Source organism: Pholis gunnellus, assembly GCF_910591455.1.
Source record: "Pholis gunnellus genome assembly, chromosome: 15".
Classification (NCBI taxonomy): domain Eukaryota; kingdom Metazoa; phylum Chordata; class Actinopteri; order Perciformes; family Pholidae; genus Pholis; species Pholis gunnellus.
This window is the reverse complement of record NC_136542.1, coordinates 8,592,459-8,736,637: the sequence shown is the minus strand read 5'-3', so window position 1 is coordinate 8,736,637 and position 144,179 is coordinate 8,592,459. Positions and strand designations below refer to the sequence as shown.

General features: G+C 44.3%; 1 protein-coding gene across 5 annotated transcripts; it reads left to right on the top strand.

Annotated features, from left to right (window-relative positions):
* The first annotated feature begins 53,167 nt into the window (after window positions 1–53,167).
* On the top strand, window positions 53,168–130,162 carry meis2a (Meis homeobox 2a). Of its 5 annotated transcripts, none has more exons than XM_079174559.1 (13): window positions 53,168–53,719; window positions 54,203–54,429; window positions 55,968–56,109; window positions 56,387–56,437; window positions 56,846–56,896; window positions 57,409–57,558; window positions 65,774–65,888; window positions 86,261–86,406; window positions 106,840–106,916; window positions 123,970–124,028; window positions 125,822–125,911; window positions 126,359–126,457; window positions 129,745–129,883. In XM_079174559.1, exons 1-12 carry the CDS (start codon window positions 53,708–53,710, stop codon window positions 126,415–126,417), a joined length of 1,179 nt encoding a protein of 392 aa, XP_079030685.1. In that variant the 5' UTR covers window positions 53,168–53,707; the 3' UTR covers window positions 126,418–126,457; window positions 129,745–129,883. The 5 variants fall into 5 exon arrangements, with proteins under 5 accessions (XP_079030685.1, XP_079030684.1, XP_079030682.1 ...); XM_079174558.1 differs by having other exon boundaries at window positions 125,801–125,911; XM_079174556.1 differs by lacking the exon at window positions 126,359–126,457 and having other exon boundaries at window positions 86,264–86,406; window positions 125,801–125,911; window positions 129,745–130,162.
* Window positions 130,163–144,179: the final 14,017 nt, after the last annotated feature.

The following is a 144,179-nucleotide window of genomic DNA, read 5'->3' as shown; positions in this document are numbered from 1 at the left end:
AATGGATACAGGCCAGGGGACAGGGATCTCATATTTAGCTCAGGATTGCACTCGGGGTAGACAATAAGTAAGATTTATTAGGTCATTTTTTACTTGCGTCTGCCAAGATCTGGAATGAAATGTTAAATGTTTCATGGGCTAAGAAAAGGGCAGAATTTGTCTTTGTGTTTGCCATCCCAGAGAGGGAGAGAAGGAGAAGAGGAAGCGGAGGAAATGTGATCGACAAAATTATATAAAACAAAAGAAAATAAGGATTGGATGAGACCGAATGTGAGGGGAATACTGTGAGAGCAAGAGTCTGGGAAGGAAGGAAATGGGAGAGAAGGGAAGGAGTAAAAAGGGAGAGTAAGTGGGTGAGGGAGTCAGGGGGGGGGGGGGGGGGAGCAAGGAAAGGAGGTAGCATGGCTGGGTGTTTTGGGTTGTCTGATGGATGAGGGTGTAGTGGGGTTGGTGGGGGCGTTGTCTCCTGAATGATGATGGCCTAATATCATCATCCCCCTGTCAGGCCTAATAGGCTTTCCTTGGTAGAAATCACTCACACAGAGCCGCCATAATGCCCGGGCCCCTGACAGCATCATCCATCCACTCAAGCCAAGCGAACGTCTCCAAACTAATAAGGAAATGTATGGTTCAAGGAGATCTGAAAAATTAAACAGGTAGCTTATGAACAATTTGTTTCAAAGGGATGTTTATTATATTTATCGAATGTTGTAGCGGTTCAGGTGTCTCTCTCGCGCTGCGGCTTCATGTTTGAGACATTGGCTCGGAGCGTGATTTGCTGACGCGGCAGGCCTGTAAAGTAGGAAATAAACACCCTCGTCTACACCTCCTCTTCCTCGGGGGCCGGCCTTGTCCTCGGGTGTTGCCTGGTCTTACTTTTGTCATTCCTAAGCAAGACAGAACAGCTCCTTCATCTCGGCAAAAGCTACATTTCTCCACCGTTGTTGAATTAACAATATGCGCGAGCAGGGAGGGTCATTATCAGTTGGAATAAAAATACTTTTTTTGAATCCTTAATCCTGGGATCTAACGGTCCATTGTTCACGTCTTCTGAAATATTCTAATTTTAGAGGCAGAGCTTTGGAGGAGTCACCCATTCTTGTTTTCCTCGCAGCGAGCCTATCTACAGTACACCTGTCATTGCTTTCCCTCATGCAATGGCTGATCACAGCACACTTTAAACATGGTTACTCTCCTCTTATCTCTTCCCATAGCCTACCGATCCTGCTATCTGCAATCGCAGCTTTAATCATGTGGCACCTTCTCAGCAACCCCCCCCCTCCCCTCCTCCTCCTCCTCCTCCTCCTCCTGCATCCACAAGAGAAAACTGCCGCCATCAATAACGACGAGAACTTTTTCAAAGTCTGCTCTTAAAAGCCCCCCGTCCCATCAAAATGGTCAGATTTCATTATCGATTGCGTGCTATGAAACAGAGACTCTCTCCTACATTAGGCAATCGTTGTTATGGCTTCACTTTGAGAAGCTATACATACATTCCTAACATGGCGATAATACGTATACATCACAAGCCCCTTCACTGTCCTCCTTATGCATATAAAGTAATTACCTGAATACTCTTCACTCTTTCTGACAACATGTGAAGTTGGAGGGGAATGGAGTGACCCGTATACACATTCACAAACATACGTATATTTCCGTATTTATACTCTGCGTATAGGGCTACTTTTCAGTGCTACGACTAAAATATTGTCAACAAGGGTATTTTTACTCCTGCTTCAAATGGTAATTCTTGTTTTCTTTCTAACCCTTTTTTTCGGAATCTGTTTCCGAATGTTGTTTTTGTAGTCAAACATGGCATCTGATGCTCCTACAGAAATATAGCCACACACTCATTAGCAGCGTGCTTCTTTTTTTTTTTTTGGATAACATCTTATTTTCCACAAACCTGTGTGTGTTCAGCTGCATCTCAATTGTGGTCCGCTTTAATGCTGACACGCACACATCTGCAGCCATGTTATCATTGTGCACATGGCACACAGTCCACCCTCTGCACGCCCCCTCTCCAGTTGTAGGTCGAAGCCGCAGCACGGAAGGGTGTGTGTGTTAATAAGAGAGGGCTTGGTGAGGTGCGTTGTGAGGCCATTGTGGTCTCCACGCTCGCTGGTTTTCTTTGTGCCAGGAAAGCCCGGCGATACAGTAACAGCCAGAGGCAGAAAGGAGCTGTCTGTCGTCGAGGCGGCTGGTAACACTTGTTTCACCCACCCTTCCAGGGGGCCGCGGAGAATAGAAGAGAGGCAGCTGGTAGGCTTAACAGGAAACGCAATGGTAACGGTGTCAACAGCTGCCCCATGGCCACGCGGGCCAAACGGCCGGCAACAACGGGCCACATGAAAAGCTACGTGTTTGGATAGCTGGGGGGGGGGGGGGGATTCGGTTCATACTGTATCTCTGTGTAATGCTGCGATGCCAAATGAGCGCCTTTTGTGTGTTTTCTCATTTAGAGCTTTGTACTCGGAGCTTAAGTCATTTCACAGGTGATGACAACATGGACGCCGGTGAATGTTGAGTAAACAAGACAAAAACAACAGCTGAAGGGGAGCAGAGCTCTGGTGAAGAGAGAGGGACTGCTGCTTTGTAACCTCCTTTTTAAAGACACACGCCAGAAAGCCTCTAAATGTTTCAGGTAATAGTTGTGACTCTCAGTGTAAGTTGTGTCGTGTAAAAGTGTAACATTTTGAAGAGTAGGTCACGTGATGTCCTGATCCATATTTGCTTTAACGCATGCTGCAGTAAGGTCCTATGATTTCCATGATGCGGAAAACACAGACAGAATTTGCTAAAAGGATTGAATGTTTTGTTTTTTAACTGTATTGAATCACTTTCTTTGGTTAAATAAGATTTTCTTTTAAATTGTGGACATTTTACTCCTCCACCACACGATTGGACACTTTTTCTGACGACAAATGACACAAAATTCCGAAGAATTTAACAGATAACACAGAATTTGGTGAAAAAATCTCATGTATTCTGGAAAAAAAAACAAAGTTTTCATAGCGCCCAATGCTGCAGAGTTTGCGTAACGTAAAGATAAGGGCACAGAAATTTCCATTACCCATGGCTGTTACAGTGACCTCCAGCTCGGGTCAAGATGACCCCCTGAGGAGTCAATAAATCACAATGTCACCTCTGCTGCCCGATCCCCTCTTGCTATCACTAACTGTGAGTGTCCTTAGCATTCTTTCACTTCCCCTGCTCCTTGCTTGACCCCCCCGTCCAAACAAACCGCCTGTCAGCGCTGCAGCGACAGGTACGACAGCTCCAGCGCGACGTGAGGAGTGATCTCCCCCAAAAAGTAACACTCTCCCCGTCCTCGACTCTCTGTCTCCAGCGCTCTGTCTCAGAAACAACTCCAGCCTCAATTCTGATGTCTTTCCCTCTCTCCAAATCATAGTTGAGCTGTGAAAATATGTAATTATCACGCGCACATTAGGCTATTTGAAGATGGAATTTGTTTTCAGTCTATATCCAAATTCCACGTGAGAGTTTTCAAATAAGGAACACGGGGGGGATAGCAGTGTAAATTTCAGAGTCTTTATTTAAGTCTTAGTTACATCCAATTTGCCAGGAGCTTTAATTCTGCCCTTACAGGATCATTGTTGGACATACATGTTTGAATCTTGTGGTATTATCTACCATTTGCTAACTTTAATACCTTGCTGGGATCGCTCTGCATTAGAGCTTACTCTACGTCTGACTTGAATATTTGGAGCTCCTTTTATGTACAATTCATTACTTTAATATGAAAGACTCATTGGGGTCATCTTGGAATGAATGTAGCCATCAGTTTACATTCTTAGTCATCATTAGACGAATAAATATCAATGAGATTACCTCATAAGCCTCGGGAAGTCCCCCCCCCCCCCCCCCCCCCCGCGCGACCCCACCGCTACCAAGCCTTCACAGACATGGGGAAAGTATTAAAGGGTTCTTTCAGTTAGCGTGTAAAATCTTAGCTGTGAAATAGCCTCCATTTTTTTTTTTGGAGCCTTGGGTGAATTATCCAAGATCTTTTTCATGTTGCAAGAGAGACCAAAGCGCTTTCTGCAAACATGGTTGTGATAATAGCAAAGAGGAAGGCCAACAGACAGTGGGAGCTGCTGTCAATGACCGTAAATACCTTATCTGCACCTTTTTGAAGCCAGGGCGAGTTGATTGGCAGGTCAATTTGCGATAGTATCGGTCGATGTACTTGGCACTCTTAATGCTCTTTGCCGCAGATAAGTCTGCTTAATATGAAAACTGTCATAATTCATCCACCTTTTTCCGCAATATACATTTCCTCGTGGAATCATCAATCCGGTCACCTGTCAGAAAAAGACGTGTCGGGATTACCGTTCCCCCATCAGCCCTTGTGTGATTTCACTTTATGGAGATTATCCCACACTATGAAGCAGTTTGGATTATTCCTCTGGTATGTTGAATCAAAGTTAGTTTTCCCCTCCCTGAACCCTGCATGGAACCGAGATATGGGGGGTGGGGGGGTTCACTGTGTCCGCTCTTTGTCCAGTCCGCTGTCAAACACATCACAGTCGCGTCCCCTCTCAGTCGGTAGTTTCCTGTGTAAATTAACAGACTCAGTGGTGAAGTAGAGTTCAATTTTGAAGCAAAGTAGAGTGTGCAAATTAGCCGTGTTTCTATAATTAAGGCCGGTGCACAGTGCGAAAGGCAGAGGGCCGTTGTTCCGGATGGACCAGGTGCAAATTTATTCTCTGGGGAAGCGCCGCGATGTCCGTCCTCCAGCCGAGTCTCATCCTCGGACTAATCAGTCCCCAGCTTGAAAGATGTCCACATTTTGGCACCCTCTTGCTGAGAGACACCGAGCGGTCAAAAGATTATTCATTATTCCAGGGCTTCATTTGTAACATTTCCATTAAAAGTTGCCACCATGCAGACAGGCTCAACAGTGGATTTTTGATAATTATAGTTTGCTGGACAACTGTCTCATTCAGCCTTTGGAAGTCAATTGCCTTTCTGTGTGTCTCTCTGCGGAGGCCCTTTAGGTGTGCTGTCTTTTTAAGAGTCCTCTGTGATGTCCCTCCACTATGATGTCCTAGGATGCTGACAGGGTCTCTGAATGGGGTACCATGGTGTTTCTTAATTAAGATCTTATGAAGACATTAAAAGTAGTGTTTGTACGAGTTTATTAATCCATTGGTCCATCGATTGAAAAGTAATGGGCAACTGTTTTGATAATCTATAAATCGTTTCAGCCGATGTTTTTTTTTTTTTGTAAGTTGAAGACTTGATGCATTTTGAAGAGCTCACATTGTGCTCTTTGAAGGTGTGATGATTTGTTTTTTTTGTGCTATTTTTTGACATAAAGACTAACTGATTAATCTGATGACTAATCACACATCTCACATTAATAAAATCGTTAGTTGCAGCCTTAATTATCAGCGAATGAGTTATGTACCAAATGTGTTTGTTGTAGTCCTCCATTAGGAACAAAACCCTTCACTGAGAATAATTAAGATGTGATTTATGGTTAATGTTCAGAAAAGACGATATTGTAGCCATAATGAGCGATGAAATTCAGCATCCAATGGGTGGATCCTGAATTATGAAAAAGGCAGATCCTCTTTTAGGTGACAAGGACAATTGCGCATCTCTTTGGGTTGCACACGTTGCTCTGTGGGGGCTTGAATCAGACAGACTAGCCACAGATAATGAGCTGTCTTTAATCATGGGAGACAGTACTTTGAGATGCTACGCATCGCATTTGCAGGGAAGAGAAAGGGGGGGGGGGGGGGGGGGTCTAATTACTGTACTAGAGAAAAATCACACGGCTTCCTGTCCATCCCAACTGATGCCGAGTCCTAACCAACCTTGACAGGAAGTGACAACAAAGACCGTCTCTGTTCTGAACACCGCAAAACAAAGAAAAGTAAAGGACAACAAAACTGAAGACATCCATGATTGGAGGATGTGGATTAATGAATCCTTTTCTCTTTGCGAGCGGAGGCGCGGTGATTCTCATTTGAGCTTTCCTTTGGAAACACAGATAACTATGTACACTCATAAGGTACAATATACTGCACACAGCTGACAGCGTATACCGTATACTTTATTGATGTTTTAAAAAAATGCAATTCTTGACAGCTTTGTGCGAACGTTTCCAATGCATATCAGCGATACACCACTTTCTGCTGACAGCATCAAGATCAAACGGTGTACATCAAAATAGAAATGCATCAGAATGGGAGCTGGAGTTGACTTTGACTCAAACCAGGTTCTGACTGAAAATGGCAGGAGAGGATTCTTGTCAGAAAAATGCTCCAACACGGTAAAGAAGCGGCGAATACATTTCTGGATCGGTGACATAAAAACAAAGCACACACGTCCCGTACTCGCTCACTGTCTTCAAACACTAATTGCAGATGACACCTTAAGATGTTTTAAAAAATGAAACATGGCTCTCACCATTCCTCCTGAGGTTTTTAAACTCGGTCAGCTCATGAAATCCTAATTCTCATCGGACCACACTGATACACATTTTTATATAATAAAACAATCTTGATGGTAGGATCTACCTTTCTTCCCCACCACCATGTACATTCCATGAAACTAAAATAGCTGCCTGCGATAAGTCCACCAATCCCTCCACTATTTCATCCTTGTCCATATCCACAAGCGGCAAAACCAGATTTAACCCCCGTGTGATCATTTGCATCTAAAACGATATTCGACATTTGTTATTCCATCAATCAATACCATCTCTCCCATTCTCTGTGTGCATAATCTCAGAACCTGCATGCAAAAACGCTTAACAATAACATGTATGTTGTACAAGAAGCCATATATCATCCCTGGACGCATTTACATCCTGTTAACAATTTCTCAGGGCAGATTAGAGGGCGCTGAGACGGCGGCTCAGATCCCATGAGAGGTGGGCTTTGGGAGCTGATAAGGCCAGCCATAGGAAGGCAGGATTAATACATATGACCAGGACACATGGAGGCCCTCTGATTATTCCGGCAGAGAAAAAACGGCCCCTATCCCATCGGCCCCCTGCGTGATTAAATGCAGCCGATGTGCGGACAGGGAGGCAAAGGGACGGGTGAGATAACCAATTTTATTTATGCAAGCCGGTTAGCCTGGCAGATCACGTCTGAGGATTGTTCACGCTACAGGGGTGAGGGATCGCACCGGGGGAGCTCACCCCTGATCACACACAGGGCTGCTTTAGCTGTCACTTCTCCACCTCGCCGTCTTCCCTCTGTAGAATATAGATCAGGCATTCCCAAAATATTTCATGTCAGGGATTGCCAAATAGAAATGTGTAATGCTGCAGACCTCCGTTTGATTTTTGCCTTTTTTGCTGTGGAGGAAGCAAAGATTATGGAAATACAAGGAGGCCACACCCAGGTTTGAAGGTTTAGGAGCAGCTGAACATGAGTGGAACAACTGCTTTCTAAACGTATTTAATCTCCCACTGTACATGTACGTAGACACATCCCTTTTCCATAACAAGATGTCCAACTAGCCAGGCTGCTTCCGTGACAAGAAATTGAGCAAGTTTTACCCATAACTGTAGTTCCTGTTTGATTCTGTACACAAGACTTTGTGGGAGCGGGGATTACCTAATTAACTTCTTCAAAAACATGTGCTCATTATACAATGAATTCCTTTTTGGTAGTTAGAGGGTGCTTAATTAATTAATTAATTGTGTTAATGACCCATTAATGGTGGGGCACAAGAAATTCTAATGAGCCACCTTAATTAAATATTATCTCACTGTTTAATCAATGCGTTTAATTATTCACATGATATTTTCTGCTGAATCAATTTGCTCCTGGGTCGCAGGAGCAAAATGCTGATTGTGTGCTCCCGCACTGATTCATCACTGAGTTGGCCATTCAGTTCAAAATCCTCTTTTAATCACAGGGGGAATATTAGCCATTTGGCTCAGATCCATACGTTTCTCTGTAGGAGAGTAATTCTGACCATTTTGATATCAATTTTTATTGACCCCCGGTCACGCGTTACATCTGTTTGAGAGACATGTTTTAATTAGAGATATGAGATAGAATTACATCGCCATGGTGGCTGTATCCATTAGGGAAGATAAATGGTGGGATTCCATATATTTTCATATATTAATGGACAATCTACCTGTTATGTTAAACACAGTAATATATGACTTTTTGTGTTTTAACAGTGTCGCCATATAAAATCTTTATGCTCCTTCACAGACGAGCCAAGGACAGATTCCATGTGTTCCACATTCACAACAACGTCTTAATTCTAGAGGTGAAAACACATCAGTGACGACACGGCTATGAATCCCAATTTAGAGAGCATGCATTCTCTTTTCACAAACTTTCTCTCCATCTCGTGTCCGTGAACCTCTGCTCTTCCTCCCCCCCCCCCCTTCTACTACCTCCAGAGCAAACTGGAAGCCCTCAGTCATCGTCCTCGTTTTAGCTCAAATTTGGTGGGATCAAAGGTGGCCAGCTGGGCGTGGGCGGGGAGCAGATGGTTGCATGCTCAGGGGGGACCAGGCAAAGGCCCTTCAGGTTTTAACACCTCCTCTCCCCTGGGTGCCCGGGTGGGGGGGATCCGGCTTGGGGAACCTACCTGAGCTCAGTGGCATGACCAGCAGGCTTCCACTGCACCACCCCCTACTCGGCTCACATATGGCGCCAGCCATGGGGGCCCTGAGCTGTGCTTCTGACCTGAGGAGAATAAACTGTGCAAGGGCAAAGGAAGGTAAGCCTCGCTCATTAGGATGAGTGCCCGAGAATGAGTCCATTCGTTCACAAACCAAGAATGAACTTTGAGTGCAGTGGGGTTGTGGATTAGAGTGCGACATGTGTAGTAGTACCCCCCCCCCCCCCCCCAACAATTAATGTTAGATGGCCTATATTTACATAACCCTAAAAACATGTGGGATTCCATGAAACAATTTGAAAGGGATTGGATGGCTTTTAGTTGTTGGTATCAGTGGTTTTACCTCCGTTACCGCGCGGTTGTGGATCCTCTATGGGCCAGGCAGTGACTGGTTACAGAGACTGCAGGTGCTGGGGCAGATTAATCCTTCGCCAAATCAGCTCCGCCTCAGCAATCTCAAAGTTCCAGGAAGGAGCCTGCTGGGAACGTGAAGTGGTACTTGTGGTCTGGGATTATGACTTTCAGACTTGTTGGCCTTGAGAACACAAATTAGCCTCTTGAATCGAATTTGCAGTGGGAATTTCTGTAGCGGGGGGGGTCGGATTCATCCTCTGACCAATGTTTTTTGGGGGATAACTATTTTTCCATAAATCCATCATAAGTAGTCACATTCTCCCTGTGGCTAATAGGATCATGATGGGAATAATCTTTACAAATCTGACAGAAAAAAAGAATGTCCTGGCCTTCAACTTCTTCCTCTCGGTAAATGAACAATTTCAAGAGTCTTTCCTGTGGGACAAGAGGGGGGGGGGGGGGGGGGGGGGGGGGGGGGGGGGAGGGGCGTACATTGGCAACGAGACAAAAAAGTTCGAGAAAAACAACACAATTTTCTCAGGAAAAGGTTTGGCTACCATTACTGAAGCTATGTAGCGTCTACTGTGTCCTTATTTCAGCTCAAAAGGTGGATGATTAGTATGCAACTATAATGCAATAAAAATAGAAGTACAAATAAATGACAAAATATCACGCAGACGTACGCCTCAACAGTAAACGCTACCGTTTTCCTGTTTTCTGATTGCTTGTGAAAACTATGAATACCAATAGGTTGTGTTGAATTTTACAGATGTATAGAATATAAGTGACCTATAGCTCCTTTTAATATAGAGCCACATTCTGTTGGTAGTGGATTTAAATTTAAATGGTGCCCGATCAGACATTTGCTCCTCGTTTTCACCTTGCCAGTCACACCTGGTTCTCCCCCCCCCCAATAGCCCTGGACACACACACAATATGACCAAGCAAACCTCTTATTGTCCTATCAGACTCTGACAGCGCCGGGATACAGATCTGCTCTGTATTTACCCACCTGCTCCGACATACAAACAAACTCATTTTTAGTCTTCACAATTTCAAACAACAAAAATGACACCGAAGAGAAATCTGTAATTTATTATTAATATTTAGGATTTTTTTTTTTCCTCACATGCCTGGCTTCTTAAAGCAGAACAAAAGCAGTGCTATCAGAGTTTATGATAAAGATATATTTTTCTTTAACTTGTTGAAACAATTTGTAAATGCACTAATGTTCAGGAAACCCAATCTTATTGAAGTTTAAACATTTAGTCAACCAGGAAATTATCTCTCTTAATGTTTTTTTTGCAAAGAATGCTTCTATTTCTCTGGTTGCAGCTTCTCAAATGGGAAGATTTGCTGTTTTTTTGCAGTTTTAAGGACCTTGTATTCCCAATGTGACGTCTTAATTTGTCCACCCAACAATCCAAAACCCAAAGAAACAACAAATCCTTACATTGGCATTTGTATTTGAAAAAACAACTAAAACCATTAATTCAAATAAATATTGAAGTAGTTGTTTGTACATTTTCTGTTGATTGAATAATGGGGTCATTTGAATAGTCGTTGCAGCTCTATTGTATTGCATGTTGGACCGGACAAAACAAGCAAATAATACGTATTATTATTATTATTATTATCACCTCCAATAGATAACAGAGCTAGTAATTCATTAGTAAGAGTTAAGAAATCCCTCAACATTGATCCAGCTACTATTTAAGATCTCTGACTCAAAGACGGTGAAGCTATTGGCTGTGTTGTAACTGAGATCCACAACTTAACAAACAGCCTCATGCTGCCGGGACTATTGCATTTTGGGACAAAGGTGCCATCCAGGCCCCATCTATCTTCCAGGATCTCAATGAAAGCTCGGAGTTGATTTAGCTGGCATGTGCGTTTTCTCTCCATCTTTTTGTTTGTGTGCTTGTGTGTGTGTGTGTGAGTGTGTATGTGCGAGTGACCCATTGTGGCCAGACACCTGCCCACAGGCTCCTTGTCTGACTGATGAATCAGTGTCTTCAAGGTGTCTTTGAAGAAGTCCATTGTATGCCTTTGTTCTACAGTCTTAAGCATCCTGTCCTGCGTCTCCCTTTGCACACTAAAGAGAAAATAAATCCACTGCTGACACCGGCACAATACATGGCCTGGGCCACCATCCCATCAGCCATCTCTTCCAGCTCAGAACAGAAGGAGAAAAAGGATAATAGATGTTGGATCAGAGAAAAAAAAAAAACCAAGAGTGTATACAGAATCTGACAATAGACCTCCATCTCTTTTCCACCGACCTACCATTTCTATTGAAAACTCCCCCAAAAACTTTTCCTAATTTTTATTCTGTTTTTCTCTCTTTATTCACTTCATCTGATTCCTCTCTTATTTGTGATGTCACACCTGCTATCATTCATGTCCTGCATGGTCTGTCAGGGCAGATTAGAAGCGGGGGGCTTGTGCCTCGACAGCCATCGTACAGTATCAATATTGTGACGGCTGAGGAGCCGCCCGTCCTCACATCTCCTCCGAGTGCAAAGACAATTGAAAAGAGGAAGCGTCACAAACCTGACACCCGAGTCACTTCAAGGAATCCCTTTCAAGAAGAAATGAAACCTCACCTGACAAAGCAAAGCTAGCCCAGGACAAGAGTAAATAGCATCAAACGGCAAGGGTATTTCCACTTTTAACAAAAAGGAACTTCACCCGCTGGAATTCAATTAACATGCAGGAAGTGAAATTGATTATGTTCTTACAAGTTTTATTTTGCTCAAGGAATTTTGATTATTTCTTTTTTTCTTATCAACAAAAATAGACAAAAGCAAATCTGCTTGGCTCCAAACAGATACAGAAAGTTACTCTCATTGAAAAGTCGAGGTGACTTCAAAGGCAAACAGTCTCACTCGGCATCGTAAAGCATTTTCTATAGGGGCTAATGCATATTGTAACATTATGCAGTCGCCTTGGGTTTTTCTTTGTGTGTCCTGTCTGCCTCTGAAATTGTTCATGGTTGTAGTCCAAATGTAATAATTTCCTCTAATACAGTACCGCTCATTAACCCCAATTACTCTTCCAGGAGGCTATCGGAATGACTCTTTTTCCAGTGTTCTCATAACTCCAGCTGCTCTCCTCATCAACCAGTTTAATATTGGCCAGTTAGACTGGGATGTAAGCCAAATGAAGAAAGTGTAACATGAGGTTAATCACCTTGACTTCACTCTCCGAGTAGTGTAATTGATGCATTTTCTGCCTTCTCCTCTTAGTTTGCGCACACTCCCACCCCGCTGAATGCGTCTTTAAAGTTGGCCGTAGATTTCTTCGTGGCAGATTAGCAGAGTTTCTGTACCAGTGACTTACATTAACTGTGCCAATAACACAGAGCCAAGGGGAACTGTCATTGTGACTTTTATGCTTCTTCTTTTCTTTTTTTTTAGCTTGCTGCATGTCATGTGACCAGCTTGGTTTTAACCACACTCCCTACTTTTCATCAGAAGATGTTATATTGACCCGCTGTCTACCACTAGGTAGCTTGGACGCGCATACTAAAGAGCGCTGTTTGTGCACGCCACTTAGGATCAGAAAAAATACAAAAAGAAACAAATTGAGAGCGAACGTAACAGAGAAAATAATAAAGATACCAAGCAAAAAAAAAAAAAAATCCCAGGGTGATTACAAGATCAGCATGCCACGGTACAATTACCATCACTTTGAATTTGAAATGGCCATTTAAAGGGCAGTAGAGCATCCTGGAAAATTAAACTGGAGCCTAATTAGCACACTCCAACCTGACAACAGAGCAGCTTTCAGCCTGGCTGAGCAAAGCAGTCGAGCAAGAGGAAGTGACTGACTGAAGGACCGAGGAGGCCCTGCCGCTCCCGCGCTGAACTCATCACACACCCAACTGTGAAACACACTCATACACACACACACATATGCCCACTGCACTAGCATGCACACAATCTCGTTTCTAGACACACCCATCTTCACAGACAAAAAGGATCAACTCTTGCTCATTTATTGTATATCCGTGGTGAATTATTTCTAATATTTGTGGATTTGACGGGTAGTATTGGACTGTACTGTACTTTATTTCCCTGACTGAACGGTGGCGCTTCAGCACGTCTTCTAGCCCTCTCAGCATGCCAGCAGTGGTTGGGTCAAGCCCGTGACCCCCTGACCCTTCGCTGTTAAATTAACTCTGCCCCCAGTTGGGTGTTGTGCCAAATGTCAGAAGCGGCCTCTAATCCTGTCTCGCTGTCTGCTTGGTCACTCAGCACCAGACTACCTGTCCTGTCCAGACAAATCTACCTACATAGCAGCCTCGGCTCAACTCTGCTGCAGGCGGACCACCTACGTACTCCACCCCGATACTTGGACGTACAATTGAGTCGAACAAAATGATGCAGTAGAAGTTTTTCAGCTGAAACTTTTGACCGTCAAAGTGGGTGAAAAGTGGAATTGCAAAATTCTGCCGGAGGGATGGAAAAGTGCTGAGAGGAGGTGAAACTAGACACTGTCAAGACAACTCTGTCTGTCTGTGTGTGTGTGTGTGTGTGTGTGTGTGTGTGTGTGTGTGTGTGTGTTTCACCTCTGTCTTTCCTGAGCCCTGGGGTCTTTACTGAGGTCTGGTCAAAGAGAAGGAGAGCCCCATGGCTATATCTGTCACACAGAGCTCAACAGGTCCACTTTAAACTTCCCCTGAAAGTTTTGCACAGTGCAACTGAGTTTGATAGTTAGTCGTGACCTAGATAAAGTTAGAAGCGCAATGTGAAATAATTTAGAGTTACAAAGAATAGGAATCACGAGGAATGCCGTGGGTGTCATGGCGGTCGCTGTTGACGATGTACCATTTGCCATATTGATTGTGGCTCGAGCAGGAGATAATCTTCCTCCGGACGGATCAATCCAAACCTGTTCAGAGACCTACGCGACCTCTCCATACCACAGCCATGGAGCACCGGCATTGTCTAAAGGCAACAGCTAATTTGATTTGAGATGTGTGGGGTGGGGGGGAGGGGCTCAATGCGGGGCTCAATCACTGCCCATTAGCTTAGATTTAATTAACCCAAATCGCGTTATTGTATTTGATGACAAAGAGGTATCTGTGCGGGAAGCTCATTGTCAGATCATTGTTCTGTTGTCTCATTCAGCTCAGTCAAAAGGCTGGCGAGGAAAGACCAGCTGCTAATATGGACTATAGAGGGAAGAGATGGCCTTACATTGTTGTTAATGGAGGCCCGCTACCTGGACAGAGAGATGGTGTATTGACCATTAAGAGCGTAGATGTATTTCAGAGTTCTCTTTCAATGAAAATTAATCGCTCAAATAAGGCATGGCATCCTGAATTTAAGACCAATAAAGAAGAAGAAAACCTCTTATTGGCTCTCATGACTTCCTTTTTCCACATTCAGTATCTTGACTCCCACTAATGACGCTGTGCTAAGGACAACATATAGCATTCAGGCAGTGTTAACTGGTCTCGCTGGCTTGTCACAGAAGCGTCATATATTTCAAATCAAGTTTCTGTTGCAAGTCAAATCAGCAGAAAAAAAAAAAAAAAAGCCTGACACGCAAAGAATGAAAAGTGCAAATCAATCACCTTCAAACAGAATGACATAAATACCATTAAACTCCATAAGATCTTATTTTACCTCACTCCGCTCTTAATGCCTTTCTCTCATCTGGAGTGACGTGATATTTTTTCCCTGTGACACGCGCTGTAATTGACAAAAGCCTGGCTGCACTTTGCCAAACGCGTATCTGGCTGAAGAATACAAATTCATCCTGAATCGGAGGTGCTCTGCAAAACTGCTGCCAATTATCTGAAGCCCCGTAAATGATAACTCTGTGGCCACTCGAGCATTAAAACAAGGAGATGAAGATGAATCTTACTCTTCCCCATCATTTCATCCCAGTTAATTGACAAGCCCTCACTTCGCTGTTAAATTTAGAAGATTACAAATATGAGCCGAATCTCGAGCACCCGTCCAGCCGCTCTAATCACATGCAGAACCAGTCGCAAATTAATCTACATATTTTAATAAGGTGCCAGTAGCGGGGAAGGTGTGTGCAGACATTTAACGGATTATCATCCGCCGTCCCCCGAGTTCAGAAATTGAATAAATATCTTTCATATGAATGCATGGGAACCTCGGCTTGATGATGAGGAGCTTTACTCTCTCCAACTTGCTCATATTCTCGTCTCTCTGCAGCTCTTTTTCCCCTCTCGCAGACGAACACGTGGACGAGGCTTTCAGAGGCTTTCTACTTCACTTGTGGTCCATAGTCTTATACTAGGGCCGATTAACAGTCCAAGAAGCACTTATTGAACAAAGAAGCTGTAATTTTCACAGCCCGGGCTAATACCAACAGCTCCACTTGCAATGTAATCGTTGTGAGCACAGGAGTGAAATATGATGGCTTTATCAAGAATTAAACCTGCTCTGGAGATGTGGAAGCCTTCGAGTATAGAAATGGCCATGTGTAAAACACTATTATAACTTTTAACAGTTTAAAAAAGTTAATAAGCAAACTAAAAGATTATTGGGGTTGACTAATGCCAGTGTCGAGCACTGTACAAGCAGAAGCAACGGCCTGAATAAGCTGAATCCAATGAGTCAAGGCTACAGTGTTGGAGTGTTCTGAATATTTTTCACGGATTAGCTGCAAAATATATTTTGAAATTCCACAGTATATTGCAAGCATGTCCACGAAAGCAGCGCTAGTAATATTCTAAATGTGTCACTGTCAACAAATCCCACGAAAGTCCGTCTCGTATGTTGATCTCAGCCCCAAGTCCATTGGTTTCTATTGAACAGCCAAAGCTTTCAAAATGTGTCACAAAAAAATAAATAATAATAAATTCCTAAAACAACTGGCCTCTATTTTCTAACAAATGTTACAATAAAGGTCTATGGCATGGAGGAATAAGGTTTCTACTATTTAAAGGGACTTGACAATAAGAAGAATGTTACTAGACGTCTGCCTCGACGTTTACAGTTGAGAATACAGCCATGTTGACCTTTGTAGGCCACACGTGTCCATATTGTCATTACATGTTATCACTGTGCTCCGCTTTAATTACAAGCTCTAAACAAACACAAAAACATGTACTCAAGAATCGTAAAAATACGACGCCTGAACCTGAAGCTTAACCTGCTATTCACCCTCTTAAAGACACCTATTTTCCTCGAGAAACACTGAAAATTACAAGCTTCCTCATTTACCACAAATAAACCGGTGATGGGAGTCCTTAAGTGGCAGTACAAAGAGTTATAAATTGTTTTTTTTCACCTTTTCACAATGCCAGGAGGAATATAGCCCCATTACACTCTTGAGGGTCACTTTTAGTGTCTGAAGGTAGTGCTTACACAGACTTTACAACGTGTATCATTATAGCTTGCCATATAAGGAAGCGGCTGGGATGTGAAAGGGAAAGAAATAGGAGGTCACCAAGGCTGTCAGTTTCAGAGGGAAAGGGAGGACCAAAGATCAGCACTCAATTATCACCACTTAACTCAAGTGAATCTTCCTTCTCATTCCTGCCACCTGTTTGGGAAATCAGCTGTTTGAACCTTTTATTAGCACATCATACAATAGCTTCGTACGATCTGTGTTTTCTGTCTGCAAACTCCTGCTTTAAAGTTCCCTTAAACCCCCGCTATCACACACAATTCACAAATACCCCTCCCAAACAAACACATATTTATCCTCAATCAGTGATAGACATATCTCAGTACCGAGACAAAACGTTGATAAACCACCACCGCGACAGTGATTTGTCATTTAGAAGTGATTCGTCTGGTGCTGTCCCATCTCCTGGCTGAGTAAGACATCGCACGTCAGTGGTGATTGACAGTTCCCAGTTCTGTCAGTTAGCTGCGGGGGAGCTGCAGGGAAAGATAAGGACATCTATCTGTGTAGTCCCCGATGGCAGGCCGGGGTCACGTGAAGGTCCCCTCCAACCATGATGATATCTGTATCTAGTAGGCCTGGCTTTACTCCGACTGTAACACCTGTCCTCAGCTGAACTTTCAACCCTGCCTGACCCCCACGTATCTGGATCAATCTGTATGATCAGTAATTGTTAAAGGGAAACTTTGGCGAATTTCAACCGGCTTTGTGTTGTCGCAATGGCGGTATGTCGCAATCGGACGATGTTCGGCTTCCCTCCGCGTTACCGGCGCAGAGAGCTCCCCTCTCAATCGCTGGCGAGGTTCCCCCGGATGATGCGAAAACTTTAAATGTATTATAGGTGGATAGAGTTAACGTCAAATTAATTAATTAATGTGAAATTGTAGAACACTAGTATATGAATTTCTAATTTAGAATAAACGCTTGTCTATGTAGTTACATTTTAAGGTATGATGACGTTGAACAAAAACTACAGATCTTCTGATTGCTTTTTTTTTTTAAGCCCCAAAGAGGGTTGTTCTGTTTTTGATACTGAACTAAATATAGTTTTTTTTTCCTTCATCTGCCATGATAACATGATAATTCCCTTTATTGTAATAAACAGTAAATCTGCACTATAATTAAATGTCTTCCGTGGCTTTGGAGGGAGCTTTGAGAAAAGTTTGAAATGTACCAGACTGCACAATACCATGAGTGTGTTAGCAGATTGAAGTGCCCTTTACTTTTATCTCTTTAAATCTCCTTATTTGGCTTTACGCGAAAGCAAATGGAGAATACAGCATTGTGGGGGGTACTAGAGGGGGAGGGGCCAGCCCGGCATTACTTAACCTTAAAGTCCCTTGTATTTAAATCCCTCAGCATATGTAGTCTGGACACAAGATCTGTGTCAGAGTTTATTTGAATGTATTTAACTGAATAGCTCCGTTGTAATGTGATTAGCTCAGCATTAACATGTTGACTGTTGCAGTAAAGAGGTTTGCTCTGTACAGGACAGGACGGTATAGGCACCTATATGCTACACAGGAGCCATGAGGTCAAATGACAAGGAGACTAGGATGGGCTTAGAGGAAAACAGGTCAAAGTCTTAAACAGGAACACATTTTAATTACAGTTAGGTTTCACTGTGCATCTGTCACAACACCAAGAAAATCCTTTCTGATGAACTAGGTTGTGTGTGCATGTGTCTGCGTGTTTGAGTGACTGTTTGCTTTTCCAAGAGGACGGCCCTCCGAGGTCGACCGCGGTACTTTAGTGAACCGACTTAACCTCTTCCTACGTATCAAAGGTAATAGGAGTCACTAGACCACAGCCTCACCGTGTATATTTTATCATTTAAAGAAGATGGATTTATTAAATAGACTGTAAGATTTATACTTGTGGACATGATTCTCATAATGATGCATAGGAAAACCGATAAAAACAGACGGATGTTACGGACCGATGCAGAAAAGTCTAAAGCGGCAGCTCCGAATCCATAAATGACCTTGTCTGTGTAAGAAAAGAGGGGGGAAATGCAAATAGCGTCGGGAAATGACAGAGTGGAACAACAGGACATTTAAAGGAGAAACGAGACAGAAAGTGTCGGGGGGGGGAGTAAAGGCTAAGAGAGAAAGCCGTGCTTATTATCTCAATCACCGAGCGGAATAATAGGGCAACAAAAAGCCTGAGTGTGCCCAAAACTACCAGCCCGCCTGCCTGCCAGTTGTGCCTGATGTGGTTAAAAAGAGTTTGGCTAATCGACTAAGCCCTCGCCGTCCCCACCCCAGTGACCCAGAACAGCCATCGTCCGCTCCCCGCGAGACCCCGACAGAGAAAACACTGCAGGGACATTAAACACCCATACACATTTTTAACCATTATCCTAAATGGCAAGGATTGTTCTTTTCTCCGTCCGTAAGGTTTGAGCCATTGAATAAACTCAAATGACAATCCATCAATTTATTTCTACTTAGGTTGGTGAATAATGATGCAATATCAAAGGAGCATTAGGGAGTACAGATAAGTTCATGAAAAATTGCCATCATTGGTTTCAGTAGGTGCCTGGATACTCTTTTTTTTAAACCTTTTGCAAAAAGAATAAAAAAGAAAGAAATCCGTACGATAGTTTGCCAGCTTCTTCTTCACCCTGCCTTTCCATATTAACCCTCCTAATAAACACTCACACATGGCTATTTGGCAGTGACATGGGCAGCATGCCAGACCCATTGTCACTGTGAATACTCCAGGGCGAGTGTTTCCCCCTGAGGAATATCATTTGAATTGTAGCTATATCTTAACCACCTGTAACGTGAACTAAGTTTGATCCCTCCAAACATTTCCTGTCCCGTGAGAGAACATAAAGGGGGGAAAAACCCCCACATGTGGATTTCCTTTCAATTACAATAACATTTGAAGTGCAATATGTGAAAAGTACTTTAACAGCACCTTCTGTGTACTAAACTATTTAAGGATAAGCAACAAGATAGAATAGCAAATATATCAACATATGTAAATATATACCAAAAGCAGCCACAGTATGTCTACATCAACTTGTTTAAATAAAATAAGACAATCTTTCTTTAGACTATCACTTTTGGCTCGATTTTACTCGCACAGATTAACCTTCCCAACAACATATAAAGTAGTTCAGATTAGCTTTAGCTCCACCAGCTGCAACATAAAGACGCTGCTCGGACATTAAAGCTGCACTGCTGTGGAATATTTGCTTCACGAGTGGATCCCTGTTTATTTTCGCGTCACGCATGCGTGTGAGCGACTTCTTGGTTTCAAACTATTCCACTGTTTGACAGTTGGAGGCACTAATGCGCAAAGAGCCATGGCAATGCATTCGTAAATGCAAGATAGAATAAAAACCGCACGCTTAGTACACACGAAAGTGACAAGAAAACTCCACAGGGTACTTTTTAAGTCCGAGATCTGAATACTTACTGCGTATACTGGCTGCGTGTCGGGTGAAACGGTTAACTTAAAACACTGGTCCACTCTAATCTCTTACTGGCCTGACGGAGGCGAGCAAGTTGGCGTGAGACTTATTGTGTGCGTGGCTGCGCATACAAGTTAGTATTAGCGAGGTGATTGTTAATTTACACCCGTTCATTGCCATCCCCTGCTTTTGATTCCACCATTAGAGCATTAAAGGCGCTGCTGGCAGAGGCCCCATTTCTCTGTTACTGGGGGATGTTGGAATGAAACTGTGTTATTATATAAATACCGTTGCACTTTTGACTCCAGGAAGCTACTTCCTGAGGTGTAACCCTTAGTCATTCAGGGACCTGATTTACAGTAACTAGCCAGGGGTGGACGTGCTTCTCTAACACTTTATTTCACCCCTCTGCACTCCTTCCCCTTTCTCGCTCTCTCCGTCTCCTCCCCACCCATCACAGACACCCAGGTTTCTCATCTAATTTTAGGACTGGAAGTCTCACTCTTTGACATGTCCTGGGGTTGATTTTCACCTCGACCACCGGCACAGCTGTCCGTCCATGTGACGTCCAGAGGCGAGATGTTCTGCTTTATTAAAAAGTGTGAATATATAAAAAAAAAAAAAGAAGCAGAGAGGGGGGGGAAAGAGAGCGAGACACGCACGAGCAGAAAGAAGTACAATGGCCGAGACCGTTAACATACATCTGCCCTATTTGTACATGCAGAGATACAGCCTCGTGCTGGCTGGGGCCGAGGTGTGTTTGTTTGAATTATAACTGGCCAGCATGCATGTTGTATAACGTACAAATCCATAGAAGAAAGGGGGCTGTTGTGGATCTATTCATCTGACAAACTTCTCAGGCAATTTGAGGTAAAAGACAATAACAATTTACATGACACAGAGAGAGAGAGAGAGAGAGAGGGGGGGGGGAGAAAAAAAGATGCAAACTCCCTGCCAATCAAACTTGCTTTTGTGTACACCACAGCAGATAAAAAAAGAACCTGACTTCGGAATCAAAAGATTAAAACAAAAGCTCCCTCGTCGGGTATCTGTAATAGCACCAACTCTCCGGCTACTGATTATATAGAAAACAACTGCAATTACATTTCTGAGCTCACAAGAGAGAGGCGAAGAGGCAAAACCAGGCCCAGGAGAGATGATTCATAATTACATTTTTATTCAAACGCAGCCAATGCACTGACAGCCACACCGTCTCACTGGTTCCCTCATCAGCCAAACGCAAAGCACGGGCACCAGGAGAAAAGAAATACATAACGTGGCTGTGTTTTTCTGCCACAAAAAAAACAAAAACACAAAGGCGTCCCACTCCTTTTCTTCTTGTCTCACATTTGATGACAGAGCAACAGTGGCGTTTTAATTTAAAATGTGAAAATCCCGGTGAAAGAGAACGATGCTATTTCCCCCCCTAGTGCGTCTTTGGAGAAATCCTCAGCTCCCCTGTGCCTCCGTAACTCCTAATTTATTTCAAGAGTGTGTGTGATTAGAAAAACCCTCCTAAATTACTGTATCGCACAAAACGGTATAATTAAATTAATATTGGATGTAATAATTACTTTGTGGATTCTCATTTTTCATACACACAGCTGCTTTGTTGCCTGAACCATTAGCATTTGTCTGCTGCAATTATCAAAGGCTCTAATGAGATTTCTGTGTATGTACGTGTGTGTGTGTGTATGCGAATGTGACTTTATGGGGGCCTTGTTTGAGTGTGTGTGTGAATGCTTATGCATGCAGATTTGACTGCACAGTGTGAGTTAGCAGGCACACGCCTCACACTTACAAATATATAACAGCTCTGCATTTCATGACACCTTAAAAGGGTTTTGTCATCGCTGGGTTTTTTACGAGTTTCTCTGGACAGAGTAATTTAGCTTCAATGAGAACATGAACTTTAAGGAAAAGGTGGAAAAGTTCCCACTTCTTAATGACTAAAGGTTGAAGAATCTCAGTGGTGCCAAGAAAGGTACATTACTCTCAATCCCAACTGTAATGTATTCCACTACTTGTGAAAAATAGCTACATTTGTCTAATGCATGTCATGGAACTGACTTAAGTCTGAATGATGATGCCGTCCACCGATTTCATTCACATTCTCACGTTTTCCAAGGACAAGAGTCATTTCCTCTCAACTTTTTATAGTTTACATTTTATATTCACGGTTACTTGTACAAAGAGTTGGATGTCTGGGCTCGTTTTTTTTCTGAAATCCAATTCAGATGCGCTCTCCCGAGTTTCACGTCAGCCACAAATAAATTCCATAACATTAATAACGTGGTTAAACATGTCAGGTAGCCAATAACTGTCAGGTGCTGCTGGCATGTTTGGGACCCGCTCAATGTCCTCCAGTGGACTTTGAGGTAACCCCGTCCATTTGTAATGACTCCAGTGTGTGTGTGTCACAGTCGTCTCTGTGTATTCTGACTGGCAGGTGAAGCTCTCTTTTCTTCAAACAGGACAACAGACTCCTTCTATCCCTCCTCCCTCCGTCCGTCTCTCTCTCTCTCTCTCTCTCTCTCTTCTTCTGTCTACAACCCTTCTGTGCCAGTACTGTCACTGTGGATGAAAATGTCCCCTAGTTATCTGCCTGTGTAATTGCTGTCTTGTTTGGTTAGGAGATTAGAGGGCTGAAACTCTTTGTGTGGTCTTGCAGATTGAACAAACAGGCAGCAGTAAGGAACCTCCTGTCCAAAAACCACAAGACAGACTCTCGTCTGTGTGAAGATAGCGAGCCAGATGGACCGGCGCAGGTGATCATTGTGGAGGTTTGTGCGCTGATGGGCCAACGTTGGGATGTGATGATGTCGCCTTAATTGAAAGCCATTCCACTCAGTGCTATTACGTCACCAGTTATGAGACCTGAAGTTTCTCTCTGCTCATACGTACACATCACACCGATGATTTTTCTTTTTTTTTTTTAGCAATGATTGCGTAGGCAAATTTGTCCAAACTCCTGTGTGTTCTCACAGGGCCAGATTCTGTTCTCTCTTCAGTGTACTGTATACAACCTCTCCAAGTGGTGACGTCTGCTTTGCTCCTCTGTGTGCTGTCGCTAGTCAGAAGTGACAGCCTTTATTTCGGCAGCCTGCACTTTTCCTCCCCGTCTCTGAGGGTGGTATCCCATCAACAGCACAACCTCAGCCTCAGCCCCTGCACAATACTAGACTCCTCGCTATTAAGGCAAAAAAAATTTCCATCCCAAGCCCCTCCAATCTCCTTTGGTCCTGCATGCTTTACTTCCCTCCTATTGCTCCTTTTTTTTTTTTGCGTTTTCTTTCTGCTGTCCTCTCTTTCTGTTGAAAAGCGGAGCGCGAGAGAGAGAGAGAGAGAGAGAGAACGTCAGGCTCCTCTTGTCACGGTGGTTCCAATCAATGGGGCAAAGCTCAGGGATCATGTTTGATACTGTCAGATGGCCTGGAAAATTAAAAACCCAATTAAAGTGGCAGTCCAGAGGTCAGCTCTTCTGCATATCAAAAGCTCTCCTCTTGGCTATTCTATACAAATTATATCCGTTAACAGCTCACTTTGCTCAGGCTGCACCAGCACAGCACTTAGGGAGTAATAAGTGCTTTCCCCTCTCCCTGTTCCATTTCAAATGTAAACCTCTCCTGCTCAGCCGGAGGAAATGGTGACCAACAAATTATTACCAAATCATTTTTTCGTTGTTTCTTTCTTTGAGCAAGACACAAAGGTCTGTCACGGGTGTGTTATTAATGTAACGAGAGAAAGAGAAATACAACCAGCAGTTTATTTTTAGATATGTGGCCACCGAACTCTTTTCCTCCTCTTGCTCCTTTGTCCACACATGACATGCTACATTTCTGCTCGTATTTATCTTTTTCGCTTTTTGGAGAAATAGCCAGAGACCGAGCCCCCCCATCTCTCTCTCACTTTCTCTATCTCCCTCGTTCTTTTGTGTTCCCCGTTTTACCCACGATTCATTAATTCCTGTACAGTGGTAGGGAAAGGACAGAGAGAAATGGCCAACCGAGCTTAATGGCATGCGTCTCGGGCCAGGCCATTAATATTCAGCTTAATGTTTCTGATAACGGGGCTGGGGGCCACGAGGAGCCGCTGGCCCAGACAGCCTTATTAAGCAGCTGAAGTGGAATGATGCTCGCTCACGTCAGGGATCAAATACAAGAGTAAACACATAAGTACACACACACACACACACACACACACAGACACACACACACACACTCACAGTCAAGACAATTGTCTTCAGGACTTCAGACAGCATCAGGATCTTCCCACTAAATCGCTCCCACTATCCGCCCTCTCTTTATCTGTGTGTCAGTAGCAGCCTCTGAGGTTTGGTACGTTGCATTAGCTGTTTGTAAATGTATCGCGTCGTCATGTGACGGTGTTTTAGTTCATTGTCACAGCTTGGTCAGCTTATTAAATGTTTATGTTCCCACAAACATTTCTTGACATTTAATTTTTTTTTTTAACCATAGATTTTATTTTTTTCCCTTCTCTGTTTCTTTTTCTACAGCAAGCCACAAGTCCTCTGCGTTGGGTCTTTTAGCTCCATCTCATTTACATTTAATGACATGATAATACACATTAGCAGACTATTTCAAATAATTACAGCCTTTCAATCGCTTTTTACCCTCACCTCTTTCCCCCAAATGTTCTTCTACATCCTACGTGCTCTGTTCTTTTCTCTTTTTTTTTTCTCTCTCTCTAAACTTTCATATTTCTAATGGCAATAATAGAAAATGCTTTCCCTCAGAAACAATGTATAATAATATGGCGCAGAGACTGGGGAAAAGAAAAGATTGAGCAATTTTCCAAATGGTGCAGGGCGGAGGGGTGAATAGGACATTAAGTTCTTTTCTCTGGTGGTGGTGGTGTGTTCTTTTTTTCTTTCTTCCTGTCATACTGAAGGGGTCTTACGTTAAAGCTATAGCGGCCGGGCAGACGGGAAGGTGACGGCTCACCTGTCAGGTCAGCCGTGGCTGATGGTGAATAAGAGCTGCTGTAATTCTCCCTTAAGTTCAAAGTATCCATTCAGAAAACAGGCTGTAGCCCATCGTGTTATGTTCTCCATTACTCTTCCATGTTATCACCAAAGTCAGGCATGCTGACAACGAGGGAGAGATGTATCTGATAGTTGCAAATCAAGCATTGTTAAATTAAACAGATTTGATGAAAAAATAATAATAATACAGGAATCTATATAGTCAAAATCTACACATTATCAACGAATAAATGTGTTCTCCTCTTCCCAAAATATCCAGTGTTTTCCAGGATAAAGGCAAAAATATCAACGTTCTTGGCGCTAGCAGCCACTCTTGAATATATATATATTCAGCCATGTCTATGAGGGCCTTATCAACATAATGAAAGAACAGTGTTGGCACCCAGTGGTCCCTCCAGTCCTATAAAATGTCTTCATATTCCTTTACAGTTATGGTGGCCTGCAGAGTGATCACTGGACCTAATGACTGAAAAGTTGGCTGGCTGTTCCAGTCCTCCACCTTATTAAACAGATGACAACACACAGTGGCAAGGGTGTGAAAGATGACTCATCATGAAGCCTTATTACTTTTTCTATGGCTCCAGGTCTTTATGTGCCAATGAATGCAAAAATACTGATCAATGAATTAACATGCAGGTGTGTAGTTTCATGATTTCTCAGACTGCTGTTCTGTCCTTCTGTAGTTTAAGAGATATGCATCAGCAATTTACTTTTGTATTTGACGTGAACTTTGATTTTTTTATTTTGGCCCATGTCCCATCCGCTAACATGGAGGGGGTGATGAGAGGTTTTGGTTTAACTTTTTGGGAGCTGTTTTGCTGTCCATCTTTCCCGTCTATGTGTTGCAAATCAATGATTGTCAGACATCCTAGTTCACACATCAATAACTGACATGGGCCACCTGTTAAGCTGCTTTTTGTCATTAAAACGGACAGTATTACCTCTTCAAGTTACGGATCTGTTTTTTTTTTTTAGCCTGAATTGGACACTGACATCTACGTGCTGCTAATATCCTGCCAACATTCTGCCTCCATGGCAAACCAATGTAGACGTAATATCTGGAGCCCTTATTGGTGTGATGAACTCATCATTTTGTCCACTCCCTCTACTCAGAAGCTCCTGTTGTAGATGTGAAAACTATTCAATAATGACGGATTTCTAAAGTATGAAATCCAAACAAAGAGAAAACGAGAATCTGAAACAATGGTAATTCTCTGTGATGTACTGAAGCAGCCTAATATGTACATTGTCTTATTAGCATATGACAACACACCAAATGTTAGCTTTGTATTAGCACGTGCTCACGTATGAATACATTCGTATGTGCACATGGATGCGTGCGCATGAATCATTGTCTTAATGTGTCTTGGTCGGGGAAACGGGCCTCGTAAATGAAATCAAGGTTTCTATTGTGTCTCTATTTTTCCCCATAATATAATATTGTGTGAAAGAACTAGCCATGTGGAAGAGTAAGCAGAGCTCCCTCGTGGTGCATGTATGAATCTCGCAGTTGAACTGTACCGGTCAAACAAATTAAATTAGCACACCAGTATGTAAGTAATTGTATGTAAATGATGGCGTTAATGTTCTGCGTGGTGCTGTCGATGATTGGCTGGTGTGTTCCTCCTCCAGTGGCTCTCGTCTGCAGGCCCGGCAGTCACCAGCTGGAAATGAACACGTACATTTGCCAAGAACAGTCGACAGTCTGCCCTAAATTCTTTTTTCTCTCTTCTGTCTGTACATTCAAAAGGATTTAACATATCTTTGTTGGCTTCAGGCTAGAGAAGTAGTGGGACTTTGCGAGACTAGTGGAGAGGGTAGTTAAGATGCACAGGCCTATTGCTGTCAGTACAGATATATCTACATTTGTTTTTTCTTTGGCCAGGAGGAACACTTGTGTCGAAGGCTTACAGCATCCATTATATTAGGGATATTATTGGACAATAAATTTAACATATGATGCATTACAATGTAAGGCGATCTTTATTTCATATCTTTCCAAGATGTTTTTTAGTACAACTTTAAAACCAGGAACGTCGCAATTACAAAGCCCGTTGATGGACTTGCAGACTCGGTTACACCTCGGCACATATCAACCTCCGTGTCCTTTCTCCCTTTCCAGAAGTCTCCGCTGGCTTCCTCCCTCCCTCCCACCCTCCCTCCCGTTTCCTCCACTGGCTGCTACAATTTATAGAGCCACAGAGGAGTGCAGGATTTACGCTGGGATTTTTGTTTCAGCCATCTATGGAATTAAGAAGTCTATCCTTGCATTTCATTAAATCCTGCCTAATGAGATGACTGTCTCTCCCCAAAGAGCAGATGATGAAGTACCCTATGCCACGGTGCATAAATTAGTATGGTGAGGTTAAATGCTGGAACTGACTCATGTTTCACAAGAGGACCCTATCCAGCAGTTAAATCAACTTGCATAAATACTGCCAACTGCAGGCAGAATTCCGCTGCCTACTTAGAGCTTGCATCCAAAACTAATGGATCATTTGGATCAGAATGAGATCAGAAGGCAAAAAGAATGGAGTTAAGTAGAAATTGACAACTTTGCACACGGCACCTGCACACAAATTCATATGTAGTGTCTTAATTTTAAATTGTGTACTACAGGAATTGTAAACTCAAATCTGCAACAGTACAGATACTTCATTTGTAAATGTCCTCCCTTTAACATTTTAGTTATCTCTAAAGCTGTCAATGAAATACACAATACTTCCATTTGAAATGTAGAACAGTAGAAGTAAGTAGCAGTACTTAAGTAAAGGTACTTCGTTAATTTCCACCACTGCAAGCTGCCTCATTGTATTGAGACTCGTGTGTTGAACTATAGGTTCAAATATTCAGTCAGAATTTGTTACAAATCTATTTATTGCATTTTTCATTGTTATTCTGCTATTTCTGTGGCTGTGCGTGGGAGAATAAACAATGAGTGGTGATAATCACTTTGATATATATTTCAACCAAAACTTTATTACTGTAATGATGCGCTCCACATGGCTCTTGCTCTTTGAGGGAGGCATTTCTGACGTATTAGTATAATTACCACTGATGAGAAAACGAACCAAATTTCCTTTCATGAGTTCATACGAGCTGCGTTTTCACCGTGCACGCACGCACACACACTTGTGCACACCGAGTGCACACCGAGAGAGACAAAGAGAGAAGAAAAGAGAGAGAAATTGAGAGTGAGAGAGCAAGAGAGAGACACAAGCCATCAAGAACTCAAGAGTGGGGTTCATGCCTGATTTGATCATCACCCCTAATTGGACGATAATTTTCATAAAGCCTTTCAAATAGCTGACAGCTTCTGTCCTCCATTTCTGTCTATCTCTCCAACTCTTTCACCATATTTTTCGATGTTTGAAAAAAAAAAATGCCCTCGGCAGACGGGGAGCGATTGGAGGGGATGCTGGGAGTTTGCTGATATTCCAGGTATTTTAAGCTTTCGGGTCCACATGGGTGTAATGGACTTATTCTCAAGCAGTTCTTGTCTCTCTAATTAGTGGTCCCCCCTCGAGCCGTAACAAGGGCACTGACGAGAGAGGCTTTTTCCCAATGATAATGTGAATGGATACCTGCAGGGGGAGATTTCTGCACTGTTCCTCATCCTGTCAGCCACTCTGGGTAACACAGGGGCTTAATGAACCTGAAAACAAGACACTGTGTGTGGTGAGGGGAGTGAGTGTGTGTGTGTGTGTGTGTGTGTGCACAAATCCAGATGGGAGCTGTACAGTATCTTAGAGCTGGATGTGGTGTATTTCTAAAAAATACTGTGAGTCTCTGGTGAGAAATAGGCACTGCGTGTTGTGATGATGAAGTCAATTATTCGACTGTGTGTTTACGTCGGCTGTAAAGGTGAAACCGGCGTCGGCACCTCGCCACATTCACAGAGGCACAGTCTACCTCGTGTGAAAAGTGCAAGAATCCGAGTCAAACCGCACGAGGAGCAGCACAAGAGCCGGCGAACATGTAATGCGATATGTATGTCCTGCCTGCGTGACAGTTTGACTGATAAGTCAACACTGCAGGAGATGCATATCTAGGATGCATGCAATGTCACAAATGTCACGTATGATCGATCGGAAGGAGCGCTGTCTGAGTGAGAGGTCATTGCTCTCCATATACAGCCAGGGGGGTGGGAACGGGACAGAATGCTCGGTCAGCACATGGCCACATTTTGGACGCACCATTTTTTTTTTTTTTCCCTCCCTCCCCTCTCGGGTGGGTAATGAGCTGAGTTGTTGTTGGAGGAGCACACGTCACTCCATGTGACATTAGACTCACTCAATGCTGCCCGAGCCTTCCCCGTGCTTTGTCTTGGACACTCGGCCCTTTCAATGAGGGGCTGCAGCTACCTTCTCAAGCTCGCTGACAGTGAATGATGTGTTTGTTTATTGTGTCTGATAGGTGTCATGTCAGACACGCATTAAGTCCTTGCAAAGTGAGCCATGCAATTTCTTCTTCTCCCGGTGATAGTGCCGTGGACCAAAGCAGGAGAGCACTTGCTTGAGAACGAAGCGGTGGGGGAAAGTCTGTGACGGACTAAGCAAAGTGAAAAAAAAGCTGGAGGGAATAGAATTTATAAACCGGAGAAATATGGATGTGTTGTGTGCGAGGGATGAGGAAAGACAAAGAGACAGAAAGAGGGAAAGACTGAGAGACCGAGATGGAGGAAAGGAGCCACAGATGTGGCGGGGCCTCGGGCGATGCAAGTCATTATGGTGTAAACTGCTCCAGTGGTGATGTTGTGGCGAGAGCAGAGAGGTCACCGGCTCGTGGTTGTGTCAAGCAATACATGCAGGCATACACATAAGTAGAGGCGCGCACACACACGTGTAGGAAATTGAGAGAACATCTGGATATGTGCCACCTGCCTAGAGGAAGTCATCTAGTTTACACGCTGTACAGGAGGGGGGTTTGTCCCTTCCTGGATGTGCAACCTTCATGCTAGCCTGCACCACTGGGAGAGGATGGAGGACGAAGTGGAGAGTGAAGAGCGTGCAAACCAAATGACACACTTTACAGGGATTAAGTGTTAAAGTAAACACGGATATCGTGAGATGGGACAGGAAATGGGCAGAAATGCTACACCGCCGTCTCCTCCGCAGACCCCTATCATGTCACCACAGTTGCTTGTTTTACTCAGCCGCAAGGCCCTGGTCCGATGTGCCGGATGGATGCGTGCCGAAAAAAAGGGGGTTATCCTTTGCAAACCAGTTCACAGGCATTGAATTGAGGAAATAAAAAAGATGTTAGAGTTTATCAGGAAAGATGCATTGTAAGTAAAAAAAAACTGATTTACAATTGGAATAGGTTTGTTTTTAGGAGTTCTTTCTTTCTTTCTTGAGCTTAAAAGCGAGAGAAAACAGAGGAAAAGGAAAAAGGATGGGAGACACAAAACTCCGCGCTAAGTATTGACCATCTGGCTCCAGCCCAAGCTAGCGTGCCACAAAACAATTGCATTCATTAGGTTAATTTATCATGGTGGTAAGCTCAATTTACTTTTGCTTGTGCGAGCGTGGCTCATTAAGATTCAGTCTGCCGTTTCCTCAGGCCGTCTTGTGATCATTCACACAGGGTTAACGCATTTTGGACCAGATAGGAAGCACTCCGGGGTTATCTGCCAGACCTAAACTGTTTAAATAAAGGCAGCAAAAGAAGAGGTGGAGAGAGGGATTACGGTGGCAAATGAGAGAATGAGAAAGAGATGGGGTGGGGGGGGGGGGGGCGCAGCGGAGGAGTGATCTAAAGAAGAATGCCGTTGAAGAGAAGTAGGGAGAAAAGAAAGGCTCAGCTCTCAGTTGACAGAATGGATGTAGCGCGGCCGCGGTGGAACAGGAATGGAGAACGAGAGAGGGAAGGCAGGCACGTGACTAAATGTATTCTGATAACTGAACAGCAGATGTCTCGCATGGAGCTCCTTTGTTGCCTGAACAGCAGGACCCTGCACTTCAGTGGGCTCACTTCACACCGCATTCATTTGCCTGCCAGCTGCCAATTTAGGGTAGAGAGAGTGAAAAAGAAGGCGAAGAAGAGGGAGAGAGAGAGGGAGAGAGAGAGAGAGAGAGAGAGAGAGAGAGAGAGGCAGAGAAGGGAGGGAGACTCACACCAGTCCGTCCCTCCCTCCCCTCCCTCGGCATGTCTTACAGAGGGGCTGCCATTCCGTTCTCTCTTTACCCCGGTGGCCTGTACAATTAGTGATCTGCATAACCACCCACACCTCCACGCACCGCTCTCACAGAGCAGAGGGGGAGCTGCCTTTGTCTTTTGGCTGCTGTACAATGAGTCGCTTTAGACTTGGCTGGAAGCCAGGAGCTGTGGCACCAAACTGCATGTTCCTGATGGATGACGAGTACTCCCGGAGTCTTGTTTCCTCACGCAGCTGATTTGGCAGGTCAGAGATGAACCGCAGCAGAGGGCCGTCAACAGCCCCTTTCGTTAAAACGCCTCCTAAACTGTGGAAAGGGAGAAGTTTCTGATTTGTGAACTCTTATTATCCTCCCAGGTACCTTTTTGCTCAATACAAGCGCGCTCTCATTAAGTCCACAAAGCCCACAGTTCATTAACGCCTGGGCGAAAACAAATTCACACCCCTCTGCTAAGTGATGCGGTCTGAGGCCGGCTGTGTGAGGGCAAGACTCGGGGTGTCTAAAACCACAACTCCACAGCTCACCTGATGCTTGTGACCTCACAATCTCCCATCATGCTTCACATCCTCCGCCTTATATGAGCAAGAGGTAAGAGAAGAGCGTAAAGGTCCTCTTTTAGTTCATTTCTCACATATTAGAAGTAAAAAGGCTTTATTTTCCTCTAAACTTTCTTATTGCGTTCTCCCTCATTGCTCATGTTGTTATCTTAATTGTGAAGGCCAATCAGTTATGCGGGTGCTATGGAGGTTTGTAGAGATTGCAACCCTATTATTAAGCCTTGTGTGAGGCATCATATGGGAGATAATGCACACAGTGATCGACGGCCAACGGCTCATCTAAATTGTGCTCACTTGTTACAGTACAAAAGGCAGCGAGAGAAGATCCCTCTCGTCGCCCTCCCCAATGTCAATTCACAGGACGAGCAATGGAACGGGCATTATCCCCACTTCCTGAGTTGGAGAGGGGGGGAAGATGATAAAAACTTTTTGATTAAGGGAAGGGAATGTTCTATTTCATTCTGATTCGGGAAGCAGGAGAAAGAGCGGAGGATTAATCTTAAGGCCGTCGTTTTACTGCCTATCCCCACTCCTGTCTCAGAGCTGAAGAAGCGCGAGTGAATAATGGGGTGTCCATCAGCCGTGGGCTCAAGCCCAGATTGGGATTTTCTCTGGGGATAATACAAAGCAGGGCGACAATTGATGATTCATAATGTACAGTTTTAGCCTGCCGATAGCGCCAGCTATTGTGGCCGGGGTTGGCATTAGCATTACAGTATCTCCCAATGAGGTGTTCCCGCCTGACAGCAATCTTTCGCAGAGTGTTCTTTTGCCGAGGATGGGAGAATGGTGAGTTTAAAAATATGGATACAGAACATCGTATATTCTGTAATTCAGATATGTGACAAATTGCACTTTCAAGTCGTCTGAAGGGACATTCTCATTCAGTCATACATGCACAATATTTAAGTATCCCTTTGAAAGGAAGGGGAGGATCCAGCCACGGCAGGAACCAGCGAGGAATAATGGCGCCTTGTTGCGTTCACTTACTCGACTCCCTCATTTCGTACACCGCGGCTTTACACCGAACCGAGAACAATCGCGCTAACAAAGTTGTCTGGCTCTCCAGTCATGTGAGCAGCACCTGTCGTGTCAGGGAGTGGAGGCAGAGGCGGAGCTGGGGATCCATGGTGGGGACGCTATCCATCAGTGGTTCCATTTGATATTTAATTTAGACTTTTATGAGCCTTAGAGGATGGGCTATGTCATTTTTCTCTCTCAGGCTCTCTCTCTCAATAGGGATTGAGGATAAATTCCTTCCATCCGTGCAGCAGCCTAACCGCGGCTGCCTCAGATTTATAACTGTATGTGATAGTGGTGATGACTGTCCCACATACAGGATCTCTCTGTCCGGGTCTTACCTGCTCTCCACTGGCTCAAACTTGGATAAAAGTTAAAGACGCACTGATTCATTGGAGATTTTAGTAGTTGCCTTAACTCTGGACGTCGTTACATTGGCATTACATTAGTGAGAAAGAACTGTTGCTATGACGTCATATCTGCCGACACATTTAAAAGCAGCAGAACAAAATCAATTAATCAACAGAGTGTGATATTATCCATACATGTTTCTTATTTCCATGAGTTATGGACGGAGTAAAATACGCTATATTTTGAGAGGGTAATTTTAAGGAGCAGCAACGAGTTTTATAAACTAATCCTCTCCTAATGGTCTGTTTTTAACGTAATTTATAGCTTCATTCATTACCCCTTTTGTATCAGTAATTATTTCTAAAATACCAAAGAGCCATCTTTTCTTTCCGGGTTCTTCTCAGGCTCTGATTTATCGCCCCGGCTCTGGCCTGATGCTGTCTTCCCAAGGTGTGACATTTCAAAATATTTATAGCTCTGGCACATTAAAGGCCTTCCTTTGAAGGTGACCGACCGCTCTTCCACACCAGTGTAATTAATGGAATCTCAGCTTGTTCGACTTGTGTTATTTATCCACTGCATTCTGTCCAAAGACTATGGAAAACAGCGAGGTGTTGGCTTAGCTACCTCGGGCTCATAAACAGGCATTTCATATCCTCCAGTAACAGGATGCACTGCGACAGGGAGACAGGGAGACCATTCCACGTCAAAGCCCCAAAAGTTTCATATTTTATTGATTAGATCTAAACCTTCTGTCCAAAGTGGCAATTAAAATTCAATTAAACTGACTGAAAGCATCATATTAAACTTCATTTCTTTATGAGCTTCAAGATAATGCTGGAGGACAAGAGTTGAATATAATCACACCCTTTTTAGATTATATTATCCTGTTCATTCACTATAAAAGTGACACTTTTAGATATACTTTCAATATTTCTTATCTACAACATTCTAATGAACACATTTGATAGACGTTAAATCAACTATTATCGGGCCTTGTAATAAAGAGAGATAGTAACTTTTTTGGTCCTTCACTCCACATTAAATATGAATTAGTTGCTCCAAATGTTCTCACACAGGTAACGGAAATGTCACCGAACCAGTTTCTAGTTAAATATAAACAAATTGATTGAGCATACTTATTAAAACCTCTAATATCCGAACGTACAGTATGCGCAATGGTGATAAAATATTCATGTATCCCAGAGTTGCATAATGAGGCAGCCTCAAACTTTAGTTTCATTGAAAATGCATCCTTTAGTATTAGACACAGCAGTGCATGCAAACATGTGCCCACAAAGACAACAACAGCATGTTGATGTTTAGCAGCTATCAGGCTTTCCATGCTCACCATCTTAGTTCAGCGTGTTCAGCAAGCTAACATTTGCTAATTAGCTTAAACACATTGTAGGCTATGGCGGAGTCTGATAGAAATGGTGTTAGTGTTGCAGCACCAAAGTACTGGATGAAGTGAAATTTTGACCTTGTGGTGGCACGAGACAAAAAGTCAGAAGTACATGAAAATTCTTTAAATTCATTGTGAGGGGCTTGTTAATGTTTGTACCAAATTTTGTGGCAATCCATCAAATAGTTGTTGAGAAATTTCAATTTTGAACCAAAAATGTCAACCTCATGGTGGCGCTAAAGGGAAAGTCAGGGGATCAACAAAGTAATTTGGCCTCATTCTCTGGGTTAATTTTGTGCCAATCTATCTGGTAGATGTTGACTTATGTCACAGAATAAGTGAACACTTTGTGGTGCTTCTCGGCTATCATGGATATCCACGACAAATCATGTATTAGTTGTTGAAATATTTCATTAACAACCCTAAATGTCAAACTTAAAGTGGCGCTAAAGTGAAAGGATCACCAAAGTTGGTAGATTTTATCCTCTGAGGAACATATAAGTGTAACATTTTATAGCAATCCATCCAATAATAACCGAAGTGGTGGACAGACAGCTAGCTAGCATTGGAAACAATGTGGCCACAATTACAACAAAGACATTTACATTTACTGTATGCTCCATTTGCTGATCACCAATAGTGTCAGGTCTTCACCATATCCTATCGTTTTTTTTTTCCCTACTGGCTCATCAAAGGTCAAAGGTCGGCGCTAAGCCACAGCAAGTCCATTGATCCCTGAGAATCCGCCGCAGTAAGCAGGCTATTTAGATGTACACGGAGAGCAGTGTGGGAGACTGAGAGCGGTTGTTATTACTGAGTGCCTCTCTGTTTCCCCAAGACTGTTTGCTCTGTGTGATGATTCTCTCCAGCTCCCCGAGCATCCTGGGCTCCTGCCTCTGTGATAAAGATATTCATTTACCTGATATGAAAATCTTGTTCACGCCGATCCCCAAATGACTCTAAATAGAAGAGGGAGAAAGCGGGGAGGCGAGAATAGAGGAGGCGATAGTATCGAGAGTGGCTGGAAAAGAATGACATGAAATATTAATACGATCTGAGCCACTGTGACACCTTAAGTTTGCGTGATAACAAAATAAGGTTTGGTATCAAAAAGGGGGGGGTGGGGCGGGGGGGTCCGGGATCTTTTTTATCGATTTGCAAAGAAACCATTTACCAAGGCATACAAGTCAGTTGAAGTGGAGAGTATAAACTTCCCATAGGTTTGAATGCGTTTGGCTGATAGTGATTCTGGGAAATGAATAACTGGATGGAGGCTGTGCATGACTGTGTGTGTGTGTGTGTGTGTGTGTGTACAAGATTACATTGTGGATGTGAATGTTTGCATGCTTTTTTTTGTGTGCGCGTGTCAAGGAGTATTCAACACTACACATCCTTCTCTTTGCTAATGATGAGATTCATATCATTTTAACTGCCTCTGAATGAGGAGGCTTTGCGTGCAATGCTGGCATCCATCCACTAACTCTTCCACCGATATGAAGTAGAGAGATGGCTATAATGGGGGGGGGGGGGTAAATGTATCCTCTCAAATGCATTCTCATGGCTAAAAGGATAAAATGAGATGCAGGGGTGCGATAGTCACTCCCCCTCATCACACAGCCAGCCCATCTTCTCTTCCTTTATTTAGTTTGAGTACATGGCTCAGTCATCTCGGGTTTTATTGTCTCCATCTCGGGGAGCGCTGCTTCCCCCTATAACACGGTCACCATGCGCGGCACATCAGGCAAGTTCTTGATTCTGTACTCAGTAATTTAAAGCCTTTATGGAATTGCAATTTCAGGGCTCAGTGCTTGTTTTTCTAAAATGTACTCAAGGAATTAGCTACTCCAGCCACAAATCAGTTGAATTTATGCACAGTTGTAATACACTTTATGGGCTCATGGTACATTGCTTCAAAAACAGCAGATGTGAAATTATGATAAATATAATGAGGGATTTTTTTCTTTTTTCCTCCGCGCTCGCCTCTTTCTGTCCCTCACCCTCCTTCCCTCACTTGACTGCGAGAGAGAAGGATGTGAAGCGTGTTTACTTACCCCATACAATACATTTAATGTCTTAGTAAGGGCCGCCAACAAAACCTGATTAATGTCCTCATCTCTTTTATTAAAGATAAGAGTGGCACTGCAGTCAGGAGATAGAGGGAGTGCCATAAATCTCAGGCAAAATGAGCAGTCAAATAATCACTCATCAGAAATGAAATCTACATACATTAACACTCGCAGACATTCTGCTGTGAATATAAACACAGGGCTACGGGGCGATGAAGCCTGCTCCATTTATCCACATATTCCCGGTTAGGGGGAGGTAAAGGTGTCTGGAGAGGGTAAGCTCTCAGCTGGTGATGATGTTTAAGGGGGTCCTGTCCCGCTAAGCTACAGTCCACCAGACTAACTATGTGTCCAGGGAAGCAGACGCACAATCATTACGGCAATGGATGAGTCGGATGGCGGAGGCAATTAAGCATCACCCTGAATAGGACATAATGTTGATCCATCCCTACGATTAATCAAGGCATGCATTAGACAGTGATGGGCGACCCTGTGCCTTTTGTGACAAAATGATTCTTCATCCCGTGTTTGGGGATTGGGCTCCTGAGGTCCCTAATGCGCCTTAGAGGCGCCCCAATGAAACCCTGTAATTTATTCTGTTTCTGTCCCTGACAGCTATCAACCTGTCTACTGCCAGCCAAGGAACATTATCTGAGCTCCCAAGGCGGTTAGCGACAGGGACTTATGAGTGGTGGTAGCAGACAGGCAGATATGTAAAGCAAAGATAATGCTACCTTTGCTTTTGTACTATCGGGATCGTCAACCCAGGTACATGTACACTCAGTTTATTAGGTACACCCGGCTGAAAGTAATGTGGTCTGATACAGCCGTCCCGCTATAAATCCTACCTTTTTGTTTTTGTTGAAACTGTTTCAGAGGGGTGTTGAGTCAACTGTGTGGTTATTTTGGAGGATGTGGTTCGTGCTGAGGAATGGTATTGCGTTATACAGAAAGGTTTTCAGCTCTTGTGGACAAAATAATACAAACATCTGTCAGTTTAACACAACACAATTCAACAGAAACACAAACTGCAGCCTACAAAGTGACCCCGCAGTTGAATCAACACCTCTCGACAACAGTTACAGCCAACACTAAACCTTCATGCGGGTGGGCTTTATTAAAGCATTATTGCGTAACTTTTTGTTCGATGTACCTAATAAGTGTATTCATGCACATATGTTCCTATATGTACCATAGACTCAACAAAACATAGATGTATACAAGCATCTACTGTATGTACAGTATGTATGTGCAAGCAGTCATCTATGCACATATGCATGAAGCCAGATATAAACATACTATTATACACCACAAATAGAGCCACATGTGCTTTTTCCATCTCACTCACAGCACAGGCCTCCCTGTGAAAGATGTCATGTGTTGTGATTAAAACTTGTGGGAAATTAAAAACAAATGCACAATACGCAATGACTGCTCTTTGTTTTGGTGTCAATCATATCTTGATAATCAAAATATATATATATATTTTTCTTCCTTTGGCTCATTCGCTTACTGCTGTGGCATCTGGCGGGGACAGGCTGACGGAGTGTCTCTACAGCGGAAATTACAAGAAATGGATTTTCCATGCTTGATGGGAGTGCCAAATGACTTCATATAGAGCTGTGCAAAGTACTGCGGCGCCACTCAAAATATTGACAGGGATGCGCAGCAGCGTCAGTGGTCTTTCTTGTGCCAAGGCGATACTGTACATGAGCCTAAATAAACTCTATGCCAAAGCACATACATGGTTGTTAAAGGTGCTGGATTTAACATTCTGAACATTAATATAGCAGCAAACTACAATTTGCTTCGTGGAGTGACGCCTGCCCTCCGGTTCCCCCCTCAGGTAAACACTGTCGGCTCTGTCGGCTCTTTTGCCGCACTGTTAGCAAAGTTAGCTATGAGCCGACATGTTGAGAGCCGTTGAGAGACACTCGGAATGCTGAAACTCAAAATATGAAAGAGGTAGAGAATATGCTCTAAAAATCTGTCGTCAATTACTGTGATTTAGGAGGATATTGCCCCCATTATTTCTAATCACAATGTCATTTTGCACATTATTTAAAAGCAGAGATGTCCAGTTGTTCTGCTCCACAGTTTTCTGCCTCTCTGTAGTCTCCCTCTGTCCATATGGTTGCCTATTCACCTGTATTGCTGGATCATGAGAATGTCATTACCTCCATCATTGAGCCCGGGCGTCTAAGAGCCTGTTAACTTGGAACAGACCTGGCTGTGCAGCCCCGTGCTGATGGTACAATATGCTCCTTGTTATTCTAGGATCATTGACGCTAAAGCCCTGGCAATCAAGCCAGTTTTGTCGAAGCTCATTGGCTCAGTGGGGTCTCGTCTCATCTGCGAGCTTGGAATGAGGAAAGGAACGTTCGGGTTAGTTGGGTCGTTAGGTAGAAGTTCTTTGATAATGGTGCATGTTACATTAGAGCCTTACAAACCAAGGATAAGGGTTTCAGAGTCCGTATAATGTCATTTACAGAACGGTTATGGTAGATAAGAAATTCTCTTGGGCTGTGAAGTATGGAGATGAATAGTTCCTTATTAATCTAGACCCATCACATGCTATACAGCCGAGACACACTAGTTACAACATGAATAGATTCATACAAATCCAAGACCCCACTAGCGCAGATGATGTATCGCTAAATGTGTTTTTTAAAAGTGCAGACCGATCGCAGCGAGGAGAGGAGTTCTATTGTTTCTGTTGTCATCTTACTTTTTAAAACAAATCAGTCAAAACAGCAGCTAATTTCATGTAGCATTAATATGACATTCTTAAACGCGCTGTAGTTATGACTCATCTCTCAGCGTGAGCAGGAGCCTGATGAAATGTACACCCGTGATGAAATGGACTCAGCAGAACAGCTGAGGCCGGAGGTGTGACCTGCAGCCACCAGGCTTCCCTCACATAAAGCAATGTGTGGTGGGACACTTTTTCATTTTCATTGGTCCCCTGTGAGACCAATGGAACGTTTGTCATGCAGCTCGGTGCGACCAAAGTTGCACCGTCACAGTTTGGCGTTCAAAAATGCTTCGTTGTTGACATTGTGAACAAAACACGGCCCCATATGCAGCTGCTGAATTCATCCGAAAGTGATCCAGAATACACAAGGAAATTGATTTGATGGGTTTTCTTTTTATGCACACATGCTTGTGCATGCAACTTCTTATCGAAGAACCAGATATTTTCCAGAGAAATTGCTGTGGAACTATGCCAACAATCACCTATATTGTCTAAGGAAGAAAATATTATTTTTTTAATGAAATGTTTTCAATTAATTGAATTTGACGAAACTTTGGGTATATTGAATTATTCCCAAATATGAACTTAAACTGGAAAATTTGATTTTATATATATTTATATATATATATCTATTATATATATAATGCAATTGAATATTTAGTTTAAAATTGCCCAAACTTTATGAAACCTCCACAATCAGGACGCAGGTGCTTTTACCTCGTCAATGCTGGCGTTTCACAAATTTAAAGTGAGGATCAAATGTTGCCACTGAGATCACGTTCAGTGTGGAGTTGTGTTGGAATCCTCAGCAGCATCTCCACTTTATCCCTGTCCCTGTGGGACGTCAGCCTCCCCGAGGAGGGAGGGGGCCCATCTTTGAGGAGGTGGCGTCACACAGCTGCCATAGCCCAGCAAAGCTCCTCGAGGAAAGACACGTTGTCAGTGCGCATTAATCATCGGGCCCGCCATCGGAAACAGATTCCCCTCATAAGCAATTTCGCTCATTAGAGTTACGGTGCTGATTTGCTGATTGGAGTTACGCTGAGGCTACTACACTGTGAGGAAGAAGAGGGGAGAGGAGGGGGGAGAGAGAGCGAGAGGGTCTGACACATTTACAGCGATGTGAAAGCTGAGATGTTGATTAATGTGCATTGTTCCTGTCACATAAACTGAATAAATAAATATCAAACAAAAGCAGAGGGAGAGGCTCATTTACAAACCAGGAAATGAAAGTTCCATTTAGTCGGGGAGTAAGACGGACTGGGATGACATGTCTGTAGACATGACTGCAAACAAGAAATCCCCACAGTGCAAGTCAAGGGCCGTGTGCCCACATGGACAAAGAACATAGTGTGGCTGTTTCGACGGCATTCCTTTAAATTGACTCGGTTCAACTCTTGTGGCATAGACAAAACATTAGGAGGAGAGCCCCCGCTGCCCCGCCTGCTCCTCTGAAGTCCGCCACTGTGATAAGTGGCCTTCCTGGTTAGCATGACATCGTGCAATCAGCAATCGAAAGCCCTCGGGCCGTGATTGGTTTCAAAACAATCTCGCCGCTCACAATTCAAGCCGCGCATAAAATATTCACTCTTAAAAGCCATCTTACATGTTGCAAGTGATGCATGGTGATAAACGGAATATTCCACACCAGCCCCCTCGTTTAGCTCATATTTAGGATGGGCTGTTTGTATTGATTTCCACATCCCATTCACAAACACCCTTGTTTACATAAATAAACAATATTCTGTTTGCTGCCATGGAAACAGAGTTTACACAGGCCGCAAAAATCCCCCATTTAATGGAGTAAGATGTTTACATGCCTGAGAATGTTTGCTAATAATGGCATATCTCTGCTGTCACACCCTGCTTTCTCATAACTGGGATGCGTGTTTATCCAGGCTATCGGGAGTGGAAGATGGTGTTTACGAGCTACAACTCTTAAATGTGAACACTTGTGAAGTAATCATTTCAGAATATTAATGTGAACGGTGCTCCTGTGATAATCCTCTCCCGGTAATAGATATGGATTTTAAAAACAAAGTTGCTCGTCATTATTTCATATTATACCTCAGATTATTTTTACACGTTCTGGCATGAAATCTAAGCAGTTGTGTTCTTTGCAGTAGCAGAACTTTTTGAACACACTGAAGCCATTGTGTAACAGTGCCAACTCTGCGGCGTGTTTTGGTTTGATCCTATCCATTACATCCTCTCAGTCGGGTCACCCCCCCCCCCCCCCCCCCCCCACCACCAGTCATTAGATCATTACTCCGTTTTAGGGAGCAGCAAACATCCGAGGCCGTCTGAACTTTTCCTGTGGACTGGAGCCAACGACCGCATGACTTAATAAATGGTGACAAACATAAGCCAGCACTCGCGTCGGCAACATTACATACAAACAGAGACACACGGAGCAAGTTCAACCAAATAAATGGTCACTACAGGGTTTGTGTGTTTATGTATACATACATGTGTGTGTGTGTGTGTGTGTGGACTCTCCTGCTGTCATGCCGGCATCATTTCTGTACTTTGATCATTTTCAAATGATCCTTGGCATGTGATTCTTCACCGGCTATGTACAGATGCACAACCTGTGCTAATTAGGCAGTTTTTTTCTTTGTCAGGTGAACGATGGCTACCGATACTCCCCTCTGTCATTTTCTTCAAGAGAAAATGCACTGGTGCGGGAATTCCTCTGTCTGCTTCCATCAGCTCCTTTTTTTTTTCCTCCCAGCTTTTGCAGATTCCTCCGTCTGCCCGGGAGAAGTCGTTTTACAGTTCAATCAGGAATTCTAATAAACTGACCTGTGCTTTAATGACTAATTCATTGTCTCCTTTACTACCTTCATGGGTATAAAGCGGATTAATGACTTGAGCAAGGTTAAAAACAGTACCACTGTGCTTTTCCTTCATCTATTATCAATCATCCTTTAGATTCTTAGGAGAGCAACGGAAATTGAAGGAAAATTAGTAATCCTTTTGATGGATGATACAAGCATAGGTAGGGGTGTATGTGTAAGATAGAAGTGTGGCCATAGCATTAAATGGAAATTGCCTGATAAGTAGCATCGTGTGAGGAGCTTGCATTTTAAGATGTGCCACATATATGGAACAAACCGTAATGCTGTATGACAGGGGAATTATCATTCTGTGACGACAAAGCCAGCACAGTTTTAGACAACCCGAGTGAGGAGAAGAAGTCATCTTTTTGATTATCCCCTCAACAGTGGACTCATGAATACCCGTTATCAAAATGGCCCAGAGACGTAATCTCATGTGTTGCGCAGCACAGTTCTTTACAGTGTGTTTACAGCAAAGCTTTCAGGGAGAAGAAACTCCAAGGAAAAAAGGAGAAAACTCTGCCGCAGTTTAGAGAATAGAGGTTACAAATTTCTCGTGAGTTGTTAAACTTCTTTGACAGTTTCTTTACTTTTCCCCTCACACTGTACTTCTCTCTTGTTGTTCAGAAATCCCATGGAAGAGGAGAGGAATAAAAAAAGAAACCCAAAGGGGATCGGCGAGGAAGAGGTAAGAGCGGGTATGAGGCTGCCTCTCTTTGTTTACCATTCTATATTCCCATCATACGTACGTACGCCTCTGCTCCATCTCTGGGCTCTTCCCGTTCTTGGCCCAGTCATTTCTGACAATGTTAATGATTTAGTGGAGAGCCCTCCACAACGGATGATTTGTGACATGTAGGAAGGCTCGAAACGGGGGAGGACGAGGCAGGTTTCTGCGGGGAGTGTTTGGGATCCAGGGATGCCTTGAAGATGGTGATTCATTATATTTAAGACAAGTGTGACATCCTACTTCAAGGAAGCAGCACACATATGTATGGAGGGGGAGATTTTTTTTCGGGTGGCCAAAGTGGGGAGGGGTAGGTGAGTACAAAGGAATGCTGCAGTGTTTTTTGAGATGACATAGGAATAGGAGGCAGGCATATGGAGACGGCAGACTGGAAAATAATGGGTAATGGAGGGATTTAGCCTCGGGCTATATGCCTGCTTTGCCTACTTCTGTATAACTAGTATATTTATAATTCAAATACATACCTTTAATAATTAACAACCAGTGAATATTAAAAGGAGAATGCAGGATATCTTTCCTACAGATGGAGTCAGGTGAAGAATAGTATTACATTTCAAATTTGACAACAACACAGAACAAAGGACCGCAGAGCGAAAACAAAAAGTTGGCTGCCATTTTGGGCCTTTTTTTATTATTATTATCTTGGACTCATGCAATAAACAAAAAAGCGCTCTTATACGAGTGTGAGATTTATTTTGTAACACATGACGGCCTCTTGTAATAGATGTGTACTTACAATTAAATGACAGAACTGGCTGCTCCTACAGTAGGTTTATTGTTCGTTGGTTTCCGTTTGGGAATCTTTCTCTAAGTCAGACGAGGGCAACTCCCTAGAAACTTCAGACATCTCACTGATTTTCCTGGAGCGTCTCATTCGCTATGCGATTGTTGTCTGGAGTCATAGAGAGCGAGTGTTGACACGCTTTTGTCTGGCCAAATTGTAAAGCTGCGGTGTGACATGGAGTATGACATTCATGTGACTGAGTGATAACGATCCACACGTATTAAACACACCCTACTCTAGGATTATGTCATTTCAGACACATTTAGGCTTCGGCGATCTGGAAGGAAGAACTGTGGAACCAGATGCATTGTGCAGCCAGTGTGTTTATGCAGAGTGTGCCTTTTTAAAATGAAATATCCCAGAGGACAGTGTGTTTTGTAGTCCGTACACAAGTGGCACAGAAAAGCTCTCATAGCCTGTGTCAACCGACGTTATGCAAACACAAGAGTTCAACAAAAACCAACACATTTGCATTTTCTGGATCGGAAATGTGTTCCGCTTTTGTGCAGGCCTCATTTCTATCTCTGCGCTTTGATGTAGCTCATGCATATTGACGACTCGCCGGAGAAACCAACCATGTTTAACTAAAGCATGAGCTCAATTTGTGCATCCCCTTTAAAAAAAAAAAAAATGGTGCATTAGTTTGTCCCATTTATATTTCCAGGGTTAATTAGCAAGTGAGAGATTGGACAATTAGTTCATCCATGCTAATTGATTATAATATTACAACTGGGTGATGATAGGATGAACGGAGACTCCTCGTTCCATATTCCTCCAAGGGATTCGATAATATATACAATGCTTCTGTGTAATGAGGGTTTTAAAAGACCAAATCAGCTGGGGAAATTGTTAATTCAATTCCACTCACATGATACCGAGTTTTCCAGGGCACAAATGAATTGGATTGAATTGCACGGATCTGACGGGATGGCAGTGTCCTTTTTTTTTATTTTTTATTTTGACTCGTGTCAACACAGATGATGTAGATCACTGGTTAGCTGCTGTCACTAGCACAATAGGATGTGAACCCTCAAAGACCTGATCGTATCTAGGTCATTTTCTCTTCCCGCTTATAATTGAAAAGCCCGTTCCGTTTCATATCTGCGGCTTTCAGAGATGCGTGCAAGCTCATGCGAGGAGAGATACAGTGAATACAGGAGAAAACGAACATGTATGTGTTTTCCCTCAGAGGCAGACGTGGGTGTCTTTAAACACCAATCCTCTCCGGCACGACACTGTCAGTGTCCATATTAAATTACACCCCACCCCTTATCTAACTTCACAGTCATATAGGACCACTTCGCTCCTCAGTTGTCAGATGTGTGGAATGTGGAGCTCAGGTATGGACCTCCAACCACCTCTCGCTGGTGGCCCCACTCGAGCTCCATCACACTGTGACAGTCTGTCAGCTGCAGGAATGAGTGCTGATGTGGTTCGCCTGGAAAGTTACACAGGAAGTGCTCAAACTCCCACTTAAAGTACGACAAATCAAAGGAAATGTAAAGTCACACCACTATTTTTGATATAGCAGAAGAAGAAAAAATACTTTAAAAGACAAACATATTTATTGCTCTTCTGTGCTCCGTTGAACTTGCTTTGCCTTTTAGCTCAGATCTTAATTATGTATATTCTCAGAATTATTGCTCTTTATAGTGTTCATTCTCAAGCACTTCCTTCTCTTCTCAACGAGAACCATTTTGAGAAAAATGTCTCCAAGCGTTCATCCTAAGGTGCAGCAAATAAAAAACAAGATTCATGCGTTAAATGCCGAAGTATTACACTTCTTTACTGTGCTTAATAATTAATAGCCCATCCCATCACCCTATGAATATTTACATGCAAAGTGTCCCTGGGAGCCTTCCACATGCCAGAGGGAGGGAAGTCTGTGTGTTTATAGCATTAAACACTCAAACATTGTCACCGACCCGATTTTGCCTCCAACCATGAAAAACAGTCACTAAAGCATTGTGAGCATTTTATTTGTTGTTGCACAATGTAACCTATTCAACTTCCATTTAGACGTGGCAAGTCAAATTACAGGTACTCTCTCTGTGCTCAACGGAAATCCCAGGACGCCGCTTGTCTAGTTCCAACGTGAAGGGAGCAGAAATGAGGTTTGGTAAGGGGTTGTTTCCAGAGCGATGACATTGCTCATTGAGATCACCTTCCACTTACTGTGTCAAAGTGTCAAAGGTCTTGTTGTCAGCCCGGCCCGAATCAAGGCGTTGGCAGAGGAAATTACACAGCATATTAGATCAGGTTCTAAGAGCAATGAGAGAAAAAAAAGTTCATTTGAGCCCGTGCAACTTTCAGGAAGAAAATAAAATTCAAACTCTGCAAGCAATGAACGATTGCTGCGGTTATCTCGGCTAATTACGCTGAGGACTTTAGACGTTTGCAATGCCAGACTAGTCTTTGCGACCAGTTTCTCTTTATTCCTCCCTTTTGTATCGGCTCCAAACATATAGCATGAATGCTGTAACATAAGTTTAGAAACCATTGCACGAGTGCTCTGCTTTAGACCGCTTCAGAGCAAAATCAGGTTTCCCTCCTCTGACGTTTGAGAGAGAGAGACTCAGCAGTCCAGAGAGGTCCAGGAATACAGCAAAATCCCTCTTGGTAAAGTTTCACTGCGGCCACCATAAAGCAAACCACGGGCTAATAACGACAAGTAGGGTATGTAATACAAATACATCGGCTGTTACTAGTGATCCTGGGCATGTTGGGCTCTGTTGCTTCCATTGGTGATATTTCTCCAGCGAGTGGAAGGCTGAGTGTTGTTGTTGCCTCTCTGCAGGTCCCCGAGCTCTCAGATCTCCTCTCTGTCTCCTGTGTGGATAAGTAGTGGCTGCAAAGGCAACGGCGCTCTTTGATATTTCACTCCTCATTTGAATCAGTGGTCGTTTTATTTGACAATGCCAGGTAATTACCTGGGTACCTTGCTTGATCATGTGAACTCCTGCAGAACCGGAGTGGAGGGAGGGAGGGAGGTAGCTGGGCTGTGGGTACCGGGAGAGGAGATGGAAATGGGAACACGTAAACAGAGAAAGAAAGAAAAAGAAAAAAGCAGGGGGACAAAAACAAAACAAACACAAACTGACAAACCATCTGCATTTGTTTACCTGCATTGTTTTCTGCAAGCAGTTCAAACAAGCGGAGTCATGAGTAAAGACTGTGTTGTGTTAAGCAAGTCGCGTGTGTGTTTAAACGTTCAGCGGTGTTTTTTCTGCTGGGACTGTCCCATGCTGTGAAGGGAGGTCAGACATGGAGGGGTTACTACATAAATGCATTAGGAAGAGAGCAGAACACCAAGCGCAAGTTTATTATAACTCAAATGAATAGTTTCTGTCTCTTGGGTTCAGTCACTTGATTAGCTTATAGTCTCTGTGGTGTGTGTGTGTATGTGTGTGTGTGTGTGTGTGTGTGTGAGAGAGAGGAATGATTCATTGAAACCTTCTACTTGTGTGTTTCACATCTGCACACATTTTGAAAATAAAAAGAGAGAGGAGAGGAAAAAAAGAGGAGAGAATCCAAAGACAGTTTAAAAAATGTTTTAATGCCATTACATGAAAGTTACAAAATACGTTTTCATAGAGCAAAGTATAATTTGTTACAACATGTACATGAAACAACAAAATAACTGATGATTTACTTGTAATTTTTTAATAGCGAATTCAAAAATTGCTGATACTCAATGAGGGTTACGTTGTGTGTTTCAAATAGCTGGATGTGGAACCTTGTTCAATGATGTTTATTGAATAGGAGAGCAGTGTTTACTCTGTTGTGTGACTAGAATATCAAAATCCGTCACTCGTATGAATGCAGCTGCGTTCAGGCTGACTGACTGAGCTCTCCTTGGAGGAAAGCAGCAGACAACTTCGGCTTGGCCCTGAAGTTGAAATGAAACACTGTGGCAGCATTTCATAAAGACAATACTATACATCTCTCCTGTACGCACACATTTTATTTGAGCATTGAAAGCATAATCTATGAACAATTTTTTTTCTTAAATTACAAAAACAAGACTAAGCAGCTGTTTTAATGGCCTCCCCATGAAAGACATGCACTTCTTTAAGGCTATAAATAAAGGACAACGACGCAAGTCACAGAAGATAGGCTAAAAATAACCGACTTTTCACAAAGATGTTTTTCTCACCTTTTGATAATTAATTCTATGAATAAAGCAGCGATCCATTTGTGTGGATAGTGTTTGCCTGGTCTCTTCGGCGTGAGTTAGGATAAGATATTGAAGTCGCCCTTCCTTTACAGCCTCGCTGAACGCTCCGACACTCCCGGGTTGGAACGCTGCATGCATTATTTCGCATCTTGACACGTTTAACAGTTTGCAGGCACTCTTGAGTCAGCGTACATTAACAATTGTATACACCTTCTAATCATATTGGAAGCATGAAAACACTTCCCCCGCTTCCACACCGGACAACCAACACAAGAGCGGGATTTCCATTCATCTCAAAGTGGAGAGGGGAATTAAGACAATTTAATAAAGGCTTAAACCGCTGGGCTTGTCTCTGCAGCGCCTAAAGCCATATTTCCTCTGATCAGCGGAGGAGGGCGACTTTATTGGACATGTTTCTATTTCCAAATCCGCATAACAGGCAACGATGCATGTATTTCCTATAATGTAGATAAGGGAGAGAGGGTTTGATATGTAATAAAAGGTGGGTCTGTGCTGCCTGTTTAAGCCCCTTAAGCCTGATAAATGATGAGCGACAGAGGCACAGCAAGAGGGTCACCGCTATTAACTCCTCGGTTTCCCGGCCTCCACTTAAACTTCTCTCAATTACATGTGGTAATGTGGCTGGATACGGGCCTTATAGGCTTCGACCTGTTCAATCAAACTGAAATTAAAAAAAAGGAAAGAAAATCATATACGCAAATCTCCGCAAGCGCCTTTTGTGGATGTAGGTATATAGGCTGTCCCTAAAGCCACGTGTTAGGGGGGGAAACACAGGGATTATCGTCTGTGGCGTAACTAACATGCACACCAGGTATTCTAGGACAAACACCCAATGCAAGCTCATTAAATCAGCATTTGGTGTATCCGCACAGGCGTTAACGACGGGCTCTAATCTCGGCGGTGACCTGCTCAAACTGTGTCACCGCCGAGCAGGGCTGAGACTCTGCAGAGGGGCGGCGGACGTGGCAGGGAGCTGGTTCTTTGACAAGACGCGTTTTATTTCAACATAGTAGACAAATGCACTCGGCTTTGAATTTGAATTAAAATGTTCTCAACATAAGCACGTTATTTTTCAGCATTAATGTGTTATTTATAATTATCTTCGACGCGTTTTTTTCCCCCAAATCACAATATGAGTTATTTTATGAATTGTTTTATTTTTATTTTTCAGGCTTCGCTTGAGTGATTGTTTAACGTTTCTTCTTTATTTTAACATGCGACAACACGTATAATAGCAGATGAATAAAAATCGTGCAGATTATATCAATATTGAAATAATATTATAGCCTAAAAATCAGTGTTTTTTGGGGGGCTTAGATATAAGGCAGCGTATTATTCCTATATCTAATTGATTTGGATTTATATGAAGGCCTACTCGGAATTAATTTAAAAATCACATAAATTCACACATTCAAAATAATTCTTTCACACATAATAAAAGACAGACTAGGACAAATAAAGGCCTTATTTTCTACTTTGTGTGAAACAGTCACTGAAGGGTGTTAACAGTTAAACCGAATATAAAGTCAATGAATTGTCAGCAAATACATTTAGAATCAGGCAATAAGAAACAAATGCATAGGACGCTCGATTTGGACACTAAAACAAAATCTGTATTTTACAATATTCATATGTTAGATGACCGTTTCTATGTTGTTAAAATTAATCATTTGATTGCAATCTCTATCATTTTAATTTTAAAACACGATTCTGTTTATTTTCGCAGATTTCGTTAGATATTGTCAATATATTTATATTTTAAAAATGTTGTGGGCCTTCACACATTTGTTGCAAAGCTTTCGTTATCGCGGCCTCCGCTGAGGCCGCCAGGTGTCGCTAGAGGGCCGCATAATGTCTTTCCAGTCTAAGAGAAAAGCCACAGTTACATTTGGTGTCGGCCTGCGCTCTCTCTCTCGCTCTCTCTCTCTCTCTCTCTCTCTCTCTCCCCCCACCCCCTCCCCCCTCTCCCTTTACTAACCCTTTGACACCAGACTCTGAGAATCGGTGGAGGGGAAAATGAGGCTTTGGAGCTGAAGAATTTACAGTTAGTCGCGAAACTTTTACAAGTATTTGAGTTGCTCACTCCACTTTCTGAAACCCTATAGTCACATTTCACTCCGGGGGTCAAAAAGAGTTCATAGTCAGATGACTGAGGTAATGCTTTCTGCAAGAGGAAAACACTGAGGAGCGAAGTCATTATCAACAAATCATAGATAAAATCATCTAAAAACAAGGAAGAAAAGAGGAAAATCAAATGTTGTTTGTGAGCTAATTAAACGAGTGCAACCTGTTTCCTTCTTTATAGTTGAAACAACGCAAATCTGCAATACTTTTATTTAGTGCACAAGGTGATTTATTTAAGCTATTTGTGCATCAGCAGCTGCATTTCTTCTCATCTTCAAACTTGTGCAAAAAGCAGAAATAGACAGGCTGCAAGGTTGTTGCTCTCTGAGCCTCTCCAGTAGTCAGTCTATGATCCAGTCTTATCTCAGCGCCTCTATACATTAGCTCTGCTCATTTACATAATCTCAAATACTGAAGAGGGCCAAAGAAGAACAAAGTTACAAACAAGATTAGGGCGATTTTATTTGTTCCTGGTTGAGCGCCAATTGTTTCTCCAGGAGTGTTTAAGGTCACTAAGAGGATTTGAAGCCCGTTTCATATCAGTGATCTTTTTGAGGGAATTAAATCAACAATGCTTTTCTCTCCATATTTAGCAACAAGACGTGTGTGTGTGTGTGTGTGTGAACAACGAGCCCTGCAGGGCAGCAGAGGGGGGAGAGGGATTGTAAATCCTGCGAAGAGTAAACAGAGGAGTGGAAGTTCAGTGCCGATGCTCGGTCGCATGCAGGCGGACCTGGTGCACCTTCAGGATGTGACATGCAGTGGATCTTTAGCCTGGTGATTGTCCCAGTAGTGTTTTCCTTGAAATGGATCCTCTTCCCCCCCTAATGAATCCAAACGCAGCTGGCCATGTCCCACACGGACACCGAGAGCTTTAACCCTAAACTGACCTCAATTTGACACCACCAGATGAAATTTTACCGCCTGTTAATGCCATCCTCTGATTTTTTTTTATACGCGTAAGAGTTGTGTGCGCACCTGAAAAACCGCCACAACATGAAAGCCACTTGTAAGAAATCAAAAAGTCCTTTAAAAGGTGTAATTGTCTGTGTTAGGTGTCCTCCTGGAATAATCTGCCTTGTAAACGCGGTCAGGTTATAAACCGGGGATTTTAACTTGGCACAGGTCTTGTTTACGGGGGAAATTAATTTTAATTACCTATTGAGTGAATGATGATTAAAATAGAATTAGAAAATTAAACACCGACTTGTGTAATGTCGCATCAAAAGCTGTTATTAAGCGAAATTAACATACTTCGCCACCTAAATGTTGTTAATGACGATGTCGTGCGTTTATGGCTTCCATTAATTACTCAAATAAATAGTTCACAAAAGAAGGAGTTTAGAATTTCCACGTCGTTAGGAGTCGTTTGCTGGAAGTTTTATAGGGAAGGACGTGTTTCTGTGGAGCCGTACATTGGACACGCTTAATTAGCCTCTGCTATTTTCACACGCTCTTTCGGGTGTTTACATCCCTCTCCTCGGGGGCAAATCACATATTTCCACAATAAACGCGGTAAAGACCTGGAAGTACGTGTATAAAAATCGCTACAGCGTTTTGGGATTTTGGGATCCTCTATCGCTCGCGTGAACGGCAGATTAAACATACATGTGACAATATATTCTATTTTTTTTGTAATAGTCCAACCTCAAAACTTTCCCCTTTACTGCGCCGCGAAAGGACGCGCGTTCACAACAAAGCGGTAGATACAGTATATAAGGTTTGTGCTACTTACCATGGTTGTCCAAAGAAGGAAGTTGACCAAAAAAAAAAAAAAAAGTCAAGCGTTAGTGCACAAATCAATGTGAACGATAGTATTTAGCTCATGGAAATATCAGTCTTCAATAGCAGAGTCTGCCGGGCTGGTTGTGTTTACAGAGTGTAAGAGAGACTTGGAGACGGTGAATGCCTTGGCTCTCTGCGCACCGCTCTGCAGCTCCTTCCCGGGGTATTGCACGTTGAAATGTCCACACAGCCGTTTGTCAAACCCTGCAGTCCTACACTTCCCACCCCCCTTTATGCCAACAAACATAACTGTTGTCACGGTTTCATTTATTGAATCGTTTTCCTTTTAAAAGAGAAAGAAACCCCTGCAATTTCTACAATCGACCTCAAGCAACTCTGTTTGGTATTTAGTTTGTTGGGAGAGTTTATTGACCCTCCAACGGTAGCCACAGCCCATCTCCCTGAGCGTGTGTCTGCCCTAATCCTAACCTGTGAATAATTAATTTCCACCATCAAAAATGTCACGGAGCCATAAATGGAGCCTTTATGTGAGAACCTATCAATACAGCCATGATGCCATATTAGCATTGATGGAGCTAAATATTAAAGGGGATAGATGGCCTGCTTCTGTTTTGTGCGTAAAAGTGCCCAGGCTCCAAAAAGGGCTTCACTGCTATCGATGGCCGGAGCGTTGCTCCTCCTCTAAACTTCAATCTCCTCACATGATTGATGATCTCAGGGAGCTTTGATAATTGACTACTCTGAGGTAAGGCACGGATTTCTATTAAGAGAGGGGATTGGAAGAAAGAAACATACAAAATTACTTTCTCCACAAAGCTTTTTTTTTTCCTCTTGGAAAAGTTCATTCTGGGCTTAGAGGGGTGTCGTTTAATTTGCTAAAAAAAAAAGAGCAGAGCAATAATTAGCTATAAGATTAGGAGGTATGAAGGAGATATTAGGCACACAATATCACAATCACAAACAAATAAAAAGTAAACATCATGCTCATATGTTAAGCATTCATAAGATGTCCTGAAGATGCTTTATAATATCCAGTTTCAGTTATATCACTGAGGATGCATGGATAAAAGTTCAAAGGTTTACCTTTTGTTCATGGCACATTTTATCGTGCGTAAAAGGTTGCATGCATCCCGCGTAAATCTGCTTTAAACTCAACTTATTTCACTCTAAATCATGATTCATGTGGTTGAATTCAGTCTGTGTTGTGTTTGATTGAACTCAGAGGATCTGCAGCCAAAGTGTCCGCGCTGGGAAACCTTCATTCAGCCTTCTCTGCTTTTTTTTTTTTTTTTCTTCTTCTTTAGGACTCTTCACGGCGAAAAAAAAGGAATTGGGTGGGAGTTGGAGCTGTGTTGGTTTGGCTTTTACCCCCAGTGTGGAGTTGAAGCCGTCCCTGTGCCTCGCATATACTCTGCATATCACAAGATTTGGTCTCTCCTCTCTCTTTTCTGGAGCTGCTGTAGGACTGGCTATGGCCACCGCTACTTCCGGGATCCGTCATTTCATTCGCCCACCGCTCAGCGCTGCGAACTGACTCTGTTTCTATAAGCAAGCTAGCAGCCAACCTGCCAACACTCGCTGACACTCACTCATCTCAGTCTCGCCAGATAGACGAAATACCTACGGGGGAAAGAAAGGAGAGATCTGAATCGCAATCTCTTAATTTCTACTGCTTTTTTCCCTTCTTTTTTTTTTTTTTTACAGTGATAATAAAACAAGATAGCGATCTGGAGGCATTAAAGGAGACGCGGACTTGCGGGATGAAAACGGACTAAAAAGATTCGTCCTTCTCTTGAACATCATCACCAACCGTCATTCATTCATTACCTTGACAACCTCTGGCTTTGATTGACAGCTGGAGTGGCAAAAAGCCATGAGACACGACAGTTTAGTTACATGCAGGTTGTTGATGGGCCGATTGTAACCTTCACTTTGGCGCATTTTTCCTTTTTTTCCGTGGAAAGAGGGAAAACAAGAAAAATTGCAAAACTCCCTGATGCTACGATCTCAACTGAACCACACTGGCGAATAGGAGAAGTCGCAAAGTTGGTTGAAAAAGGAATCTTGCCTCTAAATCACTTTCTAAACGGGACTGGGATATTAAATATACGACAGATTCAGGAGTTTATTGGAGCGCAGCCTGATGGCGCAAAGGGTAGGTTTTAAATCTCCTACACTTACCTGTTCAAATCCACTGTAGGGAGGCAGTCGTATCGATAACCTCTTCTCGGGTGGTGGCAAACTCACAAAGTATTCATATCAAAGCTGCTATATTTGACGTTTTTTTTTTGCAGCGCCCCTGCTCTTCAAGCAAAGTGACAGCCTCTGCTTTTACCGACAGCCTCCACGACAGTCGTGGATCAGTTTCACAGGAGACTCCCAACTAATTCGCTCTTTTCACCCACCAAACTCTCCTTCGAGGAGCACCTAAGTTCTAATGTTTTTGGTAACGACAAACCGTTTATTAGATGTAATATGTGGCACTTTTCTTGCGCTGGCTACGGCGCATTTACAAAGCTTATTAGAGCTCCTTTGCGTATATTCAAACCGAGACGGCATGCTTTTTTTCTGCACTTTTCACATTTGTTTAAAAAGTAACCGGGCAGCCCGCTGACTTTTGCTCTGATTCTATTCCCAGTACGATGAGCTGGCCCACTACGGTGGGATGGACGGAGTCTCGGCGTCGATGTACGGGGACCCGCATGCTCCCCGGCCGCTTCCCCAGGTCCACCACCTGAACCACGGACCGCCGCTGCACGCCAGCCAGCACTACGGAGCCCATGCTCCTCATCCAAACGTTATGCCCGCCAGCATGGGCTCTGCTGTCAACGACGTTTTAAAGAGGGATAAAGATCAAATTTATGGGTAAGGTTTGCATGAACCAAAACATGCGTGCAATATTTATTTTTTTACCCTCCGAAGTTTTCAGCTTTTCTATTAGTGAGTTTTGTTGGAGTTTCTCTCCCACCTCTAAATTCGACCGCAATTTTAGAGCTCCATTGTTGGTCCGAGCAGTTTTGTCCATGTGTAATTATATACGCATTGTAGAAGGCATCATGAAGGCTGCAGTAAGTAAGAGTAAGCCTCGAGCATGAAATACAAGCTATAAAATAATATGGAAGCTCTCTGTTTACAGCCCAAGCCCTGAAGTCACAGACTACATGGAAATATCATTTAAAAAAAACAATTTTTCAACATCACAACAGTTGTTCCACGTTATAAAGTTTGCTTTAATATTACTGCCCTAGTTGTTGATAATTAAAATAGCTTTGACTCATTTGAACCTTGTCATTGCTGCTAGTAGAAAACTTCTCAAATGTTTTCAGATATTGTCTGCAGTAACACACACACACACACACGCACACACACTGCGCGTTACAACGCACCGTGTGTCTTTATAATTATACTTTCATCACATTATTCTCAAATAATGAAAGAAAACGTAATTATATGTTGTTACTGATGAATGCAAAACTTAGAATAAAAAATGTTTCCAGACGTTGCTCACTAAACACACCTACTCAGAAAGTGCTATAATCCACAGTGTATCATTATAATCTGGGGTGTGCAGAGTAAATCCTCTTCATCTCTTTTACTCACGGAATAGTTTACCTTCATGTTTTTATATACTGACACGAATCTAAGTCCCATAAATTAAGGAGCTGAAGGCAGTTTAATGAAGCCAAACGTTTGTTCTAGAAATAGCATTTTATTCTGAAATTATAATTTTGCTTTTAAAATTTATTTTGCTGACTGTTTGTCTCACGATGTTAATGGAACAGTATACTTCTTTTTAGTCACCTCTCCTTCGCTTTTAGAGCCATAGTTGTAATCGCAAAGCCCTCGGTGCTTCAGTACGTCTGTAGGGTAACTCTGCAAAAAATAATATTTCATTTCAAGTTTTTGTGCAGACTGTATAATTTCTCTAAACTCCCATTGACTGCTTTAGAGTGTCAGTCTTGTTTTTTTGTCGAGTTTTGTGGACTTCTCAGCCGTTTCTACTTTGCACTGCAAAAAATGTCAATCTCAACATGGCGATTAATAACACATTGAGTCTAAAATCCTTACATTTCCAAAAACGATGAGTAAAATATCCCAGATGCGTGTTTACCCATGCGTCCAAGTCCAAACAGCTCCTAAAAAGAATGTTGAATCCAGGTTTTATTGTTTTAGTTGCTGACAGTCCTGTTTTAAAACGCCGCAACTCGTTTAGAGAGGAGTGTGTAAAAGCTATGCAGCGGGATGAAAGTCAAATGATCTCATCCAACTGTGTTCTGTTTATAAATGTATATAGAGACATTTTAGAGCCGACAGATACGCAGGTTGGTCGGGACATTTTTTTGCAGTGGGCATTGTGGAGCCGGTGTGCTGCTTGTTCTCAGGCTGTGTTTCCCCTCTTGCAGTCACCCTTTATTCCCACTGCTCGCACTGGTTTTTGAGAAGTGCGAGTTGGCGACGTGTACTCCGAGGGAGCCCGGCGTAGCAGGCGGCGATGTCTGCTCCTCAGACTCCTTCAATGAGGACATTGCAGTCTTTGCCAAACAGGTCAATTTCGAAATATTAAAAATACATATTTTTGGATGTTGTGGCTGCGTCATGGCGCATAGTTTTCTGCCTGATTCTTTTTTTTTTTCTTGCAATAAAAGTTTCCCTTGATATGATTAGCCCATTGAATAGTGTATGTTCGCTGCAGAATTTCCACTTAACACAAACTCATTAATGATAATTTTTGTATTATCAGGTGACATTTCATGATAGACATAGACGCACATTCCGCACATTTCATGCCAAACTAACTTTGACATTTGGTGTATTATTTTAGGTCCGAGCAGAAAAACCTTTATTTTCATCAAATCCAGAGTTGGACAATTTGGTAAGCGAACACTTTGACCTCTCTTGTCTCTCAATAGTTGCCGCTCCGACGCGGTTATACTCTGCCTCGTTTTGGGATGCTCTGGGGTGTCCGCAGCAGCACACACTGAACATATGATTTAAACTTCCGCACAGATGTCACATGAGTTTTGAAGTGAAGCTGTGTGACCACATTTGCCGCTGTCAGTGCTCAGTCTTCCCATCTAAGTGACCCAGCTGACCAGTGTGTGATGACCAGAAATACAGCTTCCTTGTAGAGTTAAAAAAATATTTAGCTCTCGCTGGCTGTGGTGCACTCCATAGTGTTATGACGGGCAGATTATCATTTAATACTGTACACGTGTAAAAAAACATGAATCCTGAAAATGATGTGATATGAACTGTGTTTATTTGGCCCCTTTTCTTCCAGATGATACAAGCCATACAAGTATTACGATTTCACCTCTTGGAATTAGAAAAGGTAAATATAATGTCTTTTTTTATATTTCAGTCTGATCTGTGGCAAACGCATGCTGCCATCTGCACAAACACCCTGCATAAAAGCTACTGATATTCAAAGTGCTTAAATATAAAGCGCATGTGCTGTTAGTTATTAACAGATATTTAAAAAATAAACCGACATATATTTGGGAGAAAGTTTCAGGTTTTTAATTTTCATAAAATATGCAATTTTATTTAGCCAAGTGTTGTGTGACCGTTGATAAACTAGAAGTCTCTTTGGTCACGTTGCACATTGTTATCGATCCGCAGATTTAGTTTCAACTGCTCATTATCCCACCAGCTTACAGCAGGCTGTTTATTTTTCGCCGTTCAACTTGTTGCTCGAGTCTCGGGAGAATAATAAGCTCGGCAACAATTTCACTATTGTTTCCTCGACGCCGATAATGCCCCGTAATTGGAGTTATTCTTGGACTGGCTGAAGCGTTTCCCCCATCCTGAAAAAAAGGTGCTTTTTCTTCCTTTTTTTCCCAGGTGCACGAGCTCTGCGACAATTTTTGCCACCGGTACATCAGTTGTTTGAAAGGAAAAATGCCAATAGACCTAGTTATTGACGAACGGGATGGCAACTCAAAATCAGATCACGAAGAGCTCTCGGGATCGTCGACTAACCTTGCAGATCACGTAAGTAACAGAATTCCATTCATTGTGCTGTTTTTGTCCGTGTCTGCGTGCGTCTCCGCTGCTGATAGAGAACACCCAGCATGTGTCATTTTTAAAAACACAATGCTCATGAATAATCGGCTGCTTTAGAAATACTCTGATTTGTTTGATGTGTGTCATAATGGCATCTTTTGGGCTGCTTAGCCTGTGCTCAGTGTGTGACCCTGCTGTGCCATCAGTAAATAGAGCATGCTCTGTTCTGCAAGGAAAATCTGCCGATCGATGTTCTAAGGTCAAAAGCTAGATGTGATACAATAGACTGAGTTATTGTTTTAGTCTTTTGATTAGGGGCAGTCATGTGTGCATAATGCGTCCGTGCTCGTGGTTTGTGTGTGTGTGTGTGTGTGTGTGTGTGTGTGTGCGCGCTAGTGCATTAGGGGTTGCGTGTGCGCGTGTGCAAATCGCTGCCGTGCATTATAGAGAGTTGGAAAAAAGAAAAAAAAAACGTGAAGCAATTATCTGTTACGCAGGTTTAATGTTAAAGCAGGGTATCAGCGGTAAGCTGTAGCTTTAGGCCAATATTTAAAAAGAAAAGGGCTTTATATTTGGGGCTGTGGGAGCTGGATATGGCCTCTGCGTAAAGCTGTGGATTTTGCTGCAGAGGTGGAGAAAGTGGTAGCCTATTGAAATAGATCTCAGAGCTAAAGGCTTACCATCAAAGTCAAGTTCACAAGGCATCTGATGGTTCGTCTGGAGGCCTTCCATTGCTGTTGATGTTAATGTGTTTAATTGTTTCGTATTGATTGCCGTGCGGTTTGCTCTGCAGCGGCTTTCTCCCCCCCCCCCCCCCCCCCTTTTTATGGCTGGAGGCTCCATAATGCTGAATTCAATTATATGCACCTGAAGTACAGTAGCTTTAAATTTGAAGATCGATTCCCTGGTTTAAATCGTGCATTTTCGGTGTAATAATCACAGCCCCCCCCCCCCCCCCCCCCTCTCTGCAATATGGATTGACTTGACGGTGTGTTATTGAGTTCACATTTGTGAATGATTGCGTCTTGCATGCCTGTGATGAAGCTAATGTTTTGGTGAAAAAAAAAAGAGCGAGCTGTTGCTAGTAAGTGACTAGTTAATATCTGTGCAGCACAAGGCCAAGCCTATTAGGAATTAAAGCAGATTTAAGTGTTATGCAAAGTCAGAGCGCTACATCTGTTGGGTCTGGCTATAGGCCTAATAGCGGTGGATTCCCTCTGAAAGCCCGTCGCGTGTATACATGGCCACGCAGCGCAGCGCAACCGCACAAGGTGAATTAAAACGCGATTAGACCGAAGATGCCGATGTTGGTTTGAGAAACGGTCAAAACGGCAATATTGTGCTCCTCCAACACAAGTGTAGAAATGAGGCATGCTGTTGTTTATATTGTAGAGATTAGATAAACTAGCCTGTTTAGTTTCATGGCAGATGGTTGATACTCAAGCCAATTTCCAATGGTGCCTCCAGTGCTCAGACACCAGCTTTGTCATCAGTCCACTTGTGAGAAATATTTTGATAATTAGAAAATTACATATGCCAATAAAGCAAATCAGGAGCAGTAATAAACAAAGAAGGTTGCATGACAAGCCATTTATCTTGGAGCCATTTGGACTGACCACCTCATTAGGTATTTAACTTTTGAGGGATTTATTTAACTTCTGTGGCACCAGTGAACTTTTTATTACACTGCTGGGCTGAAGTTGACAAAAGCAGAAGAGTTTTTTTTTTTTTCTTCTTCTAGTTTGCTTTTAGAGCTCTGGCTGAGCTTAGAGCGATTTGAATAAGGGCTGAGTACATGTTATGGAAACATATACACTCTCCAGCTAATAGTTATTTTTTCATGAACAAGACGACAGTGCCTTATGTCTTTACACTGTGTGAGAGCATGCATGCAGTCATGAGGCTGCAGTGGAAATATTTGCAAAAAGTCAAACTGTTGCAGTCATCCTGAAAGCCTTTTAGTAAATAGTTAACTTCCTCAGCAGTAATTTCCATATCTAATTGAAAGGGGTCCAGCTCTTTCATGCCTATAATGTGTTTACAATATTGGAAACAATGCACAAAAATGCATTTGGCTGCAAAACTGTGCCGCTGGATGGAAAGCAATGCATGTCCTTCTTGTCTTGATTTATTTATCTTATTTATCCATTTGTATTTGGCTCTATATTTTATTATTCATTTCTGTCCTCGCTTCTCACGGAGGAGGAAAAGGCGGTTTGATAGTTAGATATGCTAATTTATTTAGTTAGAATCTCTCACGTCCATTTTTCTTTGCTTTGATATGCATTTTTAATATATAGCCCCGGGCTACATCTCATTTGGTGAAAGTTGGTTTTTCTGGAGATGATGAGGCTCTTCACTGGGAAGGAGGCAGCATGGTGAGCTTGTTTGTTCGCGTGTAAGTGTGTGTGTGTGTGTGTGTTTACTTCCCTTTTTTTTTTTACCTCTTTCTGTTTCCCTCCTCTCTCCTCGTCATACCTGACAGCAGAGCATAATAAGCACCGATTTATTCACACTTGAATGCAGCATTGTCTTAGAGATGATTGGATTATGGTATAGTGAGAGCGGGATGAGGCCTTGCTGACACTGTTGATTTCCCTTATTCGCTTGCGGTGACTATCTGAACCATGTAGCCCACCCAAGGCTTCCTAACTCATCGCCCCTCCTCAGATCAACCCATCCCAATTAAAAGAAAGAGGAAAAAAAAAAAAAAAAGATATTGTATTACACATGAAGGGTGAGGGGGAAGAAAAAAAAATCCAGAGCAGTGTATATTTGTAAACGGTTGATACAGTGTGTGTGCGCTTGTCAATGGTTCGCTCTCTTGTCTTTTAATTAATGAATAACATTTCTGTCTCTTCTGTGCTACATCCAATTAGGGAGGCAAATAGAATTAACAGTGTCTGAATATTATCTGTTCTAATGAATTAGCCTTTGTGTCTTCTCGTGCTATTGTGCCCCTTCTCAAGTAAAGCTTACATTTTAGCAGAAGGCTTTTCATTTCCTCCATGCATATGCATTACGCTCCTGCAACTGTCTTTGATTTTCTGCATAGTTTCAGATTTGTTAAAGAGAAACCGTGTAGGGTTCGCAGGTCTCATGCGCTTTGTTTTGGTGAGCTTTCCTCGGGGAGTGATGGTAGTTCCCATAGAGGTTATGGTGTAGCTTATCTTCACCCTGCATGGCTGGAAAGGGGGGAAAAAAAAGAAAAAAAAGCTTTCTCTGTTTACATTTGATTTTCTGGTCCAGGCTCTGAGCGCTGTACACCATTGGTCAGACATGGTGATGTCACAGATTTGGTCAAGTAATAGCGATAATTCATCTTGTGCCCATGCAGTGATTTACAGTGTATATCAGCGGAGACGGGTGCTCGGTACTGTCCTGTTTCTGTAGTGTCTCTGTAGTGCACGGTGCAGCGCGTACACACAGCCTCTCCGCCTGTGGACAGAGAGCCCTCGGGCCGAGCGGACCTGCTGAACCGTGGAATTTCTCAGTTTTGGAGGTGTTCTAATTCAACTAGCTTTGTTCTCCTCGGGGACCGACCGCGTTTGGATCTCTCTCTCCCTCCCCTTCTCGTGAAAACAGTGCAGCGTTGACTTGGACCGCTCTGTCTGTTCCGCACAATTGTTTTGTGATGGTGGGATGTCTGGCCTTAACATTTCCTATTTGATTAGTGCTCAGAGGCAGGGCCCTGTTGGCAGGCATATCTAATCATCGCTACCGCGGCTGGAGAGAGAGGCAAGGCTCACTTGTTGCATCTCCCTTCCTTTAACTGCATGCGTGCTGTAAATGACTGCAATAAAGAAAACTGCTGCTGCCTTATTTTCGGGATCATTTTCGGATACAGAGGCCTGGGTGTTGACTTGTATTGAAATGCAACACACAGTTAATGTACACACAGTAATTCATAGTTCGGCCATGGATTCTACATTTACAAAGATAATAATTAACAAAGATAATACTATTCAGGTCAACAAAACAAACCGAGAATTATTGGCATCATAATATTAGCTGTTGTGGCAGAACAGCGTTATTGGATTGCATTAGATTCTACAGGTGTACGTAGTAAAGTGGCCACTGAGTGTGTATTTACATGCTCATATTTTAGGGTTATTTGTTACAAGGAATATTGTCATTTTGATGTGTGTTCATGTGCTGTTCACTACAGTGGAAAAGGTTGTTTTTGCCTTCGAGAAAGTGTTGCTGCATAAATACAATCACTCAATCCCAGGTGTCTGTTAAAACATGTTCCTGTGAATTATTAGCTGCTATATTTAGGACTTTTTATATTCTTGATAATTGAGGGTGTTGTAAATACTCAGCCTCGTTAGAAAAGTGTAGGTGCACCTCTTTTGAACAACTGTGTATAATTACGTGCTCAACCCAACAGAAATGTGTGTTTATGCTGTGTAGCAAGATGTGTCTTGAAATGTCAGCTGGCTTTGGGATTTACGGCCCTGTGTGTTTCCGGTGTGTCAGCGATTCTGTACATATTCAGCACAGGATTCCTGTAGCTGCCCTTTGCAAGTGTCATTGCAACACGCGTACACAAACACACGCCAGGCGAGGCGTTCACCTCGCGCTGCTACAACACCAACAGATTTCTTCCCTTTCCTGCGGGTTCCAGGGGAATTTGAGGAAAATTCAATGATTCTGCTAAATCAATTTTATTTGAAATTCCTAGGGATGTAGGCAGAGTGCCGGGCGGGAAGTGAGATTGCGGCAGGCAGGTGTTTGTAAATGAGAAACAGGGGACGGGAGCAGAGGAGGCGGCAGCATTCTCCCGCTCTCCTGTGGCCTGGCTCCACTACAAGCCTTCCTCCCCATATTGTCTCCTGCTTTTATATTAATTACAACTTGTATTATCAGCTGCCAGTTGCTAACCCCAGCAAATAGAAAAGGCTGTCCCTAGAGACCACGCTTCTTTTGTATCTTCCTCTCTATCTACTCTCATTGTGTGTGTGTGTGTGCGTTCCCGCCTGCACATGTATGTGCGTTTGCTTGCTGGCGTCCTCCTCCTCCTCCTGGTAACACTGCTCTTTAACACAATTAGTGAAGAGCATGGAGTGAACCATGTTTGACTCCTAATTATGCCCAGCTTCAGGGAATAGTCACATGGGCTAGAGGCCTTCTTCTCTCTTTTGCTTCTTCCTCTATTTTCTTTTCAGAGGACTTCTTGTGTAGGTTGAAGGAGACTGTTTGGGTTGACATGATTTTTATTTTTTTTCCAACTTGTTTGAACTTTATCAGACCCACGAGGGTTGTGACAAAATGGTTGTGTGTGTTTGTGTTGCGCGGTGCGGTGTCTGTTGATGCACCCTCCTCAGCTCGGAGAGGCCCACTAAATTATTCATGGGGAGGAAAGGCTGTTGCTTTTGTCGCCTTGTTGTGCGTGGAAAGTTAACGCTTTTGTTGTGATATTTGTTGTCTTGTTTTGCAGATAGGGTTATGAATGAGAGGTGGCTTACAGGTATTAAAAGAGGAGAGGGTGCTTCATTAAAGATATCTACTGCGTATACGCACTAGGCGTAGTATCCACTGTATTATTATTAGGTCATACAAAGTGCTGAGGTCTGCTTTTTGCCCAATAAGAAAGAAACTAACAAAGCATTATCTCCATCCCTGAATACAGGCCTATTAAACCCACAGGGTAGCAAATCACAGCAAAAATATCATTCCCTTTTACACCATTAGCTGAGGTGTCTTTGAATTTAATTTAGTGCTAGCGCCATTAAAAATGACATATTACTCTGCAATGATAGCTAAATTAAGTCCTATCGATTCGGCTGTTGCATTAAAACCGTGCTGTGGCAATAGCTGGCAAGTGTTTGAGAGAGAGAGAGAGAGAGAACGAGAGAGCGAGAGTGTGTGAGAGCAGCGAGCACAGTTTTTCCAGGTCTGTCTCGTATCTCGCTGGCAGCGTGTCTCATTGTGAGGAAGTAGAACCCAGTCATTTTCTTCTCTTGGAACAACAACAGCCCGTTCGGAGAGCACCGAGCCCAGTATACCTAAATACATGATGCACTCTGGGAGTCTGGGACTTTTCACCTCTTTCCCAGACAAAACTAGACAGGGGCTTGATGGGCTATTCCCACATTAGTGATTTTACTCAGCATATGCTGTGTTGAGAATAAAAGACAACAGCCCTCGTTCCCATGAAGTACGCCATGTGTTGATCAGTGGCCCGTAGAGTGAACACATGACAATCATCCGTCCCTCTCAGAGCGGGGACACTTTTTCTTCGCTCAGTCTGGAGGTCCTAAACCCAGGCATGGGCTATTGTTCGCCCTTTCTTCGTAACCCTCTTCTGAGCAAATCTCCAAGCTCTTTATCTGATTGCCATCCGGTGAACAGCTGACGCTGAGAGCGCCTCGAGTGGAGCGGAGGGTCTGAAGGGCCTTGTGTGTTTCTGTCTGCTGTTTTCAGCTCCGAGCTGTTTGAGAAAACAGCCCTCCTTCCCCCCAAAAAAAACTTAGCAGATAAAAGGGCCTTGCTCACAGGCGTAGCAGAAACCTTGCCTCCGCAGCAGAACAAGCAGCGGCACATCAGGACCGCACACCCAAGGGAGCTCGGCAGCCGCTTGTCTTGTATCCTCCGTTTCCCTGCAAACCTCCGCTAGTCTCCAGGCGCTATTCTGTCTGTCCTCCACCAGTACAGCTCACTCTGACTGGGGCACCAAAGCAGGCGGGCAGGCTCTTCTCTGACGGGAGCTGAGGGAAAAGAAGTTCATCAGGAACTGAAGTTAGACAAAATGGTAAAAAAACGGTCTCTTTCTTGGAATATTTGGTGGCGTGTACATTTTTCCCCTCTGCTTTTGTATGTATGTATATGTGTTTATGTGTGTTTGAGGGAGAGAAAAAAAAACACAGCGGGAACTGAGAAGTGGGTTGAGGTTTGTGGCAAGCCTTGGTGCAGGCCTGTGTTTGTTTGCCTTGGGCTCTGCTCAAGGGGCGCTTCTCTCGGGGCCCCAGACAACGTTGGGCTTACGTTCGCCAACATTTTGTCATCATGTTCAGGTGACAGATTAAATTGGGAAAGACTAGCTGGGGTTATTTTTGCTGCATCTACTCCGTGCGAGAGACTGTCTGGAGTGTGTATTGGATTGAGCCCGTGCGCTCGGGCGGGTGTAGTAAATGACGTGATCAGTCTGTCCCTCTATTGCCTGAATGGCAGAGGAAATTCCACCTCCAGCCTGCCTTCATGTGGCACTGATAAAGCCTTTCCTGTACAGTAGAAAATCCCGTTTCCCTGTGTGCACCGACAGGGCAGTGGGAATGACCAGGAAAGAGAGGAGGAGAAGGAGAGAAAATGAGTTGTGGATGGAGGGAAGGAACAAAGAAAAGACGCCTTAAAAGCTATGAATTTGTTTATGGACATTTCTTTGAAGCTAGCCAGCAGAGATTTAACACTTTTTTTTTTGCAGCATGTGTTTGTATATATAAAAGTGAGTGAGTGTGCATGTGTGTTTATACGTCTTGCTCTATTATGTCATTAGCATGTGTTCGTAAGTGTAGCCCTGCGAGCCTCGTGCGTGTACCTCGGTGTGGGCATGTGCACATTTTTGGCAGATTAGCAAGAGAATCACTGTCATATCTTATTTTCATTTCTGACAGTGGTAATGATTAATGGTGGCTGTGGTGTGTTTGGACTTTTTACCTCTATATTTCTCACTTGACGCGGAAGTCTCAATTGGTTATGGTATAAACGAACTCCACTGGGCTCTGCCATGTGTGTTTGGACAATTACTCACAAGTGCTCCACTTGCATCGTTCAAAATCAAATGCCACATTAACAGAGCTTCGTTTTGCTCTCATGCATTAATGAAACACTTTGATAACAGTGTTATGACTTATTGCCAGCTGCTTTAGTGCTTTAGTTTCTTTCTATTCATCTGTGATTTTAGTGGCATCCTTGATTGTCTGCTAGCAGGGAAATAGGCAACGGGGCTCTTTGCCTCACCCGGAGAATGTAAGCAGGCCAAGGACCTTCACAGTGCCTGTAGACTCTTATAGATGTCACTCACTTTTCCAGCATACTCATATGGTCTCTCTCTCTCTCTCTCTCTCTCTCCCTCTCTCTCCCTCCCTCCTCCCCTCTTCCTGCTCTCTCTGCTCCTGGTTTGCGGTTTGGACCCGGGAATGTGGATGGATGCACGGATGGATGGATGGATCCCACGCTCCCTTTCTCTCTTTTCAAACCTCAGAACCCAGCTTCCTGGAGAGACCATGATGACGCCACCTCCACACACTCAGCCGGCACACCGGGGCCCTCCAGCGGGGGACACGCTTCACAGAGCGGTGACAACAGCAGCGAACAAGGTGAGCCAGCACAGAAATGGACATGCACATGCACACTCTCACACACACACACACGCGCACACACACATTTATACATGCATAGACTTGTGCACTAACACATAAACAGACATAGATACGTGCACAGATCCATGCGGTTCATATTAATCATCATGCATGGATAGAGGTGCCAACACTTCACTTTAACCCTGTCTAGTGTGAGATCTATAGTGAATAGATGGCACATTTCTCTATACACATATGTCCCAGTCCCTCCTTTTGCACATTGGATTATCCCGCTTTTTGACTGGCGTCCATGTAAACACATAGTCACACCTAAAAATGAACACGCTTATCCACTGTTACACTCACGCGCAAGTGCGAGCAGCAGCCACTGTAATACACCAACCTGGTAAAGGGCTTTCCAAAATGTTGCTATTTAGAGAGCTGAACAAAAGCTGGTGATTAATACGATATTTCTGCCAGTTCTTGCTTGCATTTAAATCATATTAACTTTGCTCACACAACAGCCCCTGATTATGTGTCAGTGAGCCTTCTGTTATCTAGTACACGACCTGCCAAACAGTAATAATGCATTTCAAAACTAATGTATTTGAAATTATTACAGATAGCTTGTGCAAGTCACAGCTATCTGCCTTGTGTTTTTGTCACGGTCTACATCAAATTTGACATGTAAATTATCCAAAGCATATGCGGTTAGTTGCATTTAGAGGTGAGGATGAGCATCAGTACATTTTGAGGTTGATAAAATGCAACTGCTGCCTGAACTACGAGAACAGATGATGAGCTCTTGGCCTTTCCTTTTTTTTTGCCTTCTCCCTGTTTTGAATGCACCAAGATCTCCTTTCACTGGCGGCAGAGAGTGTGTGTGTGTGTGTGTTATTGTGGGTCTCTTTCTTTATCCGTGTGTGCCCTCTGGCAGTGTCCACGGTTTTGCATGAAATTTCATCACACCCTCTACACACACAAACATGCTCAAACACTCCGATGCACACTTACAACAGCTCGCTCACACATTGAAGCCGCTTGCCGCGTCTCGTTCAGGGCTATTGTTTTGTCGATTAACGATCAAATGTATCGATGGGATTTGTGTCTGTGGTGGAGCCGTTTAAATCATTTTCTCCTCTTCAGACAGAAACAGCAGTTGGACCATTACTGACCACAGACCTGCAGCAGACCTCTGTGGCTGGCTGTGTCAGGACTAGTTGGATCACAGGCTAGTTGATGATAGCTAGGCCGTGGCTAAGCAACAGGATGTGCCTGTTTGACAGTATTAGCATAATGAAGAAATAATACAAAAATGTGACACTTAATTAATCCTGATAATGATAATTCCCCATTTTGCTCGCCCCCTCCATGGCGAGAAGAGCAAAAATGAACAGTTACAGAGAGAGAAGAAGGAAGAAAGAGAGAAATTGCAGCAAATCAGGTGTTGGATTTTCTGATATGGAAATAATAGTATTACCCAAAAACACTGTATGATTGCAGGTCAGACAACAGAGAACAGTTTTTGCACTCATCTTTGCAATTGGAAGTAGCATGGGAGATGAAGACTGCAGGAACAACAGAGGGAGGAGGTGGAGGGGGGGGGGGGGGGGGGTGAGAGAAAGAAATGCACTGCCTATTGATTATCTTACACACATAAGTACAAGTGACCTGTAATCCACAGAGCACTTATCGACTCCTCTCCCCACCGTATCCAGTAACAGCGGATCAATACGGGCCAAAGACAGTTACGGTACAGCACCGCACACGGGGCCAAGATAGGCCTGCACTAGATCAGAGCCACAGCCTGACCTCCACTGAAGAGTGCTAAATGCTAGATCTTTCATAGAAAAAACAAAGTAAGCAGTATGTAATAGATGCAGAGATTTACAAGAAAGCTGAAGCAAGAAACCCTGAAGTTAAGGGGTGAAAGAGTAGGGAATTTATAAAAAAGTATGCAGAGCGAGAAAAAGGGAGAAAGAGAAGAAAAAAGCGAGCGAGAGAAAGAGAGGGCAGCTGATTTAATGGTCTAATGAGGCCGTCCTCCAGCCAGTTGTTTTGTGTGAGGCATGCTCTGACCTTTCGCTCCGCTCGGGAGCCCCGCCGCCTCATTTTTCACATTCTTGCAATTACGTTAACGCTTGAAGCGCTCGCTGACTCCCGACTCTGGCCCTTCCATTCTGACACAGCCTTCCCCACACAACCTCTTCCACCTTTTCCCCTCCTCTCGTCCACGCCACTCCACTCCACTCCACGCATGAACTCGCCTCCTATCTCAATACATTTCCACATAAAATTTGTAGTCCACACTCTCATGTCCACAGAGAAAATGTGAAATGTGTGCTTCACTTCAGTAATGGGGTCTTTAACGGCTTGGCCCCTGTTAAAAGGGGTGACGATGTGGATCAGTTGAGGAAGACAGAATAAGATGGGAGCCAGTGAGATATAGGAGGAAGGGCGGGGGGGAGAAAGAGTGCGTGAGACCCACACTACTTTTTTGCTTCAGCTGCCAAGAAAAACAACAACTTTCTTCCGCCATCTTCCCTCTTGAAAGGTGTGTTGTATCTGTGCCTGTGGCGTGGAAAATATGTCAGCGTCCTTGTGTGGAAAATGTGACTCTGTTCCATTTCTTCCAAAAATGGTCACGCGTGTCTCCCAGTGACAAAGTGTTTGGAAAGTAAAACGTTTTGAAGAGTAGAAAGTTGTAACTTGTTTCGTCCTTTCCCTTTGGCTGATGTTAGGGGATGTACATGAAAAAACAAAGATCAGCATCAGTCACATACCTTTTTTTAGTGCGGTATAATCTCTGCATACAGGACTCAGGATGGTTGCAGAGTTAACTTCCACAAATCTCCGTCTTGTATCTCAGCATTGAGCATTGCTCTGAACCTGTGCCAAAAAACAATTTAACAAGTGCGCAAATATGTATCGCCCCTCTTGTGGAATAATTTATTGTCAAGCCGTAAACCAAGGTGAAGCATGCTCATAGCTGTGAGTAAAGATTGCCAGTTAAGGTTCTGACACATATGAAAAAGGTTTCAGTACAATACTCAGATCTGTAACCTCTCCCCACCCCTGCTCTTAACAGACCTTTTTTTTTCTCCCTTTTTCTCAGAATTTCCCTCCAAAAAAAGAAAATATGAATGATCACCCTCAGGGCAAATTCTGCACTCTCACTTACTCACTCTTAGAGACTGACTCCCTATGTTCTAGCTAGATAAACAAATATCCGCGGTTTTTGGGAGAAGGTTAAGAAGGCAACACACAATAACTTCATTGGCTCTGCTTGCACATCATTTTGATTAACAGTCCTTTGGAACTCCTCCAAGCTTATCTAGAAACATCAAGAGACATCAGTTGCAGGGAGCTAAACTTGATGAATGTGCGTGCCTTAATATAGCATTAGTTTCCAAGCAGGTGTCTGTAATATGTTATAACACCCAAAATGTGATGGAGCAGCTGATGAAATACAAACACAGTAGAGTCAAATGCCCTAGGTCATGAACTATGTATCCAAAACACCGATTCAGTACAGTAGGTAATGTTTTTCCCCTCTTGCTGAATGTCTATGCGTGTATCTGAGTGTGTGAGTGTGTGTGTGTGTGTGTGTGTGTGTGTGTGTGCATGCCTCAGCTCCAGTCCACACTTGCAATTATTAGCTATGCATGAAGACCAAAATCCACGTTGACATCTTGAGTGGTGAGCAAAGGGGCTTTCTGTACCATTCTACTGTGGATGGAGAAGGCTCAACAGAAGAGAGGAGAAAGCATTTTGTACATTTTCTCAGCAATTTAACAATCCCCACGCTCTGTGGATAGACAGACTCCCCAGAGAGATGGAGAGAGGCAGAGATGGAGAGAGGAAGGGAGGAAGAGAGGGAGAGCTTGAGTGTTCGGCTCCAAGGGAGCATGCTGCGCTTGATGGTATTGTGGTACATTTGTGTGTGTGTGTGGGTGTGTGTACACGTGGGGAGTGTGGTGAGCTCCCTTGGCCCTGGCCAGGGGCCCCACTCAGCAAGGTCTTTGTGGTTGAGCTCACCAGAGGGGGGTCATTCCTGGTGGGGACACGACTCCTCGTGTCTGCCCAGAGAGTCCCAGCATGAAGAAGGCTTTTTGAATCTGGCATTTTCCAGACCTTTGGCTTTCCCTTTTTTTTTTTAACTTAGGGCTAAAAAATACCCCAAAATGAGGGATGAGGAAAAAAAGGAAAAGAAGATTAACCACAACCGAAAGATCAGCAGAGTCTGCGATAAACGCAAGATTGGAGGCCTTGTTGTGTTTTAGTAGCCTATGCTCAGTGATCAGCGAGGTGTATAGAAAATATATATAGTTTGTGTTTGTGTGTGTGTGTGCATGTGCGTATGTTAGCTGGTTCCCTCTAAGTGCCTGTTAGAGTTTAATTTAGTGTAGTAATTAAAGCTGAACACTGGCCCATAAACAACAGATAAACAATAAAGCAGACCCAAGCCCTGCTGTTTCATGGCTCTCACTCCCAGCTGTTGGAGCACTGATAATTTTTACACAGTGCCCCCACCTCACCACAACACAATGCTGAAGCAACAAGGGAGTGGATGTGTTGTAAACGTGTGCTTGGGTATATTTCAGTGTGTGATTGCAGGGGCTGAACTAAAAAAAAAAAAAAAAAAGGGCCAAAGAAACACATAAACACACAGGATATGTCCACTTCCCCTCCCGAAAGAAAACACATAGAACCACAGCGAAGCAGAAAGTGTCTGCCTCTGCAGCCACTTAAAAAAACAGCTCAATGGCAACAGCGATCACATAAACATTACACCAAGTGCAGCCATTCAACCCATAACTTGCAGCATCTCGCCATTAGTGGCAGCAAGTAAACTTCACTTAAGCAGGAAAACAATCTAAAAGATATACCTGCTTAATGAGGACAACAATGCGCCGGCGTTTCTCAACAAGCTACTGTGTGCTACGTTAGCCTTGTCACTACATGTCGGCCCCATGTTAGTCAGGTGTCTGTTGTGAAAACAGTGCAGTGTGTCTGTCTGATGGTTTGTTGGGAAGGGGCAGGGCCATTGTTGAAAGCCGAGAAGAGTTGCTGTGGAGGGGGAGAAAACACGGTACGGAGGGGATACTTTCATGATCCCATTAGCATAAGAGAGGCTAAATTATTCATGTGGAGTGCTTAATCTATGGGGAAAAGTATAGTTAATGCACATAGTTTTAAAATGGATCTCTCCCTGCCTCTGCCCTAACACCAGATTCTTGCTGGATTCAGCATTCACAGGCATTTACGGGAACGGCTGTCACTCTCCCCTGCGTACACACACATAGACATAGAATTAGTGGGCATATGTGCACTCTTGCTTAAGCGCTGCTGCACTTCAAGCTGTTTCAAGGGGTTCTGCTCTCAGACTCATCCCCTCTCTCCCTCTCTCCATAAGTCCCTTTCTCATCTCCCTCTCTCTCTTTCCATTTATTCCTCCATCTCTCTCTACCTTTCTTTCTCCCCCCCTCCTTCCCTCTCTCGCCGTTTCCCTCACACTCCTCTCCTCTCTCATCCCTCTCTGTCTCGCTCTCAGTACCGCAGACTACCTGGCCCTCATCCAAAATGTGATTAAAGAGAATGATCAGCTCCCTGAGCTCCCTCCTTCCTTCCTCCTTTCCGCTCTCTTCTCTCCCTTTTTTTTATGTCTCTCTGTGTTTCTCCTGACCCCGTGTTGCGTTCCTAGAGTCTATAGATCACGAGAAGAAAAAACAAAACACACATGAAAAGAGCAAAAGCGAAGGAACTGTTAAAGGATGCGGGCTGCCACTAGATTCAGCTCCACTTCCAGTAACATGGTCTTCAACCCACAACATCCCCACCACTCCATCCGCACTGTAGCTCAAGCTTTCTCCTCTTATCGTCTCCTTCCTTCCACTCCTCTCTTTCCCGCTCTCTCCTCTCCCTCGGCTCTGATTTGGGCCTGGATTTCCCTGGTCCATAATCATGAACAGTCCCCATAGCGCGACCCGGCCCAACCCAGCTTGGCCTATAGCTTGGCCTATAGCTTGGCCAGGAACTGGGTCCTCCACAGCAGGGAAGGCGCATTAACTGGGTCAGCCTAATGTGCAAACTAATGTTTGGAGAACATAGGGAAAAAATTACCCAGATTATTCTGACAGCAGCTGAGGAGAATGTCTGTTTTGCGCCATTAAGGGAAAGCTTGGGGGAGACATTTTTTTTTTCTCTCTCTCTCTTTCCTTTCTTCTCTTTCTCAGAGAAGTAGATGAAGACCAGCTTATCTGAGATTGAGTTGAGCATAATTAAAAAGCGGAAAGAGAAATGTGTTGCAGGGAAGTAATCATGATTGAATGAACTACAGTGAAAGGAGGGGAGTCACCTTCCCTCTCTTTTACCCAAAGGCTGGGACATAAAACAAAGGCAGAGTGCCGTGCTGTTGTATCAGTTCATTATACAGTGGGTTTACACACCCTTGTTCCTTTGCTGATTACTCCAGTGCACGTGGTGATGATGAGGTGTGCACAGGAGTCTGATGTAATATGGCTAAAAGGGATTTGAGCGCATGCCCCAAAGGGCATTTCCGCGTCCATTAATGCTGCCGCCGCTGTATTTTCACAGGGATGAAGGTGCTTCAGTTCTTTAAAGGGAGAGTGTTTTCCCAGGAAATGTTCTGTCTTGTTTCAGCAGGCTAGCCTGAAGGGGGTCAGCCAAGAAGTCACCCTTAAGAGGTGATAATCCAATTGCTCTAGTCCTCACCAGATTTGTTTTCCCCTTGTCTGGCAGTGTTTGTGTGTGTGTGTGTGTTTACAGAGAGTGTAAGCATGCGTGTGTGAATGTATTAGACGTAGAATGGGAGGCAGAGGCAGCAAGATGCCACCGTTTTTTTTCTGTGTCCAACCCGGGGCCCCATTCTAGATCAGAGAGAGGTTATGGAGGCCAAGTCTGTCAAAGGCACACCTGCAGGGAAAGTCCAAAAACCCTGACTGCCAGCTTACACAGGCCCGTTTAAGGTGTGCTTATTTGGAGTTTAACCCTGACTTCAAATGTCCTTCCCCTCTCTCCCCCTTTGTGTTTGACCAATGGGCCTTGTGCTCTTTTACTTTCTTGCCTTTCTTCTGCCTCCCTTGGCTCTTTAATCTCCTCCACCACCCCCACCCTCCCAATTCTCCTCCCCCTAATATCCGAACCGCACATCACAGCAAAGGTCCCTCCCAAAAGACAGCACGCGGTTGAGTCGAGTGGCTTAGCAAGGCCAGCTATAGCTTGTTCACACTTGCTGTGTGGTTTTCTCCTGTATGTACCAGGGTTTACACACTGAAGCATATTTGGAAATGAGCAGAGCAGTTATACCCTACAGGTAGTGCTTTAACCATGCTGCCACCGTCCAAGAGAGTGGGAGGATGATAAAGGAAGTGTGTTACAATCCCGAGTTCTTCCTCTCTGCTGCTGATTTTCACGCGCACATCTTTTACGTTTATGCAAAGCTTTTGAGGGCATTATGCAAGATAAGCTCATTTTCTAGTCTGATTCCCACTCTAGTACATGCTTTAATGACTCTTAAAGCCAAGGGCTGCTTTTTTAGGCATAATAGAAGTCCCGCGGTCTCTCAGTTTCCACGTAGCCAGAGTGCTTTTTCCACACCTGATCACTTTTGTTCACCCATTTTATGGCTATTGGGGAGCGGGCGGAGGTGAGCAATTTGACAGTGGTTAGTGCCATGAGCCCTAATGTTTGTTGGAAGCAAGCATCTAATAATTTTTGATTACCCCAGAGGAGGTATTAGCCATGTTAGTCAGCAAGGATAATTTCTTATTTACATGCCCCAAGCAGTGAACACTCTGAAGGAACACTGGGGCTAAATGCGCAACAAAACGAATCAAACATGCCAAACGAGATGCTCCATCCTGGCTGGCTGCAGGGCTGAAGCTGAGAAAACCTTCATTATGCATTTACCATAATTCATTTAGAGGGTTATCAATTTGCAGAATACAGAGAAGATGTTTGGAGGGGGAAGCAAGCAAACACCATATCAAACGAAGGAAGAGAAAAAGGAGAAAGGGAAAGCGAGATGAAAAGGAGTAAGATATTCAGGGATAGCTCGATGCCTGGATTTTTTAAAATGTTGTTCCAATTACACACTTTTCCATGTTCTGAGGCAGAACTTGCATGTTAAATGCTGCAATCTCCTCTCTTTTACCAGTGTCACGCTCCGCCCCCTAAAAGAGCAGAAGCTGATTTCTTTTTAATGAAAGCCATTTGGCACAGGAATTCTCTTCTATACAATTTCTGTTGAGATTGAGGCAACACAGAGATGTTCTCGTTCAAATATTGTCTTTCTGTTCATTTAGGGTCGCTCTTTGTTTGGCCTCTGCCCTGCTTACTCAAGGGCGTCTTGTATCTGTCTCTCAGTGTGGATTTCAGGACAGTTACTACATGTTTTAATTTTTTCTCTCCTGGCAACACACACTGAGAGAAGGAAAAGACCTTTTAAAGCATCTTTCCCTCCGCCATCAGGCAGGGATGACTAAGGCCCCATTAGAACAATTGCAGGAAACTTAGGGAGACGGGAGTGTTTAACAGAATGAAAGCAGCCAGAGAATACCACTATCTTGTGATAACCAGTGCTTGCTTTCATTATCTAAACACAAAAAAACTCCACCTTGGAAAGATTGCACTCATTCCATAGCTTGATTCAATTCAATGAAACAATGAAACAGAGAGGTTGGGGGGAAAAAAAGCAACAAAAAAAAAAAGAAAAAACATTTAACATTTTCCAAAGTGAGGGGGGAAAAGCTGCATTGTTTTGTACGAATGCTTACTCCCAGGGATGCAGTCCTTAGACAACTGAGTGTCTGCAGGAGACATCTGTGAAGCCTGACCTTGTGACCCCGGAAAGAATGCTCTTAAGGTGGGGGAAAACTGCCTTTACCATTGCATCATGGCCTACAGGACAGCCCAGCAGCAGCACAACAAACAGATAATAACAACACAACAGACCAACAGTCGATGGAAAAAAAATTGGTGTGGAGAAGAAAAAAAAAAAATGGAGTTAGAGAGAGACGAGCAAAAGAGAGAAAGAAAGACATACTGTAAATGTAAAGATTGACAAAGAAAAGAAAAAAGAGAAAAGGATGGACAGACAGGCTGATAACATGCACAGAAAACACAGACAGACTCGATACGAACTGTGCCTCACAGGCCTGGCCGTCTCTTACTCCTTTACACCCCCCCACACCCCCATGAGATCATTTTCATCCTTTATGAGTCAAAAGGAAGCCCGGTTGAAAATGAAAGGTTACACAAGCCAGAGCCCAAGCCCTCGGAGTGAGAGAGGAGAAGAACCCTGCTGCAAGGGCCCTGCTGTTATTCAAAGCACCTGCCATTGTGTGGGCGCCCATCCAGGCCTATTGTTGTGCAGAAATTAGTCGTGCTCCCTTTGGCTCCCTTTGGCTCCCTTCGGCTCTAGAGGCATGCGGCAGACCCCCTTGTTGTTTTGGGTTCAGATACGTGGTCGGATAGATGCGTGGCCCTGGCTACCATCACCACTGGCTGTGGCCCTTTGCCCTTTCTCCCAAAACACGGTATCATTCTGGTTTTTTTTTTACTCATCCACCCTCTGTTGTGCACTTCTCAAGAACACTTTCAGGGCAACATTCCTATAGTTTTCTCTCTTTTTCTTTTGTACTCCTACTCTCCTTTCTCCTTTGGTGTATATGCTTATTGTTCTTTGGAGCACCCTCATTATACCCATGGTTATATTTTAAGGGCCTCTCTCTTTGATTTTGGTCTCATGGGGAGTGAGTGGTGGGCTGGTGGGAGCTGTAGGGCTGGCCCAGCTCTCCGGGATCCCCAGCCAGCGTCTCGGAGAGTGGGCTTGGGGGTATTGTTGGGCTGGGTACCACTGCAGAAGCGCTGGTGCTAAAGCTAGTGCAGGGGGTGGATGTGAGGGGAAAATTGAAAAGTCAATAACGAAGGCCGCACAAAAAAGAAAAAAGAAAAGAAAGGGTGAAACAAAAGGAGATGGAGAGCTTCAAAAAGCTGAGAGCTGTGGAGCACTGCTAATTAATAGCATCAGAGGAACAGCTTTTTTTCCCTTCCTTCTGGAACTTTAATGCTGCATATCAACTTGCAAGGCGAGGCGATTATTGTGAGTCAGGTCCATCTCACTGCCAGACCAGCATACAGTGCCCATGTTATATGAGGGAGGATTGGTAATGTCTCATTGGGAAAATGAAAAACAAAACAAAAAATTGCATTGAGTGGCCAGGAACACAAAAAAAACACTATATTGTAATGCAACCATAACTTTGTGAAACTATTGAACCATCAGTCATTGTGTTACAGAGGTGTTGAATCAAGTCTGTGGTCATTTTTGAGTCGTTTCTAACGTGTTTTTCCTCCTATGTGAATGAGATGGACAGAGAGTTTTAAAAAACACCTCTGATTGTTCAACACTACCCCAGCACAGAGTACAGCTTCAGTTCACCATAGAACTGATTTAACCCACTAATAAGTAAGGCTTTTGCTTTGCATTGCATTACAAGGCATTGCTCAGTATAGATTTACTGTGCATTATTGTCAGTAAGCATGTGTATATTCACATGCATTTGTTTTTAAATTATACCCTGATTCCAAAATAGATTGCTGTGTATTCCTACTCCCCCTTGTCACGCAGCTAATCGAAAGGTGAGGTCGAGGAACGTGACAAAATACACATTTTGGACTGTCAGCGAGGCAGTGTGGCAGTAATTTGAACCAAGGCTTTGCAATTTGTATTTTTTTTACAGCAGTAATAGGCTCCTCTCTCACTTTTCCTGCCATAGCAATTTCCACTGCCAACAGCTGTCAAGCCCCTAAAATCAAAATTAGTGCCATGGAATTGGGCCTTAATGAAATGACCTGCTGGATTTACCTTAAGGAGCACGGCAGACAGTCAATACTAGCCTCGTCAAAACCCTCTCTCTGCACGCTGCGGCCCCATTAACGAAAGGAAATAGTCTCAAGTAAATGTATTAGGCACTACTTCCACCTTCTAATTATATTTTTCCCTTCTCCCTTCATAATTCATTCACGCTTTCATTTGCTCTTAATATTGAAAAAGGCTTCTAACTGGCTTTTCTGTCCTCACGGGGTCACCAATTATATGTCACAATGTATCAGAGGAATGTCAGATGAGTTGAATATTGGGGATAAATGTAGTGGCCCACTAGGATGTGTAAATATATATTCCTTATGTTCATAGCAGTAATACAACATTTCTTATCATAATATCGTATGTGGCATTTAAGGGTAACACCATGGAATCCATAGCTGTGGGCTCACCCCGCCTCTGTTTCCTATAGAAAGACGTGAATGTGTGCCAAGGCCCAGTGGAGGACACTTGGCCCTGGTTATTGACTTGTAAAGGAGCCGGTAGGTGAGGGGTCTTGACAAGACATGAGCGTCTGACTCTCTTGTAAAGCTGTATCTGATTTCTCTGCTAGTTGGCTCCCCGGAGAGACCCGCTCTACCCTCTGTTGATCAGTCTCTTACTCATAGCTGTATGGAAAAACACAACGCTAAAAAGAATGAAAGAGTAGTTTTGTGAAAGGAGACGCTCTCGTTGTGTATGCCGTGATTCCCTGTTAGGGTGAAAATGAGAGCGAGTGGGGGAGAGGGAGAAGGAAGCAAAAGAATCAGCTGCTAGGTGAAAGAGCTGTATCCCAGAGTACATGTGTATCTCAGTCAGTATGTCCGGGAAAAAAAAAACCCTCTTCAGATGAATGTTTTGGTGAGTTGGGTCAATAACGGCTTCTGCATTTGTGTACAGTATGAAAGTAACAGATTTGCATCAGCAAGAGGGCAGACAAAGCAAGTGTTAGCTAAGCCGGATCCTCACTCCTCATAGATCTGACTAATTTATGAGGGTAAACTGCGCTGACGGACAGAGAGAGAGATGCAGGTGGAGGGAGGAAGTTTTCATTGACTCTCCAGAGTAGGGCAAGCCAAAGCCCCGGAGGGATGTCTCTCTCAGTTTGAACTTTATCAGGGGCTACGCTTAATCAATACGCTATCGGAAAAAGAATTAATTACTAAAGCAGAATAAAACAGCTGCATTTTAAACCAAGGATTCATCAATTCTGTAATCTCTTGGTTACAGCTCAGGTGTCAGGAGGATCATTTTAGCTCCATGTAATGAGGAACTGTGGGAGTTTACCCCAACCATCCTCCACCTCTCCATTTCTGACCTCCCCTTCCAACCAACACCCAGTTTTCTATCTTCTACCCCCTCATCAACATTTTTCTTCCTTTTTTTCCCCCATTCCATTTCCTACCTCCTCAGCTGTTTGTCATCTACCTTCAATATTCTTCCTTTTTTTTTTTTTACACTTTCCCTCTTCCCTTGCCCCATCCTTAATAGACTAACTGTATTCTACTCTCTCATCCCCCCCCCCCCCCCCCCCCCCCCCATCCTGCTACATTCCCTTCCCACCAAATTCCTGTCTTTGCGGGGATGGTACGAAGGGGTATTAAACTCGAAATCTCTGGTGCGAATGCTGACTGGAACGGGACATTCCCGCTGCTGCAGCCGTCAAGCCGGACATTCCTCCGCTCAGACTGGGACACCGCTGGTGTTATACAAAGAGGGGGCATAAGGGACGGGGGAAGTTGGCGTAGTGTGTAGAAAAACAACACACAATGCTCAAATAAGTCAAAAATAATAGATATGTCGTGTATAAACTCAATGGAGGGTGACAATCGGTTGGATGATGGGTTAGATGGAAATGAATGGCGTATGGTGAACACATTTAGATATTGGGGGGACAGACAGTCAAGCCACATGGGGAGTATCCTTGTGTCACAATAACCCCGGCCACGCTGTTGCCACGACCAGTGCCATCCACCCTTCACAGCCCTTGACCCCAGAACCAAAGTCTGTAAACGGACTGTCCTTGACTCCCTCATAATGGGGGATTTCAAGGCAGGTTGAGAAGGGGTTATGGGTGATGAATTGGGTTTTTAGTGAGCTCATTAGGAAGCCAAACAGAGTTTAGACTGGCGGAGCGGGGCAGCAGCACAGTAATCAGTTCTGCTCGCTTTGTTCCCTGCCTCCAGGACATTTGTGTGAAAAAAAAAAAAAAGGGAGCGAGGAGGAAAAAAAACTTCATGGCATTTGGCTGATGAGAGGACTGCTGAGCAGAGGCTACAATCTGATGGTTGACTTGTTGATTTATAAACCTTTTAATCCATTTACTCTACCAACCCCCCCCAGCTCTGTGCAGAAACCCCCATCTCTCCTAAACTCTACTTTGATGCCACTGTCCATCAGGTGTGGCAAAGATGTCTGCAGTGAATCGAAGTCGTCCTCCTCTCTCAGTATAAAAACGGGGAGTTTGTTTGTTTGGTTTTGAATTCTAATTGAGGGTAGAGAATCACTGCTGATGCTGTTGTCATACTTTGCCTCAAACAGTGTAAGCTGTTCTGAATCACAAAACCGCACTTTGTTTAAACTGGCAACCAGCACACAGCTGCTCTTTCTGGTGGTTTAGGTAGGAGACTTTGATATGCAATAGTTCCTAGCGGGGATTGCAAAGCCATTTCTTCACTAGCAGATGGATCTATATGATGTGTTTGCATGCTCTCCAGCTCTTTGTTTTCTTTTGCTCCGTCTTGTCTCTTTATTCCCTGCTTTCACTACATTATCATTCCAAAGTAGAGCAACTTAGACATTTTTACAAAGCAAAAAGTGTGGAAGCAGCTTGTTTTACTAATGATCATACTTGTTTCAATTCAAAATAGCCCCGCTGGCTTTTGGGAAATACCTATTCTTTAATATTTGATGCAGCATCAAACCTTAGGATTAAAGTATGCTTCTCTGTGGGCACATAGCCCTGTTTTTCTATCGTAACAATCATAAATTATAGAGGGAGTAGCTTCGATATGTGCAATTTTAACCATTTAGATCAAAAATAGCTCCATTGTACCATCTAATGTTAGGGATAAAATAAGGACAACGTGTGTGTAGACAGACACAAGGTTTGGACAGGTGCCTTGGCAGGTTTGTACATTTGTTTATTAAGAAACAAGGGATGAACCGCGATTACCTGTGAGACCAATTAGCCCCATTCCATTTGGAATTTAAGGGAAGAGCAGCGGTAGTGTTGGAGTTGCGGGGTGGAGTTGTCAGGGAGGCAGAGAGTGTGAAATGTCTGGTGGAGACCCAAAGCCCTTCATTAGCCACTGATCCCTGTCTGCTGAGTGAGGAGCAGTCATGGGCATCACGGCTCCCTTTTAGTTCCCCCAAAAAGAGTGGGGTGAGGGGGTGGAGGGTAGCTACCCCGTCCCCTGCAATTTAGCCCTTTGCCATTCATGCAAATTGGGTCCTGACATCTGCAACAGCCTGCCTCCTTTCTTTTATACATCTTTATTCCATCTCCTTTCTTTGGGTCTTTTTTCCTCCTTAAATAAAGGCCCCTTTAGATGGCAGACTCTTGTCTCAGCTGACATACAACCTCCACATCTGTGTAAAAGTAGCACTTTCCTGTGTGTTCATATACCCATATTTAAATATGTACGGGGAAAATATTTCAAGATCCCAGAAGGCATAAGCAGTCATTGTGCAAAAATCCTCCTAAAAGTCCCAATTTCTGATGTATTAAGACAGTTGTTGTTGTAGGTAGAAGGTTAATCACACCAATAATTAGCTCAGCATAAAGCCTTGGATAATATGCATACCTTGTAAGCCCAGATACATTTTCTTAGGGGTTTGGCAGATGATAATCTTATGAAAAGATCAAGTGAGTTCTAGGCAGCCAGTGACACTGGAGAAAAGGCAGTAACCTGCCCCCCTTCCTCCATCTCCCTCCTGGACGAAGCACTCTTCTTTGACTCCAGGGGAGAAGCTGAAAGGGGAGGGTGGCTTTGCTCCAGCCTTTATTTTGTATTAAAAGGTAAAATAGCCTTAACTGGCTGTTAAAAACAAGTTTTACCTCCAACCCTCCACTCCTCCCCTCTCTTTCTCTCTGCTCCGTCCACTTCAACCTTGCCCCCCCCCATGGTAGGGATGTGCACAGTGGGGTCAACACTGTGCCTGTGAGAGGAGAGAGGCCTTGTATCGGTGGAGAGGTGATAGTTATCTCCAGCATTCCAGGGATGACAGAGAGATATCTGCATGATGGCAGGGTTAGGGGGCTTAGAGAAGGGGCGGAGAAGGGAGGTACAGGAGTTGTTGAGCAACTACCCCCCACCACCTCCCTCCTTCCTTCCCTCCCTGCCTTTCTTACTGCCTGACTGCCTCGCTTCCCCACACATAGAAAAAAAACATCTAATTAGAAGCTCTTATTCCACTTCATTTAAGGGAACACTTAATGATGTGTTTTTGGGGGGAGACAACCACGCATTACTTCTCATGCAAAAGGAACCACTCAGTCGTTGCACTCAGGATGCAGATACAGCTGTGTTTGAGATGGAGGTTTGTTCTCATTTCTGCCGGGCGTCATGGCTATTGGAGGACAGAGGGAAATGTGGTAGTCCACTCTCCTTCACCTTTAGCCGGTGTCCTGGCGGTAAGAGGGGGCAGTAAAGCGGAGGCGGGTAGTGACATCTGAGTTTGGCAGGGAGACTTGCTGAAGGAGAGAGTTTGTTGTAATTGCTCTGACAGGTTTTAGGGCTGTTAATGACTCCGGCCTGAGCGCTACCAATTTGTCAGCATGCTTGCTGTTTACTAAGCTGTTGTTTTATGGTCCAGTGCAAGGGGCTGCTGCTTGTTTAAGCACAGATCAGGAAATAATCAGCGTAAAACACTGGCTGCAGTGGTGCAGCCGCACTAAAACAGTTCCGTCTAGAGCCCTCATCTACTGTATGGATCTGAATGAGCGCAGTAAACCATATGGCGTGTGGTCACACAAGGACACACAAACGCACATGATGGGTCGCTTGCTGTTAGAAATTGGACCCTCAAAAGTGTGTGTTTTATCATTAAAGGGATTACCTTCTACTCGTTAGCACTCGCCTGTGTTGTATGTTAAGGAGTGCGAAGCATATTGCTAGCATGCAGTTATAGCCAGAGGACCTGTAATCCCCAGTCGGCACAGAGCAACAGAGGGCCGGCCATTCCACTAGTGTGAATAGAGCCTCTACGTGTTTGTGTATGTGTGTATGGGAGAGAGAGATTGTGTGTGCGTCAGGAGCATGTGGTCCCAGAGCCGGCAAAGACCCCTTCGTAAATCCATAGTAAATAAAAGGGGTAACCAGACGGACAAAAGAGGAGCCCCCACTGCTACTCTCATTCGCTGCCATTTGGGGCACTGAATGTGCTAAACGCCGCTTATGTTGGCTGAAAAGTTGAGGAGAAAAAAGAGGGAAAAGGGAGGCTCTAAATCCCCCTCTTCTTTTCTCTTCATTCTCTGCGGCCAAGCCTGCAGGGCTAAAGGTGGTTTAATAGAAGGGTGTTGGAGGGAGGTTTGGAAGGTCACTATGGTGTGCGAAGGTAGGCCAAAGGAGCTCCTGCTCCAAGAAACTTAGCTTCTGTTCTCCGTCTACTTCTCTCTCCTTCTGACTCCCCTCATGAGTTTCTCTCTTCTTCTCATTTGGTTGAGCTCGGGTGAACATGGCTGACTAGTTTGGGCTGACAGGGGTTGTGGGGGGTCTGTTGTAATTAGTCACTTTAACCACAGCTTCCATAAGCCACTGCCTCTACACTCTTTGCTTCATTACCCTGAAACAAATGCCGGGGCCTCCCAGTGCAAAATCACTGCGCAGCCTTTGGAATAATTCACACAACATCTAAAGCTTGTCTGGAGGCTTTTCAGAAGGTGTATTAATAGTACAGGGACCAATAAGTCTGGAGTGTTATTTGATAACTAACCATGACTGGGTTTGAATGTTTTCCAACTATTGACAAGTCATTATTCATTCATGCATGGGTATATATCGGAATGGTGGAGCAGCAAAGGGAGGGCGTACTGATAGTGCTACGATATGTGTTACTTGCGGCCATTTCCATAATGCTTCCAGGGCCGACTCAACCTCAGAGGCTCCCTTAGGGCCAGGGTGCCTCCTAGACATGAAGCATGATCTCTAGAGTCATTAGGACTCCCATGACTTCCCCCTTAGTCTCAGCAGACACTGTAGGACACTTTGTGCTAAGCCAGTTCTTTGTGCAGGAAATCCTGAAGCGACCCTGAATGTGCCAACATTAGATAAGCAGAGTTTCAGTGTGTTTACAGTCCTTTCCCAACCCCTTAATGAGCTCAGCCCTGAGACCAATTTACTCTCAGGGAGATGTATCTGAATGCATTTTTAATAACCACACTGGTGATTAGAGAGGGAATGTATGTGAGCGAAATATGCTCACGGACTCATGCTTGTTTGTTTGTCAGTGTTTTCTTTCACTTCTCTCGCCCTCATTGCATCTGGTCATTGTCTTCCATCTCGCCTGATTACACCTTCTCGGTTTCTGTGCGTATGAAAATAGGCACAAACTTTCGTTGCAAGCACTTTAGCTCAAGATATTGATATAGTGGCTGAGGGAGAATGAGAGAGGAGGAAAGAGCGAGGGAAGACAGACAGAGACTGGGGAGAGAGTGGGAGAGTGGGGGGGGGGGGCTGTCTTTTTTCCGTCTCCAAGGGCGCTGCTTTTCCAAAAGTGCCTGGGGCTACACTCCAGCACCTCGGCTCCCCTAGGCCTTTCGGCTGCCTCCTAATAGCCAACCCCCATCTGTGTCACATGGCCAGATGATGGGACGCTTCCCCCTGCTCTGCCTTGCACTTTTTTTTTTTTTTTTTTTGCTTTCCCTATTTTTTTCAGAGTGCACATCCACACAGGTTAGAATGGCAGAGTTGCCAGGGAACAGTCAGAAGCCATTAGCGTTTGGGACAATTTGCCCTGCAGCGTTCCTTCTCTTGCTCATAAGAAAAGAGTGGGGGTGGATGCAAAGCACCAGCTCTCCTTTAGATGTAATGAGGTTGTGCAAGTTGGGTCTTCTTTATTCTTTTTCTACTCCTTCTTTTCTTTCCCCGGCTCCTTCTTGTTTCCCTTCTTTCTTTCTTTCTTTTCACCTTCTGTCCACACTTGATTTTCGTACGTGGTCTATTTAGAAATCACATGTTTCTGCACATATATATAACTTCAAAACGACTATAAATACTGAACACAAAATGTGTGCTCGAATGCCACATGTCTGGTCCGTGCACTCATGACAGTAGCCATGTGCATGTGAGAGAAAGACGGAGGGAGAGAGGAGCTGAAAGCCTTGGAGTCTGGTTTCACCCTTGCGGGCTAGGGGCAGGAGGCAGCGAGCATGCTGGGTAATGAAGTGACAGGTCAGTCTGTAAATACGCACGGGTCGCTCTGGCCCTGGCCAGGGGGGAGGCTATCGCATTGCAGTGAAAATGGAAACGTCAATAAAATTAATCTGCCAGCCTTTTGGCCACTGTGTGGTTCCATTGGATGAGCCTGACTGCTCACAGCAGGAGAGGGATTTGGAGACTAGCTCGAAAATCAACACAAAACCTGGCGGCACACAAACAAACAACTAAACTGTGTATCAACATTATTCAGTGAAGCTCAAAAGCACAGAAACAAGGGGAGGGTGGTTAAAATTCACAGCTCACTAGTTGTTGTTATTGAAGTTTGGAAGCAAACTGGGGGAGTTAGACTTGACTTCCGTCTGGGTCGCATTTCTCAGGAAGCCCCTCACAGTCAGGGTAGGGCTATGGCCAGACCAAAGTTTATTGTTTTAGGCTTTCCTGAACAAGGATTCGTACTTAGCCTGGGATTTACGGCATTTGCCACTAATGAATGCCCATTCTACAATTACAACACCCCTAGTCTGTGTCCCCGTTCCCATATGTCCTTCAGAGGGGCCGTTGCTTCTTTAACTTCACACAGGGAGCGCAAAGTCGGCACTTCTCTGTTTTCCTCTTTCGTGTGGCTCTGCGCTAATGATGTGGAAGGAAAACACTGTGCACAGAAAGAACAGAAAGACAGAGAGAGAGAAGAAAAAAGAAAGGGAAAAACAAGGGGGAGGAAAAGGAAAGTAGGGAAAGTAGTTAGAAGTGAGGGCCCCTGCTGTCCTTGTAGTCTTCATTTATTTTGCATTTGATTACACCGTCGGATCCTTTTTCTTCCCCCTTTTTAATGTTATTAGTTCAAATATTTATGCGAGATTAAGGCTTGTATAGGTGGTTGTGATTGATGCCTCCCCAAAAACAGTAGGACATGCGAGTCTGAATTTCGAGAATGTCAGGGTCCTTCTCTGCCTTAGTGGAGGAGTTTTTCAGATACATAATTTAGATGCCCTCAAGGAAGGCTTTCAAGGCATTTGTGCCCGGGGGCAAGAAAAAATAACTATGACTGTTAAAAGTAAATCACTTTTGCTAATGCACAATTAATGCTGGGGAAGAGGAACAAGAAAAAGGCAAGGGACAAAGATGGAAACTTCGATTTAAAGGAGAAATCGTGCCTGGGTTATGTGCATGTTTTTCCTCTTGAAATCAAACGCTGACGGACATTAATGCAGGCGAAGCCGCCGCTGGCCTGTCATGCTAATCTTGTGGCGGAATGGGGAGGGGTTGCTGCAAGGGAAGGGAGTGGGAGAGGAGGACTAAGGGAGTCGGGGCTTGGGGTGGGGTGGGGGAGGCAGACGAGTCCATTATGTGCATCGAAGTGCAACAATGAACCACCCCAAATCACATCCCTACTTTAATACTCATGCGTCTCAACTGGATGCCGTGAATTATCAACTCCTTTGAGTTTTGTTTGTCTGCGAGTGTGTGTCTGTGCACGCAACGTGATTTACGAATGTACTGTGTGTGCCCGCGTAGCTCCGTCCTGTCCCCTTTGGCTCTCTTCAAAAGATGAAAAAGAAAAAAAAATGCTCTACATTATGTCAAGCATGCAAATTTAATTGAATTAATGACATGAGTCCGAGCCTCTACTGTACTTGAAGGCTCCTTGTCCTCTTTTTTTTGTCATCTCGCTCCATTTTTTTCCTTTCCTCCGCCTCCTACTGTAGAACTGGAATGAGGAAGCCTAGCGGTTCAGCATCCAACCATAATAGTACAGTCATTAACCCCTATTCCCCTCTCCCGTGCTCTGGGGTATAGAACAACTCTGCTAGGCCTCTGCGTAAACCCCTCACTCGCTGTACAGGCCTTCCTCTAAGGCCATTTAAATCCCCCTACCTCCATATCTTCACTACACAACACTGGCTTTGCTGCAGGGATTCTCTAGGCCTCACTGCAGTGCTTTTGAGTTCCTTTGTATCTGTGGTATTTGTCCATTTATCCATTTTTCACAAGCCTTAAACTTGGACTTCTTGTACTTCTGTTTCAGCTCAGAGAATCTTTTTTAGATCTTATTGTATTGTATTCTGAGTCATTGTTGTTGTCTGGGATGTTATTTAACCCTGGGTTTTGTTTCCGTCCAGGAGATGGCTTAGACAACAGCGTTGCATCGCCTGGCACAGGGGACGACGATGATCCCGACAAGGAGAAGAAGAGGCAGAAAAAACGTGGCATTTTCCCCAAGGTGGCCACTAACATCATGAGGGCGTGGCTGTTCCAGCATCTCACGGTAAGCACAGCCATTACTTTTGGAGGTAAAAACATGTATGAAAACAACCCAGATAGAAACGCACACACACACACACACCTGTCACATAGTCGTTACTGACGAAGCAAGGGAGTGAGTGGCGGCTGTGCTGTGATGCTCACCTGTCAGCCACCTGTCAGAAGGACACAGTGACCAGGTCAATCTAATCAGTTTGGACTGTTTACTCCGCTCAGCACACTCTGAGAGGGAGATGGCCCGACAATCCATGACATTTACTCCAATATGAGATGCACTGTTTGTTTGGCCTGAAGAAGAATGTTTTTTTCTTTTTTTTTTTCTGGGGCAGATTAAGAGAAGGAATGCTAGTTAGTGGAGAATGATTTTGTAAAGGTGTGTAAAAGATTTAGGTTGAGTACACATCATTGTGTTATCCTTTACAGTAACTCCTGTCTAGCTGTAAAGATGGATATGGGTACAAATTTCTAGGCCGACAGCTATATTATGTCTGAAAAATGCATCTTTTGACACATTAGTTTATGTTTGAGGTTGAGATGGTAAATGCTAAAATATTTATATTCCATAGCTTAGAGAGAATACTTTGTTCAGACGGACAGCTCTGACACCGGCTCTTTCACTTCACTCAACGCAGCGATGCTACATGGATTAAAAATTCAAATGCAACAGTAATTCAAGCCTACGTGGTCAAACGAACACTCTTTGCTTCGCTGTTTTCTGTACGCGTCAGTCCGCTTTTTCTGTCTTGTCTATCGGTGTGTGTCATGTATAAGGGGACGGACCACATGTCCCCCCACCCTCGCTAATGTCCGGACATTATCAGAACATCAGGCTGTATTGATTTTGCAACACAGGTCAGATTTCAGGAGGAGGTGGCCACGCCAGGACACATAAGCTGCTCTGCCCCCAGAGATGGAGGGACAATGTAGGGGGAAGGGAGAAGTAAAAGAAGAGAGAGAGAGAGAGAGAAAGTAGAGAAGACTTAGTTTGGAGCCTTAGTTTCATCCACATATTTAAGCGGGTCAGGTGGCCCCTGTGCACCCTGTACTCCCCCTTACCAGTGCCCACCCCCCCACTGCCCAAAGCCCCTGTACCCTGATTACCCAACCAAAAGCCCAAGTAATGTGTGGCCAGCAAATACGGCCTAATTGAAAGGGCTGTAAATCCATTACATATTGGTCAGGGATAATCAGGAGTGCTTTAATCACTTTTATCTATTCAGGAGCAGTGAAGCTGCAACAGCAAAGCCCTGAGCCTCGCAGGCCTTAGCGGCTCCACCACGCCAGTCCGCGTGCTTATTATTCTCATCATTATCAAAATGACTTCACAGCTGTTCACAGCTCCATCGCTCCCTGACTGGAGACCTCTCACCAAACCGCGCAGACCAGGCTTCATTCAGAGGCAGAGGGGGGCGGGAGGGAGGATAAACTTCTTTTTTTCCGTTGCTTTGGGCCCTTCTCCTCCGCTGAGCTTGAATGCCTCGTTTGTGTACGACGGGGGTCAAACAACAGAGGCTAAATGTTTTATTGAAGTGGAATTTATTGTATTTAGGTTTTTACTGTATGCATGCGTTCATATTGCCATGCGCAAATTACAAGAACACACGTTATGTAAGTTCAGACTAAATATTTCCCCTTGATTTGCATCTTTCTTGGTGAAAAGCTTCACACAGCTTCAGCGCTCCCATCTGCAAAAGATGCAGAGAGAAAGACGCATACAGAGCTTTTGGAAGAGTCGCCGACAATTTTCTTTAGAATTGTTTTAAAATTGAATTGAAAGAGTGGAAAGGAAAGGGGGGGGGGGGGGGGGGGGGTGGCATTTTTCAAAGAGCTGGTTAATTCAGGCAGAGCTTTCAGGGCCCTCTTTTTCTCTGTCCCTCTCTCCTTTATCACATCCCCTGCTTGTAGATGTTCTCTCCAATCTTTATTTGTTTCTTTTGTGTAAAGCCCTGGCCAGTCTTGTACAAATAATAATCCCTCCCTTTTAACCTGCCTTCATTTCTCTACTAAGGACTAATTGAATTATCCCCCTCTCACCATCCAATTCTCCCACCCATAAACTCTCTCTCCCACTTACTCGCTCTCTCACACTCACACACACACACACACACACACACACACACACACACACACATTAGCCAATCTCCTTTCTTTTAATTTGTTAAGCAAATGTATTTGCCATTGCTGGATGCGTTTGTGCAAGGGTGAATTCTTGGGGGACTTTGGCCCCTGAATGGCCTATAGCGGCATTCTGCCATTCATGCATTCATTAACTGAGGGGTGAGGAGTGAAAGGAGCGGCCTTGTATTTTCCTCAAACTGCGGGGCCAGCATGGAGCTCCTCTTCTATGAGCCACAGGGGTCTCTCTACATATGTTCTCAACATCCAGCTATTGTCACATCTTCTGAAAAGCTCAAAAGGACAGGACCCCCCCTTCACACACAGAAAAACAACACAGGCCAATAGTAACAACTGTTGGCTTTTGGATTCAGTATAACAAAATTGCCCTCTCCCCTCCCACCCTCCCTTGCTTCGCTCTGACCTCACACTCTCTTGGGAGAAATCACAAGATGGTCTTCTTCATGACAGTCACTTATAGAAAGTAACCATCAACCCTACCGTGCCAACATTCCAGCTGAAGGGAAAATACAGTTTTTGGCGCGATTGAGATCTCACAATTACTCTGTGGAGAATGTTGATCCCGTATGCACATGCAGTGCAGAGCACGTGAGCTGGCAACCTTACATGCCCCATATGTAATTGGCAAACGGCAGGACAGATCAGCTGGTGTTAGCTGGCAGAAGAGGGTCAGACTGTCTCTCCACTTCCTCCTTCTGTCCTCCCTCCCTCTCTTTCTCTCTCTAATACCCTCCTCCCTCCCCAGGAGTTCCTGGATGTCTTCCAGCCACATTAGTGGAAGGTAAATCCCAGACTGTTTGGTGTAAGCTTTTCAATACTACGGGGAGATTATGTTATCAGAAAGGTAAACTTCACTGTTAGGGGTAAAATTTCTACTGCACTTCAACAGCTTGGACCACAAAATTCAGGAGAGGAAGAGGATAGGTAGAAAAAGGTAACGTGAGATAGAATAAGAGAAGTGAAAAGAGTGTGTGGCAGGCAGAGGAATAGAGATGCAGGGGGATGTTTTTTTCTTATTCTTGCACAAGGTGATGCCCTCTTTTGGGGGGCAAAGCAAACTCTAAAATCTGCAATTAGCCCCTTGGAGCCCCTGGCCTTCCTTCCCTCTCACCCCCTGCTAGCCCTTGCTCACCCCCTGTAAAGACAAGGGTCGGCCACGCAATGAAAACAGGAAGCACTCAGATACAAAGATACCACTCTGGGCTCTGGCCTTGTCTTTTGACTAGTGTAAACCCTCAAACACCTATGAAAATAAATAGGGGACCTGAGGAGGGCAAACCAGGCCAGTTGAGGGCTGGCACACGTGTCTCTGCGTTAGCTAGAAAGGAGGGAGGGAGGGAAGGAGAGGGGGTGAGTGGTCAGTCAGATGAGTAAGAAGGTAGCCCTCTCAAGCATCAAGCGTCTCAGGTTTTGTGCCGGGCCACCCTTTGGCCTGGGTGTTTGGGGAAATTCTGTTAAGCTGCTAAGCCAGGTGTATTGGTCCCCTGGGCTCCTTGAAAGGAAGTGATATATCCCTTGGTCATTTGGAAAGTCCTTGGACTGTGAGCAGTAGAACTACATTCAGATGAGAAGTGTTCATGATTAGATGGTATTTAGAAATAGTTGTGTCAATAAGCATTGACTCACACAAAAATGTATTATTACATTCATAATAAGGGAATATATATATATATATATATATATATTTATATATATATATATATACCTGGAAGAACACTGACAGCAGCTCAAAAGATGCCATGTTAATACAGGCGTTAACCGGAGTGAGGACACATCACACTTTGCGAGGAGATGAGTGCATTGTGCTGCAAACATCATTAGACAGTAGTGACAGTGGCTAACCCCCCCACCCCCCAACCCCACCCCCACCCTCCTCCCTCCAATCCCGGCCCAACATAGCATTAGTCTCCATGACAACAGGGTGTCATCGTCAGGTCGAGCCCTGCTGGCCGCTCTCTCGACCGCCCTTTATAGATGCACATAAAAGAGCCAGCTAGGGTCATTCACAAGACATTGAGCGCAGGCAAGGCCAAACCCTGGCAACGGATGTTTGTCCCATACGATAAACAAGTGTACAAGTCCATCCCTCAAAAAGAGAGGGCATGTTGTTGGAGTAGACTAAACAGTCAGCTCTGTAGGATCCCCAGTTTTGTTTAAGCGTCCTCTCGTCCTTCTAATCCTTGTGTGTTGCTCCAGTACAAGTAGCATTTAACTGGTGGAGACACACATCTGCAAACAGTTTGGAATACCCAAGCCCTTTCTCCTTTTACACTGAACTGCTGAAAGCTGTTTATGCCATAGTTGCTGGTGCCCTCTTTTCAGTATACATTGTCTTTTTTATAAATAAAAAAAAAAAAATACAATAAAACATGTATAATTTGTTAGTGCACTTTACGTCAGTTTGAAAAATGAAAGTCATAAATATTACAAAGAGCCAAGTGTGTGTCAGTGGTGTACGCTGTTTGCTTTCCACCTTCTTAGCTTGTTGTGTGCGTTTGATGAAGAGAAGGTGGAGACAAAGCCGAAGGAGGGAGGGAGAGGGTGGTGAGGGTTAGGGGTAAGAGCAAGGGTGAGGAGGGGGTAAAGAGGGGGCTCCTAAGGGTCACAGAGGTGGGAGCCTGGAGGAGGCCCACACACTAATCTGTCATGTGCTCGTTTGCCTCGGAGCCCAAAAGTCAGCTCTCCAGTCACCCGTAGCAACCCAGGCGACAGTTTGGTTCACTGCCGCTGCCCAAATGTGTGACTATCAGTGGGAGACGCAGGAAAAAGAGTCATCACGTTACTTTTGTGACAACACCGATTGCTTTGTGCGCGTGTTTACAAAACAGGCGTTAGTGACAATATGACAGGGTAGTTTGGGGATGTTTAGCTCGGGACACATTGAAAGTCATTGATAATGACTCTGAAGGAGATCTTTAGTGGGGTGGGGGGTGTGTGTGTGTGGGGGGTGTTTGGTGCCTAGCTATTGTCTAGTCACTGTGTTCTAATGTTGCTGCTCAGCGACCCTGGAAAACAGAGACACAAGCCACCTCAGCCTGCCATCTGTTCGTCCCCAGCCGGGCCATCACAGAAGGGCTCCCACAGCATGGACAGACCTCACAGGGAAAGACGCTCAGACCCAGACACTCCAGACGCTACGGGGAAAAGATTCTCAGGAAATTCTTTATTTTACACAAGAATCTCCCTTTTTCTTGTTAGAACTCATGCACAAATACCTTTAACCCCTGCTTTTTTGTCGAGGGAGAGAGAGCAAAAAACAGTGGGAAAGTTTAGAAGCGGGATACAGTGGCTTCCAATTTTCACAGGCTGTATAATTATATGACGGGCCGCATCGACTTTGCCATCGTGTGGTAATTTCCCAGTGTTAGTGTGTCACAGCTCTGTGGCTGACTAAAGCCTTGTTTACAGTGTGCTTTGGCATAGTAGGTAGCCGTTCCAGATGTTTAGTGTTATTCGTAGCCCTAATTCGTTTCATGCTCCGACATCGGACCTTTACACTTTGCCCCCTAATCCAGATCTGTCATAGTTCCACTTCAAAGCCAACTAACCCCACGTGGAATCCACCGACATATAAAGCATGGCACATTAACCTTGCATACTATACAGTCTGTGTGTGCTTGTGAAAAGAGCAGAAGCGTTTGCCGTTTCGTTCCCATAGGCTTATTTATCCACAAGATTAGCGTCGCGCTATTGTACCTGCACAACCCCAACACTTCTCCTCCCTCTATCAAGTTTCCCGGCTTTCCCCTCCCTCCCCGTTAATTTGCATTCCTGCTGTTTGCATCTTAATGCAGGTTGTTTAATGAAGTAGCAGAAATTAGTGCTTTCGCTAAGGGACTGTTTACGACACATTCCCACTGCATGGAGGTGATTACGCTGTGTGAATCTCCACAGTGTTTGCCAAAGAAAAAAAAAGAGCAACCTGCAACATACCCTCCAGTAAGACAACAGCAAGGGGAAACAAAGAAGGAGAGTGGATGTGCGTATTTCTTTTTAAAAGACGTTGGTGTCTTCATGGAAGACCGGGAGCGCAGCATGAGTTTGACCGACCCCTGCAGAGGTGACTGCACATGCCCTGACCGCAGCAGAATACAAACAGGGCTCGGCCTGTGGAGGCCAGTCAGATTTATAAACTCACAGCTCTGAACATTGAGAGACTCCCCCAAAACCACACATGCACAAAGCCGATGAGACCTCTTTAAGGCCCTATGCTCTGCTGAGAATAAGCCCCAGCCCGGCAACGTTTCCCTGCCTTCAGCAGCGCAATCCACTGCAACTGTAGTCATAACACTGATCCGTCGGCTAGGACCTGGCTGAGCTCACGCTATGGGAAGTAAGGCTGAATGACGTCATGTGTAATATGGGACCCCGCAAGGTAGTCTGTGATAGTGTATGCACACCCGGTGGAAAACCAAGGTTATTAAGATGGTGGGAGCTGATTCTGGGCCGTTTTCCCTTTTCTACACTTTTGGGGTTATCTTACTCATAACAAAATGTATAAGAGGATTTTGGTTTCACATCTTACAGCTAGTTTCCTTAAATTACCCCTTAGCCTTCCAGGGGTACCGCCCTGCAGGCTAGCCTCATCCCCCCACGGTTGATTGCGGGGTTGTGGCAAGCGCTGCTAGAACGGTGGCTGCTGCATGCTGGGGGACCATTGAGGCCAATGAGATTCTGCTGCAGGCCTCCAAGCTGCCCCAGCGTTGCTTTGATATTCATCTCACACCAAGAGAAGAATAATGCAAAAGGGAAAAAGGAGCAGCACAATTGTGGCTAAACAGGCTACAGAAAGGAAGGAGGCAAGGAAACAGAAAAGGAATGGGGATGGAGGCATTGAGTAGAAATCAAAAACAGACCTTGTGTTTCTCTGTTTGGTTTGTCATGGGACCCTGGTTGCACCAAATCCCACTCCTGCCATTTTGTGTGATTTTTTCTCCCCTCCCCTCCTACCCCTCTCAAATGCATGCTTTTGTTTTGCCCAGCGCTCAGTCCAGGGGCAGTAGCGGGATTCTCTTGCACAGTGGGGTCCTTATAACTGGGAGCCATGTCTCTTGTTCTCACCTCTTCCCCCTACTTCCTCACCTTTTCATTTTCCTCCCCATTGATATCCTCGCTCTTTCCCTCTCTGAACATATGGACTGTTTTTTAAGAGAGAACCCAGTCCACATCAAAGACTGAGGCTGAGCGGGTCAATTTGTTGCTCCTTTCCCCGACTCTTCCCCCTCCACTAGCCTCAGTGGACCCTCCCTGCGCCGCAGCGATTTACCCAGAATGCTCCATTGCTCCAGCAGTTCTGCCTAGCATATATATTGAGCTGTGTGTTGTTAGTGTCTGTTCTCCACGTAGAGCCGACCTCATTCACTTCAAACCTCTGAATTTCTCTGCAGCCACATCCCCCTAAGATCGTGTAAGGCTATACAGATGAGCATGTGTGATAGATAGCAACCCTTGTATCAAAAATAGCTGCACCACATGCTGATAAGAAAAAGCAGATGGGTAGAGGAAGAAGAGAACCAAAGAAAGAAAATCAAATAAAAAGAAAATAAATAAATATATATATGAATCCAAATCTGAGCAGAGCAGGCCTTTGCTCCAGATGTGAATCTCTCTGAATATTGATCATGGGGAAGCTAGCCCCCTATATCCCCAGGCCTGCAGCGACTGACACGCAAAGCACCTCTCTAAAGCCCATAAACCAGCTTGTACAATTATTTAGATATAGAGGGCGACAACAGCAGTGTATGCCTCCCAACCCGAACCTCCTCCTTGGCTCTCATCCTCCTACTACTACTCCTGCTCCTCCTTTCGCTCTTTCTCATCCAGCATGAAGATGAAGAAATGAAAAAGGGGGGCAAATGTGCAATTAGCCACACGTTTGTGAATCCTCCTTAATGTTCATTAATGAAACCAGGGGCAATTACAAGTTCAAAGGGGTTTAGGGCACCAGCAGCTCGCATAATCAGTCGCGTATTAAGCACAGCTCATTTGTCACAGCACGTATACTTGTATGTGCACACAGAGACACACATGCATGCATGCTGTCAGAGTTGAGTCATAGACAAGCTGACGGGCATCAATTTCATTGCAGGCACAAATCTCCGCCAGCTCAAGGCACAGAGAGTTAGGTCGCCCAATCCTCTTACGCTCTGATTCTTTGTTTTTGCCAGACAACAGCAAACACCGCCGACGCCTTCACCTTAGCTTGCTCGGCATCACACTGTATCCTACTTGCATTCATCCTCTTATAGATGTCCTGTTTGCTCTTACAATCCCCGCCACCTCCTATCCCGCCAGGTCTCCATTTTACAGCTTATTTTTTAACCTCTATCTCCCTCTGCGCCTGTCTCCTCCCACCTGGCCCTGTCTCTGCAACACGTGACAGTGTGTGTTTCACGTCTGTCCCCGGAGGTGTATCTCGGTTACCTCTAGGGCCGGGTCACAATGGCTAATCCTGTCTTCAGGTGGCTGTTTAGCGCACTGAGAGGAGAGCTCGCAGAACCGGAGGTGAGCTCCTGTTACAGGACTCCCTGACCAGGGGTCTGTCGGAATACACACGCATAACACACACAGAAACGTGCACACATGCCCTGGCAGATAGGCAAGAATGCTTGTACACACACACACACACACACACATGTATACAATCTGGTACACAAGGCAACGTTTTCACACAAAAAACACTGTCACTCAAACACATTGAGCCTGCTTATCTATCCCAGGTGGCTCAGCCTTCATCTCTACCCTCCCTTGTTCTTTATCTGCCTACTGTACTACTACCCTCCTAGTCTTTCTCTGTCTTCTCTCATTCCCAGATCAGTCAGCCTCTTGTTCACATTAGGGCTCCCTGATATGATCTCCATGAAGACTTGCTCTAGTGGCCATGCGTTGCCTGTCCTGCCCGGCACCCTCATTGTTTAAGCTGCTCTCACAGGGGGGACACAGTCAGGTCTCCAGTGAATTGAATGGGGCCCTATCATGTGTGGCTCAGCGTAGTGGGAGAGAGAGAACTCATTTTTCACTGGGGGAACGACATCCATCCCAGCAGCCAAACGCTGGCTGTTTCATTAAGTAACCCATCCAGGCAGACAGATGTGTTCACCACACAGCCATGTTTGCCTATGCAAGAGCGTGTATTAACCCACAATCCTTTGGGGGAGATTAATAGGCTACTAGCCCCTTTCCATTGATTATCTCTATGCCATTTTCCCCTCCGTTCCTTGGCTAGATATTAAAAACTAATGAAGCTTATTGAAAACGAGAACCGCAAGGCTCTTCACGGATCATTTTAGGTTATTTGGACTCAAACAGAGAGGGATCTCTTTAAGGCACAGTTTGAGTCGAATTAAGAAAATAAATGTGGAGAGCAGTGTTGAAGAACTGGGAGGAAACAAGAGGAGAGAGAGTGGAGAGTGTGACTGTAAAAAGATGTGTGTTTAAGAAAAGACAACTCTGCTCTGACACATTGAGCGGAGACACGGCAGATGTTAGCAATTCCAGAGCATAGCAAAGCATTCCTAGTGTTGGAACCACGACCTAATTGCCATAATGGAGGTGGTAAGCGCTGACAGTAATGGAGTCGTGGGGATCCATCCCCAGCAACCTGAATTAGGGGCCACTTGGCAGATCCACTTCAAGATGGCCTGTGTTTTTTTGCCAACATACCCTTGTTTTCACTGCTCTGCAAACTTTTAGAATCTTGCGTCACCAACAATCTCACCCTTGCCGTGGTGTCAGAAGAAGGGGGCTCAGGGTTTGTGTTTGTTATAGGGTGCAGTGTGGAGGGAGAAGGGGATGAAGCTGCGTGAGATACTCGGATCAGGGAGGCCAGGGCGGCGAGTGAGCAAAGAGTTAAAAGCGTCCATGTGATGGGCTCACCTCTGCACCAGGCCTGGTGAAAGGCGGCGGGGTGCTGTTGGGGAAAATGACTTCCTGAGACATTACCATCAATCACCAGACAGGTCAGGCCCCCCAATCCTGCCATCAGGACGGAGGAGAGGCGAGGGGGGATGGGGATGGAGGATTAGACTAGAGGGGACGAAAACAGAAAGAAAGAATGGGTTAAGGCTTGTTGGGGAACAGCCTATTAACAATCTCTTTTTCGCACTGTCTGACTGTTTTATGACTCTCCCTTCCTCTGCCTATCTATCTCGCCTTGTCTTTCTCTCTTTCTATTTTCCGGTCTTCCATAAAACGGCTACCCAGGCATTCAGGAACGGCCCCTGCTGGTCAGAGTCCTCTCCTCGACTCAATTGCATCATTAATTATTCCACAGGCAGTTGGCTAGAAGCAAATCTAAAGAGAGGAAGAGAAATAGAGAGGGAGCAAGAGTTAGATGGGGAGATGGGGGACAGCTGTCTCGCACCCACAGTCGGTCTTGCTTTCACTCTCTTTCTCTCTCTCTGTCTCTTTTCCTTTCTGTAAATGAAGGATGGGAGAGGGGAGGGGCTTGGGTTACCTCAGTGAGCGGTTGTGTTACATTCCTGAGAAGGGACGGGGTAGGGGGGTGGTTCAACGAGTTGCTGAAAAGAACACAGACGCTTGTCAACAGCCTCCGAGCTGGGGAGCCATCATGCCTTGCTCTAGGCCCGGAGGTCAATGACCCTGTGTTGCACCCAGATAGAGACCCAGGTAGAGAGAGAGAGAAAAAGAAATCACCATACGGTACGTGTCACTGCTTGTCCGTGGCAGAGGTCAGTCAAAAGCCTAAAAAAATCTCAAAATCCTCCTCTTTCTCTCTTTACCCATAAAACACTGTACGTGAGCAGTGGCTGAGTGACTGTGCAGTAGCTCTCTCCAGGAGAGCAGAAGGAAGGGGGAGATGCAGAAAGAGAGCGACGGAGAGAAAACGGCAAGCGCCTGGCAGTCATGGCAAAATGGCCCATTAGATTTAAGGAGTAAAAGTTCATCAGCTTTATTAATGGGAAGGTATATAAATGAAGTATGAATTACCTGACTTTTATGGAGTGGCGAGAGTGAAACTGGAGTGTCTTATGATATAATGTTTTAGTGAGCTGTTCTGAGCGCTCTGATGAACAGGCTGCAGAGAGGAGGAGAGAGAGAGAGAGAGAGAGAGAGACTGAAGTGTGCTGGGGTCCCCTGAGTCCAGCGGCTGGAAGGTTGCCTGATTGTTGCTAACATGCGTAGCTGATCGGGTTAGCTTGGAGTAGGGGACGTCCGTAGCTTCCAGGCCTAGTCTTTGCGTGTCATTAGCTAGCATAGTAAAAATTGCTGGCACGAAAATAGAAAAAGGTCATCCACATCTCTGATTTTGTCTTTCTGCTACACGTGCACGCAAACACAAGCGTGCAGCTACAGTCGAACATGCATGCAGTTGCAAGCGTGTTTAAAAACAAGCATGCATGCAGGCATACAATGTATGCAAGTACACATGCATGCACAAGGGCACACACGCCAGTGCACACACAGACAAACACACATGCGCCCCACCATCCTGTAATAAGCGGTAAGCTGAGCTAGCTGATGGTCATCCTCCCATGGGGCTGCTGGGTGGCTGCCAACTTCCTGCCTGCTTTGTCAGTGGATAAAGCCCCTAACAAACGAGAGGGCTGTAGCTAGGCAGGCCAGCCAGGTCAAAGGTCACCTCAGCCCCCGGCCAGGATTGAGTCTAAGAGCACTACAAGGAGAGAGAGGGAGAGGATGGAAGAATGCACTTAAAGATCGGCTGCTATTAACCAGGCCTAAAAGCTATAACCCTGCCTTACCACTCCTTCTCTTCTTTTCTCTTCCCTTCTCTTCTCTTTTCTTTTTTTTTTTCTTTTTTCGCGGCACTTCACAAAGGCATTTTAACTCCACATCACATGTCGACTCTGCTTTGAGGAACATTAAGAAAGTGAAAGATCCTGAGGGCATTTGTCAGTCCACACAGCGCAGTGCAGCCAGCCGCCCCTGGGTGTTGAGCAATGACAGGAGATATCTCCTTGACTCATGCACCCCGAGATGAAAGGAGGGCTCAGAAGACGTGCACATCTGAACCGCAAAAAACGGTATTCAGTAAAAGAGAACAGACACAACAGGTAGGGACGGGGTGGTGACTGATCAGGGCTTGGCTGGCTTTGTTCCATGGAAGTACTTGTGATCTCAGATGAATGCACCTATGGTTACCATCAGCTATGCTCCTCCGTCTCACTGACAGGGACATGATCTGAGGTGTCTGTCTGTCGCGGGCCTAAGAGCTTCTCTCACTTGCAGAGGATAGAGGAAAAGGGAGACGGTGGACAAGGGAAGAGAAAATCTTTGCAACCCCAGCTGTCCATTCAGAGGGAGAGAAAATTTGACATGGTTGACTTGAACACATTTTGCACCATTAGCAAACAGGAAGTGTCCCCTGCAGCTGTTTTTCAGCACGGGAGGGGGTGTTCCTGCCTCCACTGTAATGGACAAATGTTACCCACCATGTTTGCCTTTGATTTTTGACCTGAAAACAAAAATTGACATTACAAATGTCCTATGATATCTTCCAAATTGGCCTGACATTCCATAGCTGGCCCTGGGGGGGTTTCTTGTTTTTTCTCTGTAAGTGGTTGTGCTCTTGTTGCTGTGTCCTAAGGCTCGCCATTAGAATGTACTGGCCTTTCTCTCGAGAATGTAGAGTCTTAAAGAGACGGAGGGGAAGACTAGAAAGAGAGAAGGGGGAGAGCTAACAGAGGTCCTGGTCTGTGTATTTGAATACTTATGCTCATTAAGTTAATGCACAATGAAAGGGAGAACCGTCAAGTGGAAACTCTCAGAAGCTTCTATTTGAAGAGCGAACACACCCCCTTTTCTCTCCCTCAGTATGTCCATCTCTCCACAAATTACTCTGTTTCTGTTTCAATTGAAGATCAGCACCACTTTACTTTGACTTAAGAAGTTAAACAAAGTCTACAGAACACAATAGAGAAAGAGGATAAACTTAAAGAGACCCTGTATGTTAATATTAAGTCCTTTTCCCAACAGACTTCATCAACGGGGTCTAGGTTGTGAGTGCTTTACTGTCTTGCAGTGGCCTGTAAGGTTCAGTATGGCTGAATAGGGTCTAGTAGCCATGACCAATTTAATGCAGAACATTCATGTATATAGGAAGCCTAAGGAAAAACAAAGCCACATTTGTCAGGGGGTAGTTATGGTTATTTTGGAATAACAATACATTTTGGTTATCTCGGAAACAGAAATAATTCTTCACCCCCATTGGAAATGATAAAAGGTACACACATTTCTTTGTTTGTATAATTATTTGGTGGCGTCCTTTGTTATTCCCCCATGCTAGAGGTTTTCTTAGGCTAACCCTCAGTTAGTCAGTGTAGAAAATCATTGCTTTTTTACAATGTGTACATACGTCATTAAACCAGTGCCGATGTTTATTCAGTGGCTTAGTTCGTTCACCACGCTTTAGCCATAGCATGTGCTCCCAGTGACTTTATGACTGGCAACAGTGACAAGTGGTGTGGATATGAGGTTGTCCAATGCAGACAAAGTAGATGGGTCTTCTGCTTTGACAGGCCCACCAGGCCACTAATGATAGGCTTATAGGCCCTAAAAGTCCCTCGCAAAGGCAAGAGACCAATTACCTCACACTCCCAACAAGCAACACCATGGAGGATAGACGAACAGGAGGTTCACTTTTAGAGAATTATGAAAAGAAAATCTCCCAAAGAATTTAAAGTTATTGAAATGTATTAGGAACAAAACCCTTTTGTAGGAGGATGATCCTGTGGCTCAGCTGTAGTCATTACAACAAGATGTTTTAAAGATTTCTAGAGAGCAAGTAGTGATCGTGGCTGTGTGTTGACATCAGGCGAGCTGGAGAGCAGAGCAGAACAGAGCTGGGTGCCCCTGAGCAGGCAGTTACCACAACAAAGCCAACAGACTGGTCTGAAAAACCAGGCCAAATTCCTGCCCTCTAGGACCTGGCTTAAAGCTTGAGCGGAAACTTTGAAAGAGGGGGACGAGAGGAGAGGAGAAGAGAAAGAGAAAAGAGGTGGAATGAGGAGGATACGAGACGAGGCCAGACGGGTTAGCGTTTAGCGAGAAAGGGATAGCTGCTGGGGCCTATGGAGTACGGCAGGAGAAGGAGAGATCGACGGAAATGAGAGAGAGGGAGAGACTGAGAGGAGACCAGGCCCCCGCTGTAAGTATGGAGGGATCGTATTCCTCCTCTTGAAAGCGGAGGGGCAGCCGTGTGGTGGAAAAAGAAGCCATGAACTTGATCTGACGATTAAATAGGCGCATCTCTATGGCTGCAGGCCACGAATGAGATGAGGACCACAACAGAGCACACACACAGTTTGTGTATATAACTGTTGGCAAACTCCAATAGATCTATGGGTTGAGTTCAGTTGATCCTTGTTTAGGAGTCTTGGGCAGATTTCTGCATAGTTAACAATAGCAGTTTTATTTTCTTTATTGGATAAAAGTAATACCTTATTATCATTTTCCATGTTAGCATTTGGAAACATTCCCCTTAAACGTCTCTCTGTTCGTTGGGTCGATCCACTAAGTCTGGAGGTGCATTGGGATTGTGTGGGAGTGATTGCTATTTAGCCTCATGGAGCTTGGTACAATCAGATGCCTATATCTCGCATATCCTCCAGGGCTCCTTTCTCACCCTCATCGCTCCAATCATTCCTCGCTCCTTCTGACTCGCCTCACCCACTTCACCGTTACTGTAGCTTGGCAGGCGAGCAGGGCAGTTATGCTGTAGAGCTTCTCTACAACCTTGCACCATCTCCAGTGAACATAAATTAATGGTGTAGAGCAAATAGGCTGCTGGCTTTGGTCCAAAAGCTGGCTTCAGGAGTCCAGCCAGCGATTGTTGTGGCGGGCCATGGCAGCAACAGCGGTAGTAGTACTGATGCACTGCCAACCAACCAGCCAGCCAGTCCGAGAGGCAGGCAGACAGACAGACTGGGGGCCCTTTTGCTCTATAATAGATGCCGCGGGCCTCGCCAGTCCGCCTTGTATTTGCAAACATCACTGTTTTACTGTCAGAGGGCAGTCTGCTGAGAGCCCTTATACTTATTGTGGAAGCGCTGGAATCTGGAGTGAGAGAGACAGAAGTGTAGTGGTATGTTCTGAATGCAGATGGTGTGAGATGTAGATATGGATGTATTTTCATTTGCTGTTATCAGAGGTTGGCATGCAGTGTGTGCAGTTTTGTAGGTTGGCATCATGTGAGTTCTGTTTATAAGTTGGCTGTGTCTGCGAGTGTGTGCAATCAAGGGAGGGAGAGAGAAAGGGAAAGCAGCAGGGTTGAGTCATTGAGTCATGTGGCATTCTTGCCTGTTTTCAGACTGTTGTCAGGAAGCGGTGTAGTTCCCAGTAAAATAAAACAAACACCCAAAAAAAACTCTACCCCCTCCCACCGCCTAAGAACACACAAAGAGAGGGAATGAGGGAAAGAGAGAGCATAAAGCATAGTTGAGCATGGAGATGGATATGAAGATGGTGTTGGAAAGAGAAATACTTTTTTTTATGTCACTAGTTTACTCAATTTGCAATCCTTAGTGTGGGCTCAGCTAGCATGACCATAAACCAGACATAAGTTCACAATTGATGAAATAAATCAAATTGATCTTTCCCATTACTTATAATTTTAACTCATTAAATTGAGTTTTTATACAAATAATTATTTGCAGTTTCTGCTGATAAATTTGAAATACCATCGTCATAAAAATATGAAGCTCTTCTTTTTTTTAATTGTCACTCGTCAATCTATTTGACGTCTACAGACAGAGGTAATTAACTGTAGCCTTCAATTTAAACCACAAATCTGTCAGAAAACTGCAGCTAAAGAGCCACATATTGCTCCGTGCATATAAACACCCCTTGATGGATTCAAAAACTCAAACTGGATTTATTTGTCATATCTGTTTGATCTCCCGGTAATGCCGATATGCATTCAATCTCATTGTCATTTGTCAAAGAAGCCAATTGTAGCATTATTAACAACGGCAACTTGATATTTAAAATGTGCCAATCTTACCCCAGCTCAATGCAGAATCCATATTAAAATGTCATTCCTTTATTTGATTGCGTTTATTTCTGACAGTGAATATTATTATCATCCACCAGTCGCTTTGATTAAAAACAAATAAGATTCCAATCAATGTGAGGAAGGCATATATGAAAGGTGGTACTGGGATACAATATTGCTGTAAAACTAGACACAAACTCACAATGAAGCCCATCAAATACTTCCAATCACATAAAAGCATTATTATGCATACGTTATTATATAGACTTATATCTGTATAGTATTTGACGCTTTTTCATCAATACTTTTTAAAATGAATAAACACAGACTTTTATAGAACGACAAATATATATGCAGATTATCTAATAACTCTATCCCATTGACAAAGTAGCCGGTGCTAAATCACACCAATCATCATCAGCAAATCCTCCGTGTTGCCCCGGCAACATGGTAAACAGCCAGTGGCCTGTGATTTCCTGAGAGTCATTACCGTGGAATAGGTTCGCAAACCGATGCAACCTTGTGACCCGGCCCTATAACTCATGTCACACACTGATGATGTCATTCATCAATGGGGTCCACCAGCGGGCTCGGGCGAGGGGCTTGCAGGTACGGCGAGCAGCGGGGAAGGGGCAGAGTGGGGAAAAGCGGTCGGGATAATGATCGGGCTGCGGGGTTTGACGACGGCAGAAATTAGGTGTCAGGAGAGCATGAATCTGATATATGGCAAGCCGGACGTTGAATGAGTAGAGTCAGTGTGGGCGAAAGGTGCGGTGTGAAGTAGGAGTGGTCCAGCAGTAGATGCGGTTGTTGTGTATGGTAGAAATGCCAAGCTGGGGCTCAGAGGGGGTTTGAGGACTGTACACAGCAGATGATGGAGCCACCTCAGCTTGTAATGTTCTGCAACCACAGGGGCCATTACATCCAGCACTATCAGAGAGCACCGAACACATCACACCCTGTAATTTAGCCATCACACACACACACACACACACACACACACACACACACATCTCGATTCTCAATGACTGGCAGAATGTGATCCACCTGCATATGCGCCCGTGTTTATGTGTTTTGTGTTGATGTCGGGCTGTGCTTTTTCAGGTCAGGTTGTAGGAGTTGGACAACATTTGTGCATCAGGATAGTGCACGCTTGTGCCATTAACAGGCTTTAGCGTAATTAACAGAGATTTTTTTTTCGATCTGCCGGTGCCCGGACAACAAATTGAAGCTGCTCATTTCTGGCTCTAATTATTTATAGACCGGCTGTTTTACGTTTTGCGGTCAATCCTCTTTTAAGGATATTGGCCTTGGTGTTTGTAACTGAACATATTGAGCGGATCCAAAGCTAGTGGGGGAGATTATCAATACCATCTTTGATCTTGCTCCATGTTTGTGTTTCATCCATTAAATAACCATGTCATACTGTCTCCCGAGGGTAGGGAAGGACATCTCCAGGAAGAAACACTTTAAACAGATTTAGTACTCTGACTCTGTTTAATATTTATTCACCAATTCATCTCACGTTTACTCTTTTCATAGAGGATTTTTTCTGTACTCATTGGGTGATTTACTAACATATATTTTTTTTACTGAGGCAATTAACATTAAGAGGTTACTCAGAGGTCTAAATAGCCGTTCTCCAATTTCACGGCTGCTGCAGCCCTGTGACCACAGGACCCACCGTGTCGGCTTATTTCTCACGTCCGTGTGTGTGTGTGTGTGTGTCGCCATTGCGGCCACATCATTTTCTGTATCTGATATTTCAGAGGGCCATGCTTTTAGGAAATTTGCCCCAAGTGTGGGTGGGCTCCAGTCACAGCCATAAAAAGTATATCTGTGTCAAGGAGGGGGGGGCGGTTGTCCGCAAGAAAGGCGAGAGAGCATTGAGGAAAGGTTGCATACAGACATGTTGTGTGTGTTTGCTTCTATGTGTGGGCTTTGCGGTGCATATGTGCAAGTCTTGGGGTTGCAGGTGAGCGATCTAGTCTGACACAGGGAGGGAAGGAGAGGGGAATGAGCGAGGCCCGGGTGAGGTATGAGATGAACGAAATAGGATTTATTTATTTTTGTCTCGTGTCTATGTGGTCGGAGTAAATCTCCTTACTCAGGGGTTTTGTGTGCGAGGGGAGCTTTAACGTCCCCACTCTCCTTGATGAGACATCTTTCTTGTTTGTTCAAACCATTCATTACGTGGTGCATGCCGGACGAGCTATGCCGCTGGCCGGCGTATTTATCACCGAGCTAAAGCGCGCTCTGGCTGACAGTAGGCGATTGATGACCAGGTCTGGGCTTGAGAGGCTGAGGAAGCCTTAATACAATGTAAATGACCCACTCCCATTTCCAATCTAGGCTGCTCCTCTCCCCACACCTCCACAGCACATCATCTTTAGCTACGTCTCAATTCGTGTATATGTTTGTGTAGTGTGTGTACATAAAAAAAAGAGTGGGAGGAAGTGTGTGTCCTGTTATATTTGCGAGCGTGTTTTGATCGTGACCGGGGTCATAGCTAATGTGAAAACGCCTAGGAAGCCCAGGAGTGTAAGGGGGAGGGAAAGAGATGCTGTGCTCTTATATTACATGTTGTTGTGCAGAGCGGACACACACAAATACACACAGACACACACACACACAAGGATGTAGATATGTATATCTGTTGTATTCTACTGAGCTCGCTTACACACACACACACATAGACACACACACACAGTTACCAAAACAGACATTGCTCTGTCTTCCCTAGCCAAGGATATGTCAGCACCTGGCAATCAAAAAATGTATTCCTATGTAAGTATTATCATCTCTCCTTTGTTAATAATTTTAGCATATTAAAAGGGACTACGTACACAAGTACAAATCAGAGTAATCCCTCTATGCAGCCTGGACTCATTATTTGACCAATCTCAGCCTTGTTTGTTATTAATTGAGCACATTCCTCAAACCAATTTTTTTCCATCTCTCCTTTAATTAAAACGGACTACGTTTCGACAGGCAGTACTGCCTGAAAGGAGAAATCGTCCTCTGCTGATATGAAACCTCACTTACATCAATTATTTCCGCAGTAAATGAGAAAATTGTTCTTGAGCAACTGTTATCATTTCAAGTTAAAATTGAATTCAATTAACATGAGGCAGGCACACATTACTAGCTTCAGTGCGTGTGGAGCTGGAGAACAAAAAGGGTATATGTCGTGAGGCTAAAGGTATTTTCCTCGCAGGGGATGAATGTGTGTTAATGGAGCTTAAAAGATTTAAGTGTCACTTTTTTAAAAGGACTTTTTGTGTGTTGTGATTTGCAGGTGTCACGTCTATGAATATTTGTTTGTGTGCATTTCTGTTTGCAGAAATGTGCGCTTGTGAACGTGTAAGTCTGTGTGCATGCATGCTCCCTGTCTACGGTGGCTGAATGAAACACATAGTGTCTCATTTGTTTCGTTTGCGTGCGCCCCGACTCCTAATCTGGCCCTTAAAGACATCTGTCACCAGCGATCACTGTTGTTTTGTCATGCTTCATAGCAAGCCCAGGGGGAGCAAGGCAGCCCAAGGTCTGCCATTTATATCAGCCCATGTTCTCTAGATTGGACCTGACACAAATAGTATCTTTGCAGCCCTGGTCCCAGAATTACATTTTCAGGTAAAAAATCTTGGCGAAGCTGTGGAGGAGATTTCACAGCATTCTGTTCTTTTAGCATTAGTCTGTATTCTGCAGCTCTCTATGAAAGAGCCACCACCAGGATACATGTCAGACATTCAAGGAAAGATAAACGTATTCACTGCAAATCTGCACCCACTCATTCTGTTGCTTGGTATTATGGAAGGATTCTCAGACACCACAGTATCTGCGTTAGGCCGGCTTGAAAGTGTGTTTGTCAGCATGTGCCTGTAAGTGTGTGCCTTTTTTTATTCTGCTGTGGTGCATATGTTCAGTGTGTACACTATATGTTGCTTTTTGTGTGGGCGGAGTGGGGCTAGGAAAGGGGGTTATCACAGTTGACAAACTTGTTCGGCCAGCTCTGACAGGTTTAACACTGACTCTGCTTCCGCATGTTGATGTGCGGGTGGACACGTGTGAGCTGTGAGTATCTATACAGTGCCAGGGAGGGGCAGGGTTGGGTAGAGGTCATGAGAAGGTGCGGTCTTGGGTTGCACAACACGACAAACACGGGAACATATTGAATACATACAGTAATAGGCAGGAACTTGACTCATAGCATGTGTTCCCTTCCAGCGCTTCTCTTTAGGAGTGCTTGCGTAAGTGAATATTTATGTTAAGCTGTATGTCAAAGAGGCTCATTTGTGTGTGTTTCTCTCTCTCTGTTTGCTCCTGCAGCACCCATACCCTTCTGAAGAGCAGAAGAAGCAGCTAGCCCAAGACACGGGCCTCACCATCTTACAAGTAAACAACTGGTGAGTCAAGATTTTCGCTCGCCCTATCTCCACCACCAGCATCGCTCTGCCTTTAATTTCCAAAAGCCTTTCGCCTCCCTCTCCCTGCCAAGTGTGAAAACCGTTTATGTGCAGCCCTCCCCATCGCATACAGACACACACGGAGGTGCACGCGTTGATGTACACACAGACAACCTTTGTAACATTATTACACGTAAGCTACCAGGATGTTCCGGTGTTATCGGCGAAGTGTTCTGCGGCTAAGTCAGTGGTCTTTGTGGTTTGATGCACATGTATTCAGTGGGATATATTTAAGGAGAAAGGCAGAGATCATAAGCTACCCCTACAGCCCCCACACCCACCCCACCCCTTCATCCAAAAACCATACCTAGGACTGCCACTGGTGCCCCCACAAAAAGGCAAAACTGCCTTCCACCCCCTCCCTATTTTACACAAGCTATATGGTGGATTAAGGTTTTGGTGGCCTGGCCAGCAGGGCCTTTGTAGATGGCTTAGCACATAACTGGGGGTGGTGGATTAAATAAAATGATCACAGAAGCAAAGAAATGATACAGGAATTACTTATCAAAATACTAGCCCAGGTTTTATCTGCAGCTTAATTTTGTTCAGTACATTCTCAGGGTGATGTTCAGATTAATTGAACTGACAGCTTCCTTTCAAATTTCCGGGAAGGTATTTGCACGGATTTCAGGTCTTACACAAACTTAATTATATGGAACCCCATTTTATCATTCTAATTCCATGTAGCGGGGGGTTCTATTTACAAATGACAAGTCTGTGCCTTTTATTCACAGCTTTCCTTAATATATTTATCAAAGCGGGTTCATTTACAAAGTGCTCTATCTGTCGGGTACAGGCAGGCCGACATTAACGAAGCTTTTAGGTTTATCAGACTCGCAGCCCGACAAGCCACCCGAGGGTCAATTGATTTTTTGGTTCTGTGATACATTTTTTTCTCATTTTTCCTGGATCACAATGAGAAACATGCCTAGAGAATTAGCCTGGTTTGTCGGCCTTATCTATCAGCCCCCTCCCTCGTCCTCCCCCCTCCATCCTGACATACTCTCTCTCTTTCTGTCTCCCTCTCTCTCTCTCACCCTTTTCTTTATTCCCTTCTAGCCAAGGGAAGTCAAGCTACTTAAATTGGCCACAGGAACCGCTGTTATCAGACTTTAATGCACCCTACAGTGTGGATAGCATTTCAATTACACCAGTAACCAAAGATTAGCCCCCGCGTGCCTGTTTCATGCCTCGTGCCACCGTTTCGGGACGCCACGCACCTTACCTACAGGAGCAGAAAATTGAGTTGCCTTGCCTGTGTCATGGTGATTAATGCAGAAATAGTCTGCAAACCTGCGAGGAGAGAGAGAGAGCGAGAGAAATAGACAGAGACATTGACAGAGATAGATATAGGAAGAGTCCCTGCCTTCTCAAAGGCCATGAAATCCAAGCCTGGCACTGAAATGCCTCAGATCCATTTATAAAGAGGTCTGAAAGAATCTCGTGCTGGGAAACATCCCCATGAACCCTGTTTCCATACGCACATACACATAGGTGGTCATGGAGCTACGCATTAATGTCACACCAGCCGTGTTAACAAAAACACACCAGCAATCAATTTCCACAAATAAAGTCATTAGAGAGGCTTAGACTCTGCTGGTCTATCTCTGGTACATTCTGGTTGTTGTCAACTCGCCTGGCGGATGCTGTCACATTAATGTCTATTTTATGGTGATGGAAAGATGAGAGGCAGAGACGATGCTGAAGTCTTGTTTCCCCTCGAACTGCTAAACCAGGCAGGACAGTGAGTTACAGTTAAATAACGCTTTGTTTGGGTTGTGCCCTGGTTTTTTCCTCTTTGGTTGGCTGCTGAGATGGTCCACCCAGGATATGACAGACCTCTGCCATATGAAATTCCTGTTTTCTTTTTGTTGTTTTTTTAAAAAAAGCTCTTCAAATTCCTGGCTGGCCCCCTTGCATTGTTCTTTAGTTCCCTTTGATGCATGGCCGCTGCCACGTAACTGACCAAAGAGAGAGAGAGAGAGAGAGAGGGAGATAGAGGGAGAGAGAGACAGAAGCAGAGGATGAGTGGGGGGAAAGGGAGGGGACGGCCGCCGTCTTCGGTTTCCAGAGCTCTCCCCCGGGGAAAGGATGTGCTGAATCAGGGCTTTGTCCGCAGGCACAATCGTAGCCCAGCGAGGGCACAAGGGTGCTCTGTGTGATAGTCAATAGAGAGTGCATCTCGCTCTCTCCCCACTTGCCCCATCAAACCTCCCCAAACATACCCTCCAACTGGCACCTCCATATACGTTTACCTGCAGCTCACCTGTACACACAGAAAACAAAACCCATAGTAAACCACGTTCAGCTGGTTTGAAACATTTTGTCTCTGTAACGCAGAAGACACCTTATATAATCTAGTCTATATTTTCAGCTGGCAGCCTCACCTGTTTGTAGCCCACACCCCATTAGCTGTCTGATGCTAATAAGGAACAAAGGAAAAGGTGAAAGTCTAAGATCTCACCGCCCTGGTGTTGAGCAGATGAGGACTTGATTATCCAGTTAATAGTATAGTCTGTGTGCGTGTGAGTGTATGTGCACATTGTTACTAATGGGACGCTATGCTCTCTCAGTATGCCCAGAGATGTTTTGTGTGTACAGTGTGTCAGGACACCATTAGTTGACCATTAGGTAGTGTGTTTGCTCTGGCCACGTTTGAGACAACTGGCGTCATGCTAACAGAACCGGGGGAGTGGTCTGACATGTAATTGCATTTGTTTAAGATTGTGGGAAAAGGTGAGGGACGTGTCACACATGGCATTCTGGGATATAAGTAGGTGAAACGGCAGAATTGGGTGTCTATGCTGCTGGAGAAGCGTTCACAGTTTACAGTATCTAGCGGTATATTTGCCTGCCTCAGCAGCTCCTGGTGTCCTGCTATCAGTCTGGGCTAAATGAGGCCTGACCGAATCCTTTCATGTCTCAGCGTCAGGCCCAGCATGATGTGCCCTCACTCACTGCCATAAACGCACACACCAACAATCCTGCCGTTATTTACCACTGCAGCAATGCACACACACACACACACACACACACACACACACAAGCATACAATACATGCACGCAGGGTTATTACATTGGCCTGAGAGATGATGACAGATGACTGAGAGAAACAGCATCTAAAAAAAGGAAGGAAATCGTCCCCTCATTATTCCCTCATCTCACAGGCAGCCAGTTTCCACGGCAGAGAGAGAAAGAGAGAGAGGATAGAGGTAGAGCAAGTCAGAATATGTCAGTTCTTGGCATCTATCATGACTGACTGCTGTGCCACTGGAGCACTAATAACAATAAAGAGGGCACTAAGCCACACTCTATTTTTACTTCTCTACCTTCTCTCTACAGCCCAGGAGGGAATACATGTATAGACACATACACACACACACACACACAGGGGAGAGGCTCTAATTAGCGGCAGAAAGGAATACAATGAGTGAGTTATTAAGACACAGGGGCGGATCGCAGCCAACCTTTGCCCCCTGTCGGAGCACAGGTCACATGATAAGGGAAGGATATCCGCCAGACGACGGCGCCAGGCAGCCTGTGCCCACTGAGGAGATGAAATAGGCTCAATCGCTCCAGTCACCAAGGGCAGGGAATGGTGCACTGATTGTTTTTGAGTTTTTTTCTTGATAATTCGACCTCACCAGAAGGACAAAGTCACATTTAGCAACAGTCATCATATTATTCACCGTGCATTAACTGTATGTTTACATTAATATTTAGATATTTGATTCCATTGTATTGAGACAACTGTAAAATACGATTAGACTACCAAAACGGCATACTTGTCTGTTCGGGTGGATTAAATACAATAATAGCTTAACAGAGAGGTCTAAAGGATACTACAGATTAAAGTCATTACACTCGTATGCCTTCACAAGAATTAGCTTTATTTACATAATATCCTGATTGTCCTCCAAGATTGCAATCGGCTGCACGTAGCACAGCATGCAGATAAACTGAGTTTAGCTAGCTCTAGTCTAAACTGACTGCTCTAAAGCTCCCTTCCCAGCAGGTTCCCCATTCCCATTCAGATCTTTATTTTCCCCTTTCTCTCCAGACTGCTCACAGTTGAACTCACCCAATGGAGATGCAAAGAAGCTGTACGGCCGGTTCATATGCAAACCGTCATAAACGGTCAAGCACATTTGTTTGTCGAATCTGAGAACAAGAAAGGGAAAAACTAAGGCCAAATTTGTTCCTCCACTTAGCGAAGCATTTTCCGTCCTCTATTCTCCAGTCCAATGAGACACTGAGAAACACTGGCTTTTATGATTTTTTTTATGATCCTTTGGTTTGGCGGGCGAGCACGTAATGAAATGCAAAATAATAACTAATATTTTCCAAATGTAACATAAAGCTATGAAACTGACCCAGCCGCCTCTTTTTTCCACATTCTTTATAAGTATTTAAGTCTTATGAATCTCAGACAGATGGAGGTCCCCTTTCCCTCTCCTTCCTCTTCTCTATATCACAGCCTATTCCTTACTTTTCTGTCTCTTCGTCTCTGCCACACTGGTGGGCCAGTTGACTGAAGTTGCTGGTTATCTGTCTAACTTTGACCCAGATGGAAATGTCAGGCCTTTTTTTGGCTGCAACCAGGGACTCCCGGCAGTGGCCATCTTATGCCCCTGGCTTTCTAAATATACAGCTGGAGTGTGGAGAGGTTGCGGCTGTGAGTGTGTTTGTGTGTATTTCACTCTGGTGTGTCTTTGTGCGGCCAGCATGAGTGTATATGTGAGTCTGACTGAGAGAGAGAGAGAGAGAGAGAGAGAGAGAGAGACTATCGGGGCGCTGCCAACACAGGCATCATGATCCCGCTCATTTAGGGACCGCTAATTGGCAGTTAATTAGCAGAATTGACTCTGTTGTCAGATCCCAAGTGCCAGCCCCCCTACCAACACCCCCTACCCACTAAGTTCATTTGATCTGGCTGCTTTCTTGATGCTGTAATAATAATCCCATTTTATCTGTTTTGGAAGGAGGAACACATTTGGAAAACCATATTTTCATTATTGGCGGAGTGAAATATAACGGCTCCCTGTTGGAGTAGGTTTCATTTTCTTTTTCATTTTGTTCCGCAGTTGTTACAGTTCCAAATATCTGCTCGCAGTGCAATCTAGACACATGCCGTACTTACAGGACAAGCCATGGTAGCCTTGAACAGCTGATGCTAATGTGCGCCACGGTGTTTATGTGTGCACTCACAGTATATGTGCTGCGTGTGAGTACATGAGCACATGCCGCCGTTGAAACGCCCGGCGTGATTAACAGGGCCCACTTCCACTTTATCAGGCACTGGGGGCACATTGGGTCATAGCATGGCATGGACACCCACCGTGACCATGGAGCAGCCCAGTGCCCACCTCGCTGTGGGTCTAGAGTTATGAAAAACAGGTGGTGCTTTTTAAAAAATTGGCACCGTTGGGCGATCATGCACAAAAATGAATGCTTTTTTTAGTTGTTTTCCCATTACATGCTCAAGACTCTCCAAGGCTGTGGAATTCTCCCAGCAAAGACGGCATGCAAGGAGAACGAAGCCAGACGAGGCAAAATAGAGAGGCAAAGAGCTGAAAGAGGCATTACAGAGAAAGCATTAGCGGGAGAGATGGGAGGAGGGAGGTCTTTGTACTTCTCTGCTCCTTTTGGCTCTTTCATTCCTCAACGGCTTGGTTTTATTGGTGGGTCGTTTAATAACAAGGGCTCTGCGTTTGAAATAAAGTCGAGCTGCGTTTGCGTGGGCGAGCCTTCTTTTTTTATTTTTAAGATGGTAATTTCTGTACTAGGGGTGAGAACTGGAGAGAGATCGAGAGAGAGAGAGAGAGAGAGAAAGATAATACACTAGAAAGAGAAGAGAGGGAGGCGAGAGAGGAACGAAGGGTGAGAGTGTGGGATAGAGAAAATTCAAGGAGAATACAAGGGAGGAAAGTAGGTTAATTTATTTCATTTGCAGGAACAGAAAGAACTTAAAAAGGAAAAAAAAAAAAATAGGTTGGTGATAGTGAGAAAGAAAGTGTAGGATGCTGTTTTCATGAACAAGCAGCTTAATGCACACGGGCAGCCACAGTAAGCCTGCCAGAATCTCCCTGTGCCTGAGGCCATCTGTGAGCAGAATAGCAATTTTATTACTTTGTCATTAAACCAATTTCACAGCAGTATTGTTTGTTAATGAGCAGCCGCAAACGAGCGAAGATGTCACGTACTAGAATAGCAGCAAGATTTGTGACCCCAGTTCTCCTCTGTCTCATTCTGCCAACCTGTACCTCATTCTTATTCTTCTGCCCTTTCCGCCACCGTCTTCTTTCTTAACATCCTTACTGTCATCCTTCCTCTCTCCCTGCCATCCTCCCATCTTGCTCATCCCTCCCTTCCTCCCCCTGTTATAGGGGTCCTTGGCCCATAAAAGGGGAAACTGCTGAAAGATAAAATGCAAAGTCTATACAGTCAAGTCTCTGTTTATGAGCTTCCATTTGCCTTAAGAGCTCATTGGGACGAAGGGTTTCTCCATGGGCTTTCAGCGTGCAGCTGGAAACCCTGGGATATTGGCCTGTTATTTAGCTCTAAAGCATGACATTGGTGCCAACGGCAAGTGCCAACAGAGGGACTAGGCGTCTCAATAGGTGCATAAGTCCTTTGGGTTGTATGCAAGACGACGTCATGCATTTATTTATCTGATATTTTAAAGTCGCTTATAGAATGAGGCTTGATCACTGTTTTTTTAATGGACTTGGTTAGTGTTGGAGTGGTGATTTTTAAGAATAAAATCTAAGCTCAGGTCAGTCCGGTTGGAACGGTCTGTTTTCACAAAGAGAGCCCTGCACTTCAGCTGCTATGGTGCTATATGTGTCTTTATGGCTACTCACTGTGTTTATGTTTTTACTCTGGAGGTCATTTGGCACAGATTTAGGGTCTTTTTGTGGCTTACGACTGAGAGAGAGAGAGAGAGAGAGAGAGAGAGAGAGAGAGAGAAAAGAGAGAGATTTAAACTGAAGCCCCAGAGGATCAGACAACCTGACAGAGTAGATTTGGAATAATTAGTTTTATCTGCTGAGGGAGATAGCCAGAGGAGCTGTGTGTTAGCCAAAGGGTGCTGCTATGTGTATCTATGTGGCGATGTGTTCCGGGTTGCTGAACGTTGTGTATGTGTTTGTGTGCATGGTGTATGTGTTTGGAGCGAGAGGGGTGATAGTGTGGGGGACTAAAAAGGATAAAGGTGACCAGGTGTAACAGAATGGCCTTGAGGGAGGGTGGGTGGCGGTGTGTGTGTGTGTGTGTGTGTGTGTGTGTTGGAGCCAGAGAGGACAGGATCTCCTTCTTTGGCTGAGCTCTTTAAACTCTGTGAACCTTTACAAGGTATTTTCTCTCTGTCCAGGCATGCTCGTTCCGTCACTCTTTCTCTTTCTCTCTGTTTCTCTTTACCTCCCTCTTTCACACTTTGCATTCCCTCCATCCCTGTATTTGGATATACAGTAACGGCATGTAAATAAGCATCTATCGTTGCGTGGTGTCACATTACAAATAACCCCCATTGACCTCCCTCCCCCTCTTTTAAGACACGATGAGAGTGAGTGTTTTTGAATATGAAAGGGGGGAGAGAGTTGTAATGACATCCTTAACAATGCTCCAATGTGTTATTCTTACCTGTTGTGTGTTTTCTGAAGCTGTGATTCATGGCCTGGTGCCCATGTGGCTTTGAGGTGCAGGCTAATAAGCCCATCATGGAAGACCCTATAAATCAATATAGCCCTTTGTTTGTTTAAGCCATGCTCTGCCCCAGTTCAGGCCTGTTATGGATGAGATATCAGTGGAGTCAGTGCCAAGCAGAAAAGGGGAGGGAGCGGCGAAGAGGGAGGGAGTCACTGCGCCTCTCCACAAAAACAATCCAATCTTAATTGGACCGTGGCCCAAAATCTTGGAGATATCAAACCCGGTAATTGCAATTTGGGAGAGGTGAGAAATAAACGGTGCATCTTGCCGCCACATTTTCTCCATATGCACGCACAAACACACGTGCTTTGACGAAGTTAGCAGAGGGAGCTGGAGGAATTAGCCACTATTAGCCAACACTATTACATGCATAACAAGATGCAGAGATTCAGAGGAAGAGCTGGATAAAGGAAGGGGGGGAGAACAATGAAGAGTACATTACCCTAATCTCGGGTTTTTCTCCTCCCAGCCTTATGAATATTTATTCTTCCCATTATCGACAATGATGTTTCAATCGGGAGATTCTGTGAGCATGTGCGGCGAGGAGGGAGGGCGGCGGAAATATATCTTTTCCCTAGTGGGGTAGACAGAGTCTGCCTTTTTAACCTACAAGATAAAGCATTTTTGAGAATGGGATTGCTTTTATTTGGAGGGTTTACTCATGACAGTTCACAGGCTTGCATTCAAGGCCCATATTCTGTTGGCTGAATTGAAGAGATTGTTGTATTTGTTTCAGGCTGTCACATATGAAGGAGGCCAGTCAAAGCTGTACACAGTCAGTGGTAGAGTTGATCTGAGAGGCCGAGGGCTCGCTGCAGGCCACCAGGCACATCAGAGTCCCTGTGGTCCACTCCACAGTGTCAGTGCAGCTTCTGCCAGCAGTCCTCTCCACAAACAACTGCTATTTATATCACTTGCCGGCTGCTGGGCTTTTTAGCCCTAAACTCTGCTTCCGACCGCGCCTGCACATGTGTGTTTGTGTGCCCGTGTTGACGCTTATGTGTGTCAAAGCGATTACGTGCAATTGGAACTGAAGATTAATTATTCAGTAGGGAAGTCGGAGGCAAGCTGACAACATTTGACCAATGAGTCTCGTCACCAATATGTGCGAACGCACTTGCTCAGACACATCATGGAAACGTGCTTGGTTGAAACGCAACAGACACAATGGTGAGAAGATGATGACTTCCCAGTGGGAGGGAGAATCCCTCTCCAAACACACTCACACACACACACACACACGCACACTCACAGGGAGACACACACCCTGAATCCTTTACTCCCCAGTAGTCTGGCTCTTAAAGACTGCACCTAAACCCAGGCATTAGAGAATCCCGACAGTCTAGGTTTAGGTGTCACTTTTTAATTGCTCAGACTGCTGTGCATTTTCACTGCCCTAAATTCATGGTTAATAGTACAGCAGCGTGAGGAGAAAAAAGTGAGAGGCAAGCGGAGAGAGAGCCCGTGCGTGCGTATATAAGTTTGGGGTGGGGTGGTAAAATGGGGGCAACCAGCGTGTGCAACCTCCCATTGGCTCCGCTTTCTGACTTCTGCTAATGCATTTGAGTTTTAGGAGCACAAGTTAGTGTGTGCAAGTGTGTGTGTGTGTGTGTGTGTGTGTGTGTGTGTCTGTGTTAGTGTGTGTATACACGTGCATGCTCACAAATGTACCCAGGCGTGTATGTGTGTTGCGTAAGGACGTAACTGCTGAAGCCCCTCTTGGCAGCCCCCCCTCTTCTTCTCTTTGAGCTGAACCCATTATAGTCTTATAAAGGAGAGAGAAGTAGAGACGTTTGATATGAAGCAAAGGAAATAGATTGGCCTTATTTCCTGCCTGGCTGCTGCAGCACAGGCACTTGTGTTGCCTAGACGATGCAGGCAATTGACACTCAATTTTGTTTGAAATATCACGCCTCTATCATGCCATTATCAGCTTCCCCTGGTAATCCACAAAGCCACCCTGTTTGATATCTGACAATAAGGGGGAGTCACAGAGTCGCAGAATCTCTCACTCGATTACCAGGCGGAGAGGGGAAAAAAGGGTCGAGAATGAAAGGGAGCAGAAGACGATGGAGACGAGGCAAGGCAAGAGAGGGTGAGGGAAATAGAGATGGAAAGATAGTGCAGGAGGGAGACGGGGAGGCTGAAACAGTCACACATTTGGATGATAGCAGTGAGAAGTGTGTGGGAGCGGAGATTATACCTGCCGCCCCGCAGAGACATCCAAAGGAGCTCCACAGGCCTGGCATTGTAGGAAGAAGAGCAATCTGGGCAATAGGGGTGGCACTCTTCACAACTGAGAAAATGGGGCGATCTTGTAAGCACACCCTCTTATCTCAAGAGGGCTGATGGGTAGGTCGGGGTAATCATAGTGCTGGATTCAGTCTTTCTTTCCCCCCAAACTCCACTGGTGTGTGTCTGAGCAGCATCTGTGTGTGTGTGTGCCAGCACATCTATGTTCTATTTCCCGCTGGCACTGCATGAGAGCAGGAAGCCCTCACCCACCCAAAAGGTGAGAAGCCGGCTTATGAAGTGTGAGTGTTACCTTCCAGTGCTGACGACCTCTGTCACGCGCTATGTGCTGGAACCTTTGACGGGGGCTAATATTGACATGTGCTGAATGTTTTCAGATGCTCTTCAAACAACGCAAAACACAGCTGTTAGTCCCTCAGCTCCTGGGCAGGCAGAGAATACCTTTTGTGCACCTATGCACGTTAATAAGGTGTTGTCTTAAGGGAGGGAGCCCAAAAGTAAGAGAAGAGAGAGGCCTCGATGTGGATCAACTCTTGCCTAAATCCCGCTGTCTGGTGGTGATATTCAAAAATAACAGCGTTTGTAAAAACACTCCAGGGCAGGGGTGCCAGCCTCGAAGGAAAAGGAGGTTAACGACGGGAAATATTAGGGGACCGTCTGGGAGAGAGAGAAAGAAAGAGAAAGACGAGATGATTCCACCCTTCCTCCTGAAAACTGCTTGGGCTACGGCAGGTTAGCCATGTTGGGTTACTACAATAAGGTCTCTTTCATACAGGTGTGTTGACGCCTGGGGCAGGCTTGGCCTCGGTCCATTCCATTCACCCTGGCTGATTTGAACAATAACTATCATATCTGTTAAAAGAGAAGGGAGGGTGAAGCGTCAAGAAGGAGATGCCTGAGAGCTGTGTCGGGGCCAAGAAAAACCCCCGCTGCCGTTGTCAGAGCTTGTTGATGTTGTCGGGAGAAAAAAGAAAAACGGGCTCGTTTTTTTTTTTAAACCCACCCCCCTCCTTCCATAACCCCAACATTTTTTTCCTCTTCTCCTTTCTCTCCCTCCACTTCTGCACTGGATTCTGTGTTTTTATGCCGTAGGACAGAGTGTGGGGAAGAGACAGAGGAACAAAGTGCTGCTGTGTGGAGCAGCAGCTGCTGCTTGCCGGATCAAAGGGGCAACAAGCGTGGTCTTCCTGGCCCAACGCTGCTCTGGAGGTGTTTGACGGACAGTCAGCAGCTGGGGCCGCACAGCCCGCCATGCAGGGGTCAGGCTGCTGGACTGCAAGGCCCAGGGGTGACATGCCCTCACTGGACAGGGGGAAGAGGGGAGAAGGTGTTAGATGGGAGGGTAAATAGAGGGAGAGATGTCTATGTTTGTTTCCTTTGTTGTTTGCCTTGCTGTTGTAGTGTAGAGCGTTCGTTCTGGGACTATTACTGTATATTTATAGTATTCAAATTGTTTCGGACTGTAAGATATTTTGTCCTTTGTGATGAGTTCTTACTTATTCATCGTAACGCATGGGCGGTAGTTGAAGACTAAAAAGCATTGCACTCCACACTGCAGTATTCCACCTCTTTGGTGCTGACAGAAAATCAGAGCGAGAAAAGAGAGACAGACAGGGAGCGAGCATGCCGCAGTGCTATTGATTTATTTTAATTAGCTGCTCGTTAAATCGTGTCAGTTTGCAACACAAATATATAATTCTTTGTCTGATTTTCCACTCAAGTCTTAGTGACTCGTACTCTCCGGGTTTCAGAGAGGAATGACTTCTGCAGCTAGACTGACGGAGCAATGCAAATGTTACTCATATTGGACTGGGGAGTGGGAGGGGGGGGGGGGGGGATGCCACAAAAGGGCAATGAGTGGAGCAATAAAAAGGGAAAGAAAAACAGGTCAGTGAAAGTCCATGGAATAGAGGTGAAACAGTCCCCCTTTGAGAGGCCGACAAAAGAGTCTGGAGGGGGGTACGGAGGCACAGTGGAAGAGAGAAAGAGGGAGAGAGACAGAGGTAAACCTATGTAAACACAGTGGCTGCCCTAAACGTGGGCCCTCTCTGACGTTCCTAAAAAACGATCCTGCCTCGCTCCGCTTCACATCTGCACTAAATCAAACAGAGGGGTGAGGTAATGTTCGCCCGGCTTATGTCTCGTGACTCCTGTTTTGACTTAAAGAAGGGAAGAAGGGATAGAAAATGGGGAAACTGTCTCTGATAGGATGAGCTTGAGGAAGCTTCCCTGTCTGTCCATTATCTCCATCCTGGAGGAGTAAAGCCTTTGGAACGCTCCTTTGTGATAGTTTATGATAAATCCATAGATACTGTAGGTTCAGTCTGGTGGCAAGATGTGAGCTGATTGAATCAGGGTTGTTGACACTACAGTAGATCAGTGTTGGAGGTTCAGTAGCCCCAGACTGCCCCACTGTCTGACTGGACGATAATTAGTGTTTGCTTATACGAAACACACCCTCCTCATGGGGTTAATTTGCATGCACTTCCTGGTAAAAGGACTGTGGGTTTTTTTCTTTATTTTTTTTTGTAGAGGGAGGGATCAAACTAAAGCCTTCCTCCTTTGATTCCAGTGAGTTGTGACTCAATTGCTGGGGGTTTGGAATCTTTATTTCTGTCTGAAGCAGAAGTATGGAAGCAATGAGCTCTAATAGGAACCAGAGGACAGTCATGTTTGCAAGCAGTGATCAGGCATCGAGTTCAGCACGTTCTTGTTCAGATTGTGTTGCATCTAATCTCCCTTGCAAAGACAGACAGGGGCCCAGGAATTTGAATGACAAACGATGTCCCTGGCATATGAGCTCTCAAAATGGTCATTTGCAGGTTAGCCGTGAAGGCAATAAACTGTGAACGATTTCTGCGTCACAGTTTCAAAGCTGCCTCCTCCATTCACGCGCTCAACCGGGCTACATTTGGAGCAGTCCGGCGGTCTTTTCTTTGGAGAATACATGTTCAGTGTTTCTCAGTTTCTCTCTGCTGTCTCACTCTGGCTCAAGCTCGGTTTCTTTCTTTCATCACAAACTCGTCAAACGAGCGACCCTACTCGTGATTGGCCGGGTTCCCTCCGATCTCCACAGCAATTGGCCAGCCAAGCAGCAAGGCTCTCTCCCTCTCACACTCTCTCTCTCTCTCTCTCTCTCTCTTGGCTGTGCTCCAGGGTAGGGTGGTTTGGCATGACGATTTCTCAGGGAAGGAATGCTGACAACAGGAGCGAGTTACCAGGTGTGGCTGCAAGTCAGTTAACCAGAAACAAGGCCTTTCTGACGGATTGAGACGAGGAAGCAAGAAAAAAAAAATAATAAACACAAGCACTGAGTTTGACAGACTGGTTTGCTATGATTTCATCTTCACACTACCAGCACCTTCAATATTATTTGTCAACTTTCTTTTACGATAATGATGCATCAAAGGGTCATAAAGTTGAAGGTCTCTACTTTATGAAAGCACATGGTATGCTTTCTGATTATGTAACTTCTTCATTAGGTCTCTTCTCCTGTCTCTTACCAGCCCTTACCTTCACCCACTCCACACTCGGCATAGCATAACATTGTGTGCTAGCCAGGGTATTTAACACCTAAGCAGACACTCTCTGAAGAGTGTCCCCCTCTTGTGTGTGTGAGCAGATATTAGTAACCAGGGATGCCGTGTTGATCCAGCCTAGCGGAGACCCCGTGTCAAGTGGACTCCTGCTGCCCTGGCTCCATCGTTCATATTGGCCTGTATTTTTCCTCTGCAACCTGCAGAGCCACAACACTCAGTGACTTAGCACAAAACATTGTCATGGAGCAACGTTCTCGTTCTTCCTGTCGACATATTGTATCTGCATGTACAAATGTGTTTGCACGCACGTGTCACTCGCCGCTTTTTAGGGTATGTCAGCGGGAAGTGCTACTGTAGGCCAATTGGCAGTAGCGTGTGAGGAATGCACCAACGGGGACTTGCACACATATTGACTGACGTGCGTACATAATTCACATGCACGCTCCAACGCATTCTTAGCACGGCAAGAGCAGTTTTTGATACGCAACTTCAAAATGTGTTCCAGGCTTATTGGTTCGAAGAGACCAGTTGCCCACGTTAAACAGCAGTGGACCGCTGCCCCCACCAGCATGCTTTCTCCTGGGGTAATGTACACATTCTGAGCTGTATCCAGAGGAATGACCTCCATGCGACCCCCTAACCTTGCCTTTAATTATTTGTTTGAAGACAGCATGGAGTTCCCATGCTGAGAGGCTGTGTGTGTTGGTGTGTGTTGGTGTTTCTGTGCTCAAACATTGAGCAGAGGCAGGCCATAATAAGCTAGACCACCAGATGTAGATAATAAAACGTGGGCTTTTGGTTGGAGGTTTTTTGTGTCCCCTGTGAGCCTCCTGTGTTCTGGTTAGTCTACAGACACACTGGCGGTGGTTGTGGTCATGTCCATGGTGTCGATGTGTAGATTTACGGCGCGCACACGTATATTTTAGCGAGTGGTTGGGACTTCTGAGTCCCTGTGGTCAACCTCTGTGTCTCTCTCAGGGCCTTAGGTCCTCAGATCCGTTCGTCTGTCCGTCCATCCCAGTTTGACTGGCCTTCATCTCTGGAGGATTCCTGGTTGTGTTGTTCTAAGCACACACCATTAGCAGCTCACGGGTTGAGGGAAAACAGTGTTATCAGGCCTGGCTCTGATAATCTCAATTGGCTTTACTCAGACTGATAAAAGGTGCTCTAAGGCCACGAGAGGGGCCCTTGGTCACCCCCCACTCCCTCCAGTGCACCGCATCGCCTCTTGCTTTACTATGGCAACTTGTTTAGCGTACAAAACAGAGCCTTTGTGTGTGTGTGTGTGTGTGTGTGTGTGTGTGTGAGAGAGATATGGTGGTGGTTGGCCAACAGGGAATGTTGACAAGAAGCAGGTCCATCTCAGAAACAGCTTGGCGGGACAATATTTGAATATCCATATGTTTGTGTTCACAGCAATGAGCTGTTTCGATGATTGAATAATACTATTTCAACGATAAGTAAACCTGTTCCCGTGTACTCCATGTCATACATTTCCTGAAAAAAACACAAGAGGACGAACACTGTTTTTAAAGAAACATCTAGAATTACAGCATACTCTCCAGTACATAGAGTATTTCCTCTGCAGTCACTGGAAACCGTATGGGCAAATTTAACACCTGGGAAGAACATTCCTGGTATTATGTGTTTATGGTTATGTCCCAAAATAGGTAAGAATGCACATGGTTGTGATTTTGAGCCCCTCGGTGCGTCTAGGAAGAGAGTAAGCGGGACATATATTTTGGTGGGTCTTGCACTCTGAGCTTAAAGAAGGGAGTGTGATACCAGGAATGTCTTACTGTTTACTTGCTTAGCTGGTTTTGGTGCTTGAAGTCTCTTTCTCTCTTCAGCACTGCAGGTATTTCTGACAGCATAGCTAACTAAGAATGCTTTGTCCTCTTTGTTCTATGGAAAAATACTTTCACACTTAATAAACCTTAATCCTCATTCCTCCCTTAAATCACAAGTCATGCATTACAATCATATAATTTCCAATCCAACTTTCATTGGCACACCCCACCTCCCTTCCTAAACTTTCGATCCCTCTCGTTCTCATATGGATGCGTTTCATCTTTTTCTCCCTGGGGCCCGCGGCACCCCTGCGTACCTGCACTCTGGATGCCCCCTGGCAAATGAGCACCGCGTCTCTCTTCTCCCAACCGTGCATTTTGTACGTTTAACCATGTCACTTTGAGCCGGGCAGATTACAGGCGTTTAAGTTCATTGGAGAAGGTAAGGGCAGGTATCAGGGCTTCATGGGGGATTAGGAGCCCAAATTGGTTCCAGCTCTCCCTTCCTTCTAATGACCAGTTCTTTACCGTACTGATGGTGCCGTGGCCCGTACGTTAGAGGAGGGTGGTGGCCTGTGGGGCCTTTTTTTGGGGGGGGGGGGGGGGGGCAGCAAAGGACTCCATGCTGGACAGCTCCAATGTGATTTGAAACCCCTCTTTAATATCAACCACATGGTGGTACCTGCAGTGCTAAGTCCGTGCTGCGTTTTTTATCATGTGAAAGTGAATGAGACAACGACAGACAGAGAAAAGGGTGGCAAAATAGGAAGATAGATAGAAAGGTGAAGAACTTGCTCGGCACCGAGTGGCCAGATTGTGTTTGACACAGCCCAAGGCATCTCCAAACCAAGTTAAAAAGGTTGCCCCTGGCTGGCATTCACCTCCGGATGACCTCCGGCTCTACACTGGAAAAGCCACAGGAGCAAGGCCGGCTGGGGAGGCTTTGTGGAGCTGCACTTATTCGCTGCTGTGGTGGTGATAAAACTTCAGACAGCCTAATTGATGGGCTCGCTGACATAACAATACCTTGTGAAAGCACGGAGTGGCCCATGCCTGGTCCTCATTTCTAGACAGCTGGAAGGGGAGCAGAACCCCCTACAATGAAGCCAGAGTGGGGGTCCCACAGAGGGAAAGGGTGGAGGTGGGGGTGGAATGGTGGGGAGTAATGAAAGGAACCATTTGTATCCTGCACTTTGCTAACTTAGAGCTTACTTTGAAATTCCAATGGGTGATAACACTCCAGAAACAACGTTGTTTTGGAGAAGGAGCCGTAGACAGGATACTGTACGCTATGTGTAGAGTTGCTGTGTGCAAGTGGCTGCAGGAATGACAGCAGGAGAGAGGGATGTGCCACAGTGAGGGTTCTTCTGTGCCTAGGCTGCACTTAATACTTGAGGAATGTCTCCCTGGTGCCCATAGCAACCAAACGTAATCAAAAGCTTTATTAAAAGAAGGGGGAATAGATCATAAGGAACATTAAAAGTATCCCTCGCTGGGTTCCCAAGTCAGCACACAATTGCCCTTTTGTTTGTTGCTGTTTTGGTGTGAGCGCCTCTCTCAAGGACTCGGTGGCTAATGTTGCCATTAAGTCATGCAAAACTGTTTTGTCTTTGTGGAGGCTTGTGATGAATCTCTCTGTGTGTGAATGTGGGGTGATTTAACGTTTGTTTTTCTCCTCTGTTTTTTTTCTTTTCTCTCTGCCAGGTTCATTAACGCCAGGAGAAGAATAGTACAGCCCATGATTGACCAGTCAAATCGAGCAGGTAAAAAAAAAAAACAAAAAAAAAGAATAACCCACCCGACGTAGAGCAGCTGAGTGCTGCTTCCCTCTCTGTCTTTCCCCAGCATGTAGACACCCTTTCCAAATCCTTTGCTGGCATGCACATCATGCCTGGAGCCCAGATTTTTTAAAGGGGCACCCTACATCGTCCCCCCCCCCCCCCCCGAAAAAAAAATTCCTTCCACTACTCCCTCCTCTTCCTCTCGCTCCCTTCATCCCCTTTTCCATTTTCTGTATGAAATAGGTTCAGCAATGGGTGCGGGCCGTTTGCTGATTGACTCTAATTGGAGATTTCCCAGTCTAAGTGGAGAGAGAGGTATATTAGCACCCTCTCTGTGAATTACTAATTGGACACAAGAGGAGTGCCAGAATTGCTAGCAGCAATTTATGAGTTATCTCCTCTTTAAGGCTGTTTTTGTTTTTTTTTGTTGTTTTTTTTACAGTCGAGGGTTAGGGGGGGATTCCCTTTCCTTTTTCTGCTGCGTTTTTATTTTATTCCCTCAAGAATCACCGTTCTGAATTTTAATATTAAATAGTCATTCAGCACATTTCAAATATCGAGACCGCTACATAGCTGCTTAGACACATTTTTAGTATAACAGTATCAGTTAATGTATTTTCAGTCACGAAAGCTGCCCTTAGGAGGAAGAATGAGTTAAATAATATGCCTTGATTAAATCAGATCTGATGTTTTGATTTAACGCCAACACAGGGAGAGATTTTCATTTCTTAAAACAGATTATGGAAAGCTTCAAATTGTTAATTGATTACACATTTATTTCCCATATCTATTGTGGTCAGATTACAAAAAGCACCAACTGAGTAGTAAACACGCCACTCTGTGATCCCGTGGAATGATTCAGTCACCCTAAGCTTCATTGACTTTGGCATTACCAAAAAGAAGCCAAGTAATTTGTCTCAGGGAGGGAAAAGCTGTTATTGTTGATTAGCAAGCTCCCCGTCTTAAAAAGGTCCCCACACACCGGGGTGGAGATTGTTCAAAACGAACATGAGCCGTGATTAAAATGAGATGCACTTACAAATGTGGGTGACTCTTTCTGCAATTACAGCACTCTAGTGTGGAATATTTGTTAGCGTGCAACCGATGTGTGCCAATCAGCAATCTCTACAAAAACAGCATGACTAACAGCTCCCCCTAATCTTTACGAATTACAGATTATCCAAGATTATACTGCTATAGTCCCAGAATACACTGTTTTCTACAGTCTCCCAAGAGCATCGGTTCATTAAGGCTAATAGTAGGCAAAACAAGATACAACTGCGAAAATTGATTGCTACTGATTCTTCTGTATCATAACAGATAATCAGGTAAATCATTCAGAATATTCAATAATGTTCAATTAGAGTTATGTTACGTCGAGGAGTAGATGACTGTTGACTTGAGTACTGACTGGGTGATCTGCCCCATGGCAGACATTCTTCTCATCCTGTCAAACCGCATGCTTTCTTCTCAGAGAACAATGTGAATGTGGTTTTGAATGACACTGGTGTGTGTGTGTGTCTGTGTGTGTGTGTGTGTGTCTGTGTGTGTGTGTGAGTGCTTGCATGCATTGGGACCTACTGTATGCGTGTTTGCATGCCACGCGTCAGTCAATGCGGTCCACAAACATGAGCACAATGTCTTTCAGTATGTTTGGGCTGGAGCTGGGACAATTGCTGATTGTCTGGTGTGTTTTCTCTTCTTCTTCCCCCCCCCCCCTCCCTTTTTCATGTCCACGTTTTGACTACAATCAGGTTTTCTTCTTGATCCTTCAGTGAGCCAAGGAGCAGCATACAGTCCAGAGGGCCAGCCAATGGGCAGCTTCGTGCTGGATGGTCAGCAACACATGGGGATCCGACCAGCCGGTAAGTCCGTCCACCTCTCTTCCTGCGTCCATGTTCCCTCATTCCTTCTTTACCGAACACCAGTTTCACCCTCAGTTATCGCACAGCTGATCAACACTGATCCTCAGCACGGAGCAAGTCCCGAAGTCAGCCACGTAAACCTAATACTAACAACTGCTACACAACCACAATAACACTTCTCTTTGAGAGTCTTCTCACTGCCTGTCTTGCTTGTTTGTTTTTTTTCTCTAATCAAACGCATCTGGGAAAATCCCGTGCAAATTATCATAACAAAGGGATTTGTGGCATGCCATGCAAACCACTTACCACTTCTTTACATCGTTCACCTCCCTAATAATTTTCCACCTAACGCTAACCTCTCATCCTCTCTATCAGTGGTTCTCCTCTGACCTCTCTGTGATTCAAACTCCTTCTGACCCTTTCCTGGCGTTTATCTTCTCTTTCTAGGGCCTATGAGTGGAATGGGGATGAATATGGGCATGGATGGGCAATGGCACTACATGTAACCTCCATCTTGTAAAGCAAAACGCAAAGAAAAAGGGGGAAGTAAGTACTGGGCTCTTTTCCTTGTTTTATTTTAATTTTATTTTTTTGGGCGATGGGTTTTATTTATTTTTTCACCCTCTATTCCCTTTCCTTTCACCCGCGCTAGCCCTTCTTACACTGGCCATCATTTTGCAGCAACCTCCGACACCCTACTCCCCTAGCATCGACAACTATGAGCCAGGATGCATGGCTGTTGTAGCAAGATGCTTTTAAGGGTAAAGGGAGGGAAGGGGGGGGGGGGGGGGGGGCAGTAGTCAAGGATGAATTTAAGACTTGGGAAAAAGGGGGAACCGTCCTGGGACAGAGAGGACCCGTCGACTTGTGGCGCCAGACAACAGGAACAACAACAAGAAGTAGGAGGGGAAGAAACAACCTGGCATGGCATGTGCAAATTTATTTATCACAACAGCACCATCGCTCTCCCCATCCTGGACAGCCAATGCAAATGTTGGACATTTAGGGAAAAAATAACATCTCCTGGGGAAGGGGCTGACGGGGAGAAATTAAGCAGGCTCCAGTGAAGCGATAAAGAAGGAGAAGTGAAACTGTCCTCAGAGTGACATAAATCTGTCTGGGGAAGGATTGATGCCCAAATTATCTTATATGCAAAGACGGGAACACCGCAGTACATTACGGTCCCTGAGCGAGATATACGGGCCGTGGGTGACATGGCCGATCCTTCACTGGGGGTTTGGTTTGAGCTGTGTAAAGGGAGGAATGAGTCTGTGTGTTTTGATTATTTTTTACTGGAGGGAGACGATTTAAGGGGGGGCGGGGGCCAGTGACTAGCCTGACCTGAGACTCACAGACAAGAGCAGGGAGACATTGAGATAAATTTATAAGGTTGTAGACACAAGCATGACTGCATCTAAAAGGAGAGGGGATCTCTTTCACACATACAGATACAGTCTCTCTGTGTCGCTGTAATTCTGACTCCCCGTCTCTCTCTCTCTCTCTCTCACACACACACACACACACACACACACACACACAATCCCCATTCAGCTAAATGGCTGCAGTCTGATTAAGCTGGCCATTCCACCTCCCGCTTGTGCCACAGTGCTGACATTTGAAAAATCAAGACATATCACATCCTAAAGGCGGCAGGGCAGAAGAGATTTTATTTTAACACCTAAACTCCCTTGCCCAATGAGGCACAATATAATAACACTTACCTTGATTAAAAGAACCCTTTATATGTAAATGGAGACTGAATTTTCCAAAGGGTCACAGCGGCAATTCTGCCGACAGAGATCATTTCACCCCTCTAGTCTTTGCTTCATCCCTCTCTCTCTCTCTCTCACCCTCTGTTTCTCTCCGTCTCTCGCTCGTTTTCTCTCATCCCTTTCTGTCTTTGCTAATGGCAGCAGAAAAGAAAAAAAAATCAGGAAGCAATGTTCCCTAAAACAGCCACACAGAGACAACATTTGCTCAGGTTGGCTAATTCTTAATATACGGCTATATAATTTTGAGAGTATTTAATTACGTAACATACTTTATGCTTCATGACCAATTACATTAATAGCTTAATACAGAGGAATATTATCCTCTCTTGATTTGATTACGCAGCCACACAATATGGTATATTTGGTACTTAATTATGGCCAGCCATTGAGCAGGACCGCTGTGCCATAACAGAAGTGCACAACCAGCCAGGGAGGCAGGCATGCAGAGATGGAGAGAGAGAGAGAGAGAGAGAGAGAGAGAGGCCCAGTCTGTCCTCAGTTATTGTCTTCAGATGGTTTTACCACTCTTGTTAATAAAGGAGGGGGTCTCAGATCTACTTAACAGAATGACTGCAGCTTACAAGACTGGAGATTACCAGCTTACAGTGTCAAAAACATCTGCTGGGCCTTTTTACAGGAGCTGCTCTAGGTTATATGGAGGTGAGGGCACCCATCATACCCCAACACCCTGAATGATTTATTTACTTCATGACCCCAGTAGTGAGGTTTTAAGAGACCTGTTCTGACAAACATGTGCATTTCAAATGAACCGACATGGAAAGGGAGTATTAGAAAATAGCACAGCTTTCAACCAATGAGACTGGTCATTAATCTTGGCCTTTGCTGTCCTTTTTTTTTTCTTCTCCTCTCTCCTTTCTGTCCTCCTCCTCCTCCTCTTCCCCTCACCGGGGCCCTCCAGTGTAATTTCTTAATTGCAGTGTACTAAGGTGGAGGAATGCAGAGAGTGAGCATGCCTAGTGACCTTGCAGCGACCTCTCCCCTCCTATTACAGCTTCTAATCCCCCAGGGGTTCACATTACAAAGCAGGTCGGCCCAGACCCAATCCCAGACCCGGGCCCCCTGGCTCCAGCGGGACCCCCTGCTCTCACTCGCCTCTCCCCAAGGTCCAGGCCTTTAGACCAGCCATGTTCCCATACTACAGTCCCAGGCTCCAGGAGCAACCCCCCCACGTCTTACCTTTTTTGTTTCTGATTTCAACAAACAGCCGTGTGAAAAGCCAAACAGTGGCACTGCTGAGCCAGCTCTGTGTCCTGGGTCCTGTCACAGTATGAGAGATGCCAGCATGCTGAGGTCGCTACACATAGGAAGTGAAGTACATCTTAGGGGACATCAGTATACCACCCCCTGCATTTCCTTTCTTTTCTCTTTTAACTTCCTTTTATCTTTGCTGCTCTGTTTCCACTTGCAAAAACCCCCACACTCCGTGCATTTAAGAGCAGAACTTTGTTTTTGCTTAAAATGCTTTCATTCAGTGGAACTGAGCCTTTATTGCTCTCTGTCTTGTTGATACAGCTAACTGAGTCCTAAATTATTTAATAACTTGTTTTAAGGCATTCTAAATCAAACATGTTCACAGAGGCTCGTGCCCATGAGAGAATGCCTGTTCGGTTTGTCACTTAGGTCAGCTGGGGAATTGACTGTTCCACTTGTAAAAGTATTAGCACTTCTCCACATCAATACGGCTGCTTGGTTTTCCTCACATCCTCCAGGACTGCAGTGTCTGTGGATGACTGAGGATCATTATCCAACCTGAGACCTGACCACAACGCTATTGGGCATTGTAAACCACTCACCATAGCCCAAAATAGCCCAGTGCAATAATGTCTCTCTTTACTTGTCGAAGCTAAAAACTCTGTAGTCACAGACGCAGTGTCATAAAATCCGCTGCGGCCTTTGTTGTTGAAGTTGCGGGTTTAAATTGAGTTAAGCCCTGTTAATGGAGAAGGAACATGTCAAAGAAGAAAAGTTTTATTGAGTGTGTAAATTAATTTCACTCTTTCTCTCTCTCTCTCTCTCTCTCTCTCTCTCTCTCTCTCTCAGGTCTGCCAGGCATGCCAGGGGAGTACGTACCTCAGAGCGTTCCTATGGGCATGAGCATGGCCCCACCAACTTACACCAACCCTCATCAGATGACCTCTCACCCTTCCCAGCTCCGACACGGACCACCTCTCCACGCGTACCTGCCCGACCACCCCCACGCCCACCACCCTCATCACCATCCCCACCACGCCATGCTGATGCATGGAGGACCCTCATCGCACCCAGGAATGACCATGTCTGCACAGAGACCCCCTTTGCTCACTCCCATTGACCCCAGTGCTGGAGGACAAGGCCTGGACATCCATGCCCAATAGTATAAGGGAACTTTGCTACCATGACAACAGCAGCTACTACAAGAAAACAGTGTAAAAAAAAAAAAAAAGAAAGCAGCAGCCCACAATAAATCCTATTTGGAGACTATTTTTAAGAATAAAAAGCGAACCCTTTTGACCAGAATTTGACACTTAAGAAACAGAATTCCAGATGAGCTGTGATAATACTTTTTTTTTTTTTTTTAGACTTGTCAATTTTGTTACTTTCATCCAAACGGAGGACCAAGCTGACAAGAACACTTTGTAAAGTCTTGGGCTTTTGGTAAAGATCAACAGAGGATGTTTTGACGTACACGTGTGCAAAGAACGGACAGATGCACACACTCAAAAACACACACTCTTCGCACACTCACACACACACACCATCATAAACATGTTCAGTACACTTTCATGTGACGCGCTCAAACACTTCTAAAATAAAAATCACTCTGGAAGATTTAAAAAAGAAACAACAGAAGGACTCCAAGAGTTATAACTACTGTAGTATAAAAAGTATAGATAAATAAGTTAAAACTTGTGCATTTTTCGTTGATCACATGGTTTATGTTTCCTGAGCTAGTTTTAGAATTAAAGGTTAACCTTTTCTCTCTCACACTGTGTGTGCTCCTTCCTGGAGGAGAAACTGTCTCGCAGCACAGCACTATAAAAGAAAAAACAACAACAAGAAGATGGAACATCTCAAACCATAGAGGGCAATCAGGTCCTGTCCCCCATAAGAACAGGGCATGATCGGAGAAGGCTGCTAAATGACACCGGATCTCTCCAGAAGATTCAGTTTGAACATTTGTCATGCCCCTCTTTTTTTGGTTCATGAATGAATGTTGCCCTGTAGGTTTTAAAGGAAAAAAAAGTTCTTTGTTTGAATTGCCCAAGCACTGGATTGTGTTGGTTTTATACATTTTTATTTTAATATTATTTTATTTTTTTGTACCCTGGACTCTCATTGGTAAGAGCCTCTTGAAGGAAGCTTAATAGTGGAAAAGCAACATCCTACGGCGCTTCTTTATCTGCGGATCAACATTCTTGCCATAAAGGACAATACTGACACAAACGTTGATTCTGCGGCACTGGAGAAGCAGTTGATGGTTGATGCACCAAAAAACCTAAAACTAAAAAAAAAAAGGAAAAAAAAAAACCTAAATTATGAACTCAATGCTTTTTTTTGGGGGGGGGGGGGGGAAGCTGAGAGAATATTGTAACAAACTTCGTACAGAGTTCAGTCTATTAATTGTTTCATGTTAGATATTCTATGTGTTTACCTCAATTGAAAAAGAATGTTTTTGCTAGTTTCAGATCTGCTGTGGCATTGATATTGTATGTCCATGAATTCCTTCCTTTTTCAGCACGTGTTCCTCACTAGATGATAAGATGCCGTCTCCCTTAAGCTTTGTCAAAAATACATTAAATACTTGTATGAGGACTGTGACGTAATGTTTAAAAGGTGTTCAGTCACAAATGCTGTAATAAATATTTCATTTTTGATTTTTGTTAGATTTGTGTGTGATTAACTGTGTTATAAACAGAGTTGTTATCCACATAATAGTAATAATACTAATTGGTTTATTATTATTACTAATATTATTCTTTGTATTATTATTGTTAATGTTCAGAGAAAGTGTTATGGATGCTTGTTTTTGTCAACAAGGCCTCAAGTTTTAGTTTTGTAAATGATCAACAAATACAACAGTCGAGCTCCCACTTTTTCCAGCAATCTATTTGCAGTAGCTTGTTTTAACCAGACTGCCCATTTAGTTATTGAATGCTCTTTCATAATGACAATAACAAATTATTATTGAAATATATTTTGCCTTGGCAATTTATTTAGGCACACACATATGTCCTGTAAATGATAAATAACTGTGAAATGCAAATGAAGGATACAAATTCCCCACCAACACATCTAAGTTTTAGACCAAAGGATGAACTGTCAGCAGTGAGGTGTTGGTGAATAAAGAAGCTCAACGGTGGCCTCCAGCCCCTACATGTATAGGGACAAGAATGGCAGGATAAACTAAATTAAATTACATTTTCCAAAGAGCATTTATTTAATACTTAATTTTCTTGAAAACAATTTTTTCCCAATTTGCTATTACATGCAAATTAATAAAACGCACGTGAGATCATATTTGAGATGTTATTGCTTGTGTAAAAAGGTAGGGTTAAGCTTCATTTGGAATTTAAAAAGAAGTTTATTTAGTTTAGGTGGATTCACAGTTCTCTCTTTCCCTGGTGTTCAAACAGTAGAGCGAGGATTTGTCCCCAGTGTAATTGCTCCGATGGTGAGAACGATGGCTGGCCCTCTCTCGGTGTGCTCTGCTCCTTTCTGCCGTTTTGCAGCGCCGCCTGTCGGCCTAATGTGGCTCCGCCGTCAAGGAGTACACAGATGGGCTTTGATGGGCTATCTCTTCTCTCTTCTCTATCTCTTTGCCTGTGTTTGCCCGCGGCCATCCAAGTCATAGCCTAAAACCAGAAATGACAACATCACTTCGGCTCAAATATGTTCTGCCCTTCACATAGAAGTTTAAACTTCTGCTATGTCGGAATCAAGGCCTCAAATATTTTTTCTTCAGTTTTCTTTCCTTTATTTTTTTTGTTGGTACTAACACTGCATATGTGCTGACTTTGTCTTGTGTCTGTATCAACAAATATAATACATGGCACAAACTATAATAATAATAATACAATTAATACAAAGTATGCATTTTTTTAATTATGTATTGAGTGTACTAAACTTCTGGGGTTTCCATTTATACATTCAGCTGTTTATTGCTGTTATTCTCATGTGGCCTTCTGAAAGTTGATTTTTCTTTTTTCAACAATTTGTTTGAAACAAAAAATACAACGTTGGCATAAATATTACCTGATCCTTTATTTAGCTTTTTTATTATTAATTTGCAATTAATCTAAATTATCGTAAATAATTATTAATGTTTACCCAGAATATTTTGGCCTATTCGAGTATTCATATAACTGTTTGTTTTATTTAACGTTCCTGTTAAAAAGAAGAAATTGATGAAAATCACAATGACTTCACTTTGTGATTTAAATCACTTTCATACACTAAATATTTTCAGTACCATTTCCCGCATGGAAAGCCATTTTAAAATCGTAAAACCAATATCAGTATATTTTATGTTTATTTAAAACTCTCTGTTTAGCCAACTCGCAGTCAGCCTACTGCATTAATTCCTTTAAGTTATATTTAGCATCTGGTTTGAATGTTGCTCGCGAGTCGTTTTATTGAAATTCCGAACACAATACCTGCACAGTTCATGTTTGTTAAACAATTTCTCTGCACTCATGGATGCACACGGAGGGATGTTAAGGCCTTAACCAGATTAGAAAAAAAAGTGTATTTATTGTTTTTACACCAGAGTTTAGTTAACGATGCATCTCCTTCCCTCAACCATTCAAAACCTAAACGTCCTCTTTTTGTTTTTCTGGCGCTCTATTATTCTTTAGATAAAACGGAAGGAAGAAGCCCTCCGTTTTGTGCGGAGATTATCAGATGAAAAAGAGAGAAAACGTGAGGATTACTGTGGATGGAGAGGATTTTAATATTAATAGTTTTTTTTCTTTTCTTTTCTCACCCCCCTCCACTCCTCCTCCTCCTCCTCCTCCTCCCCCCTCCCCCTCTTCCCCGATGAGACAGAAGGTAGATTGCCTCTGCTGCTTTCCTTTTGCCGATTCGGTGTGACAGGGATGATGGATGATCCAGCCGAGCTAAACAACTCCTCCCCTTCATCTCCTCCCTGTCAAAGCCAGTCCGGGCTGCTGCTGCAGGAATAAAATAAGGAATATATTCCCTCTGCACTGCTGCACAATGCAGCCTGGTCCTCAGGAAGACGCCAGTGCAACAATATTAAAAGTCCACACACAGTTTACTCGCTAGAAACACTATGTGCGTGTGTGTGCGTTACAGACGCAACATGTTAATAATGCTTCTGTTATTGGCTCTGTGTTTTTCTCTGCAGAGCTTCATGGTAAAGTGTGTGATCTGGGAGACACGACCGCAACTGTGTATTTTTAGATACACAAGTGCATCTGCTGGCTTTAAAAAAAAAAAGTTTTGTTTCTGCTTTGTTTTTCTTTCAAATTGCTGAATTGGATAGTGGTCATAAAAAAAGGACGTGCACGAGGGGCTGAGTGTCCTTCGCTTTGCAGCTGGCTCTTCCCGAAATGACTTGCTCAGGGGGACAGTTTTTAGGTTTTGTGTATGTAGGCACACACACAGTCTCTCTCTCGCGCTGTGTGTGTGTGAGCGTGTGTGAGCGTGTGTGTGTGTGTGTGTGTGAGCGCGCGCGCGCTGCCCTCCTTTTTAAAAAAACATTTCAGCAGTTTTCTCTCCTCTTGCCATAAGGTGTTTCTATGACTACGTTATGTAGGCCTGTGCAAGCGGGTCAGAGGCGGAGGTCCCTGGGAGAAAAGGGCCGCATTTGGCTGATCATTTATCAATGTCAACCGCATAATGATTCTCCCTGCAGTCCCCCTATTGATGAGGATAATTACATTAGCTCAGAGTGACTGATCAATAAAGCCCAGGGAAAATGGTTTATTATAGCACCACCGAAAGGGCTTTCTTTAAAAGGGGACTAGCTGCTTTTTGCTGCTTTTTTTTCTTTTCTTTGTTTTTTTTAGAAAATAAAAGGAAGGGTTGATCTGCAATCCAAACTCCGGAGAGATAATCGAGTGAGAGGCTAAACTTCATCTGCAAGCAGATTTCATGACTGAATGTTTTTCTTTTTCAGGATTATGGTGTGTTTTCTTATTTTTCCTTCTCATCTGTTGTGTAATTTAAAAAAAAAAAAAAATCATAGTTCATGGGACGGAATCCCAAAATGTATAACTGAGAGATAAAGAGTGCAGCTTTGCATCCAGCTGGTAAAGTCAATTCGACTGAAAGGCACACGAAGCCATATGCATTAACGTCTTCAGTGATTTTTTTTATCATGAATCAAAAGTCAAACTGGAAGTCACACAACACTTAAAGGCGATACCAACCACTCTACAGTCCGTTAAGGTGGGATTTCAGATACAAATGTAATTTTTTTTTTACAAAAAAGACGTTCGAATGGCAGCAACACCTGATGCAGAGTCCACAAATCCGAGCCGGCCCTGAAGAGAAAGCTTACAATTCAGAGTAAACAAAAGTAGTCTTGTTTTGTTGGTCAACTAAAATAGGCTAGGGCTACTACACTGGAAATAAACAAAATAGTCCCCAAAGACGGGCAGTAAATGCGTGTTTGACCTCCCTCCTTCCGTGTGTGTCTTCTTTAATTGTCAACAACTTATCCCCTGCAGGAATGTTACAAACTCTTTCGCCTTAATTCTCCGTGGTGCTCCGCGCCAGCTCCCATTTACCGCTGATGAACGTGTCTGCAGGAGACAGCTCCATTATCTATTTATCATTTATGATAGTATTTTCTCAGACAATGGAGGAAGAAACGCGCCTACAGATAGTCCCACTGATGGCTCTCCACTGCCCTTTCACAAACGCGCACTTCCTTATTTATTCGATGGTCTTTTGATAAATACAAAATTAGGTTTTTATCTTAAAAACTAAAGCCTTGACATATTGGAATATTATATAATTATGCGGGGTAAGGACTCAAATTAACCCTATTTTATTTGTTTCATTTAAAATATATATAGCGTTATTAAAAAAAGACAAGTTCTAAAAAAAAAAAGATAAAATAGTGTAAACGTGCATTATTAATCTGCATGTCAGACTGAATGGATCAAATTAAAGTGTGGTTTTAGGGGAAATATTGAAGATAAATCTCTCAGATGGGTGATATCAGGACTTTTTGCGCATGGCCGCGACTGCTTGAATTAGAGGCGATTTTGTTCACACTTCAGCGGTGCTTGTCTTCTTAAAAATGAGTGACAATCACCCCTACACCCCCCCCCCCCCCCCTCCCCAACACACACTCACCCCGCGAAAATAAATCTTAATGATGTGAAAATTATAATTAGTCAAATAATGTAGCTATAGGGGTTTGGAAAGAGCAGAAATTGAAAAATGCAGTTGGCCTGTTGCGAAGAAGCGTAAAAGGAGGGCATGTGAGTGCAGAATAAATAAAGCGCAATAAAAAGGGAAATAGCCGGAGTTTAGTCAAGCCTTGAGGTACTCAAACCTTTATTTCAATCAGTTAAGATTTAATTAGGCAAGCCTCGGGCCCGGCCGTCTCCTTTTTTTCTCATTAAGTTGCCTTCTCCAGCGCTGTGTTACAATGCCTTAAGGTTGTCAACATTTGACCGGTTTTTCCAGTGAAATAATCACGCTTTATGGCATGAGTAGCCATAAGATTCGCAAATAAATCTGGCATTGTTCCATTAGGAGGCGGAAGTCCTAACGGTGAACGGCAGAAAAAAAATCGATTCCTTTAATTTATGGGTTGTTGTCCTAAGTAGATTTTTTTTTATTCTTAATTTCATCTGTTCATTTTGAGAGCTTAAAAAAAGGTTAGAAATATCTTGCGGGTAGCCGAGGGCAGCAAAGTGAGACATTTCACAAGAACTGTAAATAACAGAAGAGAGCTGAGAGAGAACGAGAGGGAGACAGAAAGACACAGGAAGAGAGAGGAAGAGTTCATTCTAAAATATAAAAATCCCCCCGGGCTATAGCGCAATGTGCACAATTATATAGGCACAGTGCACGTTTCCAATCAATTAATTAATAACTCCAATATAAAAGATGTTCGTTGGTTTTTGAGGAGACAGAGCTGGAGACCCCCTCCCCACCACACCCTTGGGCGCACTGTTATTACATGATGGCGACCCCTTCTGGAGGCCAAAGTAAATGTGTTTATAGAAAGAGAAGAAGAAGAAGAAGAAGAAGAAGAAGAAGAAGAAGAAGAAGAAGAAGAAAAAGAAGAAGAGGCGGCCTGTTGTGACACCAGCTCCTAAAAACGCGTTCATTCACACTTCTGCTTTAAACATCGAGAAGAAGGATCATCCTGCACTCCAAAAATCATGCAGAAAGGCTTCCCGCCAGTTTGATCCTATTTCATCCTCTAAGATGATAAGACCCTGAACCTGCTGCAGTAAATGTGACCTCCAAAGACTCTCATCTCATATTTACTCACAGGTATAAAGCTCCTTATGCATGTATTAGGTGGCCACGCTGATGGTAAAATCAATAAAGATGGATTGTAGGCTCAATATTATGCTTCGCACCTGGGGACTTGTTGCCCGACTCCCCTTCCTGAGTGTGTGTGTGGCAGAGAGAGAAATATGCAATTCATAGCATGCGACCGCAACATCTCTGCAAGAGCTGCATGTGCACGGCCGAGACTATCTGTGTGTTTAAAGGGAGAGAGAGAGAGAGAGAGAGAGAGAGAGAGAGAGAGAGAGAGAGAGAGAGAGAGAGAGAGAGAGAGCAGGGCAGCAAGGCTGAAGTCATCCAGCCAGGGGCCTGAAGGACCCGGCCAACACTGACATCATTAATCACGGTCCACTTGAAGATTATGACTGAAAGTATAGAATCGGTAACCATTATCGTCTCGGATGGCAGTTAAGACCTCTTCTTATTTTTCAAAACAATGAAATGGCACAGAAGTGTACGGAGAAGAAGAAGGGGGGAGGGAGGACGAGGAGAGGGAGACTGGTGTCACTGGGATGGAGTTACAGAGCAGCGTTTCCTCTGGAGGAAATATCAAGGAGACACAGAGGTGGTCCACTTCATTACGTAGCCTAGACTGCTTTAATAATGATTAGATAACAATGATAGACTCATAATTCTATGAAACGAACAACAACCATCGAATAAAATGCTTTAAATAATCATCTTAAAAACACAATAATAATAATAATGTTTATGTATTATTATATTGTTATTACCAATAATGTATCATCTATGTTTTTTAATAACATGAAATAAAATAAAAAACGAAATTAAAATAAACGCATTTTTATTGTCATTAATGTACAAAGTACTGACTAGACATCCTGAAATCGATTTGTCAACAATGCAAGAATAATATTTGTGTTTATTTATTTATTTGTCTACAAGAAATGGCTTCGTAAACATTTTGACAACATCTTATTTCCGGGTGGCAAGTTGTGAACAAGTAGGGACTTCGGGGGATTAGCATCACTTTAAATCATCGATTGATCCTAAAGCAAAATGTAGTCGTTAAAAAAATACAACCCTATTTTATTGCTTTACGTATTCATTTTGGAGACTGATCTCGTGACATTTTGTTGACATCAAAATGTCAAACAATCAATTTCTGAACCGTTAAAGATGTGTAACACTGAAAACTAAGCAACTGAATTTTTCTTTGGATTACAAAACAGATTGTGTAAAAGACAGTAAACGCACCCACGTCGCAGTTTTAAAAAAAATCTGCGTGATGCAGCATCTAATTCTTTTTTTAAATTTTTTTATTTTATAGGCATTTAGGTGTTTTATGCATAGAAACTCAACAACTGATGCTGTGAGGATTCGTAAGAAATCCATTTTATATATCTTACAATGTCTGTGATGTGTGTGTTTGTAATTTTATATGTGAGCATTTCCTCCAGTACAGAGAGGCAGGAAAAGCTAGCACGGTCCCTGTTAGCAGTCGGAAGCTGCAGTGATGAAAAGCAATAGCTGGTGTCAAGAACTTTTTTAGCACATCACAGCTGGTGGGAATAAATAGTAGCCAACTGAAGAGGAGCAGGGAAGGGGGGGGGGGGGGGGGGGGGGGGCGCAGGCTGTGACATAAGGCTATTTGGGTGTGTGGACAGGGAACCTAGACTTTCATATCTCCTCTACACAATAAAAGCCCTGTGTGCCACTCTTTGTTTCTCAACAAGGAGTGTAAACTGTTGTCAATATTCAGATAGCCTTCATCTGCCAATAATGACTGGCAGCCGGCTCCCTATCTTATCTGCGGGCCAGGTAGCGCCGTACCTGGGGGGAATAACTGCTGCGATAAAGAGTGTCTGGGCCAATAGAAAGGCTCTTGTCTGTCTGTGAGGAGTTAATGGAGAACGCCACTGGAGACAGGAAGTCCTCAGAAAGTGAAAAGCACTTTATTGCGCACCTGAATGGTCTGGCGTAGGGTTTCTCTCAAACCCAATGGGAAAACCACATTACAGGTCCTTACACAGGGTCATTACAACAGGGCAATGGAGTTCAAGTGATCCATTGCATTTGAATGACAACATCACATCGCTCCATTCATTCTTCCCTCTTGTGTGACTTGACGATGATCCCTGTGGGACTGGGAAGTTGTCAGTGGAGTGATGTGCTGAAGTTACAGTAGTGAGTATGCAAGATTCGGTTCATTCGAGTTTCTCTTCAAAGTGTGCTTGAAAAATTGCCTCATGCTCTCCTCGCTGACTCTGAGTCAAGACAATTGTGGGGGACTGTTTCTTTCTTGCAGCAACAGGTTCACGGCCCCATAACCCACGGTACAGCGCAACGTGACATCATCAAGCCTCTAAAAATGAACTGCAACATCGATCCCTCGCAGGCTGACCTCCCATAAGTCAAATATAGACGATGTGGGACATGTGTTTGGATGGAAGTGTATATTTACCTGTCACCAGGAACTCAAGGACATGGCAGCATCGGGGGTTGTATCCAGCCCAAGAGGGGAGTGTTTTGGGGGTGAAAATGAGTTGTAAAAGTGATAAATGGCCCACAATTCTCGAGCTGAGAAGCACCGGAGCTGGCACTGTACTTCCAGCCAAACAGTTAATTGCTCAGCACGGTGAAGGCCCAACAAAATACTCGTAAAGCATCACAAAAAAAAAAAAAGAAAAAAATCTAGTCCAGTCTTCCTCTCTTGTCCCTCTCTTTCTCAACTCCTTCGGTTAAACGGCTGCTTCCATCCCTGCCCTTCACCAATTCCCAAGACTCAAAAATATTTTGTTGCCAGTGGCAACAATTGAATGAAATTACCAATCACTCCTGCTCTTTCAAATATTTCCAAAATTAAGCTGAGCCTGTACATAATGGACGAGTCGTCTCATCTGTGCGTCAGAATTTCAGGCCAGGATTTATTGCGGTGTGATAAACGTTTGCGAGGCTTGTTTTGACAAATGCAAGGTTACTTCTGAATGAGTGCAGAGCCAGATCAACTGGATTAGAGGCTCTGATTGTGCCCCGGATTCCAGCTTTGCTCTCAGCACCAATCAAAACCTGTGGTCGATGCATCCCATAATAGCTATGCTTGTCTCCATGGTCACCGCCGCCTGTGTACAGTAGCCCCACCTCCTCCTAACTGCACTTATTTCGTAATAACAAGCTTGCAACAGCTCTCATCAGGCAATCGCGCTCACATATATAAAGGACGGGGGAAAGGGTGAGCCAGGGTTTGTTTTGACTCAATCAAATTTTGTCTCCAGCCTCTTGCAGCTAACCTTTTCCCCCCCCCGTCTATACCTCCACAGTCATATTTTCCAACCACGCAGCTCTAATCTTTTAGAATGTCACCGGAGCTCATACGTCTGCTGCTGCCTCTTCCTCCTCTACCTCCCCTCTACCCTGCTGTTCTCCTCACCCCCGCCCATCCCCATGCTGGCCTGTACCTGTACCTGTGGATGTTACCAGGCCTCCTTTGGACCCCTTGCTGAGAACAGGAGACGACATCGTTTCTGGGTCACTTCTGTCACAGTCCAAATGCCACTCAGGGGGGCTGACCTTTCCGGTGGCCGATGCCAGAGCAGGCAGCCTCCATGCAGGCTGTCATCCCTGTGGTTCCAACCAAAAAAAACGTACGCTCCCTCCATTTCACTGACAGACCCTTTTCTCCCTCCAAACTCCCCGAGCTCCTCTGAGATATCCTCCTCCTCCTTTACATCCATGACAATACATCTTGAAACAATGGGTACGAATAAAAGCTGACAAGCATAAATAGACACTGTAAAATGTGGCTGATGGATGACATCTTGGCTAAACCCAGGACAGTAACAGGCCTCAGCGATGGCCACAGACACATGGTGTATCATGTCTCACTGGAAGGAACTCCAAATATGCTTCCTGGATTTATTTGAAGGCCTGGGTTACACGACGAGCGCCACTGTTTTTACAAATGGGAGCTTGGCTCTAAATGGAATACCTCAATTAGCAAGATGCCCAGTCAACACCTCTCTGTTTATCATAGTACACCATCAAAGATATCTAGGTTTCAACTGCCAAGCTCTTCCTTTTAGCAGAAAGGGACTTGAGTTGCTCACTTTTGGCTGTCAGGAATGGAATATTTCAATGGCCAGGCCCATGGGTGCAAGTGATCCCATGTCACATCAGTGTCAGGAGTGATTCTTGCAGGGTGTTCAGAGCTCTGAATTTAGTTTGAGTTTTCTGAAGCTCTCGGCCGTGTCTCTGCTTGTCCTGCACTACCAGTGAGTCATGCTAAACAAGTCCCCACACCCTCCACACCCCTCTGAGTGGATTAATGTGTCATAGTTGTTCAGTTTCCCTCAAACATACCATCTGCCCTCCGTCCTGTCAATCAAATATCCACTGCTTTGCCATTTTAAATCCCCCAGAACATTTTTCTCATGATCCATTGTTGTTTTTAAATAACAGCCTCTGATTAGCAGCCAGAGTTTCCTAAAAATAAAAATGAAATCTCTTCGTATCAGCTCAGGGCAAAGTGGCTGCTTTTTTTTCTCCCAGTGCTGTTATTCAAGCCCTCTTAAATAACTTTTTTTTTCAAACTGGCTGCCCTGACTCTTCCAGGAGAACTTTTATTTCTTTCCACCCTGTGATGTCTCGCTGGCTGAGGGAGGCTGATAGGATCCCTACTAAAAGCACCATGCTGCCTGAGGCAGAAACAGGCCAGAGCTCTCTCCACATAAATAACACAGGAGCGTGGTGGAAGTCCGTTTGGTGGTCTGCTGGAGGGATAGAACCTACCCTTCAGTCTGTCTCTGGTTCTGTACTTCTTTCTCATTCCGTGTCTCAGTGGTCTATCTAGCAGCTTGGCTGAAGAGGCATAAAACAGCAGGATCGGGAAGAGATTGGGCCAAGACTTACATCTGACTGGAGAGTGGACTTCCAATAGCCTGCAGGCTCAGACAGAGTGGATGCTGTGAACTGCATCAAACTAATCTGACACATGGGACTCACAGATTTAAGAATTGTAACCAATAGTACAAAACGGAATAAAATGTGTAACTAAATAGTTCTGCATGTAGTTTCTTGGCAATATTGCAACAGGAATCACATTATTTATAGTATGTCTTCAATTTTTTCTCCTTCACACAAAATGTATTATCATAATACTTTTTTTTCTACAATGAGAAAATACTGTACATTGGGTCTTGTTGTTACTGGATGCCTCTTGAGGATCACATTTCTCCCCAACACTGGTGTTCCTGTCCCCAGGAAACGAGCTCTCCAAACTTGCCTTATTTGGAGAGCACTCGAGTGCCCCATTGTTGTGACAAGAACAATGAATCTAAAAAGAGATGGGAGACGTAGGCAAGGAAAACACAAAATAAAGATGTCTGGCTCTTAAAAAAAAATTATCAGATGGAAGTTTTTTTTTTCTATATTTATACCCACATCATGAAAATACTGTCAGCTGACGCCGATGTCCGCCCTCGCCTTTGAAGTAGATTTAAAAAAAAAGAAAAAGAAGCTGTATTTAGTGCGCATTGTGTGCAGAACCTAATTTATTGGAGTTGACCCTGGCTCCTCTTTTGTGCGACAGCCATCTTGGAAAACAATGGCAGGAAGGCTTGAAACTTGAGAGGAACTGAATCTGCTGTTTTCCATTTTTGTTTTCAGTTCTTACTCAATAGAGAATTTTCCCTCCCTGAGTAAAATAGCTCTGTTTTTGTGTCCAACAGGAGCCATAAAATGATGTCTAAGCATTCCATGGCCAGGCAATAGGCCCGGGTTTAACTGGACACATGGGGACAGTTGTTTTGTACCACATGGACCGGGGGGGGGGGCCTGACAGAGGAAGCCACGGCCGCCTGGCGACCCCGCGGTGACCCACTGGCCTCCTCGTGGAAGGATCAAGGCCTAGATGGGAGCCAGCTGAGGGTTAGAGGTTTAAGGGTAACAAATCAAGCAACACTTTAGTGGTATTTAACCCCCACATACCATATCTCTCTAACTGCGTGAGTGGTGCATGACTGTGCAGAACAAACATAGAAGCGCTTATTTTTATTCTAAATGGGGGAGTTCTCCTCAGGAACAGAAATGCGTGGGTCAGGATTGGGACAGATTACACTGTCGTAAATTTCATTCATGTGTCACTGTACCTTTCACCTGAGGTCTACTTTGATTAATCTCTCTGCAAGCGAGTGGGGATGGTCAGTTACAAAGTGTCTGTATACTGAAAGAATCGGTGTCGTAGGAAACAAATGATCTTCTTTACTCAGTTTCAATACTGCAACAGTTAGGGGGCACAATACCTGCCTCTTATCATAAGATGCATTCTCTGAGATGGTGGTAGGTTCTTCACACTCTCACTTTCTTTCCTCTTTTCGTTTTGTGTGCCATAAAGAAGAGGACAGGACAGGGACCCCCTATAGGCAGTGCATATCTGCCTCTAAAAGCATCACTCAATTTTATGTTCACTTCTGGTTCCCCTAACCCGGCTGTGTTCCTTCCATTGGTATCTGCTCATAAAAGGTACTGAGGTTGTAAAGAAGTGCAACAGGCAACTGCTGGATAGTCACACACCTTTACACGAAAATCAGGTGTTTCTACTCTAGTATCTGTAGGCACTTAACTTAACTTAATGTGTATATAATACACGTATAAAGTTTATGCTTTTAATATTCAAGACAAGAACAGGACTGTACAATAGAAATGTATCTTTTTAAATGATCACAGCGTGAAATGTGGGACGGACACATAATATAATCCTTCACTCATGGGCAGACACTTTAATCCCAGAACATTGTAACTCCATGCTGGCTTGCTATGATGTCAGCAAATGTTTGCTAACAGAGTTTATACCGCATCGGATACATATTCAGTACCAGAGGGGAACCGTCAAAGAAGGCCTACAAATAAATAAATAAAAGATATTAAAAAAGTTGTCTGTTCTAATTGTATTTTTTTTGTATTTTTGTGCAGAGTGAGCCCTGCCTGACACAGGTGCGTGCCTCCCTTTGTGTACGTCAAGCAGTAAGGCAAACTGT

What these genes read in the sequence shown, in the direction of transcription:
- meis2a (XM_079174555.1), top strand. An exon ending in ATCCAGAGTTGGACAATTTG is followed by an intron (nt 56,438 to 56,845) that starts GTAAGCGAACAC and finishes CTTTTCTTCCAG; the next exon opens with ATGATACAAGCCATACAAGT. An exon ending in ATCTTACAAGTAAACAACTG is followed by an intron (nt 106,917 to 123,969) that starts GTGAGTCAAGAT and finishes TCTCTCTGCCAG; the next exon opens with GTTCATTAACGCCAGGAGAA.